Below are 142,001 nucleotides of genomic sequence, written 5' to 3' on the forward strand. Positions count from 1 at the left end.
GGAGCCATCCCGCTGAGGGTTCCTTCCCTGGCTGCGGCCTCTCCGCGACGCCCCGCCTGGATCCTGGGGGCGCCAAGGCACATGCAGAGGCAGGCAAGCGCGGGACCTTCTCTCCTCTCACAGCTGCTCCTGGCAAGGAGCTCAGGCCCCTCCTGACATCAGCAGGAGCTGGGGATTGGGAGACGGTGCCTGCCGCCACCTCAGCCTGGGACGCGCCGCCAGCAGGTGACCAGGAACCGGGCCCCGCAGAGCCTGACGCTGCCCAGGAAGAGTTGGGGCCTCCTCCTGCCCCGGGTCCTGCTCCTGCTCCTGCTCCTCTCACGATCCTGCGCCTTCCCCCGTCCGTGCCTGGGCCCCTCATCCTGCCACAGGACCCGCTCCTGCCCTGCATCCTGCACCAGCCAGCACCACTGCACCTGACCCAGCTGCAAACCCTGCCGCTGCCCCTGCCCCGTCCCCTGCCCCGGCCTTGGCCCCGGCCCCTTCCCCGGCCTGCGCCCCTCTTACTGCCCCACACCCAGCCCCTGCCCCAGCCCCTGCAAGGACTCATTCCCCTTCCCCGGTCCCTGCCCCTTCGCCTGCCCCGGAGACAGCTGCTGCCCCTTCCCCTGCCCGTGCCTCTGCCCTTGTTCTGGCCCTACACACAGCTCCTGTATCTGATCCTGCCCCTTTGCCTGCCCCGACCCAGGCCACGGACACCTGCCCTGTCCCCGCCTGTGCCCCTGATCCTGACCCAGTCCCGGCTCGGGCCCTGGATCTTGTGCCAGCCATCGCCGGGACACCTCTCCCAGCTCCAGCCCCTTCCACGGCCCCTTCCCTTGCCCCTGCCAGGATCCCTGCCCCTTGGCCTGCCCCTGCCTCTGCCCCTGCCAGGACCCCTACCCCTTCGCCGGCCTGTGCCCCTGCTCCTGCCCCAGACCCAGCTCCTGCCCCTTCTCCACACCCCGCCAGGACCACGGGCCACTCCCCTGCCCCTGCCTCTGCCCTCCTTCCTGCCCCAGACCCAGTTCCTACCCTGGATCCGGCCCCTGCCCCTGCCCCTGCCCCTGTCCGTGCCATTGCCTCTGCCCCGATTCCTGCCCCACACGCATGCCCTGCACCTCTTCCTGGCCCTGCCCCTTCCCCTGCCTGGAAGACTGCCCTTTCCGTGTTCCTCCCTGGGTCCCTGTTCCTGCTCCAGACCCCACCCGTCCTCCTGCTCCTGCCCCTGCCCCTGCCGCTTGCCCACCCCCTTCACCTGCCCCTCCAAGGACCACAGGCCCTTCCCTTGCCCCTCTCAGGGACCCTGTGTCTTCGCCTCTCCCTGCCTGGGCCCCTGCTCCTGCCCGAGACCCAGGTCCTGCCCCTGCTCCTGCCCCTTCTCCTGCTCCTGCCTGGGTCCCTCTTGCTGCTCCACACCCAGGCCCTGCCGCTTCCCCGGCCTCGGCCAGGACTGCTGCCCCTCCCTTTGCCCCTCGCAGGGCCACTGTCTCTTCCCCTGCCTCTCCCTGTTCCCACGGACACCTGTTCCAGCTCCACACCCAGCTCCTGCCCCTTGCTCCTGCCCTTTCCCCTGGCCCTGCCTGCACTCCTCTTCCTGGCCCTGACCCAGCTCCAGCCCTGCATGCTGCAGTGGCCGCTCCTGCTGACCCTGTCCCTCCCCTTGCTCCTGCTCCTGCCCCGGTCCCAGCTCATGCACCAGGCCCAGCTCCTGTGCCGGCCCCTGTCCCAACCCCTGACCCTACCCCTGCTCCTGCGGGGCTCCCAGAGCCCCATCCAGAGCCCCCCGCTCTGCGGGGAGAGCTCCCTGGACGGGTACCCTCCGTTCCATGCCCCGACCCCGATGGCCCGCCGCCACGGTTCATCCCCTCCGCCTGGGTTCTCTCTCTCTGCTTCGGTCTCACCATCATCCTAGCTTTGCATGCCCTCGACGCTCTCGCCTATCTCTTTTAAATAAAATGCATCCTTTTTCCGTGGAACCCGAGCTCAACCCTAAGTCCGTCCCCGGAGGCGCCGCCCCCACCGCCCCCCCCCCCACCGCCCCCAACAGCCCAGAACATCGCTGTGGAACAACTCCTTCCCCGGAGGGGACCCTGAACCCAAGCCCTCCCTGCCCATTGCTCCCCTAGTCCGGCCCCTTGCCACGCCTCAGCTGCTTTCTCTCTCCCTTCCTTCCCCGGATCTGGACATTTCTGGGAGGGGAATGACTCTGGTGGTGCCCGGGTGTCTGCCCACCTCTTTTCAAAGGGGACTGGGTTTTGTCCTGGGCGACTTGGACGTGGAACTTGCCCCCTGCCATACCGAAAACCGCGAAGGGTTCTAGAGGAGACTGGATCACGGAGGGCCCTTGAGTGCAGAGGGGCCCAAGGTCGGGGCCGAGACCCCTGTTCCCGCCGGGACACCACAGCCTGACCCCAGATGCGACCCGGCAGCTTCCTCCCGGGGCCTGCACACACACCAGGGCGAGGCACACAGCTGGAAGACACACGGCATACACATAGCTCACAACCCAAGGCCAGAGAAAGCTCTCCCCGGCCTCTGGTGCCCCCCAGGCTCCAAGGCACCGGGTCCCACAACGACACAGACCGAAAGCATGCCAGGTGGATGGGGAGGGGGGTGCGGGGGGCCGGCGGCGGACAGGCCACGCGGGGAGCCCGTGTCAGCGATGCGGGAGCTCCCCGGGAAGGCCTCTGGCCAAGGAAACCCTACGGAGGCAGTGCGCGTCCCCCTCAGACCGGCCGGTGTCTGGCCTGAGGACCAGCAGCCCTGGGGAGAACGTGCCGACACGGAGGTCCAGGGCACGTCCCCCGGAGAGAAGGGGGACGGGCACCCCTGTCTGGGACCACAGCGGGCAGCACCCATCCCAGCCCGCAGGGGCACCCATCACCTAGCAGTGCTCGTCCGGGGACTCAGCCCGCCACCTCTGGCACGGTGTTTCCCGCCAGAAGGGAGAGAGCAGGGTGAGGCAGTCGGGGAGCGCTCATGCCCAGGGACGTGGACGCCGTCCTCGGTCCCAGTGCTCAGGTGACAACGTCCTGGAGCTAACCGTCCCAGTCTCCTCCGGGGCACCGGATCCGGGAAGCCCCTCCTGAGAGCCCTCCTGCCCCCCCTGCTCCTGGGAACAGTCACAATTGGTGGACGAGGAGGTGGACAGGGTCCAGGATGGCAGAAGGCCATCCAGGATGGCCCAGGAGGAAGAAGGGCAGGACGGCGAGGACAGATGCACCTGCCCTGAGCCACCATCCAGGGTCTGGCCGGGAACGCCCTCGCACCTCCCTCCACCCAAGGACTCCAGAGGCATGGGCCGCACTCCTGTGCTTTCACGGCCTCCCTCCCTCAGGCCTTCAGTCCCTCAGTCCTTCCTTCCCACCCTCCTGCCCTCCCTCCCCGTCTAGGTCTAGGCCTTCCTGTTCTTTCCCTCCCTCCTTTCCTCCCTCTCTCCCAGCTTGACTCCCTCCATTCCTCCCTCACCCAGCAGAGGCTCTGGGGTCCCAGCAGGCAACTGAGCCCTGGGGCTTCATCCCAGGGGAGCAGCCCCAACCACATGGTCCCTGTCCCCGGGACACTCACGGTCACTGTGGGCGCTGACGGGGCACGGTCTTCAGGGTGAGCAGCGGGATGGCCACCTGGAATCCGCTGCGGAACACGGGGGCCGGCTGCACAGAGGGCGGAAGAGAACGAGGCTTAGCACTGCCTCCAGAAACATCGAGTCCCGAAAAGGGACGCCAAGTCAGGATATCCTCCACGTGACGCCCTGGGCGTCCTCATGGCCCACCGGCCCCGATCCCCCGAAGCCCCAAAGACTGCGTCGGGCCGTGTTGACTGGGGCTTTGGGGCACCACGCTTGGGCCCCAGAGACAGCATCGCAGCCAACATCCCCAGGGCCTCCGAGTTTTCCTAAGGACCTCGCAGGTCCTCTGAGCCTGACGTCGTCCTCCTTGGGAAGCAATGTCCTGTCGACCCCCGTCTCTCCTGCCTCTTCTGGGATCCCTCAGAGGCCACACCCACCACGTGGGGCCGCCATGACCAGGACACACCCCGTGCCCGGTGGCGGGACGCCCGCCTCCAGCGCTGGGCCCCTCAGAAGCCCGGTGCGCTGGGCCAGGCCTGGGCCCTCGCTCGGGGGTCCCCGGACATCTCCAGTGCTGTGCCCTGAGCCTGCCTGCGCTGGGTCGCCTCGGACCAGCCCGGGTGGCCAGCCGGGGGGCCCCTAGGCCAGGCAGGGAGGCGCCAGGCCAGAAGGTCCGGACGAGCCGCTCCCGGGCCCACTGTGGGGAGCCCGGGCCGAGGCTGTTCCACCAACGGAGGAGGACCTGGGCCCAGGGAGCTGAGAGGGGACAGGGCGTAATGAGCCCAAAGCAGGGCAGGGAGCGCCGTGGGGGGGCCTTGACCTCAGGCCCAATGGGAGACCACATCCCCCCCGCACGGCTCGGTCCCCCGGCGGGGGAAGGTGGTCGTCGGGATGTCCAGGCTCCCGGGCTGCACGGCCGGCAGCCGCTGGCTGGCGTGGGAGGAGGCACGCCTGGCGCAGGAGAGAGCCCTCGGCAGAGAGGAGGGGGCAGGTGCTCCCCCGGCGGCAGGTGCCCCAGGGCGGGCGGCGCGCGCTGGCCTCCGCGGGAAGGCAGAGCCGCGCCAGCCCGGGTGCCCCGAGGCCAAGGCCGAGACCCTCTCCAGCATTGGCCACCGCACCCTCTTGTCTCCACCGACAACCCCACTGTGCCGGGACTCGGCCGCTTGCTGTCTTTGCACCGGACTTGCCATCCTGCCTTGATCGAGCGGCTAACCTCTGTGGACTGAGGTCCAAAACAAGGACCAGAGGGGCCTGGTGTATCCACGACCTTGCTCAGCCGGTGAGGGACCGGGCGGCCACCATGCCCCAGCTCCCCCTCTGCTTCTGCCTGGAGTCCTGCCCCGGCTTCCTCGGAAGGAGGAACCCCCAGCACCGTGAGTGTGGGCCCCACTTCCCACGCCGGGCTCTTCACCCACAGCCCCCTCTGCCGCCCTCCCTGCATCGACTATGCCGACAACAAGGACGGAGATGTGGACGGGCCGGCGTGGGAGGACCCCCGCACCCACGGCGGATGACGGCTCCGAGGATGGGCTCATCCTCAGCTGTGCTCCCGGGAGCCCGGAGCCCGAGGGCACAAGGCCTTCCGCTGCACAAGAAACGATCTCCCGTGGGGGCCGCGGGTCCCCCGGGCTCCGAGCAGGAACCGGAGCTGCCCACATGCGTCCTGCCAAGGAAGGATCAGCCCGGGCTCGCCGGCCCCGTGGCCACGAGGCTCCTCCTGCCCGCCGGTCCTCCGTGTGGGCTGGCTCACCTTCCCCTCAGCAGGGATGGCCAGGCCCTGGCCTAGCTCGGTCCCCTCCCCCGAAGCACCCCACACACACCCTGGCCGCTGCCGGGTCCGGAACCCCGTTCCCATCGGGCCCGTGCACGTCCGCACCCACGCAGGGACACACCCACGCACGCGCAGCCCACGACGAGTCCCTCGACCCGTCGTGGGAAGAGATGCTCGCTGACGGTCTCGAGGTTCCTGAAGAACCCCGTCGCTCCTGCCCAGGAACTGCCTCCTGCGACGGCATCCCCGTGAGACCCCTCCTGGCACAGACCACGTGGCTGAAACGCACACGCTGAGCACACCCCGGGTTCGGACAGGGCGTGGACCCACGGGAACACACATGCAGCTGTGAGTGGGAACCTGGGTGTCTCCTCGGGAGGATCTCCCGAGCCGGACCCACGCTGACTCCCTGACCGCCCCCCCCACCCCATTGCACACGCGGGTGCATGCCCAACACCGACAGGCCCCTGCATGCGGGCAGGGCTCAGCGCGGTGGCCTGCTGCCGTCAGCACCACCGAAACAAGTCCGATGTGTGGGGGCCACTGTCTGGACGCGGCATGGGGTGGGAGGTGAGCACGGAGAGGCTGGGGGAGGGGCCCTGGGGGCTCCGGTGTGAGGAGGAAGTCGGGGCAGGGGTCCCCAGGAAGCGGTGACCTCACTTCCCTGACCACAGAGCCCAACAGAATTGGAACCCACGTCACCAGGCACCCACATTCCAGGGACGCCCCCTGCGCAGCTCGTTGCTTTGGACATCATCCAACCAACACCATGTTCGCATGCTGCCTCCCAAACTCGGGATGGTGGAGACGGAGGACAGCGCGCCCGCCTACCACTTCCCCGCGCTTGGGAGGTCCTTTCAGGGCTACCCGACGCCTCTGGCCTTTCGGCCGAAAGGAGACTAAGGTGACACCGGGAGGCCAGAGCCAGCCGCCCAGCCCCACACGCTCGCATCGACGGGCGCAGCCACGGGTCCCCTCAACCGCTGGGTTTGCGTGTGTATGTGTCTTTGTGTGAGAGTGTGTGTGTGTGTGCGCACGCGCGTGTGTGTGTGTGTCTGTGAGCGTGACTGTGCAGGTATGTGTCTGGAAGGAGGGATCACGGGCGGTGGGGCCTTCCTGAGCAGGAGCAGGTGGATGAGGGGTCAGATGCCCGGTGGGCAGGTCGCGGTCAAGGTCAAGGCTGGCTGGGTGGGACAGGTGTGGGGGATGTGAGCTCCTGGCCAGGGTCGATCCCCAGAGCCCTGCAGGTGTGGGTCCCGGGACCGGGGGTAGGGCTGGGCAGGCACAGGTCTGGGGCCCACGTGGGAGCAGCAGGGGGACCGGGCAAGAGGAGAGTGGGGTCGGCCGGGCGGGGCTGGGATGGCTCCGGGCCAGCGACCGGTCCCTGTCTTTGCAGAAGGCCACGGAGGAAGAGAAGAGGCAGGCGGACACCACCTCCTCTCTGACCCAGGAGTCCGCAGGCCCAGGAAAGGTAGCAGGCCACCTGCGGAAGCCGAGCCCCAGGGTGAGAAGGCGGGGCGGGGCTGGGTGCCTGGGTGTATGCGGGAACGGGTCGGTGCTGGGCCCACAGGGACGAGCCCCACAGGCTGGTGCGGGGCCAGGAGCAAGGACTGGGCTCAGAGCACCCAGCGGGGACACTGCCCTCGGGGAGCCGTCCCGCTGAGGGTTCCTTCCCTGGCTGCGACCTCTCCGCGACGCCCCGCCTGGGTCCTGGGGGCGCCAAGGCACACGCAGAGGCAGGCAAGCGCGGGACCTTCTCTCCTCTCACAGCTGCTCCTGGCAAGGAGCTCGGGCCCCTCCTGACATCAGCAGGAGCTGGGGATTGGGAGACGGTGCCTGCCGCCACCTCAGCCGGGGACCCGCCGCCAGCAGGTTTCCAGGAACCGGGCCCCGCGGAGCCTGACGCTGCCCAGGAAGAGCTGCGGCCTGCTCCTGCCCCAGGCCGTGCTCCTGCTCCTTCTCCTCTCACGATCCTGCGCCTTCCCCCGTCCCTGCCCGGGCCCCTCATCCTGCCACAGGCCCAGCTCCTTCCTGCATCCTGCACCAGCCAGCACCACCGCACCTGACCCAGCTGCAAACCCTGCCGCTGCCCCTGCCCCGTCCCCTGCCCCGGCCTTGGCCACGGCCCCTTCCCCGGCCTGCGCCCCTCTTACTGCCCCACACCCAGCCCCTGCCCCAGCCCCTGCAAGGACTGATTCCCCTTGCCCGGCCCCTGCCCCTTCGCCTGCCACGGAGACAGCTGCTGCCCCTGCCCGTGCCTCTGCCCTTCTTCTTGCCCCACACCCAGCTCGTGTATCTGATCCTGCCCCTTCGCCTGCCCCGACTCAGGCCACGGACACCTCCCCTGTCCCCGCCTGTGCCCCTGATCCTGACCCAGTCCCGGCTCGGGCCCTGGATCCTGCGCCAGCCATCGCCGGGACACCTCTCCCAGCTCCAGCGCCTTCCACGGCCCCTTCCCTTGCCCCTGCCAGGATCCCTGCCCCTTGGCCTGCCCCTGCCTCTGCCCCTGCCAGGACCCCTACCCCTTCGCCTGCCTGTGACCCTGCTCCTGCCCCAGACCCAGCTCCTGCCCCTTCTCCAAACCCCCGCCAGGACCACTGGCCACTCCCCTGCCCCTGCCTCTGCCCTCCTTCCTGCCCCAGGCCCAGTTCCTACCCTGGGTCCTGCCCCTGCCCCTGCCCCTGCCCCTGCCCCTGCCCCTGCCCATGCCATTGCCTCTGCCCCGATTCCTGCCCCACACGCATGTCCTGCACCTCTTCCTGCCCCTGCCCCTTTCCCTGCCTGGAAGACTGCCCCTTCCCGTGTTCCTCCCTGGGTCCCTGTTCCTGCTCCAGACCCCACCCGTCCTCCTGCTCCTGCCCCTGCCCCTGCCGCTTGCCCACCCCCTTCCCCTGCCCCTCCAAGGACCACTGGCCCTTCCCTTGCCCCTCTCAGGGCCCCTCTGTCTTCGCCTCTCCCTGCCTGGGCCCCTGCTCCTGCCCGAGACCCAGGTCCTGCCCCTGCTCCTGCCCCTTCTCCTGCTCCTGCCTGGGTCCCTCTTGCTGCTCCACACCCAGGCCCTGCCGCTTCCCCGGCCTCGGCCAGGACCGCTGCCCCTCCCTTTGCCCCTCACAGGGCCACTGTCTCTTCCCCTGCCTCTCCCTGTTCCCACGGGACACCTGTTCCAGCCCCACACCCAGCTCCTGCCCCTTGCTCCTGCCATTTCCCCTGGCCCTGCCTGCACTCCTCCTCCTGGCCCTGACCCCGCTCCAGCCCTGCATGCTGCACTGGCCCCTACTGCTGACCCTTTCTGTCCCCTTGCTCCTGCCCCGGTCCCAGCTCTTGCACCAGGCCCAGCTCCTGTGCCGGCCCCTGTCCCAACACCTGCCCCTACACCTGCTCCTGCGGGGCTCCCAGAGCCCCATCCAGAGGCCCCCGCCCTGCGGGGAGAGCTCCCTGGACGGGTACCCTCCGTTCCATGCCCCGACCCCGATGGCCCGCCGCCACGGTTCATCCCCTCCGCCTGGGTTCTTTCTCTCTGCTTCGGTCTCACCGTCATCCTAGCTTTGCATGCCCTCGACGCTCTCGCCTATCTCTTTTAAATAAAATGCATCGTTTTTCCGTGGAACCCGTGCTCAACCCTAAGTCCGTCCCCGGCGGCGCCGCCCCACCCGCCCCCCCCCACCGCCCCCAACAGCCCAGAACATCGCTGTGGAACAACTCCTTCCCCGAAGGGGACCCTGAGCCCAAGCCCTCCCTGCCCATTGCTCCCCCAGTCCGGCCCCTCGCCACGCCTCAGCTGATTTCTCTCTCCCTTCCTTCCCCTGTTCTGGACGTTTCTGGGAGGGGGATCACTCTGGAGGTGCCCGGGTGTCTGCCCACCTCTTTTCAAAGGGGACTGGGTTTTGTCCTGGGCCTCTTGGACATGGAACTTGCCCCCTGCCATACCGAAAACCCCAAAGGGTTCTAGAGGAGACGGGATCACGGAGGCCCCTTGAGTGCAGAGGGGTCCAAGGTCGGGGCCCTGACCCCTGTTCCCGCCGGGACACCACAGCCTGACCCCAGATGCGACCCGGCAGCTTCCTCCCGGGGCCTGCACACACACCAGGGCGAGGCACACAGCTGGAAGACACACCCCACACGGCATACCCATCGCTAACAACCCAAGGCCAGAGAAAGCTCTCCCCGGCCTCTGGTGCCCCCCAGGCTCCAAGGCACCGGGTCCCACAACGACACAGACCGAAAGCATGCCAGGTGGATGGGGAGGGGGGTGCGGGGGGCCGGCGGCGGACAGGCCACGCGGGGAGCCCGTGTCAGCGATGCGGGAGCTCCCCGGGAAGGCCTCTGGCCAAGGAAACCCTACGGAGGCAGCGCGCGTCCCCCTCAGACCGGCCGGTGTCTGGCCTGAGGACCAGCAGCCCTGGGGAGAACGTGCCGACACGGAGGTCCAGGGCACGTCCCCCGGAGAGAAGGGGGACGGGCACCCCTGTCTGGGACCACAGCGGGCAGCACCCATCCCAGCCCGCAGGGGCACCCATCACCTAGCAGTGCTCGTCCGGGGACTCAGCCCGCCACCTCTGGCACGGTGTTTCACGCCAGAAGGGAGAGAGCAGGGTGAGGCAGTCGGGGAGCGCTCTTGCCCAGGGACGTGGACGCAGTCCTCGGTCCCAGTGCTCAGGTGACAACGTCCTGGAGCTAACCGTCCCAGTCTCCTCCGGGGCACCGGATCCGGGAAGCCCCTCCTGAGAGCCCTCCTGCCCCCCCTGCTCCTGGGAACAGTCACAATTGGTGGACGAGGAGGTGGACAGGGTCCAGGATGGCAGAAGGCCATCCAGGATGGCCCAGGAGGAGGAAGGGCAGGACGGCGAGGACAGATGCACCTGCCCTGAGCCACCATCCAGGGTCTGGCCGGGGATGCCCTCGCACCTCCCTCCACCCAAGGACTCCAGAGGCATGGGCCGCACTCCTGGGCTTTCACGGCCTCCCTCCCTCATGCCTTCAGTCCCTCAGTCCTTCCTTCCCTCCCTCCTGCCCTCCCTCCCCCTCTAGGCCTTCCTCTTCTTTCCCTCCCTCCTTTCCTCCCTCTCCCCCAGCTTGACTCCCTCCATTCCTCCCTCACCCAGCAGAGGCTCTGGGGTCCCAGCAGGGAACTGAGCCCTGGGGCTTCATCCGGGAGCAGCCCCAACCACATGGTCCCTGTCCCCGGGGCACTCACGGTCACTGTGGGCGCTGACGGGGCCCGGTCCTCAGGTTGAGCAGCGGGATGGCCACTTGGAATCCGCTGCGGAACACGGGGGCCGGCTGCACAGAGGGCGGAAGAGAACGAGGCTTAGCACTGCCTCCAGAAACATCGAGTCCTCCACGTGACGCCCTGGGCGTCCTCGTGGCCCACCGGCCCCAATCCCCCGAAGCCCCAAAGACGGCGTCGGGCCGTGTTGACTGGGGCTTTGGGGCACCGCTCTTGGGCCCCAGGAACAGCATCGCAGCCAACATCCCCAGGGCCTCCGAGTTTTCCTAAGGACCTCGCAGGTCCTCTGAGCCTGACGTCGTCCTCCTTGGGAAGCAATGTCCTGTCGACCCCCGTGTCTGTCTCCTGCCTCTTCTGGGATCCCTCACGGCCACACCCACCACGTGGGGCTGCCATGACCAGGACACACCTTGTGCCCCGTGGCGGACGCCCGCCTCCAACGCTGGGCCCCTCACAAGCCCGGTGCGCTGGGCCAGGCCTGGGCGCTCGCTCGGGGGTCCCCGGACATCTCCGGTGCAGTGCCCTGAGCCTGCCGGCGCTGGGTCGCCTCAGAACAGCCCGGGAGGCCAGCCGGGGGGCCCCTAGGCCAGGCAGGGAGGCGCCAGGCCAGGAGGTCCGGACGAGCCGCTCCCGGGCCCAGTGTGGGGAGCCCGGGCCGAGGCTGCTCCCCCAACGGAGGAGGACCTGGGCCCAGGGAGCTGAGTGGGGACAGGGCACAATGAGCCCAAGCTGGGCAGAGAGCTCCGGGGGGGGGGTGCCTTGACCTCGGGCCCACTGGGAGACCACATCCCCCCCACAGGGCTCGGTCCCCTGGCGGGGGAAGGTGGTCGTCGGGATGTCCAGGCTCCCGGGCTGCACGGCCGGCAGCCGCTGGCTGGCGTGGGAGGAGGCACGGCTGGCGCAGGAGAGAGCCCTCGGCAGAGAGGAGGGGGCAGGTGCTCCCGCGGCGGCAGGTGCCCGAGGGCGGGCGGCGTGCGCCGGCCTCCGCCGGAAGGCAGAGCCACGCCAGCCCCGGTGCCCCGAGGCCAAGGCCGAGACCCTCTCCAGCATTGGCCACCGCACCCTCTTGTCTCCACCGACAACCCCACTGTGCCGGGTCTCGGCCGCTTGCTGTCTTTGCACCGGACTTGCCATCCTGCCTTGACCGAGCGGCTACCCTCTGTGGACTGAGGTCCAAAACAAGGACCAGAGGGGCCTGGGGGTATCCACGACCTCGCTCAGCCGGTGAGGGACCGGGCGGCCACCATGCCCCAGCTCCCCCTGTGCTTCTGCCTGGAGTCCTGCCCCGGCTTCCTCGGAAGGAGGAACCCCCAGCACCGTGAGTGTGGGCCCCACTTCCCAGGCCGGGCTCTTCACCCACGGCCCCCTCTGCCGCCCTCCCTGCATCGACTATGCCGACAACAAGGACGAAGATGTGGACGGGACGGCGTGGGAGGACCCCCGCACCCACGGCGGATGGCGGCTCCGAGGATGGGCTCATCCTCAGCTGTGCTCCCGGGAGCCCGGAGCCCGAGGGCACAAGGCCTCCCGCTCACAAGAAACGATCTCCCGTGGGGGCCGCGGGTCCCCCGGGCTCCGAGCAGGAACCGGAGCTGCCCACATGCGTCCTGCCAAGGAAGGATCAGCCCGGGCTCGCCGGCCCCGTGGCCACAAGGCTCCTCCTGCCCGCCGGGCCTCCGTGTGGGCTGGCTCACCTTCCCCTCAGCAGGGATGGCCAGGCCCTGGCCTAGCTCGGTCCCCTCCCCCGAAGCACCCCACACACACCCTGGCCGCTGCCGGGTCCGGAACCCCGTTCCCATCGGGCCCCGTGCACGCCCGCACCCACGCAGGGACACACCCACGCACGCGCAGCCCACGACGAGTCCCTCGACCCGTCGTGGGAACAGATGCTCGCTGACGTTCTCGAGGTTCCTGAAGAACCCCGTCGCTCCTGCCCAGGAACTGCCTCCTGCCACGGCATCCCCGTGAGAACCCTCCTGGCACAGACCACGTGGCTGAAACGCACACGCTGAGCACACCCCGGGTCGGACAGGGCGTGGACCCACGGGAACACACACGCAGCTGTGAGTGGGAACCTGGGAGTCTCCTCGGGAGGATCTCCCGAGCCGGACCCACGCTGACTCCCTGACCGCCCCCCACCCCATTGCACACGCGGGTGCATGCCCAACACCGACGGGCCCCTGCATGCGGGCAGGGCTCAGCGCGGTGGCCTGCTGCCATCAGCACCACCGAAACAAGTCCGATGTGTGGGGGCCACTGTCTGGACGCGGCACGGGGTGAGGGGTGAGCACGGAGCGGCTGGGGGAGGGGCCCTCGGGGACTCGGGTGTGAGGAGGAAGTCGGGGCAGGGGTCCCCAGGAAGCGGTGACCTCACTTCCCTGACCACAGAGCCCAACAGAATTGGAACCCACGTCACCAGGCACCCACATTCCAGGGACGCCCCCCTGCGCAGCTCGTTGCTTTGGACATCGTCCAACCGACACCATGTTCGCATGCTGCCTCCCAAACTCGGGACGGTGGAGACGGAGGACAGCGCGCCCGGCTACCACTTCCCCGCGCTCTGGAGGTCCTTTCAGGGCTGCCCGACGCCTCTGGCCTTTCGGCCGAAAGGACACTAAGGTGACACCGGGAGGCCAGAGCCGGCCGCCCAGCCCCACACGCTCGCATCGACGGGCGCAGCCACGGGTCCCCTCAACTGCTGGGCTTGTGTGTGTAAGTGTCTTGTGTGTGTGTGTGTGTGTGTGTGTGTGTCTGAGAGCGTGCCTGTGCAGGTATGTGTCTGGAAGGAGGGCTGACGTGCGGTGGGGCCTTCCTGAGCAGGAGCAGGTGGATGAGGGCTAAGATGCCCGGTGGGCAGGTCGCGGTCAAGGTGAAGGCTGGCTGGGTGGGACAGGTGTGGGGGATGTGAGCTCCTGGCCAGGGTCGATCCCCAGAGCCCTGCAGGTGTGGGTCCCGGGACCGGGGGTAGGGCTGGGCAGGCACAGGTCTGGGGCCCATGTGGGAGCAGCAGGGGGACCGGGCAAGAGGAGAGTGGGGTCGGCCGGGCGGGGCTGGGATGGCTCCGGGCCAGCGACCGGTCCCTGTCTTTGCAGAAGGCCACGGAGGAAGAGACGAGGCAGGCGGCCACCACCTCCTCCCTGACCCAGGAGTCCGCAGGCCCAGGAAAGGCTTCCGAGCCTGCCAGGCCACCTGCGGAAGCCGAGCCCCAGGGTGAGAAGGCGGGGCGGGGCTGGGTGCCTGGGTGTGTGCGGGGACGGGTCGGTGCTGGGCCCACAGGGACAAGCCCCACAGGCTGGTGCGGGGCCAGGAGCAAGGACTGGGCTCAGAGCACCCAGCGGGGACACTGCCCTCGGGGAGCCATCCCGCTGAGGGTTCCTTCCCTGGCTGCGGCCTCTCCGCGACGCCCCGCCTGGGTCCTGGGGGCGCCAAGGCACATGCAGAGGCAGGCAAGCGCGGGACCTTCTCTACTCTCACAGCTGCTCCTGGCAAGGAGCTCGGGCCCCTCCTGACATCAGCAGGAGCTGGGGATTGGGAGACGGTGCCTGCCGCCTCCTCAGCCGGGGACCCGCCGCCAGCAGGTGACCAGGAACCGGGCCCCGCGGAGCCTGACGCTGCCCAGGAAGAGCTGCGGCCTGCTCCTGCCCCAGGCCGTGCTCCTGCTCCTGCTCCTCTCAGGATCCTGCGCCTTCCCCCGTCCCTGCCCGGGCCCCTCATCCTGCCACAGGCCCAGGTCCTGCCCTGCATCCTGCACCAGCCAGCACCACCGCACCTGAGCCAGCTGCAAACCCTGCCGCTGCCCCTGCCCCGTCCCCTGCCCCGGCCTTGGCCACGGCCCCTTCCCCGGCCTGCGCCCCTCTTACTGCCCCACACCCAGCCCCAGCCCCAGCCCCTGCAAGGACTGATTCTCCTTGCCTGGCCCCTGCCCCTTCGCCTGCCACGGAGACAGCTGCTGCCCCTTCCCCTGCCCGTGCCTCTGCCCTTCTTCTTGCCCCACACCCAGCTCGTGTATCTGATCCTGCCCCTTCGCCTGCCCCGACCCAGGCCACGGACACCTCCCCTGTCCCCGCCTGTACCCCTGATCCTGACCCAGTCCCGGCTCGGGCCCTGGATCCTGCGCCAGCCATCGCCGGGACACCTCTCCCAGCTCCAGCCCCTTCGACGGCCCCTTCCCTTGCCCCTGCCAGGATCCCTGCCCCTTGGCCTGCCCCTGCCTCTGCCCCTGCCAGGACCCCTACCCCTTCACCTGCCTGTGACCCTGCTCCTGCCCCAGACCCAGCTCCTGCCCCTTCTCCAAACCCCGCCAGGACCACTGGCCACTCCCCTGCCCCTGCCTCTGCCCTCCTTCCTGCCCCAGGCCCAGTTCCTACCCGGGATCCTGCCCCTGCCCCTGCCCCTGGCCCTGCCCCTGCCCATGCCCATGCCATTGCCTCTGCCCCGATTCCTGCCCCACACGCATGTCCTGCACCTCTTCCTGCCCCTGCCCCTTTCCCTGCCTGGAAGACTGCCCCTTCCCGTGTTCCTCCCTGGGTCCCTGTTCCTGCTCCAGACCCCACCCGTCCTCCTGCTCCTGCCCCTGCCCCTGCCGCTTGCCCACCCCCTTCCCCTGCCCCTCCAAGGACCACTGGCCCTTCCCTTGCCCCTCTCAGGGCCCCTCTGTCTTCGCCTCTCCCTGCCTGGGCCCCTGCTCCTGCCCGAGACCCAGGTCCTGCCCCTGCTCCTGCCCCTTCTCCTGCTCCTGCCTGGGTCCCTCTTGCTGCTCCACACCCAGGCCCTGCCGCTTCCCCGGCCTCGGCCAGGACCGCTGCCCCTCCCTTTGCCCCTCACAGGGCCACTGTCTCTTCCCCTGCCTCTCCCTGTTCCCACCGGACACCTGTTCCAGCCCCACACCCAGCTCCTGCCCCTTGCTCCTGCCCTTTCCCCTGGCCCTGCCTGCACTCCTCTTCCTGGCCCTGACCCAGCTCCAGCCCTGCATGCTGCAGCGGCCGCTCCTGCTGACCCTTTCCGTCCCCTTGCTCCTGCTCCTGCCCCGGTCCCAGCTCTTGCACCAGGCCCAGCTCCTGTGCCGGCCCCTGTCCCAACACCTGCCCCTACACCTGCTCCTGCGGGGCTCCCAGAGCCCCATCCAGAGGCCCCCGCCCTGCGGGGAGAGCTCCCTGGACGGGTACCCTCCGTTCCATGCCCCGACCCCGATGGCCCGCCGCCACGGTTCATCCCCTCCGCCTGGGTTCTTTCTCTCTGCTTCGGTCTCACCATCATCCTAGCTTTGCATGCCCTCGACGCTCTCGCCTATCTCTTTTAAATAAAATGCATCGTTTTTCCGTGGAACCCGTGCTCAACCCTAAGTCCGTCCCCGGCGGCGCCGCCCCACCCGCCCCCCCCCACCGCCCCCAACAGCCCAGAACATCGCTGTGGAACAACTCCTTCCCCGAAGGGGACCCTGAGCCCAAGCCCTCCCTGCCCATTGCTCCCCCAGTCCGGCCCCTCGCCACGCCTCAGCTGATTTCTCTCTCCCTTCCTTCCCCTGTTCTGGACGTTTCTGGGAGGGGGATCACTCTGGAGGTGCCCGGGTGTCTGCCCACCTCTTTTCAAAGGGGACTGGGTTTTGTCCTGGGCGTCTTGGACATGGAACTTGCCCCCTGCCATACCGAAAACCCCGAAGGGTTCTAGAGGAGATGGGATCACGGAGGCCCCTTGAGTGCAGAGGGGTCCAAGGTCGGGGCCGTGACCCCTGTTCCCGCCGGGACACCACAGCCTGACCCCAGATGCGACCCGGCAGCTTCCTCCCGGGGCCTGCACACACACCAGGGCGAGGCACACAGCTGGAAGACACACCCCACACGGCATACCCATCGCTCACAACCCAAGGCCAGAGAAAGCTCTCCCCGGCCTCTGGTGCCCCCTAGGCTCCAAGGCACCGGGTCCCACAACGACACAGACCGAAAGCATGCCAGGTGGATGGGGAGGGGGGTGCGGGGGGCCGGCGGCGGACAGGCCACGCGGGGAGCCCGTGTCAGCGATGCGGGAGCTCCCCGGGAAGGCCTCTGGCCAAGGAAACCCTACGGAGGCAGCGCGCGTCCCCCTCAGACCGGCCGGTGTCTGGCCTGAGGACCAGCAGCCCTGGGGAGAACGTGCCGACACGGAGGTCCAGGGCACGTCCCCCGGAGAGAAGGGGGACGGGCACCCCTGTCTGGGACCACAGCGGGCAGCACCCATCCCAGCCAGCAGGGGCACCCATCACCTAGCAGTGCTCGTCCGGGGACTCAGCCCGCCACCTCTGGCACGGTGTTTCACGCCAGAAGGGAGAGAGCAGGGTGAGGCAGTCGGGGAGCGCTCATGCCCAGGGACGTGGACGCCGTCCTCGGTCCCAGTGCTCAGGTGACAACGTCCTGGAGCTAACCGTCCCAGTCTCCTCCGGGGCACCGGATCCGGGAAGCCCCTCCTGAGAGCCCTCCTGCCCCCCCCTGCTCCTGGGAACAGTCACAATTGGTGGACGAGGAGGTGGACAGGGTCCAGGATGGCAGAAGGCCATCCAGGATGGCCCAGGAGGAGGAAGGGCAGGACGGCGAGGACAGATGCACCTGCCCTGAGCCACCATCCAGGGTCTGGCCGGGGATGCCCTCGCACCTCCCTCCACCCAAGGACTCCAGAGGCATGGGCCGCACTCCTGGGCTTTCACGGCCTCCCTCCCTCATGCCTTCAGTCCCTCAGTCCTTCCTTCCCTCCCTCCTGCCCTCCCTCCCCCTCTAGGCCTTCCTCTTCTTTCCCTCCCTCCTTTCCTCCCTCTCCCCCAGCTTGACTCCCTCCATTCCTCCCTCACCCAGCAGAGGCTCTGGGGTCCCAGCAGGGAACTGAGCCCTGGGGCTTCATCCGGGAGCAGCCCCAACCACATGGTCCCTGTCCCCGGGGCACTCACGGTCACTGTGGGCGCTGACGGGGCCCGGTCCTCAGGCTGAGCAGCGGGATGGCCACTTGGAATCCGCTGCGGAACACGGGGGCCGGCTGCACAGAGGGCGGAAGAGAACGAGGCTTAGCACTGCCTCCAGAAACATCGAGTCCTCCACGTGACGCCCTGGGCGTCCTCGTGGCCCACCGGCCCCAATCCCCCGAAGCCCCAAAGACTGCGTCGGGCCGTGTTGACTGGGGCTTTGGGGCACCGCTCTTGGGCCCCAGGAACAGCATCGCAGCCAACATCCCCAGGGCCTCCGAGTTTTCCTAAGGACCTCGCAGGTCCTCTGAGCCTGACGTCGTCCTCCTTGGGAAGCAATGTCCTGTCGACCCCCGTGTCTGTCTCCTGCCTCTTCTGGGATCCCTCACGGCCACACCCACCACGTGGGGCTGCCATGACCAGGACACACCCTGTGCCCCGTGGCGGACGCCCGCCTCCAACGCTGGGCCCCTCACAAGCCCGGTGCGCTGGGCCAGGCCTGGGCGCTCGCTCGGGGGTCCCCGGACATCTCCGGTGCAGTGCCCTGAGCCTGCCGGCGCTGGGTCGCCTCAGACCAGCCCGGGAGGCCAGCCGGGGGGCCCCTAGGCCAGGCAGGGAGGCGCCAGGCCAGGAGGTCCGGACGAGCCGCTCCCGGGCCCAGTGTGGGGAGCCCGGGCCGAGGCTGCTCCCCCAACGGAGGAGGACCTGGGCCCAGGGAGCTGAGTGGGGACAGGGCACAATGAGCCCAAGCTGGGCAGAGAGCTCCGGGGGGGGGGGTGCCTTGACCTCGGGCCCACTGGGAGACCACATCCCCCCCACAGGGCTCGGTCCCCTGGCGGGGGAAGGTGGTCGTCGGGATGTCCAGGCTCCCGGGCTGCACGGCCGGCAGCCGCTGGCTGGCGTGGGAGGAGGCACGGCTGGCGCAGGAGAGAGCCCTAGGCAGAGAGGAGGGGGCAGGTGCTCCCGCGGCGGCAGGTGCCCGAGGGCGGGCGGCATGCGCCGTCCTCCGCCGGAAGGCAGAGCCGCGCCAGCCCCGGTGCCCCGAGGCCCAGGCCGAGACCCTCTCCAGCATTGGCCACCGCACCCTCTTGTCTCCACCGACAACCCCACTGTGCCGGGTCTCGGCCGCTTGCTGTCTTTGCACCGGACTTGCCATCCTGCCTTGACCGAGCGGCTACCCTCTGTGGACTGAGGTCCAAAACAAGGACCAGAGGGGCCTGGGGGTATCCACGACCTCGCTCAGCCGGTGAGGGACCGGGCGGCCACCATGCCCCAGCTCCCCCTGTGCTTCTGCCTGGAGTCCTGCCCCGGCTTCCTCGGAAGGAGGAACCCCCAGCACCGTGAGTGTGGGCCCCACTTCCCAGGCCGGGCTCTTCACCCACGGCCCCCTCTGCCGCCCTCCCTGCATCGACTATGCCGACAACAAGGACGAAGATGTGGACGGGACGGCGTGGGAGGACCCCCGCACCCAAGCGGATGGCGGCTCCGAGGATGGGCTCATCCTCAGCTGTGCTCCCGGGAGCCCGGAGCCCGAGGGCACAAGGCCTCCCGCTGCACAAGAAACGATCTCCCGTGGGGGCCGCGGGTTCCCCGGGCTCCGAGCAGGAACCGGAGCTGCCCACATGCGTCCTGCCAAGGAAGGATCAGCCCGGGCTCGCCGGCCCCGTGGCCACAAGGCTCCTCCTGCCCGCCGGGCCTCCGTGTGGGCTGGCTCACCTTCCCCTCAGCAGGGATGGCCAGGCCCTGGCCTAGCTCGGTCCCCTCCCCCGAAGCACCCCACACACACCCTGGCCGCTGCCGGGTCCGGAACCCCGTTCCCATCGGGCCCCGTGCACGCCCGCACCCACGCAGGGACACACCCACGCACGCGCAGCCCACGACGAGTCCCTCGACCCGTCGTGGGAACAGATGCTCGCTGACGGTCTCGAGGTTCCTGAAGAACCCCGTCGCTCCTGCCCAGGAACTGCCTCCTGCCACGGCATCCCCGTGAGAACCCTCCTGGCACAGACCACGTGGCTGAAACGCACACGCTGAGCACACCCCGGGTCGGACAGGGCGTGGACCCACGGGAACACACACGCAGCTGTGAGTGGGAACCTGGGAGTCTCCTCGGGAGGATCTCCCGAGCCGGACCCATGCTGACTCCCTGACCGCCCCCCACCCCATTGCACACGCGGGTGCATGCCCAACACCGACGGGCCCCTGCATGCGGGCAGGGCTCAGCGCGGTGGCCTGCTGCCATCAGCACCACCGAAACAAGTCCGATGTGTGGGGGCCACTGTCTGGACGTGGCATGGGGTGAGGAGTGAGCACGGAGCGGCTGGGGGAGGGGCCCTCGGGGACTCGGGTGTGAGGAGGAAGTCGGGGCAGGGGTCCCCAGGAAGCGGTGACCTCACTTCCCTGACCACAGAGCCCAACAGAATTGGAACCCACGTCACCAGGCACCCACATTCCAGGGACGCCCCCCTGCGCAGCTCGTTGCTTTGGACATCGTCCAACCGACACCATGTTCGCATGCTGCCTCCCAAACTCGGGACGGTGGAGACGGAGGACAGCGCGCCCGGCTACCACTTCCCCGCGCTCTGGAGGTCCTTTCAGGGCTGCCCGACGCCTCTGGCCTTTCGGCCGAAAGGAGACTAAGGTGACACCGGGAGGCCAGAGCCGGCCGCCCAGCCCCACACGCTCGCATCGACGGGCGCAGCCACGGGTCCCCTCAACTGCTGGGCTTGTGTGTGTAAGTGTCTTGTGTGTGTGTGTGTGTGTGTGTGTGTGTGTGTGTGTGTGTGTGTGTGTGTCTGAGAGCGTGCCTGTGCAGGTATGTGTCTGGAAGGAGGGCTGACGTGCGGTGGGGCCTTCCTGAGCAGGAGCAGGTGGATGAGGGCTAAGATGCCCGGTGGGCAGGTCGCGGTCAAGGTGAAGGCTGGCTGGGTGGGACAGGTGTGGGGGATGTGAGCTCCTGGCCAGGGTCGATCCCCAGAGCCCTGCAGGTGTGGGTCCCGGGACCGGGGGTAGGGCTGGGCAGGCACAGGTCTGGGGCCCATGTGGGAGCAGCAGGGGGACCGGGCAAGAGGAGAGTGGGGTCGGCCGGGCGGGGCTGGGATGGCTCCGGGCCAGCGACCGGTCCCTGTCTTTGCAGAAGGCCACGGAGGTAGAGACGAGGCAGGCGGCCACCACCTCCTCCCTGACCCAGGAGTCCGCAGGCCCAGGAAAGGCTTCAGAGCCTGCCAGGCCACCTGCGGAAGCCGAGCCCCAGGGTGAGAAGGCGGGGCGGGGCTGGGTGCCTGGGTGTGTGCGGGGACGGGTCGGTGCTGGGCCCACAGGGACAAGCCCCACAGGCTGGTGCGGGGCCAGGAGCAAGGACTGGGCTCAGAGCACCCAGCGGGGACACTGCCCTCGGGGAGCCATCCCGCTGAGGGTTCCTTCCCTGGCTGCGGCCTCTCCGCGACGCCCCGCCTGGGTCCTGGGGGCGCCAAGGCACATGCAGAGGCAGGCAAGCGCGGGACCTTCTCTCCTCTCACAGCTGCTCCTGGCAAGGAGCTCAGGCCCCTCCTGACATCAGCAGGAGCTGGGGATTGGGAGACGGTGCCTGCCGCCTCCTCAGCCGGGGACCCGCCGCCAGCAGGTGACCAGGAACCGGGCCCCGCGGAGCCTGACGCTGCCCAGGAAGAGCTGCGGCCTGCTCCTGCCCCAGGCCGTGCTCCTGCTCCTGCTCCTCTCAGGATCCTGCGCCTTCCCCCGTTCCTGCCCGGGCCCCTCATCCTGCCACAGGCCCAGGTCCTGCCCTGCATCCTGCACCAGCCAGCACCACCGCACCTGACCCAGCTGCAAACCCTGCCGCTGCCCCTGCCCCGTCCCCTGCCCCGGCCTTGGCCACGGCCCCTTCCCCGGCCTGCGCCCCTCTTACTGCCCCACACCCAGCCCCTGCCCCAGCCCCTGCAAGGACTGATTCTCCTTGCCTGGCCCCTGCCCCTTCGCCTGCCACGGAGACAGCTGCTGCCCCTTCCCCTGCCCGTGCCTCTGCCCTTCTTCTTGCCCCACACCCAGCTCGTGTATCTGATCCTGCCCCTTCGCCTGCCCCGACCCAGGCCACGGACACCTCCCCTGTCCCCGCCTGTACCCCTGATCCTGACCCAGTCCCGGCTCGGGCCCTGGATCCTGCGCCAGCCATCGCCGGGACACCTCTCCCAGCTCCAGCCCCTTCCACGGCCCCTTCCCTTGCCCCTGCCAGGATCCCTGCCCCTTGGCCTGCCCCTGCCTCTGCCCCTGCCAGGACCCCTACCCCTTCACCTGCCTGTGACCCTGCTCCTGCCCCAGACCCAGCTCCTGCCCCTTCTCCAAACCCCGCCAGGACCACTGGCCACTCCCCTGCCCCTGCCTCTGCCCTCCTTCCTGCCCCAGGCCCAGTTCCTACCCGGGATCCTGCCCCTGCCCCTGCCCCTGGCCCTGCCCCTGCCCATGCCCATGCCCATGCCATTGCCTCTGCCCCGATTCCTGCCCCACACGCATGTCCTGCACCTCTTCCTGCCCCTGCCCCTTTCCCTGCCTGGAAGACTGCCCCTTCCCGTGTTCCTCCCTGGGTCCCTGTTCCTGCTCCAGACCCCACCCGTCCTCCTGCTCCTGCCCCTGCCCCTGCCGCTTGCCCACCCCCTTCCCCTGCCCCTCCAAGGACCACTGGCCCTTCCCTTGCCCCTCTCAGGGCCCCTCTGTCTTCGCCTCTCCCTGCCTGGGCCCCTGCTCCTGCCCGAGACCCAGGTCCTGCCCCTGCTCCTGCCCCTTCTCCTGCTCCTGCCTGGGTCCCTCTTGCTGCTCCACACCCAGGCCCTGCCGCTTCCCCGGCCTCGGCCAGGACCGCTGCCCCTCCCTTTGCCCCTCACAGGGCCACTGTCTCTTCCCCTGCCTCTCCCTGTTCCCACCGGACACCTGTTCCAGCCCCACACCCAGCTCCTGCCCCTTGCTCCTGCCCTTTCCCCTGGCCCTGCCTGCACTCCTCTTCCTGGCCCTGACCCAGCTCCAGCCCTGCATGCTGCAGCGGCCGCTCCTGCTGACCCTTTCCGTCCCCTTGCTCCTGCTCCTGCCCCGGTCCCAGCTCTTGCACCAGGCCCAGCTCCTGTGCCGGCCCCTGTCCCAACACCTGCCCCTACACCTGCTCCTGCGGGGCTCCCAGAGCCCCATCCAGAGGCCCCCGCCCTGCGGGGAGAGCTCCCTGGACGGGTACCCTCCGTTCCATGCCCCGACCCCGATGGCCCGCCGCCACGGTTCATCCCCTCCGCCTGGGTTCTTTCTCTCTGCTTCGGTCTCACCATCATCCTAGCTTTGCATGCCCTCGACGCTCTCGCCTATCTCTTTTAAATAAAATGCATCGTTTTTCCGTGGAACCCGTGCTCAACCCTAAGTCCGTCCCCGGCGGCGCCGCCCCACCCGCCCCCCCCCACCGCCCCCAACAGCCCAGAACATCGCTGTGGAACAACTCCTTCCCCGAAGGGGACCCTGAGCCCAAGCCCTCCCTGCCCATTGCTCCCCCAGTCCGGCCCCTCCCCACGCCTCAGCTGATTTCTCTCTCCCTTCCTTCCCCTGTTCTGGACGTTTCTGGGAGGGGGATCACTCTGGAGGTGCCCGGGTGTCTGCCCACCTCTTTTCAAAGGGGACTGGGTTTTGTCCTGGGCGTCTTGGACATGGAACTTGCCCCCTGCCATACCGAAAACCCCGAAGGGTTCTAGAGGAGATGGGATCACGGAGGCCCCTTGAGTGCAGAGGGGTCCAAGGTCGGGGCCGTGACCCCTGTTCCCGCCGGGACACCACAGCCTGACCCCAGATGCGACCCGGCAGCTTCCTCCCGGGGCCTGCACACACACCAGGGCGAGGCACACAGCTGGAAGACACACCCCACACGGCATACCCATCGCTCACAACCCAAGGCCAGAGAAAGCTCTCCCCGGCCTCTGGTGCCCCCCAGGCTCCAAGGCACCGGGTCCCACAACGACACAGACCGAAAGCATGCCAGGTGGATGGGGAGGGGGGTGCGGGGGGCCGGCGGCGGACAGGCCACGCGGGGAGCCCGTGTCAGCGATGCGGGAGCTCCCCGGGAAGGCCTCTGGCCAAGGAAACCCTACGGAGGCAGCGCGCGTCCCCCTCAGACCGGCCGGTGTCTGGCCTGAGGACCAGCAGCCCTGGGGAGAACGTGCCGACACGGAGGTCCAGGGCACGTCCCCCGGAGAGAAGGGGGACGGGCACCCCTGTCTGGGACCACAGCGGGCAGCACCCATCCCAGCCAGCAGGGGCACCCATCACCTAGCAGTGCTCGTCCGGGGACTCAGCCCGCCACCTCTGGCACGGTGTTTCACGCCAGAAGGGAGAGAGCAGGGTGAGGCAGTCGGGGAGCGCTCATGCCCAGGGACGTGGACGCCGTCCTCGGTCCCAGTGCTCAGGTGACAACGTCCTGGAGCTAACCGTCCCAGTCTCCTCCGGGGCACCGGATCCGGGAAGCCCCTCCTGAGAGCCCTCCTGCCCCCCCCTGCTCCTGGGAACAGTCACAATTGGTGGACGAGGAGGTGGACAGGGTCCAGGATGGCAGAAGGCCATCCAGGATGGCCCAGGAGGAGGAAGGGCAGGACGGCGAGGACAGATGCACCTGCCCTGAGCCACCATCCAGGGTCTGGCCGGGGATGCCCTCGCACCTCCCTCCACCCAAGGACTCCAGAGGCATGGGCCGCACTCCTGGGCTTTCACGGCCTCCCTCCCTCATGCCTTCAGTCCCTCAGTCCTTCCTTCCCTCCCTCCTGCCCTCCCTCCCCCTCTAGGCCTTCCTCTTCTTTCCCTCCCTCCTTTCCTCCCTCTCCCCCAGCTTGACTCCCTCCATTCCTCCCTCACCCAGCAGAGGCTCTGGGGTCCCAGCAGGGAACTGAGCCCTGGGGCTTCATCCGGGAGCAGCCCCAACCACATGGTCCCTGTCCCCGGGGCACTCACGGTCACTGTGGGCGCTGACGGGGCCCGGTCCTCAGGTTGAGCAGCGGGATGGCCACTTGGAATCCGCTGCGGAACACGGGGGCCGGCTGCACAGAGGGCGGAAGAGAACGAGGCTTAGCACTGCCTCCAGAAACATCGAGTCCTCCACGTGACGCCCTGGGCGTCCTCGTGGCCCACCGGCCCCAATCCCCCGAAGCCCCAAAGACTGCGTCGGGCCGTGTTGACTGGGGCTTTGGGGCACCGCTCTTGGGCCCCAGGAACAGCATCGCAGCCAACATCCCCAGGGCCTCCGAGTTTTCCTAAGGACCTCGCAGGTCCTCTGAGCCTGACGTCGTCCTCCTTGGGAAGCAATGTCCTGTCGACCCCCGTGTCTGTCTCCTGCCTCTTCTGGGATCCCTCACGGCCACACCCACCACGTGGGGCTGCCATGACCAGGACACACCCTGTGCCCCGTGGCGGACGCCCGCCTCCAACGCTGGGCCCCTCACAAGCCCGGTGCGCTGGGCCAGGCCTGGGCGCTCGCTCGGGGGTCCCCGGACATCTCCGGTGCAGTGCCCTGAGCCTGCCGGCGCTGGGTCGCCTCAGACCAGCCCGGGAGGCCAGCCGGGGGGCCCCTAGGCCAGGCAGGGAGGCGCCAGGCCAGGAGGTCCGGACGAGCCGCTCCCGGGCCCAGTGTGGGGAGCCCGGGCCGAGGCTGCTCCCCCAACGGAGGAGGACCTGGGCCCAGGGAGCTGAGTGGGGACAGGGCACAATGAGCCCAAGCTGGGCAGAGAGCTCCGGGGGGGGTGGTGCCTTGACCTCGGGCCCACTGGGAGACCACATCCCCCCCACAGGGCTCGGTCCCCTGGCGGGGGAAGGTGGTCGTCGGGATGTCCAGGCTCCCGGGCTGCACGGCCGGCAGCCGCTGGCTGGCGTGGGAGGAGGCACGGCTGGCGCAGGAGAGAGCCCTAGGCAGAGAGGAGGGGACAGGTGCTCCCGCGGCGGCAGGTGCCCGAGGGCGGGCGGCATGCGCCGTCCTCCGCCGGAAGGCAGAGCCGCGCCAGCCCCGGTGCCCCGAGGCCCAGGCCGAGACCCTCTCCAGCATTGGCCACCGCACCCTCTTGTCTCCACCGACAACCCCACTGTGCCGGGTCTCGGCCGCTTGCTGTCTTTGCACCGGACTTGCCATCCTGCCTTGACCGAGCGGCTACCCTCTGTGGACTGAGGTCCAAAACAAGGACCAGAGGGGCCTGGGGGTATCCACGACCTCGCTCAGCCGGTGAGGGACCGGGCGGCCACCATGCCCCAGCTCCCCCTGTGCTTCTGCCTGGAGTCCTGCCCCGGCTTCCTCGGAAGGAGGAACCCCCAGCACCGTGAGTGTGGGCCCCACTTCCCAGGCCGGGCTCTTCACCCACGGCCCCCTCTGCCGCCCTCCCTGCATCGACTATGCCGACAACAAGGACGAAGATGTGGACGGGACGGCGTGGGAGGACCCCCGCACCCAAGCGGATGGCGGCTCCGAGGATGGGCTCATCCTCAGCTGTGCTCCCGGGAGCCCGGAGCCCGAGGGCACAAGGCCTCCCGCTGCACAAGAAACGATCTCCCGTGGGGGCCGCGGGTTCCCCGGGCTCCGAGCAGGAACCGGAGCTGCCCACATGCGTCCTGCCAAGGAAGGATCAGCCCGGGCTCGCCGGCCCCGTGGCCACAAGGCTCCTCCTGCCCGCCGGGCCTCCGTGTGGGCTGGCTCACCTTCCCCTCAGCAGGGATGGCCAGGCCCTGGCCTAGCTCGGTCCCCTCCCCCGAAGCACCCCACACACACCCTGGCCGCTGCCGGGTCCGGAACCCCGTTCCCATCGGGCCCCGTGCACGCCCGCACCCACGCAGGGACACACCCACGCACGCGCAGCCCACGACGAGTCCCTCGACCCGTCGTGGGAACAGATGCTCGCTGACGGTCTCGAGGTTCCTGAAGAACCCCGTCGCTCCTGCCCAGGAACTGCCTCCTGCCACGGCATCCCCGTGAGAACCCTCCTGGCACAGACCACGTGGCTGAAACGCACACGCTGAGCACACCCCGGGTCGGACAGGGCGTGGACCCACGGGAACACACACGCAGCTGTGAGTGGGAACCTGGGAGTCTCCTCGGGAGGATCTCCCGAGCCGGACCCATGCTGACTCCCTGACCGCCCCCCACCCCATTGCACACGCGGGTGCATGCCCAACACCGACGGGCCCCTGCATGCGGGCAGGGCTCAGCGCGGTGGCCTGCTGCCATCAGCACCACCGAAACAAGTCCGATGTGTGGGGGCCACTGTCTGGACGTGGCATGGGGTGAGGAGTGAGCACGGAGCGGCTGGGGGAGGGGCCCTCGGGGACTCGGGTGTGAGGAGGAAGTCGGGGCAGGGGTCCCCAGGAAGCGGTGACCTCACTTCCCTGACCACAGAGCCCAACAGAATTGGAACCCACGTCACCAGGCACCCACATTCCAGGGACGCCCCCCTGCGCAGCTCGTTGCTTTGGACATCGTCCAACCGACACCATGTTCGCATGCTGCCTCCCAAACTCGGGACGGTGGAGACGGAGGACAGCGCGCCCGGCTACCACTTCCCCGCGCTCTGGAGGTCCTTTCAGGGCTGCCCGACGCCTCTGGCCTTTCGGCCGAAAGGAGACTAAGGTGACACCGGGAGGCCAGAGCCGGCCGCCCAGCCCCACACGCTCGCATCGACGGGCGCAGCCACGGGTCCCCTCAACTGCTGGGCTTGTGTGTGTAAGTGTCTTGTGTGTGTGTGTGTGTGTGTGTGTGTGTGTGTGTGTGTGTGTGTCTGAGAGCGTGCCTGTGCAGGTATGTGTCTGGAAGGAGGGCTCACGTGCGGTGGGGCCTTCCTGAGCAGGAGCAGGTGGATGAGGGCTAAGATGCCCGGTGGGCAGGTCGCGGTCAAGGTGAAGGCTGGCTGGGTGGGACAGGTGTGGGGGATGTGAGCTCCTGGCCAGGGTCGATCCCCAGAGCCCTGCAGGTGTGGGTCCCGGGACCGGGGGTAGGGCTGGGCAGGCACAGGTCTGGGGCCCATGTGGGAGCAGCAGGGGGACCGGGCAAGAGGAGAGTGGGGTCGGCCGGGCGGGGCTGGGATGGCTCCGGGCCAGCGACCGGTCCCTGTCTTTGCAGAAGGCCACGGAGGTAGAGACGAGGCAGGCGGCCACCACCTCCTCCCTGACCCAGGAGTCCGCAGGCCCAGGAAAGGCTTCAGAGCCTGCCAGGCCACCTGCGGAAGCCGAGCCCCAGGGTGAGAAGGCGGGGCGGGGCTGGGTGCCTGGGTGTGTGCGGGGACGGGTCGGTGCTGGGCCCACAGGGACAAGCCCCACAGGCTGGTGCGGGGCCAGGAGCAAGGACTGGGCTCAGAGCACCCAGCGGGGACACTGCCCTCGGGGAGCCATCCCGCTGAGGGTTCCTTCCCTGGCTGCGGCCTCTCCGCGACGCCCCGCCTGGGTCCTGGGGGCGCCAAGGCACATGCAGAGGCAGGCAAGCGCGGGACCTTCTCTCCTCTCACAGCTGCTCCTGGCAAGGAGCTCAGGCCCCTCCTGACATCAGCAGGAGCTGGGGATTGGGAGACGGTGCCTGCCGCCTCCTCAGCCGGGGACCCGCCGCCAGCAGGTGACCAGGAACCGGGCCCCGCGGAGCCTGACGCTGCCCAGGAAGAGCTGCGGCCTGCTCCTGCCCCAGGCCGTGCTCCTGCTCCTGCTCCTCTCAGGATCCTGCGCCTTCCCCCGTTCCTGCCCGGGCCCCTCATCCTGCCACAGGCCCAGGTCCTGCCCTGCATCCTGCACCAGCCAGCACCACCGCACCTGACCCAGCTGCAAACCCTGCCGCTGCCCCTGCCCCGTCCCCTGCCCCGGCCTTGGCCACGGCCCCTTCCCCGGCCTGCGCCCCTCTTACTGCCCCACACCCAGCCCCTGCCCCAGCCCCTGCAAGGACTGATTCTCCTTGCCTGGCCCCTGCCCCTTCGCCTGCCACGGAGACAGCTGCTGCCCCTTCCCCTGCCCGTGCCTCTGCCCTTCTTCTTGCCCCACACCCAGCTCGTGTATCTGATCCTGCCCCTTCGCCTGCCCCGACCCAGGCCACGGACACCTCCCCTGTCCCCGCCTGTACCCCTGATCCTGACCCAGTCCCGGCTCGGGCCCTGGATCCTGCGCCAGCCATCGCCGGGACACCTCTCCCAGCTCCAGCCCCTTCCACGGCCCCTTCCCTTGCCCCTGCCAGGATCCCTGCCCCTTGGCCTGCCCCTGCCTCTGCCCCTGCCAGGACCCCTACCCCTTCACCTGCCTGTGACCCTGCTCCTGCCCCAGACCCAGCTCCTGCCCCTTCTCCAAACCCCGCCAGGACCACTGGCCACTCCCCTGCCCCTGCCTCTGCCCTCCTTCCTGCCCCAGGCCCAGTTCCTACCCGGGATCCTGCCCCTGCCCCTGCCCCTGGCCCTGCCCCTGCCCATGCCCATGCCCATGCCATTGCCTCTGCCCCGATTCCTGCCCCACACGCATGTCCTGCACCTCTTCCTGCCCCTGCCCCTTTCCCTGCCTGGAAGACTGCCCCTTCCCGTGTTCCTCCCTGGGTCCCTGTTCCTGCTCCAGACCCCACCCGTCCTCCTGCTCCTGCCCCTGCCCCTGCCGCTTGCCCACCCCCTTCCCCTGCCCCTCCAAGGACCACTGGCCCTTCCCTTGCCCCTCTCAGGGCCCCTCTGTCTTCGCCTCTCCCTGCCTGGGCCCCTGCTCCTGCCCGAGACCCAGGTCCTGCCCCTGCTCCTGCCCCTTCTCCTGCTCCTGCCTGGGTCCCTCTTGCTGCTCCACACCCAGGCCCTGCCGCTTCCCCGGCCTCGGCCAGGACCGCTGCCCCTCCCTTTGCCCCTCACAGGGCCACTGTCTCTTCCCCTGCCTCTCCCTGTTCCCACCGGACACCTGTTCCAGCCCCACACCCAGCTCCTGCCCCTTGCTCCTGCCCTTTCCCCTGGCCCTGCCTGCACTCCTCTTCCTGGCCCTGACCCAGCTCCAGCCCTGCATGCTGCAGCGGCCGCTCCTGCTGACCCTTTCCGTCCCCTTGCTCCTGCTCCTGCCCCGGTCCCAGCTCTTGCACCAGGCCCAGCTCCTGTGCCGGCCCCTGTCCCAACACCTGCCCCTACACCTGCTCCTGCGGGGCTCCCAGAGCCCCATCCAGAGGCCCCCGCCCTGCGGGGAGAGCTCCCTGGACGGGTACCCTCCGTTCCATGCCCCGACCCCGATGGCCCGCCGCCACGGTTCATCCCCTCCGCCTGGGTTCTTTCTCTCTGCTTCGGTCTCACCATCATCCTAGCTTTGCATGCCCTCGACGCTCTCGCCTATCTCTTTTAAATAAAATGCATCGTTTTTCCGTGGAACCCGTGCTCAACCCTAAGTCCGTCCCCGGCGGCGCCGCCCCACCCGCCCCCCCCCACCGCCCCCAACAGCCCAGAACATCGCTGTGGAACAACTCCTTCCCCGAAGGGGACCCTGAGCCCAAGCCCTCCCTGCCCATTGCTCCCCCAGTCCGGCCCCTCCCCACGCCTCAGCTGATTTCTCTCTCCCTTCCTTCCCCTGTTCTGGACGTTTCTGGGAGGGGGATCACTCTGGAGGTGCCCGGGTGTCTGCCCACCTCTTTTCAAAGGGGACTGGGTTTTGTCCTGGGCGTCTTGGACATGGAACTTGCCCCCTGCCATACCGAAAACCCCGAAGGGTTCTAGAGGAGATGGGATCACGGAGGCCCCTTGAGTGCAGAGGGGTCCAAGGTCGGGGCCGTGACCCCTGTTCCCGCCGGGACACCACAGCCTGACCCCAGATGCGACCCGGCAGCTTCCTCCCGGGGCCTGCACACACACCAGGGCGAGGCACACAGCTGGAAGACACACCCCACACGGCATACCCATCGCTCACAACCCAAGGCCAGAGAAAGCTCTCCCCGGCCTCTGGTGCCCCCCAGGCTCCAAGGCACCGGGTCCCACAACGACACAGACCGAAAGCATGCCAGGTGGATGGGGAGGGGGGTGCGGGGGGCCGGCGGCGGACAGGCCACGCGGGGAGCCCGTGTCAGCGATGCGGGAGCTCCCCGGGAAGGCCTCTGGCCAAGGAAACCCTACGGAGGCAGCGCGCGTCCCCCTCAGACCGGCCGGTGTCTGGCCTGAGGACCAGCAGCCCTGGGGAGAACGTGCCGACACGGAGGTCCAGGGCACGTCCCCCGGAGAGAAGGGGGACGGGCACCCCTGTCTGGGACCACAGCGGGCAGCACCCATCCCAGCCAGCAGGGGCACCCATCACCTAGCAGTGCTCGTCCGGGGACTCAGCCCGCCACCTCTGGCACGGTGTTTCACGCCAGAAGGGAGAGAGCAGGGTGAGGCAGTCGGGGAGCGCTCATGCCCAGGGACGTGGACGCCGTCCTCGGTCCCAGTGCTCAGGTGACAACGTCCTGGAGCTAACCGTCCCAGTCTCCTCCGGGGCACCGGATCCGGGAAGCCCCTCCTGAGAGCCCTCCTGCCCCCCCCTGCTCCTGGGAACAGTCACAATTGGTGGACGAGGAGGTGGACAGGGTCCAGGATGGCAGAAGGCCATCCAGGATGGCCCAGGAGGAGGAAGGGCAGGACGGCGAGGACAGATGCACCTGCCCTGAGCCACCATCCAGGGTCTGGCCGGGGATGCCCTCGCACCTCCCTCCACCCAAGGACTCCAGAGGCATGGGCCGCACTCCTGGGCTTTCACGGCCTCCCTCCCTCATGCCTTCAGTCCCTCAGTCCTTCCTTCCCTCCCTCCTGCCCTCCCTCCCCCTCTAGGCCTTCCTCTTCTTTCCCTCCCTCCTTTCCTCCCTCTCCCCCAGCTTGACTCCCTCCATTCCTCCCTCACCCAGCAGAGGCTCTGGGGTCCCAGCAGGGAACTGAGCCCTGGGGCTTCATCCGGGAGCAGCCCCAACCACATGGTCCCTGTCCCCGGGGCACTCACGGTCACTGTGGGCGCTGACGGGGCCCGGTCCTCAGGTTGAGCAGCGGGATGGCCACTTGGAATCCGCTGCGGAACACGGGGGCCGGCTGCACAGAGGGCGGAAGAGAACGAGGCTTAGCACTGCCTCCAGAAACATCGAGTCCTCCACGTGACGCCCTGGGCGTCCTCGTGGCCCACCGGCCCCAATCCCCCGAAGCCCCAAAGACTGCGTCGGGCCGTGTTGACTGGGGCTTTGGGGCACCGCTCTTGGGCCCCAGGAACAGCATCGCAGCCAACATCCCCAGGGCCTCCGAGTTTTCCTAAGGACCTCGCAGGTCCTCTGAGCCTGACGTCGTCCTCCTTGGGAAGCAATGTCCTGTCGACCCCCGTGTCTGTCTCCTGCCTCTTCTGGGATCCCTCACGGCCACACCCACCACGTGGGGCTGCCATGACCAGGACACACCCTGTGCCCCGTGGCGGACGCCCGCCTCCAACGCTGGGCCCCTCACAAGCCCGGTGCGCTGGGCCAGGCCTGGGCGCTCGCTCGGGGGTCCCCGGACATCTCCGGTGCAGTGCCCTGAGCCTGCCGGCGCTGGGTCGCCTCAGAACAGCCCGGGAGGCCAGCCGGGGGGCCCCTAGGCCAGGCAGGGAGGCGCCAGGCCAGGAGGTCCGGACGAGCCGCTCCCGGGCCCAGTGTGGGGAGCCCGGGCCGAGGCTGCTCCCCCAACGGAGGAGGACCTGGGCCCAGGAAGCTGAGTGGGGACAGGGCACAATGAGCCCAAGCTGGGCAGAGAGCTCCGGGGGGGGGGGTGCCTTGACCTCGGGCCCACTGGGAGACCACATCCCCCCCACAGGGCTCGGTCCCCTGGCGGGGGAAGGTGGTCGTCGGGATGTCCAGGCTCCCGGGCTGCACGGCCGGCAGCCGCTGGCTGGCGTGGGAGGAGGCACGGCTGGCGCAGGAGAGAGCCCTAGGCAGAGAGGAGGGGGCAGGTGCTCCCGCGGCGGCAGGTGCCCGAGGGCGGGCGGCATGCGCCGTCCTCCGCCGGAAGGCAGAGCCGCGCCAGCCCCGGTGCCCCGAGGCCCAGGCCGAGACCCTCTCCAGCATTGGCCACCGCACCCTCTTGTCTCCACCGACAACCCCACTGTGCCGGGTCTCGGCCGCTTGCTGTCTTTGCACCGGACTTGCCATCCTGCCTTGACCGAGCGGCTACCCTCTGTGGACTGAGGTCCAAAACAAGGACCAGAGGGGCCTGGGGGTATCCACGACCTCGCTCAGCCGGTGAGGGACCGGGCGGCCACCATGCCCCAGCTCCCCCTGTGCTTCTGCCTGGAGTCCTGCCCCGGCTTCCTCGGAAGGAGGAACCCCCAGCACCGTGAGTGTGGGCCCCACTTCCCAGGCCGGGCTCTTCACCCACGGCCCCCTCTGCCGCCCTCCCTGCATCGACTATGCCGACAACAAGGACGAAGATGTGGACGGGACGGCGTGGGAGGACCCCCGCACCCAAGCGGATGGCGGCTCCGAGGATGGGCTCATCCTCAGCTGTGCTCCCGGGAGCCCGGAGCCCGAGGGCACAAGGCCTCCCGCTGCACAAGAAACGATCTCCCGTGGGGGCCGCGGGTTCCCCGGGCTCCGAGCAGGAACCGGAGCTGCCCACATGCGTCCTGCCAAGGAAGGATCAGCCCGGGCTCGCCGGCCCCGTGGCCACAAGGCTCCTCCTGCCCGCCGGGCCTCCGTGTGGGCTGGCTCACCTTCCCCTCAGCAGGGATGGCCAGGCCCTGGCCTAGCTCGGTCCCCTCCCCCGAAGCACCCCACACACACCCTGGCCGCTGCCGGGTCCGGAACCCCGTTCCCATCGGGCCCCGTGCACGCCCGCACCCACGCAGGGACACACCCACGCACGCGCAGCCCACGACGAGTCCCTCGACCCGTCGTGGGAACAGATGCTCGCTGACGGTCTCGAGGTTCCTGAAGAACCCCGTCGCTCCTGCCCAGGAACTGCCTCCTGCCACGGCATCCCCGTGAGAACCCTCCTGGCACAGACCACGTGGCTGAAACGCACACGCTGAGCACACCCCGGGTCGGACAGGGCGTGGACCCACGGGAACACACACGCAGCTGTGAGTGGGAACCTGGGAGTCTCCTCGGGAGGATCTCCCGAGCCGGACCCATGCTGACTCCCTGACCGCCCCCCACCCCATTGCACACGCGGGTGCATGCCCAACACCGACGGGCCCCTGCATGCGGGCAGGGCTCAGCGCGGTGGCCTGCTGCCATCAGCACCACCGAAACAAGTCCGATGTGTGGGGGCCACTGTCTGGACGTGGCATGGGGTGAGGAGTGAGCACGGAGCGGCTGGGGGAGGGGCCCTCGGGGACTCGGGTGTGAGGAGGAAGTCGGGGCAGGGGTCCCCAGGAAGCGGTGACCTCACTTCCCTGACCACAGAGCCCAACAGAATTGGAACCCACGTCACCAGGCACCCACATTCCAGGGACGCCCCCCTGCGCAGCTCGTTGCTTTGGACATCGTCCAACCGACACCATGTTCGCATGCTGCCTCCCAAACTCGGGACGGTGGAGACGGAGGACAGCGCGCCCGGCTACCACTTCCCCGCGCTCTGGAGGTCCTTTCAGGGCTGCCCGACGCCTCTGGCCTTTCGGCCGAAAGGAGACTAAGGTGACACCGGGAGGCCAGAGCCGGCCGCCCAGCCCCACACGCTCGCATCGACGGGCGCAGCCACGGGTCCCCTCAACTGCTGGGCTTGTGTGTGTAAGTGTCTTGTGTGTGTGTGTGTGTGTGTGTGTGTGTGTGTGTGTGTGTGTGTCTGAGAGCGTGCCTGTGCAGGTATGTGTCTGGAAGGAGGGCTGACGTGCGGTGGGGCCTTCCTGAGCAGGAGCAGGTGGATGAGGGCTAAGATGCCCGGTGGGCAGGTCGCGGTCAAGGTGAAGGCTGGCTGGGTGGGACAGGTGTGGGGGATGTGAGCTCCTGGCCAGGGTCGATCCCCAGAGCCCTGCAGGTGTGGGTCCCGGGACCGGGGGTAGGGCTGGGCAGGCACAGGTCTGGGGCCCATGTGGGAGCAGCAGGGGGACCGGGCAAGAGGAGAGTGGGGTCGGCCGGGCGGGGCTGGGATGGCTCCGGGCCAGCGACCGGTCCCTGTCTTTGCAGAAGGCCACGGAGGTAGAGACGAGGCAGGCGGCCACCACCTCCTCCCTGACCCAGGAGTCCGCAGGCCCAGGAAAGGCTTCAGAGCCTGCCAGGCCACCTGCGGAAGCCGAGCCCCAGGGTGAGAAGGCGGGGCGGGGCTGGGTGCCTGGGTGTGTGCGGGGACGGGTCGGTGCTGGGCCCACAGGGACAAGCCCCACAGGCTGGTGCGGGGCCAGGAGCAAGGACTGGGCTCAGAGCACCCAGCGGGGACACTGCCCTCGGGGAGCCATCCCGCTGAGGGTTCCTTCCCTGGCTGCGGCCTCTCCGCGACGCCCCGCCTGGGTCCTGGGGGCGCCAAGGCACATGCAGAGGCAGGCAAGCGCGGGACCTTCTCTCCTCTCACAGCTGCTCCTGGCAAGGAGCTCAGGCCCCTCCTGACATCAGCAGGAGCTGGGGATTGGGAGACGGTGCCTGCCGCCTCCTCAGCCGGGGACCCGCCGCCAGCAGGTGACCAGGAACCGGGCCCCGCGGAGCCTGACGCTGCCCAGGAAGAGCTGCGGCCTGCTCCTGCCCCAGGCCGTGCTCCTGCTCCTGCTCCTCTCAGGATCCTGCGCCTTCCCCCGTTCCTGCCCGGGCCCCTCATCCTGCCACAGGCCCAGGTCCTGCCCTGCATCCTGCACCAGCCAGCACCACCGCACCTGACCCAGCTGCAAACCCTGCCGCTGCCCCTGCCCCGTCCCCTGCCCCGGCCTTGGCCACGGCCCCTTCCCCGGCCTGCGCCCCTCTTACTGCCCCACACCCAGCCCCTGCCCCAGCCCCTGCAAGGACTGATTCTCCTTGCCTGGCCCCTGCCCCTTCGCCTGCCACGGAGACAGCTGCTGCCCCTTCCCCTGCCCGTGCCTCTGCCCTTCTTCTTGCCCCACACCCAGCTCGTGTATCTGATCCTGCCCCTTCGCCTGCCCCGACCCAGGCCACGGACACCTCCCCTGTCCCCGCCTGTACCCCTGATCCTAACCCAGTCCCGGCTCGGGCCCTGGATCCTGCGCCAGCCATCGCCGGGACACCTCTCCCAGCTCCAGCCCCTTCCACGGCCCCTTCCCTTGCCCCTGCCAGGATCCCTGCCCCTTGGCCTGCCCCTGCCTCTGCCCCTGCCAGGACCCCTACCCCTTCACCTGCCTGTGACCCTGCTCCTGCCCCAGACCCAGCTCCTGCCCCTTCTCCAAACCCCGCCAGGACCACTGGCCACTCCCCTGCCCCTGCCTCTGCCCTCCTTCCTGCCCCAGGCCCAGTTCCTACCCGGGATCCTGCCCCTGCCCCTGCCCCTGGCCCTGCCCCTGCCCATGCCCATGCCCATGCCATTGCCTCTGCCCCGATTCCTGCCCCACACGCATGTCCTGCACCTCTTCCTGCCCCTGCCCCTTTCCCTGCCTGGAAGACTGCCCCTTCCCGTGTTCCTCCCTGGGTCCCTGTTCCTGCTCCAGACCCCACCCGTCCTCCTGCTCCTGCCCCTGCCCCTGCCGCTTGCCCACCCCCTTCCCCTGCCCCTCCAAGGACCACTGGCCCTTCCCTTGCCCCTCTCAGGGCCCCTCTGTCTTCGCCTCTCCCTGCCTGGGCCCCTGCTCCTGCCCGAGACCCAGGTCCTGCCCCTGCTCCTGCCCGGGTCCCTCTTGCTGCTCCACACCCAGGCCCTGCCGCTTCCCCGGCCTCGGCCAGGACCGCTGCCCCTCCCTTTGCCCCTCACAGGGCCACTGTCTCTTCCCCTGCCTCTCCCTGTTCCCACCGGACACCTGTTCCAGCCCCACACCCAGCTCCTGCCCCTTGCTCCTGCCCTTTCCCCTGGCCCTGCCTGCACTCCTCTTCCTGGCCCTGACCCAGCTCCAGCCCTGCATGCTGCAGCGGCCGCTCCTGCTGACCCTTTCCGTCCCCTTGCTCCTGCTCCTGCCCCGGTCCCAGCTCTTGCACCAGGCCCAGCTCCTGTGCCGGCCCCTGTCCCAACACCTGCCCCTACACCTGCTCCTGCGGGGCTCCCAGAGCCCCATCCAGAGGCCCCCGCCCTGCGGGGAGAGCTCCCTGGACGGGTACCCTCTGTTCCATGCCCCGACCCCGATGGCCCGCCGCCACGGTTCATCCCCTCCGCCTGGGTTCTTTCTCTCTGCTTTGGTCTCACCATCATCCTAGCTTTGCATGCCCTCGACGCTCTCGCCTATCTCTTTTAAATAAAATGCATCGTTTTTCCGTGGAACCCGTGCTCAACCCTAAGTCCGTCCCCGGCGGCGCCGCCCCCCCCCGCCCCCCCCCCCCACCGCCCCCAACAGCCCAGAACATCGCTGTGGAACAACTCCTTCCCCGAAGGGGACCCTGAGCCCAAGCCCTCCCTGCCCATTGCTCCCCCAGTCCGGCCCCTCGCCACGCCTCAGCTGATTTCTCTCTCCCTTCCTTCCCCTGTTCTGGACGTTTCTGGGAGGGGGATCACTCTGGAGGTGCCCGGGTGTCTGCCCACCTCTTTTCAAAGGGGACTGGGTTTTGTCCTGGGCGTCTTGGACATGGAACTTGCCCCCTGCCATACCGAAAACCCCGAAGGGTTCTAGAGGAGACGGGATCACGGAGGCCCCTTGAGTGCAGAGGGGTCCAAGGTCAGGGCCGTGACCCCTGTTCCCGCCGGGACACCACAGCCTGACCCCAGATGCGACCCGGCAGCTTCCTCCCGGGGCCTGCACACACACCAGGGCGAGGCACACAGCTGGAAGACACACCCCACACGGCATACCCATCGCTCACAACCCAAGGCCAGAGAAAGCTCTCCCCGGCCTCTGGTGCCCCCCAGGCTCCAAGGCACCGGGTCCCACAACGACACAGACCGAAAGCATGCCAGGTGGATGGGGAGGGGGGTGCGGGGGGCCGGCGGCGGACAGGCCACGCGGGGAGCCCGTGTCAGCGATGCGGGAGCTCCCCGGGAAGGCCTCTGGCCAAGGAAACCCTACGGAGGCAGCGCGCGTCCCCCTGAGACCGGCCGGTGTCTGGCCTGAGGACCAGCAGCCCTGGGGAGAACGTGCCGACACGGAGGTCCAGGGCACGTCCCCCGGAGAGAAGGGGGACGGGCACCCCTGTCTGGGACCACAGCGGGCAGCACCCATCCCAGCCCGCAGGGGCACCCATCACCTAGCAGTGCTCGTCCGGGGACTCAGCCCGCCACCTCTGGCACGGTGTTTCACGCCAGAAGGGAGAGAGCAGGGTGAGGCAGTCGGGGAGCGCTCATGCCCAGGGACGTGGACGCCGTCCTCGGTCCCAGTGCTCAGGTGACAACGTCCTGGAGCTAACCGTCCCAGTCTCCTCCGGGGCACCGGATCCGCGAAGCCCCTCCTGAGAGCCCTCCTGCCCCCCCTGCTCCTGGGAACAGTCACAATTGGTGGACGAGGAGGTGGACAGGGTCCAGGATGGCAGAAGGCCATCCAGGATGGCCCAGGAGGAGGAAGGGCAGGACGGCGAGGACAGATGCACCTGCCCTGAGCCACCATCCAGGGTCTGGCCGGGGATGCCCTCGCACCTCCCTCCACCCAAGGACTCCAGAGGCATGGGCCGCACTCCTGGGCTTTCACGGCCTCCCTCCCTCATGCCTTCAGTCCCTCAGTCCTTCCTTCCCTCCCTCCTGCCCTCCCTCCCCCTCTAGGCCTTCCTCTTCTTTCCCTCCCTCCTTTCCTCCCTCTCCCCCAGCTTGACTCCCTCCATTCCTCCCTCACCCAGCAGAGGCTCTGGGGTCCCAGCAGGGAACTGAGCCCTGGGGCTTCATCCGGGAGCAGCCCCAACCACATGGTCCCTGTCCCCGGGGCACTCACGGTCACTGTGGGCGCTGACGGGGCCCGGTCCTCAGGTTGAGCAGCGGGATGGCCACTTGGAATCCGCTGCGGAACACGGGGGCCGGCTGCACAGAGGGCGGAAGAGAACGAGGCTTAGCACTGCCTCCAGAAACATCGAGTCCTCCACGTGACGCCCTGGGCGTCCTCGTGGCCCACCGGCCCCAATCCCCCGAAGCCCCAAAGACTGCGTCGGGCCGTGTTGACTGGGGCTTTGGGGCACCGCTCTTGGGCCCCAGGAACAGCATCGCAGCCAACATCCCCAGGGCCTCCGAGTTTTCCTAAGGACCTCGCAGGTCCTCTGAGCCTGACGTCGTCCTCCTTGGGAAGCAATGTCCTGTCGACCCCCGTGTCTGTCTCCTGCCTCTTCTGGGATCCCTCACGGCCACACCCACCACGTGGGGCTGCCATGACCAGGACACACCCTGTGCCCCGTGGCGGACGCCCGCCTCCAACGCTGGGCCCCTCACAAGCCCGGTGCGCTGGGCCAGGCCTGGGCGCTCGCTCGGGGGTCCCCGGACATCTCCGGTGCAGTGCCCTGAGCCTGCCGGCGCTGGGTCGCCTCAGACCAGCCCGGGAGGCCAGCCGGGGGGCCCCTAGGCCAGGCAGGGAGGCGCCAGGCCAGGAGGTCCGGACGAGCCGCTCCCGGGCCCAGTGTGGGGAGCCCGGGCCGAGGCTGCTCCCCCAACGGAGGAGGACCTGGGCCCAGGGAGCTGAGTGGGGACAGGGCACAATGAGCCCAAGCTGGGCAGAGAGCTCCGGGGGGGGGGGGTGCCTTGACCTCGGGCCCACTGGGAGACCACATCCCCCCCACAGGGCTCGGTCCCCTGGCGGGGGAAGGTGGTCGTCGGGATGTCCAGGCTCCCGGGCTGCACGGCCGGCAGCCGCTGGCTGGCGTGGGAGGAGGCACGGCTGGCGCAGGAGAGAGCCCTCGGCAGAGAGGAGGGGGCAGGTGCTCCCGCGGCGGCAGGTGCACGAGGGCGGGCGGCGTGCGCCGGCCTCCGCCGGAAGGCAGAGCCGCGCCAGCCCCGGTGCCCCGAGGCCCAGGCCGAGACCCTCTCCAGCATTGGCCACCGCACCCTCTTGTCTCCACCGACAACCCCACTGTGCCGGGTCTCGGCCGCTTGCTGTCTTTGCACCGGACTTGCCATCCTGCCTTGACCGAGCGGCTACCCTCTGTGGACTGAGGTCCAAAACAAGGACCAGAGGGGCCTGGGGGTATCCACGACCTCGCTCAGCCGGTGAGGGACCGGGCGGCCACCATGCCCCAGCTCCCCCTGTGCTTCTGCCTGGAGTCCTGCCCCGGCTTCCTCGGAAGGAGGAACCCCCAGCACCGTGAGTGTGGGCCCCACTTCCCAGGCCGGGCTCTTCACCCACGGCCCCCTCTGCCGCCCTCCCTGCATCGACTATGCCGACAACAAGGACGAAGATGTGGACGGGACGGCGTGGGAGGACCCCCGCACCCACGGCGGATGGCGGCTCCGAGGATGGGCTCATCCTCAGCTGTGCTCCCGGGAGCCCGGAGCCCGAGGGCACAAGGCCTCCCGCTGCACAAGAAACTATCTCCCGTGGGGGCCGCGGGTCCCCCGGGCTCCGAGCAGGAACCGGAGCTGCCCACATGCGTCCTGCCAAGGAAGGATCAGCCCGGGCTCGCCGGCCCCGTGGCCACAAGGCTCCTCCTGCCCGCCGGGCCTCCGTGTGGGCTGGCTCACCTTCCCCTCAGCAGGGATGGCCAGGCCCTGGCCTAGCTCGGTCCCCTCCCCCGAAGCACCCCACACACACCCTGGCCGCTGCCGGGTCCGGAACCCCGTTCCCATCGGGCCCCGTGCACGCCCGCACCCACGCAGGGACACACCCACGCACGCGCAGCCCACGACGAGTCCCTCGACCCGTCGTGGGAACAGATGCTCGCTGACGGTCTCGAGGTTCCTGAAGAACCCCGTCGCTCCTGCCCAGGAACTGCCTCCTGCCACGGCATCCCCGTGAGAACCCTCCTGGCACAGACCACGTGGCTGAAACGCACACGCTGAGCACACCCCGGGTCGGACAGGGCGTGGACCCACGGGAACACACACGCAGCTGTGAGTGGGAACCTGGGAGTCTCCTCGGGAGGATCTCCCGAGCCGGACCCATGCTGACTCCCTGACCGCCCCCCACCCCATTGCACACGCGGGTGCATGCCCAACACCGACGGGCCCCTGCATGCGGGCAGGGCTCAGCGCGGTGGCCTGCTGCCATCAGCACCACCGAAACAAGTCCGATGTGTGGGGGCCACTGTCTGGACGCGGCATGGGGTGAGGGGTGAGCACGGAGCGGCTGGGGGAGGGGCCCTCGGGGACTCGGGTCTGAGGAGGAAGTCGCGGCAGGGGTCCCCAGGAAGCGGTGACCTCACTTCCCTGACCACAGAGCCCAACAGAATTGGAACCCACGTCACCAGGCACCCACATTCCAGGGACGCCCCCCTGCGCAGCTCGTTGCTTTGGACATCGTCCAACCGACACCATGTTCGCATGCTGCCTCCCAAACTCGGGACGGTGGAGACGGAGGACAGCGCGCCCGGCTACCACTTCCCCGCGCTCTGGAGGTCCTTTCAGGGCTGCCCGACGCCTCTGGCCTTTCGGCCGAAAGGAGACTAAGGTGACACCGGGAGGCCAGAGCCGGCCGCCCAGCCCCACACGCTCGCATCGACGGGCGCAGCCACGGGTCCCCTCAACTGCTGGGCTTGTGTGTGTAAGTGTCTTGTGTGTATGTGTGTGTGTGTGTGTGTGTGTGTGTGTGTGTGTGTCTGAGAGCGTGCCTGTGCAGGTATGTGTCTGGAAGGAGGGCTGACGTGCGGTGGGGCCTTCCTGAGCAGGAGCAGGTGGATGAGGGCTAAGATGCCCGGTGGGCAGGTCGCGGTCAAGGTGAAGGCTGGCTGGGTGGGACAGGTGTGGGGGATGTGAGCTCCTGGCCAGGGTCGATCCCCAGAGCCCTGCAGGTGTGGGTCCCGGGACCGGGGGTAGGGCTGGGCAGGCACAGGTCTGGGGCCCATGTGGGAGCAGCAGGGGGACCGGGCAAGAGGAGAGTGGGGTCGGCCGGGCGGGGCTGGGATGGCTCCGGGCCAGCGACCGGTCCCTGTCTTTGCAGAAGGCCACGGAGGTAGAGACGAGGCAGGCGGCCACCACCTCCTCCCTGACCCAGGAGTCCGCAGGCCCAGGAAAGGCTTCAGAGCCTGCCAGGCCACCTGCGGAAGCCGAGCCCCAGGGTGAGAAGGCGGGGCGGGGCTGGGTGCCTGGGTGTGTGCGGGGACGGGTCGGTGCTGGGCCCACAGGGACAAGCCCCACAGGCTGGTGCGGGGCCAGGAGCAAGGACTGGGCTCAGAGCACCCAGCGGGGACACTGCCCTCGGGGAGCCATCCCGCTGAGGGTTCCTTCCCTGGCTGCGGCCTCTCCGCGACGCCCCGCCTGGATCCTGGGGGCGCCAAGGCACATGCAGAGGCAGGCAAGCGCGGGACCTTCTCTCCTCTCACAGCTGCTCCTGGCAAGGAGCTCAGGCCCCTCCTGATATCAGCAGGAGCTGGGGATTGGGAGACGGTGCCTGCCGCCTCCTCAGCCGGGGACCCGCCGCCAGCAGGTGACCAGGAACCGGGCCCCGCGGAGCCTGACGCTGCCCAGGAAGAGCTGCGGCCTGCTCCTGCCCCAGGCCGTGCTCCTGCTCCTGCTCCTCTCAGGATCCTGCGCCTTCCCCCGTTCCTGCCCGGGCCCCTCATCCTGCCACAGGCCCAGGTCCTGCCCTGCATCCTGCACCAGCCAGCACCACCGCACCTGACCCAGCTGCAAACCCTGCCGCTGCCCCTGCCCCGTCCCCTGCCCCGGCCTTGGCCACGGCCCCTTCCCCGGCCTGCGCCCCTCTTACTGCCCCACACCCAGCCCCTGCCCCAGCCCCTGCAAGGACTGATTCTCCTTGCCTGGCCCCTGCCCCTTCGCCTGCCACGGAGACAGCTGCTGCCCCTTCCCCTGCCCGTGCCTCTGCCCTTCTTCTTGCCCCACACCCAGCTCGTGTATCTGATCCTGCCCCTTCGCCTGCCCCGACCCAGGCCACGGACACCTCCCCTGTCCCCGCCTGTACCCCTGATCCTGACCCAGTCCCGGCTCGGGCCCTGGATCCTGCGCCAGCCATCGCCGGGACACCTCTCCCAGCTCCAGCCCCTTCCACGGCCCCTTCCCTTGCCCCTGCCAGGATCCCTGCCCCTTGGCCTGCCCCTGCCTCTGCCCCTGCCAGGACCCCTACCCCTTCACCTGCCTGTGACCCTGCTCCTGCCCCAGACCCAGCTCCTGCCCCTTCTCCAAACCCCGCCAGGACCACTGGCCACTCCCCTGCCCCTGCCTCTGCCCTCCTTCCTGCCCCAGGCCCAGTTCCTACCCGGGATCCTGCCCCTGCCCCTGCCCCTGGCCCTGCCCCTGCCCATGCCCATGCCCATGCCATTGCCTCTGCCCCGATTCCTGCCCCACACGCATGTCCTGCACCTCTTCCTGCCCCTGCCCCTTTCCCTGCCTGGAAGACTGCCCCTTCCCGTGTTCCTCCCTGGGTCCCTGTTCCTGCTCCAGACCCCACCCGTCCTCCTGCTCCTGCCCCTGCCCCTGCCGCTTGCCCACCCCCTTCCCCTGCCCCTCCAAGGACCACTGGCCCTTCCCTTGCCCCTCTCAGGGCCCCTCTGTCTTCGCCTCTCCCTGCCTGGGCCCCTGCTCCTGCCCGAGACCCAGGTCCTGCCCCTGCTCCTGCCCCTTCTCCTGCTCCTGCCTGGGTCCCTCTTGCTGCTCCACACCCAGGCCCTGCCGCTTCCCCGGCCTCGGCCAGGACCGCTGCCCCTCCCTTTGCCCCTCACAGGGCCACTGTCTCTTCCCCTGCCTCTCCCTGTTCCCACCGGACACCTGTTCCAGCCCCACACCCAGCTCCTGCCCCTTGCTCCTGCCCTTTCCCCTGGCCCTGCCTGCACTCCTCTTCCTGGCCCTGACCCAGCTCCAGCCCTGCATGCTGCAGCGGCCGCTCCTGCTGACCCTTTCCGTCCCCTTGCTCCTGCTCCTGCCCCGGTCCCAGCTCTTGCACCAGGCCCAGCTCCTGTGCCGGCCCCTGTCCCAACACCTGCCCCTACACCTGCTCCTGCGGGGCTCCCAGAGCCCCATCCAGAGGCCCCCGCCCTGCGGGGAGAGCTCCCTGGACGGGTACCCTCTGTTCCATGCCCCGACCCCGATGGCCCGCCACCACGGTTCATCCCCTCCGCCTGGGTTCTTTCTCTCTGCTTTGGTCTCACCATCATCCTAGCTTTGCATGCCCTCGACGCTCTCGCCTATCTCTTTTAAATAAAATGCATCGTTTTTCCGTGGAACCCGTGCTCAACCCTAAGTCCGTCCCCGGCGGCGCCGCCCCCCCCCGCCCCCCCCCCCCCCCACCGCCCCCAACAGCCCAGAACATCGCTGTGGAACAACTCCTTCCCCGAAGGGGACCCTGAGCCCAAGCCCTCCCTGCCCATTGCTCCCCCAGTCCGGCCCCTCCCCACGCCTCAGCTGATTTCTCTCTCCCTTCCTTCCCCTGTTCTGGACGTTTCTGGGAGGGGGATCACTCTGGAGGTGCCCGGGTGTCTGCCCACCTCTTTTCAAAGGGGACTGGGTTTTGTCCTGGGCGTCTTGGACATGGAACTTGCCCCCTGCCATACCGAAAACCCCGAAGGGTTCTAGAGGAGACGGGATCACGGAGGCCCCTTGAGTGCAGAGGGGTCCAAGGTCAGGGCCGTGACCCCTGTTCCCGCCGGGACACCACAGCCTGACCCCAGATGCGACCCGGCAGCTTCCTCCCGGGGCCTGCACACACACCAGGGCGAGGCACACAGCTGGAAGACACACCCCACACGGCATACCCATCGCTCACAACCCAAGGCCAGAGAAAGCTCTCCCCGGCCTCTGGTGCCCCCCAGGCTCCAAGGCACCGGGTCCCACAACGACACAGACCGAAAGCATGCCAGTTGGATGGGGAGGGGGGTGCGGGGGGCCGGCGGCGGACAGGCCACGCGGGGAGCCCGTGTCAGCGATGCGGGAGCTCCCCGGGAAGGCCTCTGGCCAAGGAAACCCTACGGAGGCAGCGCGCGTCCCCCTCAGACCGGCCGGTGTCTGGCCTGAGGACCAGCAGCCCTGGGGAGAACGTGCCGACACGGAGGTCCAGGGCACGTCCCCCGGAGAGAAGGGGGACGGGCACCCCTGTCTGGGACCACAGCGGGCAGCACCCATCCCAGCCCGCAGGGGCACCCATCACCTAGCAGTGCTCGTCCGGGGACTCAGCCCGCCACCTCTGGCACGGTGTTTCACGCCAGAAGGGAGAGAGCAGGGTGAGGCAGTCGGGGAGCGCTCATGCCCAGGGACGTGGACGCCGTCCTCGGTCCCAGTGCTCAGGTGACAACGTCCTGGAGCTAACCGTCCCAGTCTCCTCCGGGGCACCGGATCCGGGAAGCCCCTCCTGAGAGCCCTCCTGCCCCCCCTGCTCCTGGGAACAGTCACAATTGGTGGACGAGGAGGTGGACAGGGTCCAGGATGGCAGAAGGCCATCCAGGATGGCCCAGGAGGAGGAAGGGCAGGACGGCGAGGACAGATGCACCTGCCCTGAGCCACCATCCAGGGTCTGGCCGGGGATGCCCTCGCACCTCCCTCCACCCAAGGACTCCAGAGGCATGGGCCGCACTCCTGGGCTTTCACGGCCTCCCTCCCTCATGCCTTCAGTCCCTCAGTCCTTCCTTCCCTCCCTCCTGCCCTCCCTCCCCCTCTAGGCCTTCCTCTTCTTTCCCTCCCTCCTTTCCTCCCTCTCCCCCAGCTTGACTCCCTCCATTCCTCCCTCACCCAGCAGAGGCTCTGGGGTCCCAGCAGGGAACTGAGCCCTGGGGCTTCATCCGGGAGCAGCCCCAACCACATGGTCCCTGTCCCCGGGGCACTCACGGTCACTGTGGGCGCTGACGGGGCCCGGTCCTCAGGTTGAGCAGCGGGATGGCCACTTGGAATCCGCTGCGGAACACGGGGGCCGGCTGCACAGAGGGCGGAAGAGAACGAGGCTTAGCACTGCCTCCAGAAACATCGAGTCCTCCACGTGATGCCCTGGGCGTCCTCGTGGCCCACCGGCCCCAATCCCCCGAAGCCCCAAAGACTGCGTCGGGCCGTGTTGACTGGGGCTTTGGGGCACCGCTCTTGGGCCCCAGGAACAGCATCGCAGCCAACATCCCCAGGGCCTCCGAGTTTTCCTAAGGACCTCGCAGGTCCTCTGAGCCTGACGTCGTCCTCCTTGGGAAGCAATGTCCTGTCGACCCCCGTGTCTGTCTCCTGCCTCTTCTGGGATCCCTCACGGCCACACCCACCACGTGGGGCTGCCATGACCAGGACACACCCTGTGCCCCGTGGCGGACGCCCGCCTCCAACGCTGGGCCCCTCACAAGCCCGGTGCGCTGGGCCAGGCCTGGGCGCTCGCTCGGGGGTCCCCGGACATCTCCGGTGCAGTGCCCTGAGCCTGCCGGCGCTGGGTCGCCTCAGACCAGCCCGGGAGGCCAGCCGGGGGGCCCCTAGGCCAGGCAGGGAGGCGCCAGGCCAGGAGGTCCGGACGAGCCGCTCCCGGGCCCAGTGTGGGGAGCCCGGGCCGAGGCTGCTCCCCCAACGGAGGAGGACCTGGGCCCAGGGAGCTGAGTGGGGACAGGGCACAATGAGCCCAAGCTGGGCAGAGAGCTCCGGGGGGGGGGGTGCCTTGACCTTGGGCCCACTGGGAGACCACATCCCCCCACAGGGCTCGGTCCCCTGGCGGGGGAAGGTGGTCGTCGGGATGTCCAGGCTCCCGGGCTGCACGGCCGGCAGCCGCTGGCTGGCGTGGGAGGAGGCACGGCTGGCGCAGGAGAGAGCCCTCGGCAGAGAGGAGGGGGCAGGTGCTCCCGCGGCGGCAGGTGCCCGAGGGCGGGCGGCGTGCGCCGGCCTCCGCCGGAAGGCAGAGCCGCGCCAGCCCCGGTGCCCCGAGGCCAAGGCCGAGACCCTCTCCAGCATTGGCCACCGCACCCTCTTGTCTCCACCGACAACCCCACTGTGCCGGGTCTCGGCCGCTTGCTGTCTTTGCACCGGACTTGCCATCCTGCCTTGACCGAGCGGCTCCCCTCTGTGGACTGAGGTCCAAAACAAGGACCAGAGGGGCCTGGGGGTATCCACGACCTCGCTCAGCCGGTGAGGGACCGGGCGGCCACCATGCCCCAGCTCCCCCTGTGCTTCTGCCTGGAGTCCTGCCCCGGCTTCCTCGGAAGGAGGAACCCCCAGCACCGTGAGTGTGGGCCCCACTTCCCAGGCCGGGCTCTTCACCCACGGCCCCCTCTGCCGCCCTCCCTGCATCGACTATGCCGACAACAAGGACGAAGATGTGGACGGGACGGCGTGGGAGGACCCCCGCACCCACGGCGGATGGCGGCTCCGAGGATGGGCTCATCCTCAGCTGTGCTCCCGGGAGCCCGGAGCCCGAGGGCACAAGGCCTCCCGCTGCACAAGAAACGATCTCCCGTGGGGGCCGCGGGTCCCCCGGGCTCCGAGCAGGAACCGGAGCTGCCCACATGCGTCCTGCCAAGGAAGGATCAGCCCGGGCTCGCCGGCCCCGTGGCCACAAGGCTCCTCCTGCCCGCCGGGCCTCCGTGTGGGCTGGCTCACCTTCCCCTCAGCAGGGATGGCCAGGCCCTGGCCTAGCTCGGTCCCCTCCCCCGAAGCACCCCACACACACCCTGGCCGCTGCCGGGTCCGGAACCCCGTTCCCATCGGGCCCCGTGCACGCCCGCACCCACGCAGGGACACACCCACGCACGCGCAGCCCACGACGAGTCCCTCGACCCGTCGTGGGAACAGATGCTCGCTGACGGTCTCGAGGTTCCTGAAGAACCCCGTCGCTCCTGCCCAGGAACTGCCTCCTGCCACGGCATCCCCGTGAGAACCCTCCTGGCACAGACCACGTGGCTGAAACGCACACGCTGAGCACACCCCGGGTCGGACAGGGCGTGGACCCACGGGAACACACACGCAGCTGTGAGTGGGAACCTGGGAGTCTCCTCGGGAGGATCTCCCGAGCCGGACCCATGCTGACTCCCTGACCGCCCCCCACCCCATTGCACACGCGGGTGCATGCCCAACACCGACGGGCCCCTGCATGCGGGCAGGGCTCAGCGCGGTGGCCTGCTGCCATCAGCACCACCGAAACAAGTCCGATGTGTGGGGGCCGCTGTCTGGACTCGGCATGGGGTGAGGGGTGAGCACGGAGCGGCTGGGGGAGGGGCCCTCGGGGACTCGGGTCTGAGGAGGAAGTCGCGGCAGGGGTCCCCAGGAAGCGGTGACCTCACTTCCCTGACCACAGAGCCCAACAGAATTGGAACCCACGTCACCAGGCACCCACATTCCAGGGACGCCCCCCTGCGCAGCTCGTTGCTTTGGACATCGTCCAACCGACACCATGTTCGCATGCTGCCTCCCAAACTCGGGACGGTGGAGACGGAGGACAGCGCGCCCGGCTACCACTTCCCCGCGCTCTGGAGGTCCTTTCAGGGCTGCCCGACGCCTCTGGCCTTTCGGCCGAAAGGACACTAAGGTGACACCGGGAGGCCAGAGCCGGCCGCCCAGCCCCACACGCTCGCATCGACGGGCGCAGCCACGGGTCCCCTCAACTGCTGGGCTTGTGTGTGTAAGTGTCTTGTGTGTGTGTGTGTGTGTGTGTGTGTGTGTGTGTGTGTGTGTGTGTGTGTCTGAGAGCGTGCCTGTGCAGGTATGTGTCTGGAAGGAGGGCTCACGTGCGGTGGGGCCTTCCTGAGCAGGAGCAGGTGGATGAGGGCTAAGATGCCCGGTGGGCAGGTCGCGGTCAAGGTGAAGGCTGGCTGGGTGGGACAGGTGTGGGGGATGTGAGCTCCTGGCCAGGGTCGATCCCCAGAGCCCTGCAGGTGTGGGTCCCGGGACCGGGGGTAGGGCTGGGCAGGCACAGGTCTGGGGCCCATGTGGGAGCAGCAGGGGGACCGGGCAAGAGGAGAGTGGGGTCGGCCGGGCGGGGCTGGGATGGCTCCGGGCCAGCGACCGGTCCCTGTCTTTGCAGAAGGCCACGGAGGAAGAGACGAGGCAGGCGGCCACCACCTCCTCCCTGACCCAGGAGTCCGCAGGCCCAGGAAAGGCTTCCGAGCCTGCCAGGCCACCTGCGGAAGCCGAGCCCCAGGGTGAGAAGGCGGGGCGGGGCTGGGTGCCTGGGTGTGTGCGGGGACGGGTCGGTGCTGGGCCCACAGGGACAAGCCCCACAGGCTGGTGCGGGGCCAGGAGCAAGGACTGGGCTCAGAGCACCCAGCGGGGACACTGCCCTCGGGGAGCCATCCCGCTGAGGGTTCCTTCCCTGGCTGCGGCCTCTCCGCGACGCCCCGCCTGGGTCCTGGGCACGCCAAGGCACATGCAGAGGCAGGCAAGCGCGGGACCTTCTCTCCTCTCACAGCTGCTCCTGGCAAGGAGCTCGGGCCCCTCCTGACATCAGCAGGAGCTGGGGATTGGGAGACGGTGCCTGCTGCCTCCTCAGCCGGGGACCCGCCGCCAGCAGGTGACCAGGAACCGGGCCCCGCGGAGCCTGACGCTGCCCAGGAAGAGCTGCGGCCTGCTCCTGCCCCAGGCCGTGCTCCTGCTCCTGCTCCTCTCAGGATCCTGCGCCTTCCCCCGTCCCTGCCCGGGCCCCTCATCCTGCCACAGGCCCAGGTCCTGCCCTGCATCCTGCACCAGCCAGCACCACCGCACCTGACCCAGCTGCAAACCCTGCCGCTGCCCCTGCCCCGTCCCCTGCCCCGGCCTTGGCCACGGCCCCTTCCCCGGCCTGCGCCCCTCTTTCTGCCCCACACCCAGCCCCTGCCCCAGCCCCTGCAAGGACTGATTCTCCTTGCCTGGCCCCTGCCCCTTCGCCTGCCACGGAGACAGCTGCTGCCCCTTCCCCTGCCCGTGCCTCTGCCCTTCTTCTTGCCCCACACCCAGCTCGTGTATCTGATCCTGCCCCTTCGCCTGCCCCGACCCAGGCCACGGACACCTCCCCTGTCCCCGCCTGTACCCCTGATCCTGACCCAGTCCCGGCTCGGGCCCTGGATCCTGCGCCAGCCATCGCCGGGACACCTCTCCCAGCTCCAGCCCCTTCGACGGCCCCTTCCCTTGCCCCTGCCAGGATCCCTGCCCCTTGGCCTGCCCCTGCCTCTGCCCCTGCCAGGACCCCTACCCCTTCACCTGCCTGTGACCCTGCTCCTGCCCCAGACCCAGCTCCTGCCCCTTCTCCAAACCCCGCCAGGACCACTGGCCACTCCCCTGCCCCTGCCTCTGCCCTCCTTCCTGCCCCAGGCCCAGTTCCTACCCGGGATCCTGCCCCTGCCCCTGCCCCTGGCCCTGCCCCTGCCCATGCCCATGCCCATGCCATTGCCTCTGCCCCGATTCTTGCCCCACACGCATGTCCTGCACCTCTTCCTGCCCCTGCCCCTTTCCCTGCCTGGAAGACTGCCCCTTCCCGTGTTCCTCCCTGGGTCCCTGTTCCTGCTCCAGACCCCACCCGTCCTCCTGCTCCTGCCCCTGCCCCTGCCGCTTGCCCACCCCCTTCCACTGCCCCTCCAAGGACCACTGGCCCTTCCCTTGCCCCTCTCAGGGCCCCTCTGTCTTCGCCTCTCCCTGCCTGGGCCCCTGCTCCTGCCCGAGACCCAGGTCCTGCCCCTGCTCCTGCCCCTTCTCCTGCTCCTGCCTGGGTCCCTCTTGCTGCTCCACACCCAGGCCCTGCCGCTTCCCCGGCCTCGGCCAGGACCGCTGCCCCTCCCTTTGCCCCTCACAGGGCCACTGTCTCTTCCCCTGCCTCTCCCTGTTCCCACCGGACACCTGTTCCAGCCCCACACCCAGCTCCTGCCCCTTGCTCCTGCCCTTTCCCCTGGCCCTGCCTGCACTCCTCTTCCTGGCCCTGACCCAGCTCTAGCCCTGCATGCTGCAGCGGCCGCTCCTGCTGACCCTTTCCGTCCCCTTGCTCCTGCTCCTGCCCCGGTCCCAGCTCTTGCACCAGGCCCAACTCCTGTGCCGGCCCCTGTCCCAACACCTGCTCCTACACCTGCTCCTGCGGGGCTCCCAGAGCCCCATCCAGAGGCCCCCGCCCTGCGGGGAGAGCTCCCTGGACGGGTACCCTCCGTTCCATGCCCCGACCCCGATGGCCCGCCGCCACGGTTCATCCCCTCCGCCTGGGTTCTTTCTCTCTGCTTCGGTCTCACCATCATCCTAGCTTTGCATGCCCTCGACGCTCTCGCCTATCTCTTTTAAATAAAATGCATCGTTTTTCCGTGGAACCCGTGCTCAACCCTAAGTCCGTCCCCGGCGGCGCCGCCCCCCCCGCCCCCCCCCCCCACCGCCCCCAACAGCCCAGAACATCGCTGTGGAACAACTCCTTCCCCGAAGGGGACCCTGAGCCCAAGCCCTCCCTGCCCATTGCTCCCCCAGTCCGGCCCCTCGCCACGCCTCAGCTGATTTCTCTCTCCCTTCCTTCCCCTGTTCTGGACGTTTCTGGGAGGGGGATCACTCTGGAGGTGCCCGGGTGTCTGCCCACCTCTTTTCAAAGGGGACTGGGTTTTGTCCTGGGCGTCTTGGACATGGAACTTGCCCCCTGCCATACCGAAAACCCCGAAGGGTTCTAGAGGAGATGGGATCACGGAGGCCCCTTGAGTGCAGAGGGGTCCAAGGTCGGGGCCGTGACCCCTGTTCCCGCCGGGACACCACAGCCTGACCCCAGATGCGACCCGGCAGCTTCCTCCCGGGGCCTGCACACACACCAGGGCGAGGCACACAGCTGGAAGACACACCCCACACGGCATACCCATCGCTCACAACCCAAGGCCAGAGAAAGCTCTCCCCGGCCTCTGGTGCCCCCCAGGCTCCAAGGCACCGGGTCCCACAACGACACAGACCGAAAGCATGCCAGGTGGATGGGGAGGGGGGTGCGGGGGGCCGGCGGCGGACAGGCCACGCGGGGAGCCCGTGTCAGCGATGCGGGAGCTCCCCGGGAAGGCCTCTGGCCAAGGAAACCCTACGGAGGCAGCGCGCGTCCCCCTCAGACCGGCCGGTGTCTGGCCTGAGGACCAGCAGCCCTGGGGAGAACGTGCCGACACGGAGGTCCAGGGCACGTCCCCCGGAGAGAAGGGGGACGGGCACCCCTGTCTGGGACCACAGCGGGCAGCACCCATCCCAGCCCGCAGGGGCACCCATCACCTAGCAGTGCTCGTCCGGGGACTCAGCCCGCCACCTCTGGCACGGTGTTTCACGCCAGAAGGGAGAGAGCAGGGTGAGGCAGTCGGGGAGCGCTCATGCCCAGGGACGTGGACGCCGTCCTCGGTCCCAGTGCTCAGGTGACAACGTCCTGGAGCTAACCGTCCCAGTCTCCTCCGGGGCACCGGATCCGGGAAGCCCCTCCTGAGAGCCCTCCTGCCCCCCCTGCTCCTGGGAACAGTCACAATTGGTGGACGAGGAGGTGGACAGGGTCCAGGATGGCAGAAGGCCATCCAGGATGGCCCAGGAGGAGGAAGGGCAGGACGGCGAGGACAGATGCACCTGCCCTGAGCCACCATCCAGGGTCTGGCCGGGGATGCCCTCGCACCTCCCTCCACCCAAGGACTCCAGAGGCATGGGCCGCACTCCTGGGCTTTCACGGCCTCCCTCCCTCATGCCTTCAGTCCCTCAGTCCTTCCTTCCCTCCCTCCTGCCCTCCCTCCCCCTCTAGGCCTTCCTCTTCTTTCCCTCCCTCCTTTCCTCCCTCTCCCCCAGCTTGACTCCCTCCATTCCTCCCTCACCCAGCAGAGGCTCTGGGGTCCCAGCAGGGAACTGAGCCCTGGGGCTTCATCCGGGAGCAGCCCCAACCACATGGTCCCTGTCCCCGGGGCACTCACGGTCACTGTGGGCGCTGACGGGGCCCGGTCCTCAGGTTGAGCAGCGGGATGGCCACTTGGAATCCGCTGCGGAACACGGGGGCCGGCTGCACAGAGGGCGGAAGAGAACGAGGCTTAGCACTGCCTCCAGAAACATCGAGTCCTCCACGTGACGCCCTGGGCGTCCTCGTGGCCCACCGGCCCCAATCCCCCGAAGCCCCAAAGACTGCGTCGGGCCGTGTTGACTGGGGCTTTGGGGCACCGCTCTTGGGCCCCAGGAACAGCATCGCAGCCAACATCCCCAGGGCCTCCGAGTTTTCCTAAGGACCTCGCAGGTCCTCTGAGCCTGACGTCGTCCTCCTTGGGAAGCAATGTCCTGTCGACCCCCGTGTCTGTCTCCTGCCTCTTCTGGGATCCCTCACGGCCACACCCACCACGTGGGGCTGCCATGACCAGGACACACCCTGTGCCCCGTGGCGGACGCCTGCCTCCAACGCTGGGCCCCTCACAAGCCCGGTGCGCTGGGCCAGGCCTGGGCGCTCGCTCGGGGGTCCCCGGACATCTCCGGTGCAGTGCCCTGAGCCTGCCGGCGCTGGGTCGCCTCAGACCAGCCCGGGAGGACAGCCGGGGGGCCCCTAGGCCAGGCAGGGAGGCGCCAGGCCAGGAGGTCCGGACGAGCCGCTCCCGGGCCCAGTGTGGGGAGCCCGGGCCGAGGCTGCTCCCCCAACGGAGGAGGACCTGGGCCCAGGGAGCTGAGTGGGGACAGGGCACAATGAGCCCAAGCTGGGCAGAGAGCTCCGGGGGGGGGGTGCCTTGACCTTGGGCCCACTGGGAGACCACATCCCCCCCACAGGGCTCGGTCCCCTGGCGGGGGAAGGTGGTCGTCGGGATGTCCAGGCTCCCGGGCTGCACGGCCGGCAGCCGCTGGCTGGCGTGGGAGGAGGCACGGCTGGCGCAGGAGAGAGCCCTCGGCAGAGAGGAGGGGGCAGGTGCTCCCGCGGCGGCAGGTGCCCGAGGGCGGGCGGCGTGCGCCGGCCTCCGCCGGAAGGCAGAGCCGCGCCAGCCCCGGTGCCCCGAGGCCAAGGCCGAGACCCTCTCCAGCATTGGCCACCGCACCCTCTTGTCTCCACCGACAACCCCACTGTGCCGGGTCTCGGCCGCTTGCTGTCTTTGCACCGGACTTGCCATCCTGCCTTGACCGAGCGGCTACCCTCTGTGGACTGAGGTCCAAAACAAGGACCAGAGGGGCCTGGGGGTATCCACGACCTCGCTCAGCCGGTGAGGGACCGGGCGGCCACCATGCCCCAGCTCCCCCTGTGCTTCTGCCTGGAGTCCTGCCCCGGCTTCCTCGGAAGGAGGAACCCCCAGCACCGTGAGTGTGGGCCCCACTTCCCAGGCCGGGCTCTTCACCCACGGCCCCCTCTGCCGCCCTCCCTGCATCGACTATGCCGACAACAAGGACGAAGATGTGGACGGGACGGCGTGGGAGGACCCCCGCACCCATGGCGGATGGCGGCTCCGAGGATGGGCTCATCCTCAGCTGTGCTCTCGGGAGCCCGGAGCCCGAGGGCACAAGGCCTCCCGCTGCACAAGAAACGATCTCCCGTGGGGGCCGCGGGTCCCCCGGGCTCCGAGCAGGAACCGGAGCTGCCCACATGCGTCCTGCCAAGGAAGGATCAGCCCGGGCTCGCCGGCCCCGTGGCCACAAGGCTCCTCCTGCCCGCCGGTCCTCCGTGTGGGCTGGCTCACCTTCCCCTCAGCAGGGATGGCCAGGCCCTGGCCTAGCTCGGTCCCCTCCCCCGAAGCACCCCACACACACCCTGGCCGCTGCCGGGTCCGGAACCCCGTTCCCATCGGGCCCCGTGCACGCCCGCACCCACGCAGGGACACACCCACGCACGCGCAGCCCACGACGAGTCCCTCGACCCGTCGTGGGAACAGATGCTCGCTGACGGTCTCGAGGTTCCTGAAGAACCCCGTCGCTCCTGCCCAGGAACTGCCTCCTGCCACGGCATCCCCGTGAGAACCCTCCTGGCACAGACCACGTGGCTGAAACGCACACGCTGAGCACACCCCGGGTCGGACAGGGCGTGGACCCACGGGAACACACACGCAGCTGTGAGTGGGAACCTGGGAGTCTCCTCGGGAGGATCTCCCGAGCCAGACCCACGCTGACTCCCTGACCGCCCCCCACCCCATTGCACACGCGGGTGCATGCCCAACACCGACGGGCCCCTGCATGCGGGCAGGGCTCAGCGCGGTGGCCTGCTGCCATCAGCACCACCGAAACAAGTCCGATGTGTGGGGGCCGCTGTCTGGACGCGGCATGGGGTGAGGGGTGAGCACGGAGCGGCTGGGGGAGGGGCCCTCGGGGACTCGGGTGTGAGGAGGAAGTCGCGGCAGGGGTCCCCAGGAAGCGGTGACCTCACTTCCCTGACCACAGAGCCCAACAGAATTGGAACCCACGTCACCAGGCACCCACATTCCAGGGACGCCCCCCTGCGCAGCTCGTTGCTTTGGACATCGTCCAACCGACACCATGTTCGCATGCTGCCTCCCAAACTCGGGACGGTGGAGACGGAGGACAGCGCGCCCGGCTACCACTTCCCCGCGCTCTGGAGGTCCTTTCAGGGCTGCCCGACGCCTCTGGCCTTTCGGCCGAAAGGACACTAAGGTGACACCGGGAGGCCAGAGCCGGCCGCCCAGCCCCACACGCTCGCATCGACGGGCGCAGCCACGGGTCCCCTCAACTGCTGGGCTTGTGTGTGTAAATGTCTCTGTGTGTGTGTGTGTGTGTGTGTGTGTGTGTGTGTGTGTGTGTGTGTGTCTGAGAGCGTGCCTGTGCAGGTATGTGTCTGGAAGGAGGGCTGACGTGCGGTGGGGCCTTCCTGAGCAGGAGCAGGTGGATGAGGGCTAAGATGCCCGGTGGGCAGGTCGCGGTCAAGGTGAAGGCTGGCTGGGTGGGACAGGTGTGGGGGATGTGAGCTCCTGGCCAGGGTCGATCCCCAGAGCCCTGCAGGTGTGGGTCCCGGGACCGGGGGTAGGGCTGGGCAGGCACAGGTCTGGGGCCCATGTGGGAGCAGCAGGGGGACCTGGCAAGAGGAGAGTGGGGTCGGCCGGGCGGGGCTGGGATGGCTCCGGGCCAGCGACCGGTCCCTGTCTTTGCAGAAGGCCACGGAGGAAGAGACGAGGCAGGCGGCCACCACCTCCTCCCTGACCCAGGAGTCCGCAGGCCCAGGAAAGGCTTCCGAGCCTGCCAGGCCACCTGCGGAAGCCGAGCCCCAGGGTGAGAAGGCGGGGCGGGGCTGGGTGCCTGGGTGTGTGCGGGGACGGGTCGGTGCTGGGCCCACAGGGACAAGCCCCACAGGCTGGTGCGGGGCCAGGAGCAAGGACTGGGCTCAGAGCACCCAGCGGGGACACTGCCCTCGGGGAGCCATCCCCCTGAGGGTTCCTTCCCTGGCTGCGGCCTCTCTGCGAAGCCTCGCCTGGGTCCTGGGGGCGCCAAGGCACATGCAGAGGCAGGCAAGCGCGGGACCTATTCTCCTCTCACAGCTGCTCCTGTCAAGGAGCTCGGGCCCCTCCTGACATCAGCAGGAGCTGGGGATTGGGAGACGGTGCCTGCCGCCTCCTCAGCCGGGGACCCGCCGCCAGCAGGTGACCAGGAACCGGGCCCCGTGGAGCCTGACGCTGCCCAGGAAGAGCTGCGGCCTGCTCCTGCCCCAGGCCATGCTCCTGCTCCTGCTCCTCTCAGGATCCTGCGCCTTCCCCCGTCCCTGCCCGGGCCCCTCATCCTGCCACAGGCCCAGCTCCTGCCCTGCATCCTGCACCAGCCAGCACCACCGCACCTGACCCAGCTGCAAACCCTGCCGCTGCCCCTGCCCCGTCCCCTGCCCCGGCCTTGGCCACGGCCCCTTCCCCGGCCTGCGCCCCTCTTACTGCCCCACACCCAGCCCCTGCCCCAGCCCCTGCAAGGACTGATTCTCCTTGCCTGGCCCCTGCCCCTTCGCCTGCCACGGAGACAGCTGCTGCCCCTTCCCCTGCCCGTGCCTCTGCCCTTCTTCTTGCCCCACACCCAGCTCGTGTATCTGATCCTGCCCCTTCGCCTGCCCCGACCCAGGCCACGGACACCTCCCCTGTCCCCGCCTGTACCCCTGATCCTGACCCAGTCCCGGCTCGGGCCCTGGATCCTGCGCCAGCCATCGCTGGGACACCTCTCCCAGCTCCAGCCCCTTCCACGGCCCCTTCCCTTGCCCCTGCCAGGATCCCTGCCCCTTGGCCTGCCCCTGCCTCTGCCCCTGCCAGGACCCCTACCCCTTCACCTGCCTGTGACCCTGCTCCTGCCCCAGACCCAGCTCCTGCCCCTTCTCCAAACCCCGCCAGGACCACTGGCCACTCCCCTGCCCCTGCCTCTGCCCTCCTTCCTGCCCCAGGCCCAGTTCCTACCCGGGATCCTGCCCCTGCCCCTGCCCCTGCCCCTGGCCCTGCCCCTGCCCATGCCCATGCCATTGCCTCTGCCCCGATTCCTGCCCCACACACATGTCCTGCACCTCTTCCTGCCCCTGCCCCTTTCCCTGCCTGGAAGACTGCCCCTTCCCGTGTTCCTCCCTGGGTCCCTGTTCCTGCTCCAGACCCCACCCGTCCTCCTGCTCCTGCCCCTGCCCCTGCCGCTTGCCCACCCCCTTCCCCTGCCCCTCCAAGGACCACTGGCCCTTCCCTTGCCCCTCTCAGGGCCCCTCTGTCTTCGCCTCTCCCTGCCTGGGCCCCTGCTCCTGCCCGAGACCCAGGTCCTGCCCCTGCTCCTGCCCCTTCTCCTGCTCCTGCCTGGGTCCCTCTTGCTGCTCCACACCCAGGCCCTGCCGCTTCCCCGGCCTCGGCCAGGACCGCTGCCCCTCCCTTTGCCCCTCACAGGGCCACTGTCTCTTCCCCTGCCTCTCCCTGTTCCCACCGGACACCTGTTCCAGCCCCACACCCAGCTCCTGCCCCTTGCTCCTGCCCTTTCCCCTGGCCCTGCCTGCACTCCTCTTCCTGGCCCTGACCCAGCTCCAGCCCTGCATGCTGCAGCGGCCGCTCCTGCTGACCCTTTCCGTCCCCTTGCTCCTGCTCCTGCCCCGGTCCCAGCTCTTGCACCAGGCCCAGCTCCTGTGCCGGCCCCTGTCCCAACACCTGCCCCTACACCTGCTCCTGCGGGGCTCCCAGAGCCCCATCCAGAGGCCCCCGCCCTGCGGGGAGAGCTCCGTGGACGGGTACCCTCCGTTCCATGCCCCGACCCCGATGGCCCGCCGCCACGGTTCATCCCCTCCGCCTGGGTTCTTTCTCTCTGCTTCGGTCTCACCATCATCCTAGCTTTGCATGCCCTCGACGCTCTCGCCTATCTCTTTTAAATAAAATGCATCGTTTTTCCGTGGAACCCGTGCTCAACCCTAAGTCCGTCCCCGGCGGCGCCGCCCCACCCGCCCCCCCCCCCACCGCCCCCAACAGCCCAGAACATCGCTGTGGAACAACTCCTTCCCCGAAGGGGACCCTGAGCCCAAGCCCTCCCTGCCCATTGCTCCCCCAGTCCGGCCCCTCGCCACGCCTCAGCTGATTTCTCTCTCCCTTCCTTCCCCTGTTCTGGACGTTTCTGGGAGGGGGATCACTCTGGAGGTGCCCGGGTGTCTGCCCACCTCTTTTCAAAGGGGACTGGGTTTTGTCCTGGGCGTCTTGGACATGGAACTTGCCCCCTGCCATACCGAAAACCCCGAAGGGTTCTAGAGGAGATGGGATCACGGAGGCCCCTTGAGTGCAGAGGGGTCCAAGGTCGGGGCCGTGACCCCTGTTCCCGCCGGGACACCACAGCCTGACCCCAGATGCGACCCGGCAGCTTCCTCCCGGGGCCTGCACACACACCAGGGCGAGGCACACAGCTGGAAGACACACCCCACACGGCATACCCATCGCTCACAACCCAAGGCCAGAGAAAGCTCTCCCCGGCCTCTGGTGCCCCCCAGGCTCCAAGGCACCGGGTCCCACAACGACACAGACCGAAAGCATGCCAGGTGGATGGGGAGGGGGGTGCGGGGGGCCGGCGGCGGACAGGCCACGCGGGGAGCCCGTGTCAGCGATGCGGGAGCTCCCCGGGAAGGCCTCTGGCCAAGGAAACCCTACGGAGGCAGCGCGCGTCCCCCTCAGACCGGCCGGTGTCTGGCCTGAGGACCAGCAGCCCTGGGGAGAACGTGCCGACACGGAGGTCCAGGGCACGTCCCCCGGAGAGAAGGGGGACGGGCACCCCTGTCTGGGACCACAGCGGGCAGCACCCATCCCAGCCCGCAGGGGCACCCATCACCTAGCAGTGCTCGTCCGGGGACTCAGCCCGCCACCTCTGGCACGGTGTTTCACGCCAGAAGGGAGAGAGCAGGGTGAGGCAGTCGGGGAGCGCTCATGCCCAGGGACGTGGACGCCGTCCTCGGTCCCAGTGCTCAGGTGACAACGTCCTGGAGCTAACCGTCCCAGTCTCCTCCGGGGCACCGGATCCGGGAAGCCCCTCCTGAGAGCCCTCCTGCCCCCCCTGCTCCTGGGAACAGTCACAATTGGTGGACGAGGAGGTGGACAGGGTCCAGGATGGCAGAAGGCCATCCAGGATGGCCCAGGAGGAGGAAGGGCAGGACGGCGAGGACAGATGCACCTGCCCTGAGCCACCATCCAGGGTCTGGCCGGGGATGCCCTCGCACCTCCCTCCACCCAAGGACTCCAGAGGCATGGGCCGCACTCCTGGGCTTTCACGGCCTCCCTCCCTCATGCCTTCAGTCCCTCAGTCCTTCCTTCCCTCCCTCCTGCCCTCCCTCCCCCTCTAGGCCTTCCTCTTCTTTCCCTCCCTCCTTTCCTCCCTCTCCCCCAGCTTGACTCCCTCCATTCCTCCCTCACCCAGCAGAGGCTCTGGGGTCCCAGCAGGGAACTGAGCCCTGGGGCTTCATCCGGGAGCAGCCCCAACCACATGGTCCCTGTCCCCGGGGCACTCACGGTCACTGTGGGCGCTGACGGGGCCCGGTCCTCAGGTTGAGCAGCGGGATGGCCACTTGGAATCCGCTGCGGAACACGGGGGCCGGCTGCACAGAGGGCGGAAGAGAACGAGGCTTAGCACTGCCTCCAGAAACATCGAGTCCTCCACGTGACGCCCTGGGCGTCCTCGTGGCCCACCGGCCCCAATCCCCCGAAGCCCCAAAGACTGCGTCGGGCCGTGTTGACTGGGGCTTTGGGGCACCGCTCTTGGGCCCCAGGAACAGCATCGCAGCCAACATCCCCAGGGCCTCCGAGTTTTCCTAAGGACCTCGCAGGTCCTCTGAGCCTGACGTCGTCCTCCTTGGGAAGCAATGTCCTGTCGACCCCCGTGTCTGTCTCCTGCCTCTTCTGGGATCCCTCACGGCCACACCCACCACGTGGGGCTGCCATGACCAGGACACACCCTGTGCCCCGTGGCGGACGCCCGCCTCCAACGCTGGGCCCCTCACAAGCCCGGTGCGCTGGGCCAGGCCTGGGCGCTCGCTCGGGGGTCCCCGGACATCTCCGGTGCAGTGCCCTGAGCCTGCCGGCGCTGGGTCGCCTCAGACCAGCCCGGGAGGACAGCCGGGGGGCCCCTAGGCCAGGCAGGGAGGCGCCAGGCCAGGAGGTCCGGACGAGCCGCTCCCGGGCCCAGTGTGGGGAGCCCGGGCCGAGGCTGCTCCCCCAACGGAGGAGGACCTGGGCCCAGGGAGCTGAGTGGGGACAGGGCACAATGAGCCCAAGCTGGGCAGAGAGCTCCGGGGGGGGGGTGCCTTGACCTTGGGCCCACTGGGAGACCACATCCCCCCACAGGGCTCGGTCCCCTGGCGGGGGAAGGTGGTCGTCGGGATGTCCAGGCTCCCGGGCTGCACGGCCGGCAGCCGCTGGCTGGCGTGGGAGGAGGCACGGCTGGCGCAGGAGAGAGCCCTTGGCAGAGAGGAGGGGGCAGGTGCTCCCGCGGCGGCAGGTGCCCGAGGGCGGGCGGCGTGCGCCGGCCTCCGCCGGAAGGCAGAGCCGCGCCAGCCCCGGTGCCCCGAGGCCAAGGCCGAGACCCTCTCCAGCATTGGCCACCGCACCCTCTTGTCTCCACCGACAACCCCACTGTGCCGGGTCTCGGCCGCTTGCTGTCTTTGCACCGGACTTGCCATCCTGCCTTGACCGAGCGGCTACCCTCTGTGGACTGAGGTCCAAAACAAGGACCAGAGGGGCCTGGGGGTATCCACGACCTCGCTCAGCCGGTGAGGGACCGGGCGGCCACCATGCCCCAGCTCCCCCTGTGCTTCTGCCTGGAGTCCTGCCCCGGCTTCCTCGGAAGGAGGAACCCCCAGCACCGTGAGTGTGGGCCCCACTTCCCAGGCCGGGCTCTTCACCCACGGCCCCCTCTGCCGCCCTCCCTGCATCGACTATGCCGACAACAAGGACGAAGATGTGGACGGGACGGCGTGGGAGGACCCCCGCACCCACGGCGGATGGCGGCTCCGGGGATGGGCTCATCCTCAGCTGTGCTCCCGGGAGCCCGGAGCCCGAGGGCACAAGGCCTCCCGCTGCACAAGAAACGATCTCCCGTGGGGGCCGCGGGTCCCCCGGGCTCCGAGCAGGAACCGGAGCTGCCCACATGCGTCCTGCCAAGGAAGGATCAGCCCGGGCTCGCCGGCCCCGTGGCCACAAGGCTCCTCCTGCCCGCCGGGCCTCCGTGTGGGCTGGCTCACCTTCCCCTCAGCAGGGATGGCCAGGCCCTGGCCTAGCTCGGTCCCCTCCCCCGAAGCACCCCACACACACCCTGGCCGCTGCCGGGTCCGGAACCCCGTTCCCATCGGGCCCCGTGCACGCCCGCACCCACGCAGGGACACACCCACGCACGCGCAGCCCACGACGAGTCCCTCGACCCGTCGTGGGAACAGATGCTCGCTGACGGTCTCGAGGTTCCTGAAGAACCCCGTCGCTCCTGCCCAGGAACTGCCTCCTGCCACGGCATCCCCGTGAGAACCCTCCTGGCACAGACCACGTGGCTGAAACGCACACGCTGAGCACACCCCGGGTCGGACAGGGCGTGGACCCACGGGAACACACACGCAGCTGTGAGTGGGAACCTGGGAGTCTCCTCGGGAGGATCTCCCGAGCCGGACCCATGCTGACTCCCTGACCGCCCCCCACCCCATTGCACACGCGGGTGCATGCCCAACACCGACGGGCCCCTGCATGCGGGCAGGGCTCAGCGCGGTGGCCTGCTGCCATCAGCACCACCGAAACAAGTCCGATGTGTGGGGGCCACTGTCTGGACGCGGCATGGGGTGAGGGGTGAGCACGGAGCGGCTGGGGGAGGGGCCCTCGGGGACTCGGGTGTGAGGAGGAAGTCGGGGCAGGGGTCCCCAGGAAGCGGTGACTTCACTTCCCTGACCACAGAGCCCAACAGAATTGGAACCCACGTCACCAGGCACCCACATTCCAGGGACGCCCCCCTGCGCAGCTCATTGCTTTGGACATCGTCCAACCGACACCATGTTCGCATGCTGCCTCCCAAACTCGGGACGGTGGAGACGGAGGACAGCGCGCCCGGCTACCACTTTCCCGCGCTCTGGAGGTCCTTTCAGGGCTGCCCGACGCCTCTGGCCTTTCGGCCGAAAGGAGACTAAGGTGACACCGGGAGGCCAGAGCCGGCCGCCCAGCCCCACACGACGCTCGCATCGACGGGCGCAGCCACGGGTCCCCTCAACTGCTGGGCTTGTGTGTGTAAGTGTCGTGTGTGTGTGTGTGTGTGTGTGTGTGTGTGTGTGTCTGAGAGCGTGCCTGTGCAGGTATGTGTCTGGAAGGAGGGCTCACGTGCGGTGGGGCCTTCCTGAGCAGGAGCAGGTGGATGAGGGCTAAGATGCCCGGTGGGCAGGTCGCGGTCAAGGTGAAGGCTGGCTGGGTGGGACAGGTGTGGGGGATGTGAGCTCCTGGCCAGGGTCGATCCCCAGAGCCCTGCAGGTGTGGGTCCCGGGTCCGGGGGTAGGGCTGGGCAGGCACAGGTCTGGGGCCCATGTGGGAGCAGCAGGGGGATCGGGCAAGAGGAGAGTGGGGTCGGCCGGGCGGGGCTGGGATGGCTCCGGGCCAGCGACCGGTCCCTGTCTTTGCAGAAGGCCACGGAGGAAGAGACGAGGCAGGCGGCCACCACCTCCTCCCTGACCCAGGAGTCCGCAGGCCCAGGAAAGGCTTCCGAGCCTGCCAGGCCACCTGCGGAAGCCGAGCCCCAGGGTGAGAAGGCGGGGCGGGGCTGGGTGCCTGGGTGTGTGCGGGGACGGGTCGGTGCTGGGCCCACAGGGACAAGCCCCACAGGCTGGTGCGGGGCCAGGAGCAAGGACTGGGCTCAGAGCACCCAGCGGGGACACTGCCCTCGGGGAGCCATCCCGCTGAGGGTTCCTTCCCTGGCTGCGGCCTCTCCGCGACGCCCCGCCTGGGTCCTGGGGGCGCCAAGGCACATGCAGAGGCAGGCAAGCGCGGGACCTTCTCTACTCTCACAGCTGCTCCTGGCAAGGAGCTCGGGCCCCTCCTGACATCAGCAGGAGCTGGGGATTGGGAGACGGTGCCTGCCGCCTCCTCAGCCGGGGACCCGCCGCCAGCAGGTGACCAGGAACCGGGCCCCGCGGAGCCTGACGCTGCCCAGGAAGAGCTGCGGCCTGCTCCTGCCCCAGGCCGTGCTCCTGCTCCTGCTCCTCTCAGGATCCTGCGCCTTCCCCCGTCCCTGCCCGGGCCCCTCATCCTGCCACAGGCCCAGCTCCTGCCCTGCATCCTGCACCAGCCAGCACCACCGCACCTGAGCCAGCTGCAAACCCTGCCGCTGCCCCTGCCCCGTCCCCTGCCCCGGCCTTGGCCACGGCCCCTTCCCCGGCCTGCGCCCCTCTTACTGCCCCACACCCAGCCCCAGCCCCAGCCCCTGCAAGGACTGATTCTCCTTGCCTGGCCCCTGCCCCTTCGCCTGCCACGGAGACAGCTGCTGCCCCTTCCCCTGCCCGTGCCTCTGCCCTTCTTCTTGCCCCACACCCAGCTCGTGTATCTGATCCTGCCCCTTCGCCTGCCCCGACCCAGGCCACGGACACCTCCCCTGTCCCCGCCTGTACCCCTGATCCTGACCCAGTCCCGGCTCGGGCCCTGGATCCTGCGCCAGCCATCGCCGGGACACCTCTCCCAGCTCCAGCCCCTTCGACGGCCCCTTCCCTTGCCCCTGCCAGGATCCCTGCCCCTTGGCCTGCCCCTGCCTCTGCCCCTGCCAGGACCCCTACCCCTTCACCTGCCTGTGACCCTGCTCCTGCCCCAGACCCAGCTCCTGCCCCTTCTCCAAACCCCGCCAGGACCACTGGCCACTCCCCTGCCCCTGCCTCTGCCCTCCTTCCTGCCCCAGGCCCAGTTCCTACCCGGGATCCTGCCCCTGCCCCTGCCCCTGGCCCTGCCCCTGCCCATGCCCATGCCATTGCCTCTGCCCCGATTCCTGCCCCACACGCATGTCCTGCACCTCTTCCTGCCCCTGCCCCTTTCCCTGCCTGGAAGACTGCCCCTTCCCGTGTTCCTCCCTGGGTCCCTGTTCCTGCTCCAGACCCCACCCGTCCTCCTGCTCCTGCCCCTGCCCCTGCCGCTTGCCCACCCCCTTCCCCTGCCCCTCCAAGGACCACTGGCCCTTCCCTTGCCCCTCTCAGGGCCCCTCTGTCTTCGCCTCTCCCTGCCTGGGCCCCTGCTCCTGCCCGAGACCCAGGTCCTGCCCCTGCTCCTGCCCCTTCTCCTGCTCCTGCCTGGGTCCCTCTTGCTGCTCCACACCCAGGCCCTGCCGCTTCCCCGGCCTCGGCCAGGACCGCTGCCCCTCCCTTTGCCCCTCACAGGGCCACTGTCTCTTCCCCTGCCTCTCCCTGTTCCCACCGGACACCTGTTCCAGCCCCACACCCAGCTCCTGCCCCTTGCTCCTGCCCTTTCCCCTGGCCCTGCCTGCACTCCTCTTCCTGGCCCTGACCCAGCTCCAGCCCTGCATGCTGCAGCGGCCGCTCCTGCTGACCCTTTCCGTCCCCTTGCTCCTGCTCCTGCCCCGGTCCCAGCTCTTGCACCAGGCCCAGCTCCTGTGCCGGCCCCTGTCCCAACACCTGCCCCTACACCTGCTCCTGCGGGGCTCCCAGAGCCCCATCCAGAGGCCCCCGCCCTGCGGGGAGAGCTCCCTGGACGGGTACCCTCCGTTCCATGCCCCGACCCCGATGGCCCGCCGCCACGGTTCATCCCCTCCGCCTGGGTTCTTTCTCTCTGCTTCGGTCTCACCATCATCCTAGCTTTGCATGCCCTCGACGCTCTCGCCTATCTCTTTTAAATAAAATGCATCGTTTTTCCGTGGAACCCGTGCTCAACCCTAAGTCCGTCCCCGGCGGCGCCGCCCCACCCGCCCCCCCCCCCCACCGCCCCCAACAGCCCAGAACATCGCTGTGGAACAACTCCTTCCCCGAAGGGGACCCTGAGCCCAAGCCCTCCCTGCCCATTGCTCCCCCAGTCCGGCCCCTCGCCACGCCTCAGCTGATTTCTCTCTCCCTTCCTTCCCCTGTTCTGGACGTTTCTGGGAGGGGGATCACTCTGGAGGTGCCCGGGTGTCTGCCCACCTCTTTTCAAAGGGGACTGGGTTTTGTCCTGGGCGTCTTGGACATGGAACTTGCCCCCTGCCATACCGAAAACCCCGAAGGGTTCTAGAGGAGATGGGATCACGGAGGCCCCTTGAGTGCAGAGGGGTCCAAGGTCGGGGCCGTGACCCCTGTTCCCGCCGGGACACCACAGCCTGACCCCAGATGCGACCCGGCAGCTTCCTCCCGGGGCCTGCACACACACCAGGGCGAGGCACACAGCTGGAAGACACACCCCACACGGCATACCCATCGCTCACAACCCAAGGCCAGAGAAAGCTCTCCCCGGCCTCTGGTGCCCCCCAGGCTCCAAGGCACCGGGTCCCACAACGACACAGACCGAAAGCATGCCAGTTGGATGGGGAGGGGGGTGCGGGGGGCCGGCGGCGGACAGGCCACGCGGGGAGCCCGTGTCAGCGATGCGGGAGCTCCCCGGGAAGGCCTCTGGCCAAGGAAACCCTACGGAGGCAGCGCGCGTCCCCCTGAGACCGGCCGGTGTCTGGCCTGAGGACCAGCAGCCCTGGGGAGAACGTGCCGACACGGAGGTCCAGGGCACGTCCCCCGGAGAGAAGGGGGACGGGCACCCCTGTCTGGGACCACAGCGGGCAGCACCCATCCCAGCCCGCAGGGGCACCCATCACCTAGCAGTGCTCGTCCGGGGACTCAGCCCGCCACCTCTGGCACGGTGTTTCACGCCAGAAGGGAGAGAGCAGGGTGAGGCAGTCGGGGAGCGCTCATGCCCAGGGACGTGGACGCCGTCCTCGGTCCCAGTGCTCAGGTGACAACGTCCTGGAGCTAACCGTCCCAGTCTCCTCCGGGGCACCGGATCCGCGAAGCCCCTCCTGAGAGCCCTCCTGCCCCCCCTGCTCCTGGGAACAGTCACAATTGGTGGACGAGGAGGTGGACAGGGTCCAGGATGGCAGAAGGCCATCCAGGATGGCCCAGGAGGAGGAAGGGCAGGACGGCGAGGACAGATGCACCTGCCCTGAGCCACCATCCAGGGTCTGGCCGGGGATGCCCTCGCACCTCCCTCCACCCAAGGACTCCAGAGGCATGGGCCGCACTCCTGGGCTTTCACGGCCTCCCTCCCTCATGCCTTCAGTCCCTCAGTCCTTCCTTCCCTCCCTCCTGCCCTCCCTCCCCCTCTAGGCCTTCCTCTTCTTTCCCTCCCTCCTTTCCTCCCTCTCCCCCAGCTTGACTCCCTCCATTCCTCCCTCACCCAGCAGAGGCTCTGGGGTCCCAGCAGGGAACTGAGCCCTGGGGCTTCATCCGGGAGCAGCCCCAACCACATGGTCCCTGTCCCCGGGGCACTCACGGTCACTGTGGGCGCTGACGGGGCCCGGTCCTCAGGTTGAGCAGCGGGATGGCCACTTGGAATCCGCTGCGGAACACGGGGGCCGGCTGCACAGAGGGCGGAAGAGAACGAGGCTTAGCACTGCCTCCAGAAACATCGAGTCCTCCACGTGACGCCCTGGGCGTCCTCGTGGCCCACCGGCCCCAATCCCCCGAAGCCCCAAAGACTGCGTCGGGCCGTGTTGACTGGGGCTTTGGGGCACCGCTCTTGGGCCCCAGGAACAGCATCGCAGCCAACATCCCCAGGGCCTCCGAGTTTTCCTAAGGACCTCGCAGGTCCTCTGAGCCTGACGTCGTCCTCCTTGGGAAGCAATGTCCTGTCGACCCCCGTGTCTGTCTCCTGCCTCTTCTGGGATCCCTCACGGCCACACCCACCACGTGGGGCTGCCATGACCAGGACACACCCTGTGCCCCGTGGCGGACGCCCGCCTCCAACGCTGGGCCCCTCACAAGCCCGGTGCGCTGGGCCAGGCCTGGGCGCTCGCTCGGGGGTCCCCGGACATCTCCGGTGCAGTGCCCTGAGCCTGCCGGCGCTGGGTCGCCTCAGACCAGCCCGGGAGGCCAGCCGGGGGGCCCCTAGGCCAGGCAGGGAGGCGCCAGGCCAGGAGGTCCGGACGAGCCGCTCCCGGGCCCAGTGTGGGGAGCCCGGGCCGAGGCTGCTCCCCCAACGGAGGAGGACCTGGGCCCAGGGAGCTGAGTGGGGACAGGGCACAATGAGCCCAAGCTGGGCAGAGAGCTCCGGGGGGGGGGTGCCTTGACCTTGGGCCCACTGGGAGACCACATCCCCCCACAGGGCTCGGTCCCCTGGCGGGGGAAGGTGGTCGTCGGGATGTCCAGGCTCCCGGGCTGCACGGCCGGCAGCCGCTGGCTGGCGTGGGAGGAGGCACGGCTGGCGCAGGAGAGAGCCCTCGGCAGAGAGGAGGGGGCAGGTGCTCCCGCGGCGGCAGGTGCCCGAGGGCGGGCGGCGTGCGCCGGCCTCCGCCGGAAGGCAGAGCCGCGCCAGCCCCGGTGCCCCGAGGCCAAGGCCGAGACCCTCTCCAGCATTGGCCACCGCACCCTCTTGTCTCCACCGACAACCCCACTGTGCCGGGTCTCGGCCGCTTGCTGTCTTTGCACCGGACTTGCCATCCTGCCTTGACCGAGCGGCTACCCTCTGTGGACTGAGGTCCAAAACAAGGACCAGAGGGGCCTGGGGGTATCCACGACCTCGCTCAGCCGGTGAGGGACCGGGCGGCCACCATGCCCCAGCTCCCCCTGTGCTTCTGCCTGGAGTCCTGCCCCGGCTTCCTCGGAAGGAGGAACCCCCAGCACCGTGAGTGTGGGCCCCACTTCCCAGGCCGGGCTCTTCACCCACGGCCCCCTCTGCCGCCCTCCCTGCATCGACTATGCCGACAACAAGGACGAAGATGTGGACGGGACGGCGTGGGAGGACCCCCGCACCCACGGCGGATGGCGGCTCCGGGGATGGGCTCATCCTCAGCTGTGCTCCCGGGAGCCCGGAGCCCGAGGGCACAAGGCCTCCCGCTGCACAAGAAACGATCTCCCGTGGGGGCCGCGGGTCCCCCGGGCTCCGAGCAGGAACCGGAGCTGCCCACATGCGTCCTGCCAAGGAAGGATCAGCCCGGGCTCGCCGGCCCCGTGGCCACAAGGCTCCTCCTGCCCGCCGGGCCTCCGTGTGGGCTGGCTCACCTTCCCCTCAGCAGGGATGGCCAGGCCCTGGCCTAGCTCGGTCCCCTCCCCCGAAGCACCCCACACACACCCTGGCCGCTGCCGGGTCCGGAACCCCGTTCCCATCGGGCCCCGTGCACGCCCGCACCCACGCAGGGACACACCCACGCACGCGCAGCCCACGACGAGTCCCTCGACCCGTCGTGGGAACAGATGCTCGCTGACGGTCTCGAGGTTCCTGAAGAACCCCGTCGCTCCTGCCCAGGAACTGCCTCCTGCCACGGCATCCCCGTGAGAACCCTCCTGGCACAGACCACGTGGCTGAAACGCACACGCTGAGCACACCCCGGGTCGGACAGGGCGTGGACCCACGGGAACACACACGCAGCTGTGAGTGGGAACCTGGGAGTCTCCTCGGGAGGATCTCCCGAGCCGGACCCATGCTGACTCCCTGACCGCCCCCCACCCCATTGCACACGCGGGTGCATGCCCAACACCGACGGGCCCCTGCATGCGGGCAGGGCTCAGCGCGGTGGCCTGCTGCCATCAGCACCACCGAAACAAGTCCGATGTGTGGGGGCCACTGTCTGGACGCGGCATGGGGTGAGGGGTGAGCACGGAGCGGCTGGGGGAGGGGCCCTCGGGGACTCGGGTGTGAGGAGGAAGTCGGGGCAGGGGTCCCCAGGAAGCGGTGACTTCACTTCCCTGACCACAGAGCCCAACAGAATTGGAACCCACGTCACCAGGCACCCACATTCCAGGGACGCCCCCCTGCGCAGCTCATTGCTTTGGACATCGTCCAACCGACACCATGTTCGCATGCTGCCTCCCAAACTCGGGACGGTGGAGACGGAGGACAGCGCGCCCGGCTACCACTTTCCCGCGCTCTGGAGGTCCTTTCAGGGCTGCCCGACGCCTCTGGCCTTTCGGCCGAAAGGAGACTAAGGTGACACCGGGAGGCCAGAGCCGGCCGCCCAGCCCCACACGACGCTCGCATCGACGGGCGCAGCCACGGGTCCCCTCAACTGCTGGGCTTGTGTGTGTAAGTGTCGTGTGTGTGTGTGTGTGTGTGTGTGTGTGTGTGTGTCTGAGAGCGTGCCTGTGCAGGTATGTGTCTGGAAGGAGGGCTCACGTGCGGTGGGGCCTTCCTGAGCAGGAGCAGGTGGATGAGGGCTAAGATGCCCGGTGGGCAGGTCGCGGTCAAGGTGAAGGCTGGCTGGGTGGGACAGGTGTGGGGGATGTGAGCTCCTGGCCAGGGTCGATCCCCAGAGCCCTGCAGGTGTGGGTCCCGGGACCGGGGGTAGGGCTGGGCAGGCACAGGTCTGGGGCCCATGTGGGAGCAGCAGGGGGACCTGGCAAGAGGAGAGTGGGGTCGGCCGGGCGGGGCTGGGATGGCTCCGGGCCAGCGACCGGTCCCTGTCTTTGCAGAAGGCCACGGAGGAAGAGACGAGGCAGGCGGTCACCACCTCCTCCCTGACCCAGGAGTCCGCAGGCCCAGGAAAGGCTTCCGAGCCTGCCAGGCCACCTGCGGAAGCCGAGCCCCAGGGTGAGAAGGCGGGGCGGGGCTGGGTGCCTGGGTGTGTGCGGGGACGGGTCGGTGCTGGGCCCACAGGGACAAGCCCCACAGGCTGGTGCGGGGCCAGGAGCAAGGACTGGGCTCAGAGCACCCAGCGGGGACACTGCCCTCGGGGAGCCATCCCCCTGAGGGTTCCTTCCCTGGCTGCGGCCTCTCTGCGAAGCCTCGCCTGGGTCCTGGGGGCGCCAAGGCACATGCAGAGGCAGGCAAGCGCGGGACCTATTCTCCTCTCACAGCTGCTCCTGTCAAGGAGCTCGGGCCCCTCCTGACATCAGCAGGAGCTGGGGATTGGGAGACGGTGCCTGCCGCCTCCTCAGCCGGGGACCCGCCGCCAGCAGGTGACCAGGAACCGGGCCCCGTGGAGCCTGACACTGCCCAGGAAGAGCTGCGGCCTGCTCCTGCCCCAGGCCATGCTCCTGCTCCTGCTCCTCTCAGGATCCTGCGCCTTCCCCCGTCCCTGCCCGGGCCCCTCATCCTGCCACAGGCCCAGCTCCTGCCCTGCATCCTGCACCAGCCAGCACCACCGCACTTGACCCAGCTGCAAACCCTGCCGCTGCCCCTGCCCCGTCCCCTGCCCCGGCCTTGGCCACGGCCCCTTCCCCGGCCTGCGCCCCTCTTACTGCCCCACACCCAGCCCCTGCCCCAGCCCCTGCAAGGACTGATTCTCCTTGCCTGGCCCCTGCCCCTTCGCCTGCCACGGAGACAGCTGCTGCCCCTTCCCCTGCCCGTGCCTCTGCCCTTCTTCTTGCCCCACACCCAGCTCGTGTATCTGATCCTGCCCCTTCGCCTGCCCCGACCCAGGCCACGGACACCTCCCCTGTCCCCGCCTGTACCCCTGATCCTGACCCAGTCCCGGCTCCGGCCCTGGATCCTGCGCCAGCCATCGCTGGGACACCTCTCCCAGCTCCAGCCCCTTCGACGGCCCCTTCCCTTGCCCCTGCCAGGATCCCTGCCCCTTGGCCTGCCCCTGCCTCTGCCCCTGCCAGGACCCCTACCCCTTCACCTGCCTGTGACCCTGCTCCTGCCCCAGACCCAGCTCCTGCCCCTTCTCCAAACCCCGCCAGGACCACTGGCCACTCCCCTGCCCCTGCCTCTGCCCTCCTTCCTGCCCCAGGCCCAGTTCCTACCCGGGATCCTGCCCCTGCCCCTGCCCCTGCCCCTGGCCCTGCCCCTGCCCATGCCCATGCCATTGCCTCTGCCCCGATTCCTGCCCCACACGCATGTCCTGCACCTCTTCCTGCCCCTGCCCCTTTCCCTGCCTGGAAGACTGCCCCTTCCCGTGTTCCTCCCTGGGTCCCTGTTCCTGCTCCAGACCCCACCCGTCCTCCTGCTCCTGCCCCTGCCCCTGCCGCTTGCCCACCCCCTTCCCCTGCCCCTCCAAGGACCACTGGCCCTTCCCTTGCCCCTCTCAGGGCCCCTCTGTCTTCGCCTCTCCCTGCCTGGGCCCCTGCTCCTGCCCGAGACCCAGGTCCTGCCCCTGCTCCTGCCCCTTCTCCTGCTCCTGCCTGGGTCCCTCTTGCTGCTCCACACCCAGGCCCTGCCGCTTCCCCGGCCTCGGCCAGGACCGCTGCCCCTCCCTTTGCCCCTCACAGGGCCACTGTCTCTTCCCCTGCCTCTCCCTGTTCCCACCGGACACCTGTTCCAGCCCCACACCCAGCTCCTGCCCCTTGCTCCTGCCCTTTCCCCTGGCCCTGCCTGCACTCCTCTTCCTGGCCCTGACCCAGCTCCAGCCCTGCATGCTGCAGCGGCCGCTCCTGCTGACCCTTTCCGTCCCCTTGCTCCTGCTCCTGCCCCGGTCCCAGCTCTTGCACCAGGCCCAGCTCCTGTGCCGGCCCCTGTCCCAACACCTGCCCCTACACCTGCTCCTGCGGGGCTCCCAGAGCCCCATCCAGAGGCCCCCGCCCTGCGGGGAGAGCTCCGTGGACGGGTACCCTCCGTTCCATGCCCCGACCCCGATGGCCCGCCGCCACGGTTCATCCCCTCCGCCTGGGTTCTTTCTCTCTGCTTCGGTCTCACCATCATCCTAGCTTTGCATGCCCTCGACGCTCTCGCCTATCTCTTTTAAATAAAATGCATCGTTTTTCCGTGGAACCCGTGCTCAACCCTAAGTCCGTCCCCGGCGGCGCCGCCCCACCCGCCCCCCCCCCCACCGCCCCCAACAGCCCAGAACATCGCTGTGGAACAACTCCTTCCCCGAAGGGGACCCTGAGCCCAAGCCCTCCCTGCCCATTGCTCCCCCAGTCCGGCCCCTCGCCACGCCTCAGCTGATTTCTCTCTCCCTTCCTTCCCCTGTTCTGGACGTTTCTGGGAGGGGGATCACTCTGGAGGTGCCCGGGTGTCTGCCCACCTCTTTTCAAAGGGGACTGGGTTTTGTCCTGGGCGTCTTGGACATGGAACTTGCCCCCTGCCATACCGAAAACCCCGAAGGGTTCTAGAGGAGATGGGATCACGGAGGCCCCTTGAGTGCAGAGGGGTCCAAGGTCGGGGCCGTGACCCCTGTTCCCGCCGGGACACCACAGCCTGACCCCAGATGCGACCCGGCAGCTTCCTCCCGGGGCCTGCACACACACCAGGGCGAGGCACACAGCTGGAAGACACACCCCACACGGCATACCCATCGCTCACAACCCAAGGCCAGAGAAAGCTCTCCCCGGCCTCTGGTGCCCCCCAGGCTCCAAGGCACCGGGTCCCACAACGACACAGACCGAAAGCATGCCAGGTGGATGGGGAGGGGGGTGCGGGGGGCCGGCGGCGGACAGGCCACGCGGGGAGCCCGTGTCAGCGATGCGGGAGCTCCCCGGGAAGGCCTCTGGCCAAGGAAACCCTACGGAGGCAGCGCGCGTCCCCCTCAGACCGGCCGGTGTCTGGCCTGAGGACCAGCAGCCCTGGGGAGAACGTGCCGACACGGAGGTCCAGGGCACGTCCCCCGGAGAGAAGGGGGACGGGCACCCCTGTCTGGGACCACAGCGGGCAGCACCCATCCCAGCCCGCAGGGGCACCCATCACCTAGCAGTGCTCGTCCGGGGACTCAGCCCGCCACCTCTGGCACGGTGTTTCACGCCAGAAGGGAGAGAGCAGGGTGAGGCAGTCGGGGAGCGCTCATGCCCAGGGACGTGGACGCCGTCCTCGGTCCCAGTGCTCAGGTGACAACGTCCTGGAGCTAACCGTCCCAGTCTCCTCCGGGGCACCGGATCCGCGAAGCCCCTCCTGAGAGCCCTCCTGCCCCCCCTGCTCCTGGGAACAGTCACAATTGGTGGACGAGGAGGTGGACAGGGTCCAGGATGGCAGAAGGCCATCCAGGATGGCCCAGGAGGAGGAAGGGCAGGACGGCGAGGACAGATGCACCTGCCCTGAGCCACCATCCAGGGTCTGGCCGGGGATGCCCTCGCACCTCCCTCCACCCAAGGACTCCAGAGGCATGGGCCGCACTCCTGGGCTTTCACGGCCTCCCTCCCTCATGCCTTCAGTCCCTCAGTCCTTCCTTCCCTCCCTCCTGCCCTCCCTCCCCCTCTAGGCCTTCCTCTTCTTTCCCTCCCTCCTTTCCTCCCTCTCCCCCAGCTTGACTCCCTCCATTCCTCCCTCACCCAGCAGAGGCTCTGGGGTCCCAGCAGGGAACTGAGCCCTGGGGCTTCATCCGGGAGCAGCCCCAACCACATGGTCCCTGTCCCCGGGGCACTCACGGTCACTGTGGGCGCTGACGGGGCCCGGTCCTCAGGTTGAGCAGCGGGATGGCCACTTGGAATCCGCTGCGGAACACGGGGGCCGGCTGCACAGAGGGCGGAAGAGAACGAGGCTTAGCACTGCCTCCAGAAACATCGAGTCCTCCACGTGACGCCCTGGGCGTCCTCGTGGCCCACCGGCCCCAATCCCCCGAAGCCCCAAAGACTGCGTCGGGCCGTGTTGACTGGGGCTTTGGGGCACCGCTCTTGGGCCCCAGGAACAGCATCGCAGCCAACATCCCCAGGGCCTCCGAGTTTTCCTAAGGACCTCGCAGGTCCTCTGAGCCTGACGTCGTCCTCCTTGGGAAGCAATGTCCTGTCGACCCCCGTGTCTGTCTCCTGCCTCTTCTGGGATCCCTCACGGCCACACCCACCACGTGGGGCTGCCATGACCAGGACACACCCTGTGCCCCGTGGCGGACGCCTGCCTCCAACGCTGGGCCCCTCACAAGCCCGGTGCGCTGGGCCAGGCCTGGGCGCTCGCTCGGGGGTCCCCGGACATCTCCGGTGCAGTGCCCTGAGCCTGCCGGCGCTGGGTCGCCTCAGACCAGCCCGGGAGGCCAGCCGGGGGGCCCCTAGGCCAGGCAGGGAGGCGCCAGGCCAGGAGGTCCGGACGAGCCGCTCCCGGGCCCAGTGTGGGGAGCCCGGGCCGAGGCTGCTCCCCCAACGGAGGAGGACCTGGGCCCAGGGAGCTGAGTGGGGACAGGGCACAATGAGCCCAAGCTGGGCAGAGAGCTCCGGGGGGGGGGTGCCTTGACCTTGGGCCCACTGGGAGACCACATCCCCCCACAGGGCTCGGTCCCCTGGCGGGGGAAGGTGGTCGTCGGGATGTCCAGGCTCCCGGGCTGCACGGCCGGCAGCCGCTGGCTGGCGTGGGAGGAGGCACGGCTGGCGCAGGAGAGAGCCCTCCGCAGAGAGGAGGGGGCAGGTGCTCCCGCGGCGGCAGGTGCCCGAGGGCGGGCGGCGTGCGCCGGCCTCCGCCGGAAGGCAGAGCCGCGCCAGCCCCGGTGCCCCGAGGCCAAGGCCGAGACCCTCTCCAGCATTGGCCACCGCACCCTCTTGTCTCCACCGACAACCCCACTGTGCCGGGTCTCGGCCGCTTGCTGTCTTTGCACCGGACTTGCCATCCTGCCTTGACCGAGCGGCTACCCTCTGTGGACTGAGGTCCAAAACAAGGACCAGTGGGGCCTGGGGGTATCCACGACCTCGCTCAGCCGGTGAGGGACCGGGCGGCCACCATGCCCCAGCTCCCCCTGTGCTTCTGCCTGGAGTCCTGCCCCGGCTTCCTCGGAAGGAGGAACCCCCAGCACCGTGAGTGTGGGCCCCACTTCCCAGGCCGGGCTCTTCACCCACGGCCCCCTCTGCCGCCCTCCCTGCATCGACTATGCCGACAACAAGGACGAAGATGTGGACGGGACGGCGTGGGAGGACCCCCGCACCCACGGCGGATGGCGGCTCCGGGGATGGGCTCATCCTCAGCTGTGCTCCCGGGAGCCCGGAGCCCGAGGGCACAAGGCCTCCCGCTGCACAAGAAACGATCTCCCGTGGGGGCCGCGGGTCCCCCGGGCTCCGAGCAGGAACCGGAGCTGCCCACATGCGTCCTGCCAAGGAAGGATCAGCCCGGGCTCGCCGGCCCCGTGGCCACAAGGCTCCTCCTGCCCGCCGGGCCTCCGTGTGGGCTGGCTCACCTTCCCCTCAGCAGGGATGGCCAGGCCCTGGCCTAGCTCGGTCCCCTCCCCCGAAGCACCCCACACACACCCTGGCCGCTGCCGGGTCCGGAACCCCGTTCCCATCGGGCCCCGTGCACGCCCGCACCCACGCAGGGACACACCCACGCACGCGCAGCCCACGACGAGTCCCTCGACCCGTCGTGGGAACAGATGCTCGCTGACGGTCTCGAGGTTCCTGAAGAACCCCGTCGCTCCTGCCCAGGAACTGCCTCCTGCCACGGCATCCCCGTGAGAACCCTCCTGGCACAGACCACGTGGCTGAAACGCACACGCTGAGCACACCCCGGGTCGGACAGGGCGTGGACCCACGGGAACACACACGCAGCTGTGAGTGGGAACCTGGGAGTCTCCTCGGGAGGATCTCCCGAGCCGGACCCATGCTGACTCCCTGACCGCCCCCCACCCCATTGCACACGCGGGTGCATGCCCAACACCGACGGGCCCCTGCATGCGGGCAGGGCTCAGCGCGGTGGCCTGCTGCCATCAGCACCACCGAAACAAGTCCGATGTGTGGGGGCCACTGTCTGGACGCGGCATGGGGTGAGGGGTGAGCACGGAGCGGCTGGGGGAGGGGCCCTCGGGGACTCGGGTGTGAGGAGGAAGTCGGGGCAGGGGTCCCCAGGAAGCGGTGACTTCACTTCCCTGACCACAGAGCCCAACAGAATTGGAACCCACGTCACCAGGCACCCACATTCCAGGGACGCCCCCCTGCGCAGCTCATTGCTTTGGACATCGTCCAACCGACACCATGTTCGCATGCTGCCTCCCAAACTCGGGACGGTGGAGACGGAGGACAGCGCGCCCGGCTACCACTTTCCCGCGCTCTGGAGGTCCTTTCAGGGCTGCCCGACGCCTCTGGCCTTTCGGCCGAAAGGAGACTAAGGTGACACCGGGAGGCCAGAGCCGGCCGCCCAGCCCCACACGACGCTCGCATCGACGGGCGCAGCCACGGGTCCCCTCAACTGCTGGGCTTGTGTGTGTAAGTGTCGTGTGTGTGTGTGTGTGTGTGTGTGTGTGTGTGTGTGTGTGTGTCTGAGAGCGTGCCTGTGCAGGTATGTGTCTGGAAGGAGGGCTCACGTGCGGTGGGGCCTTCCTGAGCAGGAGCAGGTGGATGAGGGCTAAGATGCCCGGTGGGCAGGTCGCGGTCAAGGTGAAGGCTGGCTGGGTGGGACAGGTGTGGGGGATGTGAGCTCCTGGCCAGGGTCGATCCCCAGAGCCCTGCAGGTGTGGGTCCCGGGACCGGGGGTAGGGCTGGGCAGGCACAGGTCTGGGGCCCATGTGGGAGCAGCAGGGGGACCGGGCAAGAGGAGAGTGGGGTCGGCCGGGCGGGGCTGGGATGGCTCCGGGCCAGCGACCGGTCCCTGTCTTTGCAGAAGGCCACGGAGGAAGAGACGAGGCAGGCGGCCACCACCTCCTCCCTGACCCAGGAGTCCGCAGGCGCAGGAAAGGCTTCCGAGCCTGCCAGGCCACCTGCGGAAGCCGAGCCCCAGGGTGAGAAGGCGGGGCGGGGCTGGGTGCCTGGGTGTGTGCGGGGACGGGTCGGTGCTGGGCCCACAGGGACAAGCCCCACAGGCTGGTGCGGGGCCAGGAGCAAGGACTGGGCTCAGAGCACCCAGCGGGGACACTGCCCTCGGGGAGCCATCCCGCTGAGGGTTCCTTCCCTGGCTGCGGCCTCTCCGCGACGCCCCGCCTGGGTCCTGGGGGCGCCAAGGCACATGCAGAGGCAGGCAAGCGCGGGACCTTCTCTCCTCTCACAGCTGCTCCTGGCAAGGAGCTCGGGCCCCTCCTGACATCAGCAGGAGCTGGGGATTGGGAGACGGTGCCTGCCGCCTCCTCAGCCGGGGACCCGCCGCCAGCAGGTGACCAGGAACCGTGCCCCGCGGAGCCTGACGCTGCCCAGGAAGAGCTGCGGCCTGCTCCTGCCCCAGGCCGTGCTCCTGCTCCTGCTCCTCTCAGGATCCTGCGCCTTCCCCCGTCCCCGCCCGGGCCCCTCATCCTGCCACAGGCCCAGGTCCTGCCCTGCATCCTGCACCAGCCAGCACCACCGCACCTGACCCAGCTGCAAACCCTGCCGCTGCCCCTGCCCCGTCCCCTGCCCCGGCCTTGGCCACGGCCCCTTCCCCGGCCTGCGCCCCTCTTACTGCCCCACACCCAGCCCCTGCCCCAGCCCCTGCAAGGACTGATTCTCCTTGCCTGGCCCCTGCCCCTTCGCCTGCCACGGAGACAGCTGCTGCCCCTTCCCCTGCCCGTGCCTCTGCCCTTCTTCTTGCCCCACACCCAGCTCGTGTATCTGATCCTGCCCCTTCGCCTGCCCCGACCCAGGCCACGGACACCTCCCCTGTCCCCGCCTGTACCCCTGATCCTGACCCAGTCCCGGCTCGGGCCCTGGATCCTGCGCCAGCCATCGCCGGGACACCTCTCCCAGCTCCAGCCCCTTCCACGGCCCCTTCCCTTGCCCCTGCCAGGATCCCTGCCCCTTGGCCTGCCCCTGCCTCTGCCCCTGCCAGGACCCCTACCCCTTCACCTGCCTGTGACCCTGCTCCTGCCCCAGACCCAGCTCCTGCCCCTTCTCCAAACCCCGCCAGGACCACTGGCCACTCCCCTGCCCCTGCCTCTGCCCTCCTTCCTGCCCCAGGCCCAGTTCCTACCCGGGATCCTGCCCCTGCCCCTGCCCCTGCCCCTGGCCCTGCCCCTGCCCATGCCCATGCCATTGCCTCTGCCCCGATTCCTGCCCCACACGCATGTCCTGCACCTCTTCCTGCCCCTGCCCCTTTCCCTGCCTGGAAGACTGCCCCTTCCCGTGTTCCTCCCTGGGTCCCTGTTCCTGCTCCAGACCCCACCCGTCCTCCTGCTCCTGCCCCTGCCCCTGCCGCTTGCCCACCCCCTTCCCCTGCCCCTCCAAGGACCACTGGCCCTTCCCTTGCCCCTCTCAGGGCCCCTCTGTCTTCGCCTCTCCCTGCCTGGGCCCCTGCTCCTGCCCGAGACCCAGGTCCTGCCCCTGCTCCTGCCCCTTCTCCTGCTCCTGCCTGGGTCCCTCTTGCTGCTCCACACCCAGGCCCTGCCGCTTCCCCGGCCTCGGCCAGGACCGCTGCCCCTCCCTTTGCCCCTCACAGGGCCACTGTCTCTTCCCCTGCCTCTCCCTGTTCCCACCGGACACCTGTTCCAGCCCCACACCCAGCTCCTGCCCCTTGCTCCTGCCCTTTCCCCTGGCCCTGCCTGCACTCCTCTTCCTGGCCCTGACCCAGCTCCAGCCCTGCATGCTGCAGCGGCCGCTCCTGCTGACCCTTTCCGTCCCCTTGCTCCTGCTCCTGCCCCGGTCCCAGCTCTTGCACCAGGCCCAGCTCCTGTGCCGGCCCCTGTCCCAACACCTGCCCCTACACCTGCTCCTGCGGGGCTCCCAGAGCCCCATCCAGAGGCCCCCGCCCTGCGGGGAGAGCTCCGTGGACGGGTACCCTCCGTTCCATGCCCCGACCCCGATGGCCCGCCGCCACGGTTCATCCCCTCCGCCTGGGTTCTTTCTCTCTGCTTCGGTCTCACCATCATCCTAGCTTTGCATGCCCTCGACGCTCTCGCCTATCTCTTTTAAATAAAATGCATCGTTTTTCCGTGGAACCCGTGCTCAACCCTAAGTCCGTCCCCGGCGGCGCCGCCCCACCCGCCCCCCCCCCCCACCGCCCCCAACAGCCCAGAACATCGCTGTGGAACAACTCCTTCCCCGAAGGGGACCCTGAGCCCAAGCCCTCCCTGCCCATTGCTCCCCCAGTCCGGCCCCTCGCCACGCCTCAGCTGATTTCTCTCTCCCTTCCTTCCCCTGTTCTGGACGTTTCTGGGAGGGGGATCACTCTGGAGGTGCCCGGGTGTCTGCCCACCTCTTTTCAAAGGGGACTGGGTTTTGTCCTGGGCGTCTTGGACATGGAACTTGCCCCCTGCCATACCGAAAACCCCGAAGGGTTCTAGAGGAGATGGGATCACGGAGGCCCCTTGAGTGCAGAGGGGTCCAAGGTCGGGGCCGTGACCCCTGTTCCCGCCGGGACACCACAGCCTGACCCCAGATGCGACCCGGCAGCTTCCTCCCGGGGCCTGCACACACACCAGGGCGAGGCACACAGCTGGAAGACACACCCCACACGGCATACCCATCGCTCACAACCCAAGGCCAGAGAAAGCTCTCCCCGGCCTCTGGTGCCCCCCAGGCTCCAAGGCACCGGGTCCCACAACGACACAGACCGAAAGCATGCCAGGTGGATGGGGAGGGGGGTGCGGGGGGCCGGCGGCGGACAGGCCACGCGGGGAGCCCGTGTCAGCGATGCGGGAGCTCCCCGGGAAGGCCTCTGGCCAAGGAAACCCTACGGAGGCAGCGCGCGTCCCCCTCAGACCGGCCGGTGTCTGGCCTGAGGACCAGCAGCCCTGGGGAGAACGTGCCGACACGGAGGTCCAGGGCACGTCCCCCGGAGAGAAGGGGGACGGGCACCCCTGTCTGGGACCACAGCGGGCAGCACCCATCCCAGCCCGCAGGGGCACCCATCACCTAGCAGTGCTCGTCCGGGGACTCAGCCCGCCACCTCTGGCACGGTGTTTCACGCCAGAAGGGAGAGAGCAGGGTGAGGCAGTCGGGGAGCGCTCATGCCCAGGGACGTGGACGCCGTCCTCGGTCCCAGTGCTCAGGTGACAACGTCCTGGAGCTAACCGTCCCAGTCTCCTCCGGGGCACCGGATCCGGGAAGCCCCTCCTGAGAGCCCTCCTGCCCCCCCTGCTCCTGGGAACAGTCACAATTGGTGGACGAGGAGGTGGACAGGGTCCAGGATGGCAGAAGGCCATCCAGGATGGCCCAGGAGGAGGAAGGGCAGGACGGCGAGGACAGATGCACCTGCCCTGAGCCACCATCCAGGGTCTGGCCGGGGATGCCCTCGCACCTCCCTCCACCCAAGGACTCCAGAGGCATGGGCCGCACTCCTGGGCTTTCACGGCCTCCCTCCCTCATGCCTTCAGTCCCTCAGTCCTTCCTTCCCTCCCTCCTGCCCTCCCTCCCCCTCTAGGCCTTCCTCTTCTTTCCCTCCCTCCTTTCCTCCCTCTCCCCCAGCTTGACTCCCTCCATTCCTCCCTCACCCAGCAGAGGCTCTGGGGTCCCAGCAGGGAACTGAGCCCTGGGGCTTCATCCGGGAGCAGCCCCAACCACATGGTCCCTGTCCCCGGGGCACTCACGGTCACTGTGGGCGCTGACGGGGCCCGGTCCTCAGGTTGAGCAGCGGGATGGCCACTTGGAATCCGCTGCGGAACACGGGGGCCGGCTGCACAGAGGGCGGAAGAGAACGAGGCTTAGCACTGCCTCCAGAAACATCGAGTCCTCCACGTGACGCCCTGGGCGTCCTCGTGGCCCACCGGCCCCAATCCCCCGAAGCCCCAAAGACTGCGTCGGGCCGTGTTGACTGGGGCTTTGGGGCACCGCTCTTGGGCCCCAGGAACAGCATCGCAGCCAACATCCCCAGGGCCTCCGAGTTTTCCTAAGGACCTCGCAGGTCCTCTGAGCCTGACGTCGTCCTCCTTGGGAAGCAATGTCCTGTCGACCCCCGTGTCTGTCTCCTGCCTCTTCTGGGATCCCTCACGGCCACACCCACCACGTGGGGCTGCCATGACCAGGACACACCCTGTGCCCCGTGGCGGACGCCCGCCTCCAACGCTGGGCCCCTCACAAGCCCGGTGCGCTGGGCCAGGCCTGGGCGCTCGCTCGGGGGTCCCCGGACATCTCCGGTGCAGTGCCCTGAGCCTGCCGGCGCTGGGTCGCCTCAGACCAGCCCGGGAGGCCAGCCGGGGGGCCCCTAGGCCAGGCAGGGAGGCGCCAGGCCAGGAGGTCCGGACGAGCCGCTCCCGGGCCCAGTGTGGGGAGCCCGGGCCGAGGCTGCTCCCCCAACGGAGGAGGACCTGGGCCCAGGGAGCTGAGTGGGGACAGGGCACAATGAGCCCAAGCTGGGCAGAGAGCTCCGGGGGGGGGGTGCCTTGACCTCGGGCCCACTGGGAGACCACATCCCCCCCACAGGGCTCGGTCCCCTGGCGGGGGAAGGTGGTCGTCGGGATGTCCAGGCTCCCGGGCTGCACGGCCGGCAGCCGCTGGCTGGCGTGGGAGGAGGCACGGCTGGCGCAGGAGAGAGCCCTCGGCAGAGAGGAGGGGGCAGGTGCTCCCGCGGCGGCAGGTGCCCGAGGGCGGGCGGCGTGCGCCGGCCTCCGCCGGAAGGCAGAGCCGCGCCAGCCCCGGTGCCCCGAGGCCAAGGCCGAGACCCTCTCCAGCATTGGCCACCGCACCCTCTTGTCTCCACCGACAACCCCACTGTGCCGGGTCTCGGCCGCTTGCTGTCTTTGCACCGGACTTGCCATCCTGCCTTGACCGAGCGGCTCCCCTCTGTGGACTGAGGTCCAAAACAAGGACCAGAGGGGCCTGGGGGTATCCACGACCTCGCTCAGCCGGTGAGGGACCGGGCGGCCACCATGCCCCAGCTCCCCCTGTGCTTCTGCCTGGAGTCCTGCCCCGGCTTCCTCGGAAGGAGGAACCCCCAGCACCGTGAGTGTGGGCCCCACTTCCCAGGCCGGGCTCTTCACCCACGGCCCCCTCTGCCGCCCTCCCTGCATCGACTATGCCGACAACAAGGACGAAGATGTGGACGGGACGGCGTGGGAGGACCCCCGCACCCACGGCGGATGGCGGCTCCGAGGATGGGCTCATCCTCAGCTGTGCTCCCGGGAGCCCGGAGCCCGAGGGCACAAGGCCTCCCGCTGCACAAGAAACGATCTCCCGTGGGGGCCGCGGGTCCCCCGGGCTCCGAGCAGGAACCGGAGCTGCCCACATGCGTCCTGCCAAGGAAGGATCAGCCCGGGGTCGCCGGCCCCGTGGCCACAAGGCTCCTCCTGCCCGCCGGTCCTCCGTGTGGGCTGGCTCACCTTCCCCTCAGCAGGGATGGCCCTAGGACCCTGGCCTAGCTCGGTCCCCTCCCCCGAAGCACCCCACACACACCCTGGCCGCTGCCGGGTCCGGAACCCCGTTCCCATCGGGCCCCCGTTCCCATCGGGCCCCGTGCACGCCCGCACCCACGCAGGGACACACCCACGCACGCGCAGCCCACGACGAGTCCCTCGACCCGTCGTGGGAACAGATGCTCGCTGACGGTCTCGAGGTTCCTGAAGAACCCCGTCGCTCCTGCCCAGGAACTGCCTCCTGCCACGGCATCCCCGTGAGAACCCTCCTGGCACAGACCACGTGGCTGAAACGCACACGCTGAGCACACCCCGGGTCGGACAGGGCGTGGACCCACGGGAACACACACGCAGCTGTGAGTGGGAACCTGGGAGTCTCCTCGGGAGGATCTCCCGAGCCGGACCCATGCTGACTCCCTGACCGCCCCCCACCCCATTGCACACGCGGGTGCATGCCCAACACCGACGGGCCCCTGCATGCGGGCAGGGCTCAGCGCGGTGGCCTGCTGCCATCAGCACCACCGAAACAAGTCCGATGTGTGGGGGCCGCTGTCTGGACGCGGCATGGGGTGAGGGGTGAGCACGGAGCGGCTGGGGGAGGGGCCCTCGGGGACTCGGGTGTGAGGAGGAAGTCGCGGCAGGGGTCCCCAGGAAGCGGTGACCTCACTTCCCTGACCACAGAGCCCAACAGAATTGGAACCCACGTCACCAGGCACCCACATTCCAGGGACGCCCCCCTGCGCAGCTCGTTGCTTTGGACATCGTCCAACCGACACCATGTTCGCATGCTGCCTCCCAAACTCGGGACGGTGGAGACGGAGGACAGCGCGCCCGGCTACCACTTCCCCGCGCTCTGGAGGTCCTTTCAGGGCTGCCCGACGCCTCTGGCCTTTCGGCCGAAAGGACACTAAGGTGACACCGGGAGGCCAGAGCCGGCCGCCCAGCCCCACACGCTCGCATCGACGGGCGCAGCCACGGGTCCCCTCAACTGCTGGGCTTGTGTGTGTAAGTGTCTGTGTGTGTGTGTGTGTGTGTGTGTGTGTGTGTGTGTGTGTGTGTGTCTGAGAGCGTGCCTGTGCAGGTATGTGTCTGGAAGGAGGGCTCACGTGCGGTGGGGCCTTCCTGAGCAGGAGCAGGTGGATGAGGGCTAAGATGTCCGGTGGGCAGGTCGCGGTCAAGGTGAAGGCTGGCTGGGTGGGACAGGTGTGGGGGATGTGAGCTCCTGGCCAGGGTCGATCCCCAGAGCCCTGCAGGTGTGGGTCCCGGGACCGGGGGTAGGGCTGGGCAGGCACAGGTCTGGGGCCCATGTGGGAGCAGCAGGGGGACCGGGCAAGAGGAGAGTGGGGTCGGCCGGGCGGGGCTGGGATGGCTCCGGGCCAGCGACCGGTCCCTGTCTTTGCAGAAGGCCACGGAGGAAGAGACGAGGCAGGCGGCCACCACCTCCTCCCTGACCCAGGAGTCCGCAGGCCCAGGAAAGGCTTCCGAGCCTGCCAGGCCACCTGCGGAAGCCGAGCCCCAGGGTGAGAAGGCGGGGCGGGGCTGGGTGCCTGGGTGTGTGCGGGGACGGGTCGGTGCTGGGCCCACAGGGACAAGCCCCACAGGCTGGTGCGGGGCCAGGAGCAAGGACTGGGCTCAGAGCACCCAGCGGGGACACTGCCCTCGGGGAGCCATCCCGCTGAGGGTTCCTTCCCTGGCTGCGGCCTCTCCGCGACGCCCCGCCTGGGTCCTGGGGGCGCCAAGGCACATGCAGAGGCAGGCAAGCGCGGGACCTTCTCTCCTCTCACAGCTGCTCCTGGCAAGGAGCTCGGGCCCCTCCTGACATCAGCAGGAGCTGGGGATTGGGAGACGGTGCCTGCCGCCTCCTCAGCCGGGGACCCGCCGCCAGCAGGTGACCAGGAACCGTGCCCCGCGGAGCCTGACGCTGCCCAGGAAGAGCTGCGGCCTGCTCCTGCCCCAGGCCGTGCTCCTGCTCCTGCTCCTCTCAGGATCCTGCGCCTTCCCCCGTCCCCGCCCGGGCCCCTCATCCTGCCACAGGCCCAGGTCCTGCCCTGCATCCTGCACCAGCCAGCACCACCGCACCTGACCCAGCTGCAAACCCTGCCGCTGCCCCTGCCCCGTCCCCTGCCCCGGCCTTGGCCACGGCCCCTTCCCGGCCTGCGCCCCTCTTACTGCCCCACACCCAGCCCCTGCCCCAGCCCCTGCAAGGACTGATTCTCCTTGCCTGGCCCCTGCCCCTTCGCCTGCCACGGAGACAGCTGCTGCCCCTTCCCCTGCCCGTGCCTCTGCCCTTCTTCTTGCCCCACACCCAGCTCGTGTATCTGATCCTGCCCCTTCGCCTGCCCCGACCCAGGCCACGGACACCTCCCCTGTCCCCGCCTGTACCCCTGATCCTGACCCAGTCCCGGCTCGGGCCCTGGATCCTGCGCCAGCCATCGCCAGGACACCTCTCCCAGCTCCAGCCCCTTCCACGGCCCCTTCCCTTGCCCCTGCCAGGATCCCTGCCCCTTGGCCTGCCCCTGCCTCTGCCCCTGCCAGGACCCCTACCCCTTCACCTGCCTGTGACCCTGCTCCTGCCCCAGACCCAGCTCCTGCCCCTTCTCCAAACCCCGCCAGGACCACTGGCCACTCCCCTGCCCCTGCCTCTGCCCTCCTTCCTGCCCCAGGCCCAGTTCCTACCCGGGATCCTGCCCCTGCCCCTGCCCCTGCCCCTGGCCCTGCCCCTGCCCATGCCCATGCCATTGCCTCTGCCCCGATTCCTGCCCCACACGCATGTCCTGCACCTCTTCCTGCCCCTGCCCCTTTCCCTGCCTGGAAGACTGCCCCTTCCCGTGTTCCTCCCTGGGTCCCTGTTCCTGCTCCAGACCCCACCCGTCCTCCTGCTCCTGCCCCTGCCCCTGCCGCTTGCCCACCCCCTTCCCCTGCCCCTCCAAGGACCACTGGCCCTTCCCTTGCCCCTCTCAGGGCCCCTCTGTCTTCGCCTCTCCCTGCCTGGGCCCCTGCTCCTGCCCGAGACCCAGGTCCTGCCCCTGCTCCTGCCCCTTCTCCTGCTCCTGCCTGGGTCCCTCTTGCTGCTCCACACCCAGGCCCTGCCGCTTCCCCGGCCTCGGCCAGGACCGCTGCCCCTCCCTTTGCCCCTCACAGGGCCACTGTCTCTTCCCCTGCCTCTCCCTGTTCCCACCGGACACCTGTTCCAGCCCCACACCCAGCTCCTGCCCCTTGTTCCTGCCCTTTCCCCTGGCCCTGCCTGCACTCCTCTTCCTGGCCCTGACCCAGCTCCAGCCCTGCATGCTGCAGCGGCCGCTCCTGCTGACCCTTTCCGTCCCCTTGCTCCTGCTCCTGCCCCGGTCCCAGCTCTTGCACCAGGCCCAGCTCCTGTGCCGGCCCCTGTCCCAACACCTGCCCCTACACCTGCTCCTGCGGGGCTCCCAGAGCCCCATCCAGAGGCCCCCGCCCTGCGGGGAGAGCTCCCTGGACGGGTACCCTCCGTTCCATGCCCCGACCCCGATGGCCCGCCGCCACGGTTCATCCCCTCCGCCTGGGTTCTTTCTCTCTGCTTCGGTCTCACCGTCATCCTAGCTTTGCATGCCCTCGACGCTCTCGCCTATCTCTTTTAAATAAAATGCATCGTTTTTCCGTGGAACCCGTGCTCAACCCTAAGTCCGTCCCCGGCGGCGCCGCCCCACCCGCCCCCCCCCCCCCCCACCGCCCCCAACAGCCCAGAACATCGCTGTGGAACAACTCCTTCCCCGAAGGGGACCCTGAGCCCAAGCCCTCCCTGCCCATTGCTCCCCCAGTCCGGCCCCTCGCCACGCCTCAGCTGATTTCTCTCTCCCTTCCTTCCCCTGTTCTTGACGTTTCTGGGAGGGGGATCACTCTGGAGGTGCCCGGGTGTCTGCCCACCTCTTTTCAAAGGGGACTGGGTTTTGTCCTGGGCCTCTTGGACATGGAACTTGCCCCCTGCCATACCGAAAACCCCGAAGGGTTCTAGAGGAGACGGGATCACGGAGGCCCCTTGAGTGCAGAGGGGTCCAAGGTCGGGGCCGTGACCCCTGTTCCCGCCGGGACACCACAGCCTGACCCCAGATGCGACCCGGCAGCTTCCTCCCGGGGCCTGCACACACACCAGGGCGAGGCACACAGCTGGAAGACACACCCCACACGGCATACCCATCGCTCACAACCCAAGGCCAGAGAAAGCTCTCCCCGGCCTCTGGTGCCCCCCAGGCTCCAAGGCACCGGGTCCCACAACGACACAGACCGAAAGCATGCCAGGTGGATGGGGAGGGGGGTGCGGGGGGCCGGCGGCGGACAGGCCACGCGGGGAGCCCGTGTCAGCGATGCGGGAGCTCCCCGGGAAGGCCTCTGGCCAAGGAAACCCTACGGAGGCAGCGCGCGTCCCCCTCAGACCGGCCGGTGTCTGGCCTGAGGACCAGCAGCCCTGGGGAGAACGTGCCGACACGGAGGTCCAGGGCACGTCCCCCGGAGAGAAGGGGGACGGGCACCCCTGTCTGGGACCACAGCGGGCAGCACCCATCCCAGCCCGCAGGGGCACCCATCACCTAGCAGTGCTCGTCCGGGGACTCAGCCCGCCACCTCTGGCACGGTGTTTCACGCCAGAAGGGAGAGAGCAGGGTGAGGCAGTCGGGGAGCGCTCATGCCCAGGGACGTGGACGCCGTCCTCGGTCCCAGTGCTCAGGTGACAACGTCCTGGAGCTAACCGTCCCAGTCTCCTCCGGGGCACCGGATCCAGGAAGCCCCTCCTGAGAGCCCTCCTGCCCCCCCTGCTCCTGGGAACAGTCACAATTGGTGGACGAGGAGGTGGACAGGGTCCAGGATGGCAGAAGGCCATCCAGGATGGCCCAGGAGGAGGAAGGGCAGGACGGCGAGGACAGATGCACCTGCCCTGAGCCACCATCCAGGGTCTGGCCGGGGATGCCCTCGCACCTCCCTCCACCCAAGGACTCCAGAGGCATGGGCCGCACTCCTGGGCTTTCACGGCCTCCCTCCCTCATGCCTTCAGTCCCTCAGTCCTTCCTTCCCTCCCTCCTGCCCTCCCTCCCCCTCTAGGCCTTCCTCTTCTTTCCCTCCCTCCTTTCCTCCCTCTCCCCCAGCTTGACTCCCTCCATTCCTCCCTCACCCAGCAGAGGCTCTGGGGTCCCAGCAGGGAACTGAGCCCTGGGGCTTCATCCGGGAGCAGCCCCAACCACATGGTCCCTGTCCCCGGGGCACTCACGGTCACTGTGGGCGCTGACGGGGCCCGGTCCTCAGGTTGAGCAGCGGGATGGCCACTTGGAATCCGCTGCGGAACACGGGGGCCGGCTGCACAGAGGGCGGAAGAGAACGAGGCTTAGCACTGCCTCCAGAAACATCGAGTCCTCCACGTGACGCCCTGGGCGTCCTCGTGGCCCACCGGCCCCAATCCCCCGAAGCCCCAAAGACTGCGTCGGGCCGTGTTGACTGGGGCTTTGGGGCACCGCTCTTGGGCCCCAGGAACAGCATCGCAGCCAACATCCCCAGGGCCTCCGAGTTTTCCTAAGGACCTCGCAGGTCCTCTGAGCCTGACGTCGTCCTCCTTGGGAAGCAATGTCCTGTCGACCCCCGTGTCTGTCTCCTGCCTCTTCTGGGATCCCTCAAGGCCACACCCACCACGTGGGGCTGCCATGACCAGGACACACCCTGTGCCCCGTGGCGGACGCCCGCCTCCAACGCTGGGCCCCTCACAAGCCCGGTGCGCTGGGCCAGGCCTGGGCGCTCGCTCGGGGGTCCCCGGACATCTCCGGTGCAGTGCCCTGAGCCTGCCGGCGCTGGGTCGCCTCAGACCAGCCCGGGAGGCCAGCCGGGGGGCCCCTAGGCCAGGCAGGGAGGCGCCAGGCCAGGAGGTCCGGACGAGCCGCTCCCGGGCCCAGTGTGGGGAGCCCGGGCCGAGGCTGCTCCCCCAACGGAGGAGGACCTGGGCCCAGGGAGCTGAGTGGGGACAGGGCACAATGAGCCCAAGCTGGGCAGAGAGCTCCGGGGGGGGGGTGCCTTGACCTTGGGCCCACTGGGAGACCACATCCCCCCACAGGGCTCGGTCCCCTGGCGGGGGAAGGTGGTCGTCGGGATGTCCAGGCTCCCGGGCTGCACGGCCGGCAGCCGCTGGCTGGCGTGGGAGGAGGCACGGCTGGCGCAGGAGAGAGCCCTCGGCAGAGAGGAGGGGGCAGGTGCTCCCGCGGCGGCAGGTGCCCGAGGGCGGGCGGCGTGCGCCGGCCTCCGCCGGAAGGCAGAGCCGCGCCAGCCCCGGTGCCCCGAGGCCAAGGCCGAGACCCTCTCCAGCATTGGCCACCGCACCCTCTTGTCTCCACCGACAACCCCACTGTGCCGGGTCTCGGCCGCTTGCTGTCTTTGCACCGGACTTGCCATCCTGCCTTGACCGAGCGGCTACCCTCTGTGGACTGAGGTCCAAAACAAGGACCAGAGGGGCCTGGGGGTATCCACGACCTCGCTCAGCCGGTGAGGGACCGGGCGGCCACCATGCCCCAGCTCCCCCTGTGCTTCTGCCTGGAGTCCTGCCCCGGCTTCCTCGGAAGGAGGAACCCCCAGCACCGTGAGTGTGGGCCCCACTTCCCAGGCCGGGCTCTTCACCCACGGCCCCCTCTGCCGCCCTCCCTGCATCGACTATGCCGACAACAAGGACGAAGATGTGGACGGGACGGCGTGGGAGGACCCCCGCACCCACGGCGGATGGCGGCTCCGAGGATGGGCTCATCCTCAGCTGTGCTCCCGGGAGCCCGGAGCCCGAGGGCACAAGGCCTCCCGCTGCACAAGAAACGATCTCCCGTGGGGGCCGCGGGTCCCCCGGGCTCCGAGCAGGAACCGGAGCTGCCCACATGCGTCCTGCCAAGGAAGGATCAGCCCGGGCTCGCCGGCCCCGTGGCCACAAGGCTCCTCCTGCCCGCCGGGCCTCCGTGTGGGCTGGCTCACCTTCCCCTCAGCAGGGATGGCCAGGCCCTGGCCTAGCTCGGTCCCCTCCCCCGAAGCACCCCACACACACCCTGGCCGCTGCCGGGTCCGGAACCCCGTTCCCATCGGGCCCCGTGCACGCCCGCACCCACGCAGGGACACACCCACGCACGCGCAGCCCACGACGAGTCCCTCGACCCGTCGTGGGAACAGATGCTCGCTGACGGTCTCGAGGTTCCTGAAGAACCCCGTCGCTCCTGCCCAGGAACTGCCTCCTGCCACGGCATCCCCGTGAGAACCCTCCTGGCACAGACCACGTGGCTGAAACGCATACGCTGAGCACACCCCGGGTCGGACAGGGCGTGGACCCACGGGAACACACACGCAGCTGTGAGTGGGAACCTGGGAGTCTCCTCGGGAGGATCTCCCGAGCCGGACCCATGCTGACTCCCTGACCGCCCCCCACCCCATTGCACACGCGGGTGCATGCCCAACACCGACGGGCCCCTGCATGCGGGCAGGGCTCAGCGCGGTGGCCTGCTGCCATCAGCACCACCGAAACAAGTCCGATGTGTGGGGGCCACTGTCTGGACGCGGCATGGGGTGAGGGGTGAGCACGGAGCGGCTGGGGGAGGGGCCCTCGGGGACTCGGGTGTGAGGAGGAAGTCGCGGCAGGGGTCCCCAGGAAGCGGTGACCTCACTTCCCTGACCACAGAGCCCAACAGAATTGGAACCCACGTCACCATGCACCCACATTCCAGGGACGCCCCCCTGCGCAGCTCGTTGCTTTGGACATCGTCCAACCGACACCATGTTCGCATGCTGCCTCCCAAACTCGGGACGGTGGAGACGGAGGACAGCGCGCCCGGCTACCACTTCCCCGCGCTCTGGAGGTCCTTTCAGGGCTGCCCGACGCCTCTGGCTTTTCGGCCGAAAGGAGACTAAGGTGACACCAGGAGGCCAGAGCCGGCCGCCCAGCCCCACACGCTCGCATCGACGGGCGCAGCCACGGGTCCCCTCAACTGCTGGGCTTGTGTGTGTAAGTGTCTTTGTGTGTGTGTGTGTGTGTGTGTGTGTGTGTGTGTGTGTGTGTGTGTGTGTGTGTGTCTGAGAGCGTGCCTGTGCAGGTATGTGTCTGGAAGGAGGGCTCACGTGCGGTGGGGCCTTCCTGAGCAGGAGCAGGTGGTTGAGGGCTAAGATGCCCGGTGGGCAGGTCGCGGTCAAGGTGAAGGCTGGCTGGGTGGGACAGGTGTGGGGGATGTGAGCTCCTGGCCAGGGTCGATCCCCAGAGCCCTGCAGGTGTGGGTCCCGGGACCGGGGGTAGGGCTGGGCAGGCACAGGTCTGGGGCCCATGTGGGAGCAGCAGGGGGACCGGGCAAGAGGAGAGTGGGGTCGGCCGGGCGGGGCTGGGATGGCTCCGGGCCAGCGACTGGTCCCTGTCTTTGCAGAAGGCCACGGAGGAAGAGACGAGGCAGGCGGCCACCACCTCCTCCCTGACCCAGGAGTCCGCAGGCCCAGGAAAGGCTTCCGAGCCTGCCAGGCCACCTGCGGAAGCCGAGCCCCAGGGTGAGAAGGCGGGGCGGGGCTGGGTGCCTGGGTGTGTGCGGGGACGGGTCGGTGCTGGGCCCACAGGGACAAGCCCCACAGGCTGGTGCGGGGCCAGGAGCAAGGACTGGGCTCAGAGCACCCAGCGGGGACACTGCCCTCGGGGAGCCATCCCGCTGAGGGTTCCTTCCCTGGCTGCGGCCTCTCCGCGACGCCCCGCCTGGGTCCTGGGGGCGCCAAGGCACATGCAGAGGCAGGCAAGCGCGGGACCTTCTCTCCTCTCACAGCTGCTCCTGGCAAGGAGCTCGGGCCCCTCCTGACATCAGCAGGAGCTGGGGATTGGGAGACGGTGCCTGCCGCCTCCTCAGCCGGGGACCCGCCGCCAGCAGGTGACCAGGAACCGGGCCCCGCGGAGCCTGACGCTGCCCAGGAAGAGCTGCGGCCTGCTCCTGCCCCAGGCCGTGCTCCTGCTCCTGCTCCTCTCAGGATCCTGCGCCTTCCCCCGTCCCCGCCCGGGCCCCTCATCCTGCCACAGGCCCAGGTCCTGCCCTGCATCCTGCACCAGCCAGCACCACCGCACCTGACCCAGCTGCAAACCCTGCCGCTGCCCCTGCCCCGTCCCCTGCCCCGGCCTTGGCCACGGCCCCTTCCCCGGCCTGCGCCCCTCTTACTGCCCCACACCCAGCCCCTGCCCCAGCCCCTGCAAGGACTGATTCTCCTTGCCTGGCCCCTGCCCCTTCGCCTGCCACGGAGACAGCTGCTGCCCCTTCCCCTGCCCGTGCCTCTGCCCTTCTTCTTGCCCCACACCCAGCTCGTGTATCTGATCCTGCCCCTTCGCCTGCCCCGACCCAGGCCACGGACACCTCCCCTGTCCCCGCCTGTACCCCTGATCCTGACCCAGTCCCGGCTCGGGCCCTGGATCCTGCGCCAGCCATCGCCGGGACACCTCTCCCAGCTCCAGCCCCTTCCACGGCCCCTTCCCTTGCCCCTGCCAGGATCCCTGCCCCTTGGCCTGCCCCTGCCTCTGCCCCTGCCAGGACCCCTACCCCTTCACCTGCCTGTGACCCTGCTCCTGCCCCAGACCCAGCTCCTGCCCCTTCTCCAAACCCCGCCAGGACCACTGGCCACTCCCCTGCCCCTGCCTCTGCCCTCCTTCCTGCCCCAGGCCCAGTTCCTACCCGGGATCCTGCCCCTGCCCCTGCCCCTGCCCCTGGCCCTGCCCCTGCCCATGCCCATGCCATTGCCTCTGCCCCGATTCCTGCCCCACACGCATGTCCTGCACCTCTTCCTGCCCCTGCCCCTTTCCCTGCCTGGAAGACTGCCCCTTCCCGTGTTCCTCCCTGGGTCCCTGTTCCTGCTCCAGACCCCACCCATCCTCCTGCTCCTGCCCCTGCCCCTGCCGCTTGCCCACCCCCTTCCCCTGCCCCTCCAAGGACCACTGGCCCTTCCCTTGCCCCTCTCAGGGCCCCTCTGTCTTCGCCTCTCCCTGCCTGGGCCCCTGCTCCTGCCCGAGACCCAGGTCCTGCCCCTGCTCCTGCCCCTTCTCCTGCTCCTGCCTGGGTCCCTCTTGCTGCTCCACACCCAGGCCCTGCCGCTTCCCCGGCCTCGGCCAGGACCGCTGCCCCTGCCCCTTCTCCTGCTCCTGCCTGGGTCCCTCTTGCTGCTCCACAGCCAGGCCCTGCCGCTTCCCCGGCCTCGGCCAGGACCGCTGCCCCTCCCTTTGCCCCTCACAGGGCCACTGTCTCTTCCCCTGCCTCTCCCTGTTCCCACCGGACACCTGTTCCAGCCCCACACCCAGCTCCTGCCCCTTGCTCCAGCCCTTTCCCCTGGCCCTGCCTGCACTCCTCTTCCTGGCCCTGACCCAGCTCCAGCCCTGCATGCTGCAGCGGCCGCTCCTGCTGACCCTTTCCGTCCCCTTGCTCCTGCTCCTGCCCCGGTCCCAGCTCTTGCACCAGGCCCAGCTCCTGTGCCGGCCCCTGTCCCAACACCTGCCCCTACACCTGCTCCTGCGGGGCTCCCAGAGCCCCATCCAGAGGCCCCCGCCCTGCGGGGAGAGCTCCCTGGACGGGTACCCTCCGTTCCATGCCCCGACCCCGATGGCCCGCCGCCACGGTTCATCCCCTCCGCCTGGGTTCTTTCTCTCTGCTTCGGTCTCACCATCATCCTAGCTTTGCATGCCCTCGACGCTCTCGCCTATCTCTTTTAAATAAAATGCATCGTTTTTCCGTGGAACCCGTGCTCAACCCTAAGTCCGTCCCCGGCGGCGCCGCCCCACCCGCCCCCCCCCCCACCGCCCCCAACAGCCCAGAACATCGCTGTGGAACAACTCCTTCCCCGAAGGGGACCCTGAGCCCAAGCCCTCCCTGCCCATTGCTCCCCCAGTCCGGCCCCTCGCCACGCCTCAGCTGATTTCTCTCTCCCTTCCTTCCCCTGTTCTGGACGTTTCTGGGAGGGGGATCACTCTGGAGGTGCCCGGGTGTCTGCCCACCTCTTTTCAAAGGGGACTGGGTTTTGTCCTGGGCGTCTTGGACATGGAACTTGCCCCCTGCCATACCGAAAACCCCGAAGGGTTCTAGAGGAGATGGGATCACGGAGGCCCCTTGAGTGCAGAGGGGTCCAAGGTCGGGGCCGTGACCCCTGTTCCCGCCGGGACACCAGAGCCTGACCCCAGATGCGACCCGGCAGCTTCCTCCCGGGGCCTGCACACACACCAGGGCGAGGCACACAGCTGGAAGACACACCCCACACGGCATACCCATCGCTCACAACCCAAGGCCAGAGAAAGCTCTCCCCGGCCTCTGGTGCCCCCCAGGCTCCAAGGCACCGGGTCCCACAACGACACAGACCGAAAGCATGCCAGGTGGATGGGGAGGGGGGTGCGGGGGGCCGGCGGCGGACAGGCCACGCGGGGAGCCCGTGTCAGCGATGCGGGAGCTCCCCGGGAAGGCCTCTGGCCAAGGAAACCCTACGGAGGCAGCGCGCGTCCCCCTGAGACCGGCCGGTGTCTGGCCTGAGGACCAGCAGCCCTGGGGAGAACGTGCCGACACGGAGGTCCAGGGCACGTCCCCCGGAGAGAAGGGGGACGGGCACCCCTGTCTGGGACCACAGCGGGCAGCACCCATCCCAGCCCGCAGGGGCACCCATCACCTAGCAGTGCTCGTCCGGGGACTCAGCCCGCCACCTCTGGCACGGTGTTTCACGCCAGAAGGGAGAGAGCAGGGTGAGGCAGTCGGGGAGCGCTCATGCCCAGGGACGTGGACGCCGTCCTCGGTCCCAGTGCTCAGGTGACAACGTCCTGGAGCTAACCGTCCCAGTCTCCTCCGGGGCACCGGATCCGGGAAGCCCCTCCTGAGAGCCCTCCTGCCCCCCCTGCTCCTGGGAACAGTCACAATTGGTGGACGAGGAGGTGGACAGGGTCCAGGATGGCAGAAGGCCATCCAGGATGGCCCAGGAGGAGGAAGGGCAGGACGGCGAGGACAGATGCACCTGCCCTGAGCCATCATCCAGGGTCTGGCCGGGGATGCCCTCGCACCTCCCTCCACCCAAGGACTCCAGAGGCATGGGCCGCACTCCTGGGCTTTCACGGCCTCCCTCCCTCATGCCTTCAGTCCCTCAGTCCTTCCTTCCCTCCCTCCTGCCCTCCCTCCCCCTCTAGGCCTTCCTCTTCTTTCCCTCCCTCCTTTCCTCCCTCTCCCCCAGCTTGACTCCCTCCATTCCTCCCTCACCCAGCAGAGGCTCTGGGGTCCCAGCAGGGAACTGAGCCCTGGGGCTTCATCCGGGAGCAGCCCCAACCACATGGTCCCTGTCCCCGGGGCACTCACGGTCACTGTGGGCGCTGACGGGGCCCGGTCCTCAGGTTGAGCAGCGGGATGGCCACTTGGAATCCGCTGCGGAACACGGGGGCCGGCTGCACAGAGGGCGGAAGAGAACGAGGCTTAGCACTGCCTCCAGAAACATCGAGTCCTCCACGTGACGCCCTGGGCGTCCTCGTGGCCCACCGGCCCCAATCCCCCGAAGCCCCAAAGACTGCGTCGGGCCGTGTTGACTGGGGCTTTGGGGCACCGCTCTTGGGCCCCAGGAACAGCATCGCAGCCAACATCCCCAGGGCCTCCGAGTTTTCCTAAGGACCTCGCAGGTCCTCTGAGCCTGACGTCGTCCTCCTTGGGAAGCAATGTCCTGTCGACCCCTGTGTCTGTCTCCTGCCTCTTCTGGGATCCCTCACGGCCACACCCACCACGTGGGGCTGCCATGACCAGGACACACCCTGTGCCCCGTGGCGGACGCCCGCCTCCAACGCTGGGCCCCTCACAAGCCCGGTGCGCTGGGCCAGGCCTGGGCGCTCGCTCGGGGGTCCCCGGACATCTCCGGTGCAGTGCCCTGAGCCTGCCGGCGCTGGGTCGCCTCAGACCAGCCCGGGAGGCCAGCCGGGGGGCCCCTAGGCCAGGCAGGGAGGCGCCAGGCCAGGAGGTCCGGACGAGCCGCTCCCGGGCCCAGTGTGGGGAGCCCGGGCCGAGGCTGCTCCCCCAACGGAGGAGGACCTGGGCCCAGGGAGCTGAGTGGGGACAGGGCACAATGAGCCCAAGCTGGGCAGAGAGCTCCGGGGGGGGGGTGCCTTGACCTCGGGCCCACTGGGAGACCACATCCCCCCCACAGGGCTCGGTCCCCTGGCGGGGGAAGGTGGTCGTCGGGATGTCCAGGCTCCCGGGCTGCACGGCCGGCAGCCGCTGGCTGGCGTGGGAGGAGGCATGGCTGGCGCAGGAGAGAGCCCTCGGCAGAGAGGAGGGGGCAGGTGCTCCCGCGGCGGCAGGTGCCCGAGGGCGGGCGGCGTGCGCCGGCCTCCGCCGGAAGGCAGAGCCGCGCCAGCCCCGGTGCCCCGAGGCCAAGGCCGAGACCCTCTCCAGCATTGGCCACCGCACCCTCTTGTCTCCACCGACAACCCCACTGTGCCGGGTCTCGGCCGCTTGCTGTCTTTGCACCGGACTTGCCATCCTGCCTTGACCGAGCGGCTACCCTCTGTGGACTGAGGTCCAAAACAAGGACCAGTGGGGCCTGGGGGTATCCACGACCTCGCTCAGCCGGTGAGGGACCGGGCGGCCACCATGCCCCAGCTCCCCCTGTGCTTCTGCCTGGAGTCCTGCCCCGGCTTCCTCGGAAGGAGGAACCCCCAGCACCGTGAGTGTGGGCCCCACTTCCCAGGCCGGGCTCTTCACCCACGGCCCCCTCTGCCGCCCTCCCTGCATCGACTATGCCGACAACAAGGACGAAGATGTGGACGGGACGGCGTGGGAGGACCCCCGCACCCACGGCGGATGGCGGCTCCGAGGATGGGCTCATCCTCAGCTGTGCTCCCGGGAGCCCGGAGCCCGAGGGCACAAGGCCTCCCGCTGCACAAGAAACGATCTCCCGTGGGGGCCGCGGGTCCCCCGGGCTCCGAGCAGGAACCGGAGCTGCCCACATGCGTCCTGCCAAGGAAGGATCAGCCCGGGCTCGCCGGCCCCGTGGCCACAAGGCTCCTCCTGCCCACCGGGCCTCCGTGTGGGCTGGCTCACCTTCCCCTCAGCAGGGATGGCCAGGCCCTGGCCTAGCTCGGTCCCCTCCCCCGAAGCACCCCACACACACCCTGGCCGCTGCCGGGTCCGGAACCCCGTTCCCATCGGGCCCCGTGCACGCCCGCACCCACGCAGGGACACACCCACGCACGCGCAGCCCACGACGAGTCCCTCGACTCGTCGTGGGAAGAGATGTTCGCTGACGGTCTCGAGGTTCTTGAAGAACCCCGTCGCTCCTGCCCAGGAACTGCCTCCTGCAAAGGCATCCCTGTGAGACCCCTCCTGGCACAGACCACGTGGCTGAAACGCACACGCTGAGCACACCCCGGGTCGGACAGGGCGTGGACCCACGGGAACACACACGCAGCTGTGAGTGGGAACCTGGGAGTCTCCTCGGGAGGATCTCCCGAGCCGGACCCATGCTGACTCCCTGACCGCCCCCCACCCCATTGCACACGCGGGTGCATGCCCAACACCGACGGGCCCCTGCATGCGGGCAGGGCTCAGCGCGGTGGCCTGCTGCCATCAGCACCACCGAAACAAGTCCGATGTGTGGGGGCCACTGTCTGGACGCATCATGGGGTGAGGGGTGAGCACGGAGCGGCTGGGGGAGGGGCCCGCGGGGGCTCGGGTGTGAGGAGGAAGTCGGGGCAGGGGTCTCCAGGAAGCGGTGACCTCACTTCCCAGACCACAGAGCCCAACAGAATTGGAACCCACGTCACCAGGCACCCACATTCCAAGGACGCCCCCCTGCGCAGCTCGTTGCTTTGGACATCGTCCAACCGACACCATGTTCGCATGCTGCCTCCCAAACTCGGGACGGTGGAGACGGAGGACAGCGCGCCCGGCTACCACTTCCCCGCGCTCTGGAGGTCCTTTCAGGGCTGCCCGACGCCTCTGGCCTTTCGGCCGAAAGGAGACTAAGGTGACACCGGGAGGCCAGAGCCGGCCGCCCAGCCCCACACGCTCGCATCGACGGGCGCAGCCACGGGTCCCCTCAACTGCTGGGCTTGTGTGTGTAAGTGTCTTTGTGTGTGTGTGTGTGTGTGTACTTGTGTGTGTGTGTGTGTGTGTCTGAGAGCGTGCCTGTGCAGGTATGTGTCTGGAAGGAGGGCTCACGTGCGGTGGGGCCTTCCTGAGCAGGAGCAGTTGGATGAGGGCTAAGATGCCCGGTGGGCAGGTCGCGGTCAAGGTGAAGGCTGGCTGGGTGGGACAGGTGTGGGGGATGTGAGCTCCTGGCCAGGGTCGATCCCCAGAGCCCTGCAGGTGTGGGTCCCGGGACCGGGGGTAGGGCTGGGCAGGCACAGGTCTGGGGCCCACGGGGGAGCAGCAGGGGGACCGGGCAAGAGGAGAGTGGGGTCGGCCGGGCGGACCTGGGTTGGCTCCGGGCCAGCGACCGGTCCCTGTCTTTGTAGAAGGCCACGGAGGGAGAGATGAGGCAGGCGGCCACCACCTCCTCTCTGACCCAGGAGTCCCCAGGCCCAGGGAAGGCTTCCGAGCCTGCCAGGCCACCTGTGGAAGCCGAGCCCCAGGGTGAGAAGGCGGGGCGGGGCTGGGTGCCTGGGTGTGTGCGGGGACGGGTCGGTGCTGGGCCCACAGGGACAAGCCCCACAGGCTGGTGGGGGGCCAGGAGCAAGGACTGGGCTCAGAGCACCCGGCCAGTGGACTACGGTCGGGGAGACGTCCCACTGAAGGTTCTTTCTTGGCTGCGGCTTCTCTGGGAGGCGCCAGGTTGGGTCCTGTCTACGCAAAGGCACACGGAGAGGCACATACCCGTGTGACCTTCTCTCCTCTCACAGCCGCTCCCAGGAGCTCAGGCTGGCCCCAACATCATCAGGTGGGGGACTGCCCACAGTGGGGTGGGTGCCTGCCACCACCTCAGCAGGAGACCAGCAGCCAACAGGTAACCAGGAACCAGGCCACAGAGAGCCTGACCCTGCTCAGGAAGAGCAGGTGCCTGCTCCTGCCCCAGCCCCTGCTCCAGCCCCTGCAACTCTTGTGATCCTGTCCCTTACCCTGCCCCTACCTGTATCCCTTCCCGCCACAGACGCAGCTCCTGCCCTGGATCCTGCACCAGCCAGCGCCAGGACCGAGTCCCCTTCCCCCGCCGCTGCAAGGGCGGAGGGCCACTGCTCCTTCCCCTACCTGTGCCTGTGCCCCTGGTACTCTCCCAGATGCAGCTCCTGTCCCTGATCCTGCCCCTTCACCTGCCCCAACCGAGGCCACTGCCCCTTGCCCTGTCCCTGCCTGTGACCTGGATCCTGCCACAGTCCCAACTCCTGCCCTGGATCCTGCACCAGCCATCACCAGGGCACCTGACCCAGCTCCAGACCCTTCCCCTTCCCCTATCCCTGACTCTGCCCCTGATCCTGCCACAGTCCCAGCTCCTGCCCTGGATCCTCCACCAGCCAGCACCAGGGCTCTTGTCCCACCTCCAGCCCCTTCCTTTTCCCCTTCCCCAGCGCCTGCCAGGACCCATTCCCCTGCCCCTCCCACTGCCTGTGACACTGTCCCTTTCCCAGACCCTGTCCTCACCTCTGCTCCTAACCCTTGCCTTCCCCCTGTCCTGTCCAGAACCGCTGCACCTTCCCCTGACCCTGCCAGGGCTCTTGCCCCTTGCCCTGCCCCAGACTCAGTCTTTGCCCCTGCCCCTGCTCCTGCCCTTCCCATGCCCCTGCCTGTGCCCCTACCCATACCCCTATCCCTTCCCCTGCCTGTGCCCCTGTTCCTGCCCTTGACCCAGCTCCCGCCCTTTCCCCAATCCCTGCCAGGACTGCTGCCCCTGCCCGACTGTGCTCTTGTTCTGCCGCAGACCCAGTTCCTACACTGGATCCTCCTCCTGCCCCTTCCTCTGCCATTGCCTCTGCCCCTATTCCTGCTCCACACCCATGTCCAGCCCCTGTTCCTACCCCTGCCCCTTCTGCCAGAACCACTGCACCTTCCCATGTTTCTTCCTGTGTCCCTGTCCCTGCTCAAGACCCAGCCCCTTGCCCTGCTCCTGCCCTTCCTCCTGCCCCTCCAAGGGCCCTGGCTCTTCCCTCGCCCATACCAGGGCCACTGAGTCTTCGCCTGTCCCTTCCTGTGTCCTTGTTCCTGCCCCACACCCAGATCCTGCCCCTTGCTCCTGCCCTTTCCCCTACCCCTGCCTGCACTCCTGTTCCTGTCCCTGACCCAGCTCCAGCTCTGCATCCTGTGCTGGGCACTCCTGCTGACCCTGTCCTTCCCCTTGCTCCTGCTCCTGGCCCTGTCCCAGCTCTTGCATCTGGCCATGCTCCTGACCTGGTCCCTGTCCCAACCGCTGCCACTACACTTGCTCCTGCGGGGCTCCCAGAGCCCTATCCAGAGCCCCCTGCTCTGCGGGGAGAACTCCCTGAACAATTAGCCTCAGTTCCATCCTCTGACCCCGCCGCCCTGACAGAACATTTCATCCCCTCCCCCTGTGTTCTTTCTCTCTGGTACATAGTCACTCTGATAGCAGCTGCCCATGTCCTGTATGCTCTCTACCATCTATTTTAAATAAAATTCATTCTTTTCAGTTGAACTTGTGCTGAGCACTAAGTCCATCCCTGGCATCCTCTCCCCATAGCACAGAACATCACTAGGGAACATCTTCCCCAAAGGAGACCCTGAGCCCAAGCCCTCCCTGCCCATTTCTCCCCCAGGCCGGCCCGTCCCAACCCCTAAGCTGCTTTCTTTCTCTGTTCCTTCACCTGTTCTGGAGGTTTCTGTAAGTGGGGATCACCCAGGAGGTGCCTTGGTTTCTGCCCACCAATTCAAGGGGGACTGGGTTTCTTTGTTTTGTTTTGTTTTGTTTTTTCCCTCTGTGTTTCTGTGACATAGAATTTTCCTTATGCCACACTGAAACCCCCAATGGATTAGAGGAACCTTTAGTGGATATGCAACCAATCTTAGGGCCGAGACCCCTGTTCCTGCTGGGATACCACAGCCTGACCCCAGTCAGGACACGGCTGCTTCCTCCTGGGTCCCACACACACACCAAGGGAGTGTAGAAAGCTGGAGGGCACACCACATAGGGCATTTGCATCGCTCACAACCCAAGGTCAGACAGTCTTTCCCCTGCCTCTGGTCCAAAACAGTCTCTAAGTCACTGGGTCCCACAAGGACACAGACTGAAAGCATGCAAGGTGGGGTAGGGGTGGGGAGAGGCACTCAGGGAGTATGTGTCAGCAATGTGGAAGCTCCCAGGGAAGGACTCTGGCAAAGGAAACCCCTGCCCTGAGCTATGGGCAGCTGTGCTGTTCCAGGTGTGGGCTGGAGGTTTCCCGTCCACAGCTGTTTGTCGAGCTCCAACTGTGGGCCTGCACTGTCTAGGGAGGGGGCAAGAGAAGCCTGTGACCTCATAGCACTGATACCCAGGGCAGTGCAGAGACCACCCAGGATCCTGGGGGAAACTAGCAGAGACCCTGAAGTGTAACTGCTGCATTGTGAGGTTATTCTCTGCTCAGTCTTAGAAGTATTGCCATGATTTCTCCCCCAACGGCTGCACCCCAGCAGCTGCACCTGCACTTACAATGTGTGGCTGACAGGGTAAGCTGGTGGGCTGAATTTGGGGTAGAAGGAAAGGAAGGTGGAAAGACAGCCCTGCGCTTTCATTGGGTTTTGGTGCCCTGATATGGGAATAGTGCCCCATGGGGGGCAGGGTTGATGGGGACTGACAGGCTTGTGTGGCCATAAAAGGGCTGAGGTCCCTTCTGTGGGGAGGGCCTGTGAGTGCTTAGGTCTCCAAGTCCAAGGTCCACAGACAGGTGGAGGCTGGATAACAGCGGGAGGGGGACAGCAGCCCAGACAGGACAGTTACTGTTCTGTTGCAAGGCCGCGACAGAAGAAAGGCTGGGACCAAGCCTGGAGCCTCCAACAGCTGTGCTCCCATGGAGGAGGAGCAGAGGTGGCCTGCCAGGTATGGCCAGTGAGCACACCAAGGGAGCAGAGTCCAATGGCATGGATGAGTCAAGTTGGCTGAGGGCAGAGGGGGGAGTGCGGGGTTAGGACTGCAGGTTTCCCTGAACCAGCCAGAGATAGAGGAGTCCCAGTGGGTGGCTGCCATGACAGACTGGTTAGGGAGGGTGACAAGAGACTGGGAGGAGGGATAGAGGGCCTGGGGTTGACATTTCAAGCTGCGCTCTCTGTGGAGAGAGAGAACGAGCCTGGGGAGGGAAGATCAGGAGAGAATCATGAATGCTTAGATATGGAGCTCTGCCGCATCGCTCTCAGTCGTGCCCTGCTCTAATCATGGCTGGGTCTCCTAGCTCATTTGCTCGGCACACGCTTTACCTGGGCTGGCTGGCCGGTGCCCTGTGCGCACCTGACGGGGGACATCTGGCCCCTCGGGACAATCTCTGTGGTGTTACTCTCACTATGGTGAGCTGGAATGCCTGTAATGTGAGTTGTCGCCGCATGTCACTTGCCCTTGAAAACAGTTCCTGGGGCCTCTGCGTGGCTCAGTGGGTGGAACATGGGGCTCTTGATCTCAAGATTGTAGGTTCAAGCCCTACCTGGGGTACAGACATGACTTACGGATAAAATCTTAAAAATAAAACCCAATTCACCAGCTGCTCCTAATTATTAAATCATAGCTATTGTTATGAAGGGTTTAGTGCTATTTGTGATAGGAGTTCAAAACTTTTTTTTCCCATTATTTTGTGCTCACGATTTTGTTTTTGTTTTATTTTTTATTATTATTATTTTTTCCCAATCTTGTGTCCAGATTTATTTTCATTGGGTCATATTTATTTGTCTTCGCTTGGGACTGTTAAAAAAATCTGGGGCTAAACTGGGAAAGGGTCTTCCCCCCTGTAGCTAACTGCTTTTAGCTATTCTGGGAGAGACTCTGGGATGTTTTAGATAAGCATAAGGAATATAGAAAAGGGAAAGACAAATGTCATATGATTTCTCTCATAAGTTTACTATAAGAAACAAAACAAGTGAACAAAATGGAAGGGAAGAAAAAATAAAACAGGATGAAAATAGAGAGGGATGCACATCATATGAGAGAGATTCAACAATAGGGAACAAACTGAGGGTTGCTAAAGGGAGGTGGCTGAGACATGGGGTTACTGGGTGATGGGCATTCAGGAGGGCACTTGATGGAATGAGCCCTAGGTATTCAATGCGACAGATACATCAGTAAATTGTACTCCTGAAACTTAAAAAAAAAAAAAAGTAAAATCTTCAGGAACCTTCCATAATTGTTCCCCAGCAGCACATAGGAGGGTCCCCTATATTATTTGTTGAAAGAGTAAGCTCCAGATGGAGCTGTCTTGTCCCTGAGCAGATACACAGGCCCTACAGCTCAGGGGAGTGAAGATTAAGAGCAGAGATGTGTTCTCTGAAAACAAGGGAGAGACAGGCTTCCTGGTGTGGACCGTAAAGAGAAGAATTGCATGTGGCCTAGGACTGAACATCAACTAAAGGGGCACACAGGAAAACACTGTCCCAGGAAACCGAAATGGAAATCTGCAAAGAGGAGAACTAAAAGTAAAATTACCACAAAAGTGAAGAGTGGGCTCTCCCCAAGAGACCAGTTACCTTCGGCCCCTAGACCGGCAGACTGAGGAGAATGGCACCTGGACAAACCCATGTCTGTTATATTCATGTACATTCTGACTCATTTTTTGAAGCACAGTTGACACACAATATTTTGTTCACATCAGGTGAACGTTATAATGATTGGACAACTTTTCACCTTATACTATTAGGAACACAAGTAGAGCTACCATCCGTCACCAGATACAGCATTAGAATACCATTGACCATACACCCTATGCTGTGCCTTTCATCCCTGAGACTTAATCATCCCACAACGGGAAGTCTGTGTGTCCTACATGCCTTCACCCATTTCTCCCACGCCCCTCACTACCCCTCTGAGAACTGTCGTTTGTTCTCTATATTTACATTCTGATTTTGCTTTTGGATTGGTTGTTTATTCATTTGTTTTGCTTTTCAGAATCCATACAGGAGTGAAATCCTATAGTATTTGTCTTTTCAGTCTTACCTATTTCATTTAAGTGCACAGCTTCTGGGTCCATCCATGTTCCAAATGGCAAAAAATTTCATCCTTTTTTTTTTTATGGCTAATTTTCCATTGTGAATATATACCAATTTTTCTTTTTCCACTTATCTATTTGTTTTACATAATAAGATTTCTTAAATTTCAATTGAGGAACTAACTGAGGATTTTGGAGAGAAGGGGGTTTGGGAGGCTGGGAGAGCCTGGTGGTGGGTATGTGGAGAGCACGCATTGCATGGAGCACTGGGGGTGGTGCATACACAATGAACTCTGGAACGCTGAAAAGAAATTTTAAAGAAATCATGTTGTTTTGGGAAAAATAATAATGTAATGAAGTGTTTATTATATAGTAACTATAAAACTTTTTGAAGACAAAAAAATATTCAATTAAAAAGAAAATCCAAAAGGAAAAAAAAATCACCCTATGCTCACGTCTATGTACAGTGTGGACATTTGCAGAGGACTTACATTAGAAAACATTGTTTCTTGGGCAAGAGGGCTGCTGAGTAGGGAGGTCGTTTAATCTGGTTCCTCAAAGTTAGCTGGATATCTATCAAGCCATTCTGAACACACACAAATTCAGCCTGAGATGGAATATTTATCTGGATCTCCACAAGCAGAGAATTAGGTATGGAAAGTGGAGTCTTCTGGGGAAATGACTGAAGATAAATGGAAGGCTGGGGCGCCCCAAAAGCTGGCCACCGGAAAGTGATGTAACACAGGAGAATACAAATGGAGACATTGGAAATCTGCTCAAGTTAGAGATACCCCCTTCTGAAAAGGGCACAGGGGACAAGTAGGGCAGAACTCTAATGGGATCATTGTGGTCTAAGGATTCCAGGAGATTCAGAAGGAATGGGGGAGCCCCAGCCGATAGAGTCCCCAAGCAGTGGAGCAGGGAGACTGGTTATGGTCACTGAGCCCAGACTGGACTTTTCAGTTCCAGACACAATAAACTATTAGCCGAGTTGGTAGTGAGACTGCCCTCTGCCTGACCACCCTGAAAAGACAAGAAGTTGCGAACTGTCTAACATCCTAAGGGATGTTAGTGCCTGTAACGGGGACAGACCTCAAGCAGTGTAGCCCACGAGGAGATGCTGCAGTGCCCCCCTCACTGTCACCTAGGAACTGCATAGGAAGGGTACAAGTGTGAGCCCACAACCACTAGCAATTGCAAAGCCACACATCTCAGAGACCTTCACAGCTCCCCGTGACACCTCTGGTGGACAAAGATTGACCTGCAGGATTTATTGCAAAAGTGGGGACAGACTGTGTGGCTGCTGCTCTGGGCTGGGAATTTCTGCACCGCCAGGTTTCCTCTGACCCTCTAAAGAGAAGCAGAAAGATGCCACAGAAAAATAGCTGAGCAGCCAATCAGCTCATATTAATCCCATCCGTCTAACAAGGGGTAGGCAACTCCACCAAGGCAAAGACATCTGAGAAGGCAAGCAGCAGGCCCCTCTCCCAGAAGACAGACAGGAAGCACAGATAAATGATAAGCTTATATCCCACAGACCTATAAAACTCCAGCACCAGGGGAAAATAATAAAGGGAGCTCTAGGTGATCCCTCAGGACTCACTTATACTTCAGGCTATAATTTTACATTTCTGTTCAGTTTCTTTTCTTACTTATTTTTTAAATTCTTTTATTTTTAACCCTGATCCCATTTAAAATAGATTCACATTTCCCAACCTATGTTTTGAGGTCTCTTCTTAACTTTTATTTTCTTTTATCATTATGTTTTATAGGTTTATACCCTACACCACCCTATATTTCACCCAATTCAATTTTATTGTGCTATATTTGTAAGTTCTGACTTCTTTACAATTTTGGGATACAGTGCTTTCTAACACCAAAAATCAAGCAAGAACAGGGAGATCATCCTGCTGTTTCCACCCCAGCCCCCTCTTGTTTCTTCCCCTCTTTCCTTTGTTCTTCCTTTTTAATTGTTTTGGATCATCTTAGCTTTGATAGTTTATCTGTGATAGATTTTGACCCTTTCAGATTTTTTTCTTAGGTGCATTTTACTTGGGTTGTGGTTGATATTTTGGAGTTTGTATGTTCCCTCAAGAATACCTCAAGAGGATGACTAGGGGGAAGAATGCCCAACAAGGAAAAGAACCAGAGACAGTGGTCCCGGCCACAGATCTAATGGGTATTGATATAAACAAAAATCTCAGAGATGGACTTCAGGGTAGCAATCATGAAGTCAATAGCTAGGTTTGAGGAAAGCATTCAAGACAACGTCAAATCAAGCACAGAACTGCCCTAATCTGGGGAAGGAGACAAGCATCCATGCCCATGAGGAAGAGTGGACCCCACCCAAGATCAATAAAAATAGACAAAATCCCTAGGTACATAATAGTGAAACCTGCAAATATCAGAGCCAAAGAAGATTTTTTGATAGCTTCTTGGGGGATGATATTTATTATGTACAGAGAGGGCAACATGAGAATAACATCAGACCTGTCCACAGAGAGCTGATAAGCCAGACAAGACCGGGAGGACATAATTAGGACACTGTATGAGAAGAACATGGAGCTAAAAATATGTTATCCAGCAAGGATATCATTCAGAATGGATGAAGAGACAAGGAGCTTCCAGGACACAATAAAAGTGAAAGAATATGTGACCACCAAGGCAGCCCTGAAGGAAATAGTAAGGGGAATTTTATAAAAGCAGGGAGACCCCAAGAGTAATATAGACCGGAAATTTACAGAGACAATCTATACAAGCAGGGACTTCACAGGCAACATGATGTCAATAGAATCGTAACTTTCAATAGTTACTCAAAACGTGGACAGGCTACATGCTCCCATGAATAAAAAGACAAGACAGGGCCCATGCATATGCTGTATACAAAAGTCTCATTTTGAGCCTAAAGACACCACCAGACTGAAAGTGAGGGGATAGACAACTATTCTTCATTCTAAAGGACCTAAAGAAATACAAACAAACAAACAAACTGGGGTAGCAATAGTTGTATCAGACAAATTAGATTTTAAACCAAAAACTCTAGTAAGATATGTAGAGGGATACCGTATCATACTTCAAGGGTCTATCCAACAGCAAAATCTAGCAACTGTAAATATCTGAGTCCCAAAAATGGGAGCAGCCAACTCCATAAGCTAACTGTTAATCAAAAAAAAAAAAAAAAAAAAAAAAAAGAGTCATCACCACCACCACCATCATCATCATCATATATTAATAGTTGGAGACCTCAATACCCCACTCACAGAAATAGATCATCTAAGTAGTGAACTGTTTAAAAAAATGAGCATTGAATGACACAATGAAAGAGATGTACTTCAAAGATATAAAGAAAACATTCAACCCTAAAAGCACAAAATGCCATTCTGATTGAGTGTACACAGATCTTTCTCCCAAAATATGTCACATACGGGTTGACCACAGCTTTGTAATAAGCTGGAAAAAATGCAATGTGATGCCCCAGCTTTGTTTTCTTTTTCAAAATTTCTTTGGCAATTTGAGGTCTTTACTGGATCCATGCACATTTTAGATTATTTGTGCCTGCACCTTGAAAAATGCAGATGGTATTTTGATTGGGATGACACTGAAAGTATAGATTACTCCGGGTAGCATGGACATTTTAACAATGTTAAATATTCTGATCCATGAACATATGATATTTTCCCATCCTTTTGTGGCTTCTTCAGTTTCTTTCATGAGTGTTTGGTAGTTCAAGTACAGATCCTTTACTCTTTGGTTATGTTTATTCCAAGTTATTACATAGCTGTGATCACCAAGACAGTACGGTACTGGCATAAAACCAGACACATAGACCAAAGGAACAGTGTCAGGAACCCAGATATAGACCCTCAACTCTATGATCAAATAATCTCTGACAAACGAAGAAAAAATATCTGGAAAAAAAATCTCCTCGATAAATTGGACAACATGTACAGAAGAATGAAATTTGACCATCTCTTACACCATACACCAAGATACACTCAAAATGGCTGAAAGACCTCAATGTGAAACAGGAACCATCAAATACCTAGAAGAGAACATAGGCAGTAACCACTCTGACATCAGCCAGAGCCGCTTCTTTCAAGACATGTCTGCAAAGGCAAGGGGAAAAAAAAAGTGAAAAGGAAGGTTTGGGACTTCACCAAGATAAAAGGCTTCTGCACAACAAAGGAAACAGTCAACAAAACTAATAGGCAACCCAGGAATGCGAGAACATATTTACAAATGACACTACAAAGGGCTGTTATCAAAGATATATAAAGAACTTCTCAAACTCAACACCCACAAAACAGATAATGAATCCAAAATATGGGCAGAAGACATGAACAGACACTTCTCCAATGAAGACATGAATGGCTAACAGACTCATGAAAACATATTCATTATCATTAGTCATCAGGGAAGTTCAAATCAAAACTACATTGAGATACCACCTTACAAGAGTTAGAATGGCAAAAATCAACATGGCAAGAAACATCAAATGTTGGAGAGGATGCGGAGAAGGGGAACCCTCTTTACCTTTTCTGGAATGCCAGTTGGTGTACCCGCTTTGGAAAACTGTGGCGATTCCTCAAAACATTAAAAACAGAACTACCCTATGGACTACCAATTGCACTACTAGGTATTTACCCCAAAGATAGAAATGTAGTGGCCACATGCACTCCAATGTTCATTGTTCATAGCAGGAATGTCCACAATAGCCAAACTGTGGAAATTGATGAGATGCCCCACAACAGATGAATGGATAAAGAAGATGTGGTCCATATAGACAATGGGATATTAGTCAGCCATCAGAAAGGATAAATACCCAATTTTGCATCAACATGAATAGGACTGGGGGAGATTATGCTGAGAGAAAAAAGTCAAACAGAGAAAGTCAATTGTTACTTGGTTTCCCTTACTTTTGGAAGATTAGGAATAACATGGAGGACAGTAGAAGAGGGAAGGGAAAAGTGAGGTAGGCAATCAGATGGGGAGATGAACCACGAGGGACTATGACTCTGAGAAACAAAATGAGGGTTTTAGAGTGGAGGGGGTTAGGGTGATGGGAGAGCTTGGTGGTGGATATTAAGGAGAATACATGTTGCATGGAGCAATTGGTGTTATATGTAAACCATGAATCTTGGAACACTACATCAAAAAATAATGATGTACTATATGGCGACTAACATAACATAATAAAAACTTTAAAAAAAAAAAGATCACATACTGGGTCACAAATCAGTTCTCAACCAATACCAAAAGTTTGAGATTTTCCCTGGCATTTTTTTTCAGAAAATAATACTTTCAAACTGGAACCCAATCAATCAGAAGAGGAAATTTGGAAGGAATTCAAACATTTGGAGGTTAAAGAGCATCCTAAAAAGGAATGACTGGGTCAACCAGGAAATTAAAGAAGAATTTATAATGAAAATAAAAGCACATTGGTTCAAAACATATGGGATACTGAAAAGGTGATACTTAGAGGGAATTACATGGCTATTCAGGGCTCTCTCCAAAAAAAAAAAAAAAAAAAAATTAGAAAAATCCAAAGTGCACAAGCTGACGTTACACCTACAGGACCTAGAGAAAAAACAGCAAATGGAGCTGAAACCAAGCAGTATAAGAGAAAGAATAAAGATTAGAGCAGATGTCAATGAAATAGAAACTAGAAGAACAGAGCAGATACCAAAAGTAGAAACTGGTTCTCTGAACGAATTAATAAGATCGATAAACCTCTGGCCAGACGTAGCCAAAAGAAAAGATAAAGGACTCAAATTAATAAAATCAGAAAGGAAAAGGGAGAGATCATGACTAATGCAAAAGAAGTAGAGAATTGTTAGAGCATATTATCAGCAAATATATGCGAACAAATTAGGCCATTTGGAAGCAATAGATGCATTCCTGGAAACTTATAATCTACCAAGTCTGAAACAGGAAGAAACAGACAATCTGAACAGATGAATAGCCAGAGAGGAGATTGAAACAGCAACCAAAAACTTCCAAACAAAACAAAACAAAACAAAACAAAAGTCCATGGCCAGATAGCTTCCAGGAGAATTTTATCAAATATTGAAAAAAATATATATTCATACCTATTCTACTGAAGCTGTTTCCAAAAAATAGAAATAGATGGATGGCTTCCAAACTCATTTTAAGAGGCTTTACATTGTTCCCAAAAGCAGAAAAAGACCCCATCAAAAGGAGAATTATGAACGAATAACCTTTTGAACACCAACATATTCAGGAAGATACTAGCCAATAATATCCCAAGGTACATTAATGGACCTTGAGAGCTTGTTTGGAGGTTCTAGCAGGGGAGCACAGCTATTTGTATACCCTTCACCAAAGAATGGTCTCCTCTATCAGGGAAGTGGTCCTCTTCGACCGAGCGTGCAGCTTAGGGAGGGATGTGCATGGAGCAGTGAGGGAGGAAGGGGACACCTGCCTACCCAGCCAGATCAGCCGAATCAACCCTGGCAATCAATGGGGTGACAGATGTTGCAGCCAAATCGCCCTCACATCCATCCCAAGGAACAGTAAAAGAGTTAGCATAAACAATGAATCTTGGAACACTGAAAGAATAAAATAAAGTTAAATAAATAAATAAGTTATTCACAACGACCATGTAAGGTTGATTCCTGGGACACAAAGGTAGTTCAACATTCACAAGTCAAATGTGATCTATCATATAAACAAAGGAAAGACGGGAACCATACCATCCTCTCAACTGATGCAGAAAAATCATTTGGCAAAATACAACATCCTTTCCTGATTAAAACTTCTCAAAATAGAGGGGTAGAGGGAACATATCTCATATCATAAAAGCCATCTATGAAAAGCCCACAGCAAATATCACTAGTAATGGGGAAAAACTGAAAACTTTCCCACTCTCACTACTGTGGTTCAGCATAGTACTAGAAATCCTAGCCTCAGCATTTGAACAACAATAACAATTGGCAAAGAAGAAGTCATACTCTTTTCCCTTGCATATGACAATCTACTTTATGTGGAAAACCCAAAAGACTTGACCCCTAAATTACCTGAACTCATACAACAATCAGCAATATTTAAGGATTCAAAATCAATGCACAGAAATCAGTTGTTTTTCTATAAACTAAGAATGTGAATGGAAAGAGAAGTTAGGGAGTTGACTCCATTTACAATACCACCAAATATCATAAGATACATAGGAATAAACATACCCAAAGATGTAAAAGATCTCTACTGTAGAAACTACAGAACACTTATGAGGGAAACTGAGGAAGACAGAAAGAGATGGAAAACCATTCCATGCTCATAGACTGGAAGAAAAAACATTGTGAAACTGTCTGTGCTAACCAGAGCTACCTACACAGTCAGCGCAATAACTAGCAAAATACCACCAATATTTTTCACAGACAATAAAAAAATTCTGAAATTTGCATGGACCAGAAAAGACCCTGAATCACAATGCCTGACTTCAAGCTAGTTTACACAGCTGTGATCACCAAGACAGCATGGTAGTGACACAAAAACAGACTCATCACTCAATGGAACAGAATACAGACCAGACATGGACCTTCATGTCTATGATCAACTAATCTTCATTAAAGGAAAGAATATGCAATGGAAAAAAGACAGGGTCTTCAATAAATGGTGCTGGAAAAATTGTACAGTCACATAGAGAAGGATGAGACTGGTCTATTCTCCTACACCATATGAAACAATAAATTCAAAATGGATGAAATACCTCAAGGTGAGATTGGAATCCTTCAAAATCCTAGAGGAGAACCCAGGCAGCAACCTCTTCAACCTCAGCCACAGCAACTTCTTGCAACACACATCTGTAAAGGCAAGGAAAACAAAAGCAAAACCGAACTACTGTTTCTCAAGATAAAAAGCTTTTGCACAGCATAGGGAACAATCAACACAACTAAAAGGCAATCCAAGGATTGGGAGAGGATATTTGTAAATGAAATAATTGATAAGGGGCTTATATCCAAGATCCATAAAGAACATATTAACCTCAACCCCAGAAAACGCATAATCCAATCAAGAAACAGGCGGAAGACATGATCAGACACTTCTTCAAAGGAGACATAAAAATGGTAATAGGCACATGAAAAAATGCTCCACATCACTAGCCATCTGGGAAATTCAAATCAAAACACAATGAGATACCACCTTACACCAGCTAGAATGGCTAAAATTAACAAGACAGGAAACAAGTTTTGGAGAGGACATGGAGCAAGGAGAACCCTCTTACACTGTTGTTTGGATTCAAGCTTGGGCAGCCAGTCTAGAAAACAGTTTGGAGGTTCCTCAAGACATTAAAAGTGGAGGTATCGGGGCACCTGGGTGGCTCAGTGGATTAAGCCGCTGCCTTCGGCTCAGGTCATGATCTCGGGGTCCTGGAATCGAGCCCCGCATCAGGCTCTCTGCTCCGCAGGGAGCCTGCTTCCTCCTCTCTCTCTACCTGCCTCTCTGCCTACTTGTGATCTCTCTCTCTGTCAAATAAATAAATAAAATCTTTAAAAAAAAAAGTGGAGGTATCCCATAACACATCCACTGTACTACTTACTAGCTGTTCACCCCAAAGATATAGATGTAATGAGTAGGAAGGGCACATGCTCCCCCATGTTCACAGCAGCAATGTCCACAACAGCCAAAATCTGGAAGGAGCCAAGATTTCCTTTAAGAGAAGAATAGATAAAGACGTGACCCATATAGAAAATGGAATATTACTCAGCCATCACAAAGGACGAATACCCAGCATTTGCATCGCCATAGATGGAAATGGAGGGGATAACGTTTGGTGCAATAAATCAAGTAGAGAAAGACAATTATCATATGGTTTCACTCATATCTGGAATGTAAGAAATATCTCAGAGGACCATAAGGGAAGGGAGGGAAACTGAATGGGAAGGAATCAGAGAGAGGGACAAACCATGGGAGACTCTGGACTCCAGGAAACAGACTAAAGGTTGCAGAGGGGATCAGTTAGGGCCTGGGGTGACTGGAAGTTAAGGAGGTTAGGGTGTGAAGGAGGCAGATGATGGGATGAGCACTGGGTGTTATAAACAGCTAGTGAATCATTGAACACTACATCTGATACTAATGATGTACTATATGCTGGCAATTGAATGTTAAAAACAAAACAAATCAAAACAAAAAGCACATCTGAAATACCTTGCAAAAAGTGATTGGGAGGGAGACAAACCATAAATGACTCTTAATCTCACAAAACAAACTGGGGGTTGCTGGGGGGAGGTGGGATTGGGAGAGGGGGAGGGGGCTATGGACAGTGGGGAGGGGAGGCGAACCATAAGAGACTATGGACTCTGAAAAACAACCTGAGGGTTTTGAAGGGTCAGGGGTGGGAGGTTGGGGCAACCTGAGGGTTTTGAAGGGTCAGGGGTGGGAGGTTGGGGGAACAGGTGGTGGGTAATGGGGAGGGCACGTTTTGCATGGAGCACTGGGTGTTGTGCAAAAAGAATGAATACTGTTACACTGAAAAAATAAATAAAATGGGAAAAAAAAAGAGAGAGAGAGACTCAACTATAGAGAACATACTGAGGGTTTCTGGAGAGGAGGTGGACAGGACATGTGCTAAGTGTATAATGGGTTATTAGGAGGGTGCTTGTTGGGATGAGCACTGGGTGTAAAATATAATGGATGAATTAATAAATTCTACTCTTGGGGCGCCTGGGTGGCTCAGTGGGTTAAAGCCTCTGCCTTCGGCTCAGGTCATGATCCGGGGGTCCTGGGATCGAGCCCGCATTGGGCTCTGCTCGGCAGGGAGCCTACTTCCTCCTCTCTCTCTGTCTGCCTCTTCACCTACTTGTGGTATCTCTCGCTGTTAAATAAATAAATAAACTCTTTAAAAATAAATAAATTCTACTCTTAAAACCAATATTATACTATATGTTAAGTAACTAGAATTTCAATAAAAACTTGAGAAAGAAAAATGAATTGCAGTGCTTCCTAACAATGAGCATGGAATTATCTTTCCACTTCTTTGCATTTTCTTCAATTTCATTCATCTGTGTTTTGTAGTTTTCAGAGTACAGGTATTTCACCCTGTCAGTTAAGGTTATTCCTGTTTGTATCATAGTTTTTGGTGCTATTCTAAATAGTTGTGTACTTCGCGAACTCTGCTCTTTTGTTTTGGCTGATCCATCCTTCCCACCAGTCATCCAGAGGAGCTCCTTGTCTGCTGTGGGCAGTGTTTGTTACTGAGCCTGAATGTGGTGAGTTGTTTTGTTTTGAAGGTTTTTGTTTTTGTTTTTGTTTTTTTTATTTGATTTGACAGAGAGTGAGAGATCACAAGTAGACAGAGCAGCAGGCAGAGAGAGAGGGGGAAGCAGGCTCCCTGCTGAGCAGAGAGCTGGATGTGGGGTCAATCCCAGGACTGTTGAGATCATGACCTGAGCTGAGCTGATCATGACCAGAGACTCAACCCACCGAGCCACCCAGGTACCCCTGAATGTGGTGAGTTTTAACTAGGTGTGCTCTTGTCCACTCGTGAGATGAGAACTGAAACCACTTCTTTAAAAACTGAGGACCTGAGGAGCTCTCTTGTAAAGAAACATGGTGTGGGGCATGTGTGCTTGTTTTCTGCTTGAGGGGCAATGATGCTGGAACTGAGAAAAGCATGACAGAGATGGGCAGCAACGTAGAACACAAGGGTATGGAGCTTGGTGTAAGCAAGTTAGGCAGCCTGTTTTGGGGCTGCACTGCTTCCTGCTGGTGCTCTCTGTTGATATGGGAGTGGTGTCAGCTGTCTCCTTTGTTCCTGGAGAGTCATCTCTGTGAATGTTGCCTCTCAGTCTGTTTGTCCTAGGCTGTTTGCCTTCCTTCCTTCGAGGGGCAGCCCAGTGCTCTCAAGGCTCCATCCCAGCCAAGACCACTGACGTTTAAAACTCCAGGCAGTACGTCTCCCTGGTTAAAAGAAATCAAGATATTCAGTCTGTCTCATTTTGTAAGCCAGACCCGTGGGGAAAATATTTCTATGAGTTATCCTGTGAGTCCTCTCTCACCTTTTTTTATGATCATAGGTCCTGCTCCTCCCTTTCAGCCAGAATCCACTTCTCCACCAAACACCGTCTGATGTTTCTTCTGTCCTTTCAGACATGGAGTTTGTTTTCTCAGTCCTTGGATCTATTTCTGGGGTATTTATGATGATTTTATAGTTATCTTTTTGTTTCCCTGGGAAACTGGCACCTTGTCTTATCTTTTTCTTTTGCTCTTTTCACAGTTTGCTGGCTTTCTTCAGTGAATTCATTTTCTTTATATTTGGCATATCGATTATTGTCTTTTATATGTGGTTACCATTTTTTTTCTCTAACTTGTTCAGCATATAACAGTCCATATGAAGGTGAGGTAATGCAGGTAAATACATTTTTACTTCCATTCCACTTACAGGTTAGTTGTATGGGGTCATGTTTTATATCCTTTAATTTTCTGTGACTGCTGACTGATATTTTGAAATACACTTATTTTTTCATGTCTTTGTGCTTTCTGATTTTCTCACTTTTAATTACACTTTTTCATTCCCATTCAGTAGGGTTATTTCAGGGGTCACTGATTCCTTTAAATTTGCATGTCTGGGAACTATTTATCTCTCCTTATAATCTCAGTGATACCCTTCATGGTTACAGTAATCTTGGCTATATATTTCCTCCTTTCTGCTCTTTGAATATATTGGGCCATTCCCCTCTGGACAATTTTTCTGCTGAAATATTAGCTGATAGCCTGATGCGGTGTCTCCTGTATGTAACTGCTTTCTTTCTTCTTACTGCTATTTATTTATTTATTTGTTCTACTTATTTATGGTTTGCTTCAAATTTTTGCCTAAATTTTAGTTGGTTAATGTACAATGTAATATCGATTTCATTAATATGATTTAGTGCATCATCACTTACATATACAACACCCAGTGCTTATTGTGTTTAAAGGTCTCTATCACTACTTTTTGACATTTTAATTAATTATGAATTATTTTTTAGTATTTTTCCCATTTTAATACATATATCTTAAAGTGGACTTTTTGCAGATGATTTTGTTGGATGCTTTCTGTGTCTCCTGCATCTGGATTTGTTTCCTTCCCCTTATTTTGGAAATTGTTACCCATTATTTCATCAAATACATTTTCTGCCACTTCTTTATGTTCTTCTGAGTTCCCCAAAATGAAGACGTTATTACACTTTATATTGCTGAGATCCCTAAGTCTATTCTTTTTTTTTTAAGATTTTATTTATTTATTTGACATACAGAGATCACAAGTAGGCAGAGAGGCAGGCAGAGAGAGAGAAGGGGAAGCAGGCTCCCGGCTGAGCAGAGAGCCCGATGTGGGGCTGGATCCCAGGACCCTGGGATCATGACCTGAGCCGAAGGCAGAGGCTTAACCCACTGAGCCACCCAGGTGCCCCCCAAGTCTATTCAATTGTGGTTTTTTAAATTTTTTAAATTTTTTTATTTTTTAAAGTTTTATTTGAGAGAGTCTGAGAGAGAGAAAGAGAGAGACAGAGAGAGAGAGGGCAAGCAGGGGAGGGACAAAAGGAGGAAGAAGGAGAGAAGCAGATTCCTCACTGAGCAGGGAACCCAACTTGGAGCTTGATCCCAGGACTCTGAGATTAGGACCTGAGATGAAATCAAGATTTGAATGCTTACTGGACGGAGCCACCCAGGAGCCCCTAAGTCTGTTGTCATTTTGTATTTTTTACTCTCAGCTGCTCAGTTTAATTTCTATTCTTCTGTCCTCCAGGTCATTTGATTCATTTTTCTGCTTCCTCTTGCCCGCTATTTATTACATCTATTGTATTTTAAATTTCATTTATTGTGTTCTTTATCACTAAGTAATTCCTCTTTATCTGTTTCTCTCTCTGTTTGTTGAGGATCTTACTGATATCCTCTACTCTTCTCTCAAGGGTCATGAATATCAATATGATCACTACTTTAACTTATTTATCAGGCATATTAGTTGACCTTGTTTCATTCATTGTGGTGTCTGGCTGGTTCTTTTCTGATTTTCATTCGGGATGTATTTCTTTGTCTTCTCATTTTGCTCAATTCTCTGTGTCTCTTTCTGCGTGTTAAGACTGTCATCTATGTCTCCTCTTCTTGCAATTAGTGGCCTTATAAAAAAGAGCTTCTGTCCTGTCTTGAAGTGCAATTTGGCCATTTCACCATCAGCTGATGCTTCAGACGTGTCCCCTGTGTGTGTTGTGTGCACCTGGTGTTGTGGCTAAACCAGTTGTCCTTTCGGATTCAGTTGTCTGAATTGGATCCCTTTCCAGTTGTGGGCACTGTTTGGTCCCTCTGTTGTTAGTGGCCAAGTGTGGGTCTTCCTTGGGCTTGAATTGACATATATGAGACATTTCTCAGAGATGAAGTAACACCAAACTACAGGGCAATTTCCCCGCATTGTCCCCTGAGAAGCTTTCATTAGTGGGTGGGGCCTGTAGTCGGATCAACTCTATGTAACCAGCCCAGTGCTGAGGTACCCGTTATCAGGCTACCTTACCTGTGTCATTATCATTCCTTGTCTCAGGGAAGGAGTTACTTGGAATTTGTGCTGGCACCTGTCCTGAATACTTGCACACTGCCAGGCCAATGAAAACATTTTCAATGGGCTCCAGCCGAAGCGTTTTGGATGTGGCAGTTCTTCATTTCCTAGAGAGTAAAGGTTAGACTTCTCTTATGTGTGTGCTCACCTGGGAAAGTCCGCAGAGACTTGACTATTGTAATATAAGTCACTAATAGTTCAATATGGTACCAGGGCAAGATTGGAAAGGAGTTCTTATAATTTATTTACAAGTTTGCAGGGATGTATTAAGAGTCAGTTTAGTACGGAACCAAATATGTATTTTTCAGATTCCTGAGGGGACATCTCATCTTGATTTTCATTTGTGTTTCCCTAATGATGAGTGATGTCGAGCATCTTTTCATGTCTATTGGCCCTCTGGATGTCTTCCTTGGGGCGGGGGTAAGTCTGCCCATTTTTAAGTAAGTTATTCTTTAACGGGTATTCAGGTTTATAAGTTCATTATATTTTTGGATACTAACTCTTCATCAAATAAGTCATTTTCAATGATGTCCTCCAATTCCATAGTTTGCTTTTACTATTGTTGATTGTTTCCTTAGTTGTGCAGAACCTTTTTGTTTTAATGAAATGCCAATTATTTACTTTTGCCTTTGTATCCCTTGCCTTAGGAGACATAGGTATGTAAGATGTTGCTAAGTCTGACATCAAAGAGATTACTGCCTTGTATTCTTCTAGGACTTCTATAGTTTCCTGTGTCACATAAAGGTCTTTAATCGGTTTTGAATTCATTTTTGTCTATGGTGTATGGAAGTTGTCCAGTTTCGTTCTTTTTCATGTTACTTTCCAGTTTCCCAACCACATTTATTGAAATACTGCCTGCGACCACCACCCCCCCACTGGGTATTCTTTCCTGCTTTGTCAAAGATCAGCTGACTATATAGTTTTGGGTTCGTTTCTGGGTTTCTATTATGTTCCTTTGATCTATGTGCCTGTTTCTGTGCCAGTACTATACACACGGTCTTCATCACTACAATTTGTAAAATAACTGGAAGTCTGGAACGTGGTAACTCTCTGTCCTTAATTTTCTTTTTTTCTTTTCACGGAATTTTCACAAAATTTCAACAGTTTTTTTATTGTTGAGAACATGGAAGGTATACTCTCTTAGCAACTTTCAAGTACACAATACAATATCCTGAATCTTAGCATGCATTAGAACCCCAGGGCTTTTCAAGTTTGCTTTACTATTCATGGTCTTCTGTGGCTCCATACAAATTTTAGGATGTTTATTCTATCTCTATGAAAAACTTCTGGCATATTTTGATAGGGATTGCATTAAATTTGTAGATTACTTTGGATGATTTAGATATTTTAATTATATTTGTTCTTCTAATCCATGAGCATGAAATGTTTTTCTGTTTCTTTTTGCCATCTTCAACTTCTTTCACCAGCATTTTATACTTTTCATAGTACAGGTCTTTTACCTCTTTGGGTAACATGTATTTTTAGATATCTTAATGTTTCTGATGTAATTGTAAATGGGACTTGTTCCTTGATTTACCTTGCTGTTGCTTCACTATTGATGTATATAGAAATGCAAATTTTGCTATATGTTGATTTTTGTATCCTGTTTCTTTACTGAAGTTGTGTATCATTTCCAGCAATTTTTTGGTGGCGCCTTTTGGGTATTCTACATAGAGTACTATGTCTTGTGCCAACATTGAAAATTTTACTTCTTCTTTCACTATTTGGATGCCTTGTGTTTCTTTGTGTTTTCTGGTTGCTGTGGGTAAGACTTGCAATACTATGTTAAATAACAGTGGGGGCATGGGCATCGCTCTCTTGTTTCTGATCATAGGGAAAAAAAAAAAAAAAAAAAAGCTCTAACTTGTTCTCCCTTGAGTATGGTATTAGTTGTGGATTTTCATATATGAGATATATTATGTTGCAGTGTTTTCCCTCTAAATCTAGTTTGTTGAGTATGTTTTATCATTGGTGGATGTCATACTTTGCCAATTAAGATTTCTACATTGAAAGATACATATGGTTCTTGTCCTTGTGTTTATTAATGTGGTATATTATGTTCATGTTGTACTTTGTCAATAACATTTTCTACATTTATTTAAAGACTCATATAGTCCTCATCCTTGTGTTTATTAATGTAGTGTATCATGTTCATTGAGTTGCAAATATTGATCCAACCTTGCAATGCAAGAATGAATTCCACTTTGTTGTAGTGAATGGTTCTTTGAATGTAGTGTTGGATTCAGTATTTTCCTGAGAATTTCTGCATCCACCTCTATGAGGATATTGCCTCCAGTTATCTTTTTTAGTGCTGTCTTTATTGAGTTTTGGTATCAGGGTAATAATGGTGGCCTCATAGAATGAATTTCGAAGCTTTCCTTACTGCTGTATTTTTCTGGAATAGTTTCAGTAGAATAGGTATTAACTCTTCTTTACATATGGTAGAATTCATCTGTGAAGCCATTTGGACCTGGACATTTTGTTGTTGTTGTTGTTGGGAGCCTTGTGATTGCTGACTCAATTTCCTTCCTGGTATCAGTCTGTTCCAGCATTATATTTCTTTCTGTTTCAATTTTGGTTATTCATATGGTCCTAATAGCTTACCATTTCTCCCAAGTTATCCAGTTTGTTGACATATAATTTTCCATAAAATTCTCTTATACTTGTATTTTTGTAGATAAGTTTTACTCCTCTCTCATTTGTGTCTTTTTGGGGGGGTGTTTTCTTCTTTTATTTGTTACGTTTGATTAGGGGTTTATTAATTTCATTAATTCTCCCAAAGAACCAACTCCTGCTTTTATTGATCTGTAGTATTGATTATTATTTTTTAGGTTTTTTAAAATTTATTTTTGTTCTAATACTTATCACCACCTTCCTTCTGCTGGCTTTAGGTTTAATTTTCAAACTCCTTTAGGTGTAAGTTTAGGTTGTTTATCTGAACATTTTCTTGCTTCTTAAGTTAATCTGCATTCCTATTTATTTCCCTCTTAGGACCATTATAGGCTACATATCAATTGTTTTGGACCCTTGTGTTTTCATTTTCATTTGTTTCCATGTATTTTTTTTTAATTTCTCCTCTGATTTCATTTATCCATTCATTGTCTAATAGCATGTTGTCTAACCTTCTAGTATTTGTGGTCTTTCCATTTTTTTTTCCTTGTGGTTCATTTCAATTTTCATAGCATTGTGTTCAGAACATATGCACAGTATGGTATCAATCTTTTTGTACTTTTTGAGGCCTGATATGTATCCTAATATTTGAGCTACCAGATATATCACATGTACTTAAAAAGAACAAACATGTATTTTCCTATTTTAGCATAGAATCTTCTAAATTTATCTGTTAAGTCCTTCTGGACCAATGTGTCCTTCAAAGTCCTATTTTTCATGTTGATTTTCTCTTTAGATGATCTCTCCATTGATATAAGTGGTGCTTTATTAAAGTCCTATATTATTATTTTATTATTATCAATGAGTTCCTTTATGTTTATTATTCTTTGTTATATATATTTGGGTGCTTCCATATTGGGTGTATAAATATTTAAAACTGTTTGATATTCTTGTGGTGGTGTCCCATTTAGAGCATATAGTGACTTCTTTGTCTCTTGTTACAGTCTTGGTTTTAAAGTCTAGTATGCCAGATGTAAATATTGCTACTCTGGCTATACTTTGACATCAATTTGCATAATAAATAATTTCCCATGCTCCCACTTTTGACCAGTAAGTGTCTTCAGGTCTAAAATTAGTCTCTTCAAGACACAATATTGGAGGGCTTATTTTTTGGTTTATTTTTATTTTTTTCCATTCTGACTCCCTAGTTTATTTACATGCAGACTATTTATTGATAGATATGTATTTAGTGCCATTTTATTAGTTGTTTTGTCATTGTATCTGGAGATTTTGTCTGTTCTTTTATGTCTTTCATTCTGGTCTTTCCCTTCTGTTCAGGAAGTCTCCTTTAATATTTTCTGCACAGCTGCATTAGTGGCGATGAACTCTTACAGCTTTAGTTGTCTGGGAAATAATCTTTCCTTCTATTCTGAAAAATATGCTTGCTGGGTACAATATTTTTGACGTCAGATTTTTCCCATTCATCACTTTGAATGTATCATGCTTCTTCCTTCCGCCTTGCCAAGTTCCTTTTGAGAAATCTGCAGCTTGCCTTATGGATCTTTCCTTGTAATTTAAGAATTTCTGTGTTTCTGATGTTAAGACTTTTTTTCTTTTTTTTTTTTTAAGATTTTATTTTGACAGAGAGAGATCACAAGTAGGCAGAGAGAGACGGGGAAGCATGCTCCCTGCTAAGCAGAGAGCCCCACACGGGGCTGGATCCCAGGACCCCGGGATCATGACCTGAGCCGAAGGCAGAGGCTTTAACTCACTGAGCCACCCAGGCACCCCCCTTTTTTTTCTTTTTTAAGTCTTTTTTTATTATCACTAAATTTTGCAAATTGTATTGCAGTATGTATTGGTGTTAGCTGGTTTTGTTAATTTTTTCAATTGCTATTATTAGTAGTAATATTTTATTTTTTGGAGAGTTTTATGTGGCTCCTTTCTTTGGATGTCTGCTTCCTTCCTCAGGTTAAGGCATTTTTCAGCCATCATTTCCTCAAATAATTATCTTTTTTAGGATTTTACTTATTTATTTCCCAGAGAGAGAGATCACAAGTAGAGAAAAAGGCAGGCAGTGGGGGAGGGGGAAGCAGGCTCCCTGCCAATCAGAGAGCCCAATGCAGGGCTTGATCCCAGGACCCGGAGATCATGACTTGGGCCAAATGCAAAGGCTTAAAACACGGCACCACCCAGATGCCCCACTCACAGATAAATTTTCTGTCCCCATTTCTCTATTTTTCTTGTTGGGGAAGGAAACAAGTACTCCTCTCCATGAGGCAAAGGGGTCCCCTCTAAAGATCAATAAAAATAGACCAACATTCTGGCATATAATAGTGAAACCTGCAAATATTAGAGCCAAAGAAACTATCTTGATAGCTGCTAGAGAGAAGAGATGTATTATGTACAGTGTGAGGAACATTAGAAAAACATCAGACCCATCCACAGAAACCTGACAAGTCAGAAAGGGCTGGCAAGGCTTATTCAAGGTACTATAGGAGAAGAACATGCAACCAAAACTATGTTATCCATCAAGGCTGCCATTCAGAATGGACGGAGAGACAAGGACCTTCCAGGACTCATAGAAACTGAAAGAATATCTGAACAACAAACCAGCCCTGCAAGAAATGTTAATGGGGATTCTATGAACGAAGAAAGACCCGAAGAGTAATACAGACCAGACATTTACAGAAGCAATCTCTAAAAACAGGGACTTCACAGGCAACATGATGGTAAGAAAGTCCGATCTCTCAATAGTTACTGAAAACACGAACAGGACATGCTCCCATGAAATGTCATAGTGTTTCCGATTTAAAGAAGAAGACAGGATCCATCCATATGCTGTATAGAAGACATTCATTTTGAACCTAAAGACATCTCCAGACTGAAAGTGAGGAGATGGAGAACTATTCTTCATTCCGAAGGACCTCAAAAGAATGTAGCAATTCTCATATCAGACAAGTTAGATTTTAAACCAAAGACTGTAATAAGAGCTGTAGAGGGATACAATAGCATACCTCAAGGGTCTATCCAACAACAAAATCTAGCAGCTGTAAATATCTTATGCCCCCAACATGGGTGCAGCCAACTACATAAGCCAACTTTAAATCAAAATAAAGAATCCTATTAATAATGATACATGAATAGGTAGAGATCTCAACACGCCACTCACAGAAATAGATCACCTAAGGAGAAGATTTTTCAAAAAGAAAAAAGAGCTTTGAATGACACCTTAGAAGACTTGGACTTCAAAGTTATAAACAGAATATTCAGTCATAAAACCATAGAATGCCACTGTTATCAAGTACAAACGTAACTTTCTCCAAAACAGATCACATACTGGTTGATCATGGCTTTGTCATAAACCTTGAAGTCAGGCAATGAGAAAGTCAATTATCATATGGTTTCACTTACTTTGGGATGGAAGGAATCACATGGAGCACATTAGGAGTAGGAAGGGGAAAAAGATGGTGGGGGAACTGCAAAGGGAGAGAACCACAACAAAATGTAAAACTAAAGAAGCAGAGGGTTTTAGAGGGAAAGGGGTTGGGGAGATTGTTGAGGCTGGTGGTGGTTGTTAAGGAGGTCATGTACTGAATGGAACACTGGTTGTTATATTTAAACCATGAATCTAAGAACTCTACATCAAAAATTAATGCTGCACTGTTTGGTGACTTACATAACACACTCAAATATTAATAAATACATAATAAATAAATAAATAAATGACATACTGCGTAACAAATCAGGTCTAAACCAGTAACAAAATTCTGAGATTTTTCCCCTGCATTTTTTCAGACAATAATGCTTTGAAACTGGAGCCCGATCAGAAGAGGAATTTTGGAAGGAATTCAAACATTTGAAGGTCAAAGATCATCCTGCCAAGGAATGATTGTGCCAACCAGGAAATTAAAGAAGAACTTAAACAAGTCATTGAAACTAATGAAAATGAAAACACACTGCTTCAGAAACTATGGGATACTGAAAAGCTGGTCTTTAGAGGGAATTATGTAGCCATCTGAGGCTCTCTCAAAAACTTAGAAAATTCTCACATGCACAAGCTAAACTGAGCCCTGGAAATAGCATAGCAAATAGAGCTGAAACCAAGCGAAAGAATAAAGATTAGAGCAGAAATCAATGAAATAAGACACTAGTAGAACAGCAGAGCCCACCAATAAATCTAGCAGCTGGTTCTCAGAATGAATTAAGGAGATCAATAAACCTCTGGCCAGATGTAGCCAAAACAGAAGATAAAGAACCTAAGTTAATAAAATCAGGAAGGATATGGGAGAGATCATGACCAATGCAAAAGAAATGGAACTGTTAGAACATATTATCAGCAAGTATATGCCAACAAATTAGGCCATCTGGAAGAAAGAGATGCATTCCTAGAAGCTTGTAATCTACCAAGTCTGAAACAGGAAGAAAAAGGCAATCTGAACAAACCAATTACCAGCAAGGAAACTGAATCAGGAACCAAAAACCTCCCCACAAAACAAGAGTCCAGGGCCCAATACCTTCCCAGGGGAATTCTACCAAACATTTTAAGAATAAATCATTCCTATTCTAAAGAAGCTATTTCCAAAAAAAAAAAAAAAAAAAAAAAAAAAAAAAAAAAAAAAGCAACTGAAAGGAAAGCTTCCAAACTCATTTTCTGAGCTCGAGCATTACCTTGATTCCCAAGCAGACAAAGACCCCAAGAGAAAGGAGAATTACAGATGAAGAACCCTAGTGAGCACTAATACCAAATTATTCAACAATATACAAGCCAGCAGGATTCCAAGGTACATTGAAAGTGTTGTTCAACATCACCAGGTGAGGTTTATTCCTGGGATATAAGGCAGGTTCAACATTCACAAATCAATTGATGTGATAGGTCATATAAACAAAAGAAAGACGAGGACCATATCATCCTCTCATTTGATGCAGAAAAAAAACATTTGGCAAATTACAACATCCTTTCATGTTTAAACCTCCTCAAAATATAGGGATAGAGGGAACATATATTATAAAAACCATCTATGAAGAGCCCACAGCAAACATTATTCTCAATGAGGAAAAACTGACAGCTTTTCCCTTAAGGTCAGGAACAGGACAGGGATGCCCACTCTCACCACTTTTCTTGAACATAGCATTAGAAGTTCTAGCTTCAGCATTTGGACAACAATAACAAATAAAAGGGATTCAAGTTGTCATAGAAGAAGTCAAACTGTCTCTCTCGACATATGACAATATACTTTTTGTGAAAACCCCAAAAGCCTCCACCCCTAAATTACTTGAACTCATACAGCAATTCAGCAATGTGCAGGATTCCAAAATCAAAGCCCAGAAATCTCTGGCTTCTCTAAACACTAACAATGTGAATGTTGAAAGAGAAATGAAGGTGTCAATTCCATTAACCATAGCACCCAAACCCATAAGATGCCTAGGAATAAACCTAACCAAAGAGGTAAATGATCTCTACTGTAAACTACAGAACACCGAGGAAGGACTTGTAGGAAAATGCAAAGAAATGGAAAAACATTCCATGCTCCTGGATTGGAAGAATAAACACCGTAAAAATGCCTATGTTGTCCAGAGCACTCTACCTATTCAACACAATCCCTATCAAAATACCCTCAAAATTATTCACAGCCCTAAAACAAATAATCCTAAAATTTGCATGTAGCCAGAAAGGACCTACCCCAAATAGCCAGGGGATCGCTGAACAAGAGAACCAAAGTTGGGGACATCGCAATGCCTGACTTAAAGCTAGTTATACAAAGCTGTGATCATGGGCACCTGGGTGGCTCAGTGGGTTAGGCCTCTGCTTTCGGCTTGGGTCATGAATCCAGGGTCCTGGGATCAAGCCCTACATCGGGCTCCCTGCTCAGCGGGGAGCCTGCTTCCCCCTCTCTCTCTCCCTGCTGCTCTGCCTCCTTGTGATCTCTCTCTCTCTCTCTCTGTCAAATAAATAAAATTTTAAAAAAATGAAAAAGGAATGCAAATATTTAATTCAGTTAGCCTATCTATATTATGTAGCATTACATTAGAATTATTGCTATTTACATATGCCTGGAAATATAGGGGAAAGAGAGCAAATATATAAAACTTTTTTTAGATCTAGCACACATGAAAGAGATTTTAATAGAATATCCTACTAGTTTAAAAGGTAAGGAACATTAATTTCAAGTAGGGGCTGTAACATTTTTTAGGAATGGAGCTTTTGAAGCTTACAATGAATGGTCGACAGTTTATTTACTAATAAACCTCTTAGACTGATAAGTACCTTGTCACTGTATTTCAGGTAAAAAGGACAACATTATCAAGGATACAGTTCAAAACATGGTTTGGGTTCATCTCCGGTGTTGTGGTCCAGAGAAGGTGATCACATGACTAAATCAGGGCCCATCAGGATTAATCATGGACCTTTGCTAGGTCTACTGGGAAAAAAAAATCTTTTCACTGAAATTCAGAGACTAAAAATCACGTAAGCCTAAACATGACGAATGCTATCATCATCGCCATATCAAGACAGCCAAAATGAAAACAAAAGTTACTTTGAGGAAGGAAAAAACAATAGATGAGTTATGTGGTCCTACATCTGGAATAGCAAACTTAAAAGTCTGACAGGGAAAGGATGCAAATGTCTAAGGAAATATCTATAAAACCAAATGGATTGGTGGGATCTGTGGAAAATGAAGAAATACTATTCATAAAAAATGAAATTTGATTTTATTTCAAGTATTATTGTGATCACAATAGCTTTGTGACCAGATTTTTCCTGGTGGGTACCAGATGGCAACTTCTGCATGAATCTTAGAACATATAAAGCCTCAAGAGGAATGGCTGATCTATTTTATGCGTACAATAGTTTCTCTTTATGGTAATAACATACAAAAATGAATGTGAGCAAGAAAAGGAGTACAAGATTAATGTAAGGTTTAAATATGAGACAACACAGTTGTTTAAGCTAAATGGATATAGCGCCGAGGTTTAAATCCCACATTTGTCACTTCCTCCCTATGCTAAGCCTCTCTGCCCCAGTTCTCTCATTTCTATACTAGGAAAGGAAAAGAAAAATGCCTGCTCCTTATGATTCTCATGGGGACTAAGTGAGTTAGTATATGTGAAGTTCTTAGATTAGGTCAGGCACATGATACATGCTCACTGAAAGCTAGTTTGATTCTATAGTTGCCATATACTATTCCATAACCACTAGCCATGTGGGACAATTCAGATTCAAATTAAAAAACTGAAATGTTTCATTAGCCACATTTCCAAGGCTCAATGGCCACACATATCATAGAATATTTTCATCATCAGAAAAAGTTCTAGTAGACATCAGTGCTCTATACTATGAGATTACTATGCTAGTGACAGAGTCAGAGAGGTAAGGGACATGGTTTCTTAGGTAAATAATGATTTCCAAGTCTCTGCCCTGTCATCACACGAAATGGCAACCATCAACCTCCTCTTTTAAAAGACCTAGTCCCTTCTCATGTGGCCTGCTGTCTCATCCTGGGCCCCTGAAGCTCAGGTAGACTGATATGTAAACCCAGCTGGACTCTGGACCTGTTCACAGGGAAAACCTTCTATGCCAACCAAGTCTGTTCTTCAGACAGCTCAATGAGGGAGTAACTTTGATGTGCTCAAGCTTCTACCCCCGTTTGCCAATAGGTGGCATCAATGCCCCAAGGTAAATATTCTCCATTGATCCTGAAATAGGACATGTGAACTCAGTTTGGAAGGAACTAAACAGGAAATCAAAAGAAACATTAGTCTATGTATATCCTATTATAAAATCTCAGTTCAAAAAATACAAAATTCATCAGTAGATTTTTTCATGTGGACATTCTACTATCATCTCTGTTGAACACATCCTGGAATTCAAGGGCATCATGAAGCAGCATCCAGTCTTCCTTTATCATGTCTCTTTCTGAGCTCTTTCGTGAAGCCTCTACTCTACTCAGGCTTCCTTTCCAAACCCTGATTATGCCATGTTCATTTGCACTTCTGCACATTTGCTCATTTGCTCATGTTCGGTCTCCTGTCTGGAATGGCTTCTCTAATACTTTCTTCGTATATTCAAATTGTTCCATTCATAAATTTCCAGATAAAGTCTTACCTTCTTGAAGCCACTTATGAAGAGTTATCACGTATCTACTACTAAAGAATGTCTGTAACACGTAATACAGAATTTTACTATATGACATGTGCATCATCTATCATATATAGAGCATGCATATTCCTCTACCTTGAAAACATATCTTAAATCATCCTCCACAGTAAATATATCTTGATTTTTAAGAAGTAACATTGCATTGTACTGCACTTGTCTATTATAATGGGGGACAGAATAATAATTGCTAGACCACTATTCTTGAGGAAGGAAGATAGGTTCTAGAAGACATTTGGAGGGAGGGGCCTTCCAGAACAGCATGAACAATTCAACAATAGTACATTCAGTTTAATCTGAGATAGGTGCTAAACATGATGATGAGAGTTCCTGGAAGTTGGTGACAGCCCCAGTTCCCTCAGTAAGCCAAGAGCCAAGTTGGCCAGAAAGAGAGTAGACAGAGGAAGAGATGGTTGAAATTTGAAGAAAGAAAAAAAAAACCAAATCATGTAAGTCTTCTGAATAAGTAAGAAACAGAATGGACTAGAGAACTGTCAGAGGAGAATAAGAAGGGGAAAGAATGTTCCCTGCAGAGGATAAAAACAGATTTTGTCTATGGAAGGGATAAAAATTGATAGCTCCTAAATAGATACTAAAGAGTAATTTGAGATTTATAGAAGAAAATAAAAGCAAAACAAACAAAGGCCACTGTAGGTAATGCTATCATGTAGGCAAAATGAAATAATCCATACACAGTGTATATGTATGTGTGTGCATGCAAGAGAACACTGAGTTGTGACTCAATCGTAAAACACTGTTGTAAAACCTTTATAAAATAACCGAACACACTTTAAAAAAAATTTATTTATTTGACAGACAGATCACAAGTAGGTGATCACTCTGCTGAGCAGAGAGCCTCATGCGAGGCCGATGCGAGGCTTGACCCCAGGACCCTGAGATCATGACCTGAGCCGAAGGCAGAGGCTTAATCCACTGAGCCACCCAGGTGCTCCCCAAACACACTTTTGTATGTAATTTGTCTCTTTATGGAAAGGACCTTTTCTATATACTATACTGATGTTTAAGAATACTTAGAATTGACAATATAGCAGTAAAACTTTTTTATAGGTAAAATATGGAATGACTTAGCAATCAATGATGGTGAAATAAGCAGAGAATTCTAGTCTCAGAGCACCTGGGTGGCTCTGTTTGTTCAGCAACTGCCTTCGGCTCAGGTCATGATCCTGGAGTCTCAGGATTAAGTCAGGCATCACGCTCCCTGTTCAGCAGGGAGTGTGCTTCTCCCTCTGACCTTCTCCTGTCTCAGGTTCTCTCTCTCTCTCTTTCTCCCTCTCTCAAATAAATAAAACCTTAAAAAAAAGAATCCTAGTCTCAAAGATCAATCTATGTGAAAAAGATGTTTTAGTAACAGAATAGATACAGGATGCCCATCATCTGTTACTTGAATAGTACAGAAACTGACTATATGATATTAGGTCTATTTCTCTGGATGGAAGTCCAGAGAAAAATGGGGGCAGCAATGAAGAGAAAAACAAACTCTAGACAATGATAAAAGGACCTAGGCCCATTAACCTTAACCTCCATAAGACTTCCAAAGCAAATATAACCTTTATGTATTCTTTAAATTGAAGCATAGTTGACATATTGTATTGGTTCCACATGTACAATACAGTGATTCAACATTATGCAATAATCACCATGATAAATCTAGGTACCATCTGTCACCAAAGTTGTTATAATATTAACTGTATTCCCCATGTTGTATATTTCAGAACCCTGTCTTATTTATTACTGAATGTTTGTACCTTTTAGTCCCCACTCCCTGTTTGACTCTCTCCCTACCATCCTCTCCTCTGGCAAACACCAGATTGTTCTCTGTAGCTATGAGTGTTTTCATTTTGTTTGTTCCTTTGTTTTACTTTTTTTTACTTTCCATGCACAAGTGAGATCATATGGTATCTGTCTTTCTCTGTCTGACTAATTTCACTTAGCATATATCCTCTAGGTGTTTCCATGTTACTGCAAATGACAAGATCCCCTGCATGTCCTGACTTGGAAGAACAATGTTTACTAAAACATACAGTAATGTATAAGCAAATAGAAGAAAAAGGAAAAAAAAACTAATACAAAGACACACAACTAAAAATTAGTTCAGTTCTGTTTCTTGATATTATTAACAAGGCAAGAAATGAGCCTACACATAGAACCAAATAGAAGGCATCTTTGAAAATCCACATTCTTGGCTTAGTTAACATTTGTCTCCCTTTCTAGCATGCAAAGAAGAAGGCTGAATGATTACAATAGAAAAATAAAGTAACTTTATTAAAACTGCAAGACTATTATTCTCAGTAAATAACAGATTTATTATTTTGAAATTCTGGATACTTTAGATGATTCAAGTTTCCATTAACACTTTTCCATTAATACTGCTTTGTAATGGGAAATGAAATAATTATATAATCCCTAAAAATAAAATTAAAAATATACGATTTGTTGAGATAACTGAAATAAAGACAATGAAGTTGCATCTATTGACAAATAAATGGAGATGCTACAAAGTCGTTCCTTTCCCAACTATACACAAAAATAAGTTCATTTTCCAGTGCAGTATTTTAATTGAATCCATCCTTCTTGGAATTAGAAATAAATAAAAATGAGATTAATAGATTCCATTATTTTAAAAAAATCCAATACACTGTGGACATTTTCAGGCCACGCAAGTATGTTAACATCAATAGCTACATCCTCCAAATGTGAAAGATAGCAATAAAGTAGTGCACGTGGAAGGCTGTGACTGTTCCTCCTCAGTGGCCAGTGATTTTGATGAATCTGTATGCTGCATCATGAGAACTAGACAATCCAATAATCCAAAATCAAATCTTAGACTTCTCTCTCTCAAAACCTCTTAACATTGATTAGGCAATCTGTTTTGTCTTAAAATGCAATGGCATCTCCTCGCAGTTTTAAGTGTTTTTGAGTCATAAGCTATACCCAGATTAGGATAACACAGGCTGAAGTACTCAGTCCCTGCTATTAGGGGGTATTTAGTCAACAGGTCAACTTTCACTTATACCACAACTAGGACACTAAGTCATTATCAGAAAATGAGAGGCTTTTCACTTTAATGCATTACTGTCCAATCTCAGAAATCAATATGAGATTGTTTTTCTTATCAATTGCTTGATATCAAGAGACAAAAAGAAGTTCCAGGATGTTAAAGATTAGCTAACTCTTGTTTTTCCAAAGTATTTTTTTAAATTACTCTTTTCTTGTGATTTTTTTTTTCTGGTATTACATCCTAGGTATATAACGGAAATCAAGAGATTTTTGCACAGATTTGTATTTGTTAGTTAGTCACCTGGCAGGTAGCTGGTCATGCATTCACTGGGCACCTACATGTGAGGAGTGAAGGTCCCAGAACAGAGAGGTTTGTGAGCTACTCATGGGTCTGTTCATTAAAACATCATCTCATTGTGGTTTTGATTTGTATTTCCCTGATGGGGGGGTAGGGGGATAGGAGAAGAATAAATGAAACAAGATGGGATTGGGAGGGAGACAAACCATAAATGACTCTTAATCTCACAAAACAAACTGGGGGTTGCTGCGGGGAGGTGGGATTGGGAGAGGGGGAGCGGGCTATGGACATTGGGGAGGGGAGGCGAACCATAAGAGACTATGGACTCTGAAAAACAACCTGAGGGTTTTGAAGGGTCAGGGGTGGGAGGTTGGGGGAACAGGTGGTGGGTGATGGGGAGGGCACGTTTTGCATGGAGCACTGGGTGTTGTGCAAAAAGAATGAATACTGTTACGCTGAAAAAAAAATAAATAAAAAGGGAAAAAAAAAACAAAAAAAAACATCAAAGCTGCATGGTTTTCAGGGATGTATCACTTTGAGACGGAACTTTCCTAATTAGGCCACAGATGGCCAGACAGATTTCAACAAGCTAAAGGAAGAGGAGAAAAGAGCTATTCTTCGACATTACCATTTGATTGATCATGTGAGGCCATCTCGTACAATATTTTGGAGAGTTCCCGTTATAGGAAATGCAACAAAAATCCTGTAGTTGTCATATTTCACCACAGTTCTTGTAATCAAGCAGGCCAGCAGAACAGATGCTGCCATGACTTGTTCATGTTAAAACTATTATTCACTTCATTAGATCAATGTTTTCTTGTTCCAAAGTTTTCCTATGGTTTTGCTTTTCTTTCTCTGCTCCTTGCTCACAGAGAAATCATTTGCCTGAACTTCCTAGGTTAATAAGATATTCTCCCCAATCAGTCAGGGCAAAGGGATCCCTGGACCCAGGGATGTTCTATTACACACCATCGTTTTCATGCATGGATACATAGACGGTACACCCAGATTTTGATTTCCAACCATTAGCCCAGTTGTCCAACAGTATACTTAACGGTATCCGGGGGAATGAGTAAGCTTGATGTTGAATGCAAACCAGCTTATTGAAAGAACAGGATCACTTCATATTACATTACAAAGCAATAAAATAAAAAAGAAGGCCACAGGAAGATATTTAATGTATATTCATCGTGTTTATCTCATATGGGGTTGTATAATTACTGAGGTAAGTGGAATACAGCATGACAAAAGTTTTAAGCCTAGGATTTCCAGCAGAATTATGTAGACTATGAAATATATCTGTGTATAACTTGAATACATATCGTATTAAAATTAAGCTTCATGGGGTGCCTGGGTGTCTCAGTGGATTAAAGCCTCTGCTTTCGGCTCAGGTCAGGATCCCAGGGTTCTGGGATCTAGCGCAGCATCGGGCTCTCTACTCAACAGGGAGCCTGCTTCTTCCTCTCTCTCTCTGCCTGCTTCTCTGCCTACTTGTGATCTCTGCCTGTTAAGTAAATAAATAAAATCTTTTAAAAAAAATTAAGCTTCAAAGAAGAGCAAAATCCACTTTCTGATTAAATAAGTCTATACATATAGACTTTTGAAAGGTGATATACATATTTTATAATGTAATTAAATGAACATTTAAATATTGAATAAATGTATGTTATGTACACATTTTTAAATCAGAATAATAAGCCTTATTTGGATTCAGAATGCATCATAAGATTAGATGTAGGCTCCTTATCAACTGGAATGTACATAGGTCTTATTCAAAGGTGTATGCCTGAGGCAAGGAAAGCACCCAATATTTGTAGAATTAGATTAAATAATGTTCAAAGTGACATATCAATCCATTTAAACATGTTAAGTAGTTCAAAATCATCTAGTCAACATGTTTCTACCCTGTAATAACTCTTTTTTTAAAAGACTTTTTATTTATTTATTTGACAGACAGAGATCACAAGTAGGCAGAGAGGTAGGCAGAGAGAGAGGAAGGGAAGCAGGCTCCCCACTGAGCAGAGAGCCCAATGTGGGGCTCGATCCCAGGACCCTGGGATCATGACCTGAGCTGAAAGCAGAGGCTTTAACCCACTGAGCCACCCAGGTGCCCTCTAATAACTCTTTATGGAACTGTTGTGTTGACATGACATTATACAAGCCAGCAACTTTTCAACCACACTGATCACCTGAGACTACATTTGAAGTACTACATTTATTATTAAAAAGTAGTACATTTATTATAATAAAGCTGACACTATGACTAAACGCTTGTGTACCCTAAAATTCATATGTTGGAGCCCTAAATCCCTCAATATGATATAATTTAGAGATTGAGTCTTTGAGAAGTAATTGCATTTGAATAAGTTCATGAAGGTGGATCCCTCATGATGACATCGGTATACCTATTAGGGGATGAGGGGCCCAGAGATATTTAATTATGTGACTGGAAACCAGTTCCAATGGTTCCTGCCCAATTAAACCTGAAACTCTAAGAAGGCTCTCAAATCTGATCTTTGATCTTTTTTCACCTGCTTTCTCTCTTTCTTAGTCATCAAAAAAAAAATAATAAAAAGTAGAAAAACCGGGGGAAGGAGTCAAGGTGGAGGAGAAGTAGCAGCCTGAGACTACATCAGGTAGCAGGAGATCAGCTCGATAGCTTATCTAAACATTGCAAACACCTACAAATCCAACGGGAGATCGAAGAGAAGAAGAACAGCAACTCTAGAAACAGAAAATCAACCACTTTCTGAAAGGTAGGACTGGCGGAGAAGTGAATCTAAAACGACAGGAAGATAGACCGCGGGGGGAGGGGCCGGCTCAGCAAGCGGCAGAGGAACAGAGCACAAAATCAGGACTTTTAAAAGTCTGTTCCACTGAGGGACATTGCTCCAGGGGCTAAACCGGGGAGAAGCCCACGCGGGGCCAGCGTGGCCCCAGGCCCCGCAGGGTCACAGAAGGATCGGGGGTGTCGGAGTGTCGGAGAGCTCGCAGGTATTAGAACGGAGAAGCCGGCTGCAGAGACAGAGCCGAGGACTGAACTCTCAGCTCGGGGTTACCTTGAACTGGTCGCGGGCTGGGTGAGCTCGGAGCGCGGCTAGAGGCTGGGGATACGGGAGTGATTGGGTGCTGTCCTCTGGGGGCGCACTGAGGAGTGGGGCCCCAGGCTCTCGGCTCCTCCGGGCCGGAGACTGGGAGGCCGCCATTTTCATTCCCGTCCTCCGGAACTCTACGGAAAGCGTTCAGGGAACAGAAGCTCCCAAAAGCGAATCCGAGCCGATTACTTAGTCCGGCCACCGGTAAGGGCGGTGCAATCCCACCTCGGGCAAAGACACTTGAGGTCACTACAACAGGCCCCTCCCCCAGAAGATCAACAAAATATCCAGCCAGGACGAAGTTCATCTATCAGGAGAAAGCAGGTTCATTCCTAAATCAGCAGAGCAATTCCAGAGGAGGAGAAAGCAAAGCACGGAACTCATGGCTTTCTCCCCATGATTCTTTAGTCTTGCGGCTACTTCAATTTTTTTTTTTCTTTTTTCAATTTTTTTTTCTTTTTTCTTTTTTCTTCTTCTGCTAAATTTTTCTAAAACTTTTACCCTTTTCTTTTTTAACGTTTTTTGACTAGTTCATCTAAATATATATATTTTTTCTTTCTTTTTTATATTTTTTTATTTGTTTTATTTTTTTAATTTTTTTCTTTTTATTTTCCTTTTTTTTTCTTTTTTTTTTCAGAACCTGTTTTTATCCCCTTTCTCCCCCCCACAATTAGGGGTCTCTTCTGATTTGGTTACAGCGCATTTTTCTGGGGTCTTTGCCACCCTTTTAGTAGTTTATTTGCTCCCTCATATCCTCTTATCTGGACAAAATGACAAGGCGGAAAAAATCACCACAAACAAAAGAACAAGAGACAGTACCGAAGGCTAGGGACCTAATCAACACAGACATTGGTAATATGTCAGATCAAGAGTTCAGAATGATGATTCTGAACATTCTAGCCGGGCTCGAAAAAGGCATGGAAGATATTAGAGAAACCCTCTCTGGAGATATTAAAGCCCTTTCTGGAGAAATTAAAGAACTAAAATCTAACCAAGTTGAAATCAAAAAAGCTATTAATGAGGTGCAATCAAAAACAGAACACTCATGAAAGAATTGAAGAAGACACAAAAAGATGGAACACTGTTCCATGCTCTTGGATTGGAAGAATAAACATTGTTAAAATGTCTATACTGCCTAGAGCAATCTATACTTTTAATGCCATTCCGATCAAAATTCCACCAATATTTTTCAAAGAGGTGGAGCAAATAATCCTAAAATTTGTATGGAGCCAGAAGAGACCCCGAATTGCTAAGGAAATGTTGAAAAACAAAAACAAAACTGGCGGCATCACGTTACCCGATTTCAAGCTTTACTACAAAACTGTGATCACCAAGACAGCGTGGTACGGGCATAAAAACAGACACATAGACCAGTGGAACAGAGTGGAGAGCCCAGATATGGACCCTCAACTCTATGGTCAAATAATCTTCGACAAAACAGGAAAAAATATTCAATGGAAAAAAGACAGTCTCTTCAATAAATGGTGCTGGGAAAACTGGACAGCGATATGTAGAAGAATGAAACTCGACCATTCTCTTACACCGTACACAAAGATAAACTCGAAATGGATAAAAGACCTCAACGTGAGACAGGAATCTATCAGAATCCTAGAGGAGAACATAGGCAGTAACCTCTTCGATATCAGCCACAGCAACTTCTTTCAAGATATGTCTCCAAAGGCCAAGGAAACAAAAGCAAAAATGAACTTTTGGGACTTCATCAAGATCAAAAGCTTCTGCACAGCAAAGGAAACAGTCAAGAAAACAAAAAGGCAACCCACGGAATGGGAGAAGATATTTGCAAATGACAGTACAGACAAAAGGTTGATATCCAGGATCTATAAAGAACTTCTCAAACTCAACACACACAAAACAGATAATCATATCAAAAAAATGGGCAGAAGATATGAACAGACACTTCTCCAATGAAGACATACAAATGGCTATCAGACACATGAAAAAATGTTCATCATCACTAGCCATCAGGGAGATTCAAATTAAAACAACATTGAGATACCACCTAACACCAGTTAGAATGGCCAAAATTTAGCAAGACAGGAAACAACGTGTGTTGGAGAGGATGTGGAGAAAGGGGAACCCTCTTACACTGTTGGTGGGAATGCAAGTTAGTGCAGCCACTTTGGAGAACAGTGTGGAGATTCCTGAAGAAATTAAAAATAGAGCTTCCCTATGACCCTGCAATTGCACTGCTGGGTATTTACCCCAAAGATACAGATGTAGTGAAAAGAAGGGCCATTTGTACCCCAATGTTTATTGCAGCAATGGCTACGGTCGCCAAACTGTGGAAAGAACCAAGATGCCCTTCAACGGATGAATGGATAAGGAAGATGTGGTCCATATACACAATGGAGTATTATGCCTCCATCAGAAAGGATGAATACCCAACTTTTGTAGCAACATGGACGGGACTGGAAAAAATTATGCTGAGCGAATTAAGTCAAGAAGAGAGAGTCAAGTATCATATGGTCTCACTTATTTGTGGAGCATAACAAATAACATGGAGGACATGGGGAGATGGAGAGGAGAGGGAGTTGAGGGAAACTGGAAGGGGAGATGAACCATGAGAGTCTATGGACTCTGAAAAACAACCAGAGGGTTATGAAGGGGCGGCAGGGGGGTGGGGGGGGTGGGAGGTTGAGGAACCAGGTGGTGGGTAATAGGGAGGGCACGTACTGCATGGAGCACTGGGTGTGATGCCAAAACAATGAACACTGTTATGCTGTAAATAAACAAATAAAAATATATATATATATATAAAAATGGAGGCTCTCACTGCTAGGATAAATGAGGCAGAAGAAAGAATTAGTGATATAGAAGACCAAATGACAGAGAATAAGGAAGCCGAGCAAAAGAGGGACAAACACCTACTGGACCATGAGGGGAGAATTCGAGAGATAAGTGACACCATAAGACGAAACATTAGAATAATTGGGATTCCAGAAGAAGAAGAAACAGAGAGGGGAGCAGAAGGTCTATTGGAGAGAATCATTGGAGAGAATATCCCTAATATGGCAAAGGGAACAAGCATCAAAATCCAGGAGATTCAGAGAACCCCCTCAAAGTCAACAAGAATAGGTCCACACCCCGTCACCTAATAGTAAAATTTACAAGTCTTAGTGACAAAGAGAAAATCCTGAAAGCAGCCCGAGAAAAGAAGTCTGTAACATACAATGGTAAAAATATTAGATTGGCGGCAGACTAATCCACAGAGACCTGGCAGGCCAGAAAGAGCTGACATGATATATTCAGAGCACTAAACGAGAAAAACATGCAGCCAAGAATACTCTATCCAGCTAGGCTATCATTGAAAATAGAAGGAGAGATCAAAAGCTTCCAGGACAAACAAAAACTGAAAGAATTTGCAAACACCAAACCAGCTCTACAGGAAATATTGAAAGGGGTCCTCTAAGCAAAGAGAGAGCCTAAAAGTAGTAGATCAGAAAGGTACAGAGACAATATACAGTAACAGTCAACTTACAGGCTAATAATGGCACTAAATTCATATCTCTTAATAGTTACCCTGAATGTTAATGGGCTAAATGCCCCAATCAAAAGACACAGGGTATCAGAATGGATAAAAAAACAAAACCCATCAGTATGTTGCCTACAAGAAACTCATTTTAGACGCGAAGACACCTCCAGATTTAAAGTGAGGGGGTGGAAAACAATTTACCATGCTAATGGGCATCAGAAGAAAGCTGGGGTGGCAATCCTTATATCAGATCAATTAGATTTCAAGCCAAAGACTATAATAAGAGATGAGGAAGGACACTATATCCAACTCAAAGGGTCTGTCTAACAAGAAGATCTAACAATTTTAAATATCTATGCCCCTAACGTGGGAGCAGCCAAATATATCAACCAATTAATAACAAATTCAAAGAAACACATCAATAATAATACAATAAGTAGGGGACTTGAACACTCCCCTCACTGAAATGGACAGATCATCCAAGTCAAAGATCAACAAGGAAATAAAGGCCTTAAATGACACACTGGACCAGATGGACATCACAGATATATTCAGAACATTTCATCCCAAAGCAACAGAATACACATTCTTCTCTAGTGCACATGGAACTTTCTCCAGAATAGATCACATCCTGGGTCACAAATCAGGTCTCAACCGGTATCAAAAGATTAGGATTATTCCCTGCATATTTTCAGACCACAATGCTCTGAAGCTAGAACTCAATCACAAGAGGAAAGCTGGAAAGAACCCAAATACATGGAGACTAAACAGCATCCTTCTAAAGAATGAATGGGTTAACCAGGAAATTAAAGAAGAATTGAAAAAATTCATGGAAACAAATGATAATGAAAACACAACAGTTCAAAATCTGTGGGACACAGCAAAGGCAGTCCTGAGAGGAAAATATATAGCGGTACAAGCCTTTCTCAAGAAACAAGAAAGGTCTCAAGTACACAACCTATCCCTACGCGTAAAGGAGCTGGAGAAAGAACAAGAAAGAAACCCTAAACCCAGCAGGAGAAGAGAAATCATAAAGATCAGAGCAGAAATCAATGAAATAGAAACGAAAAAAAAAATAGAAAATATCAATGAAACTAGGAGCTGGTTCTTTGAAAGAATCAATAAGATTGATAAACCCCTGGCCAGACTCATCAAAAAGAAAAGAGAAAGGACCCAAATCAATAAAATCATGAATGAAAGAGGAGAGATCACAACTAACACCAAAGAAATACAGACAATTATAAGAACATACTATGAGCAACTCTACGCCAACAAATTGGACAATCTGGAAGAAATGGATGCATTCTTAGAGCCAAATAAACTACCACAACTGAACCAGGAAGAAATAGAAAACCTGAACAGGCCCATAACCAGTAAGGAGATTGAAACAGTCATCCAAAATCTCCAAACAAACAAAAGCCCAGGGCCAGACGGCTTCCCAGGGGAATTCTACCAAACATTTAAAGAAGAACTCATTCCTATTCTCCTGAAACTGTTCCAAAAAATAGAAATGGAAGGAAAACTTCCAAACTCATTTCATGAGGCCAGCATCACCTTGATCCCAAAACCAGACAAGGATCCCACCAAAAAAGAGAACTACAGATCAATATCCTTGATGAACACAGATACAAAAATTCTCGCCAAAATACTAGCCAATAGGATTCAACAGTACATTAAAAGGATTGTTCACCACGATCAAGGGGGATTTATTCCAGGGCTGCAGGGTTGGTTCAACATCCGCAAATCAATCAATGTGATAGAACACATTAATAAAAGAAAGAACAAGAAACATATGATACTCTCAATAGATGCTGAAAAAGCATTTGACAAAGTACAGCATCCCTTCCTGATCAAAACTCTTCAAAGTGTAGGGATAGAGGGCACATACCTCAATATTATCAAAGCCATCTATGAAAAACCCACCGCAAATATCATTCTCAATGGAGAAAAACTGAAAGCTTTTCCGTTAAGGTCAGGAACACGGCAGGGATGTCCATTATCACCACTGCTATTCAACATAGTACTAGAAGTCCTAGCCTCAGCAATCAGACAACAAAAAGAAATTAAAGGCATCCAAATTGGTAAGGAAGAAGTCAAACTATCACTCTTCGCAGATGATATGATACTATATGTGGAAAACCCAAAAGACTCCACTCCAAAACTGCTAGAACTTTTACAGGAATTCAGTAAAGTGTCAGGATATAAAATCAATGCACAGAAATCAGTTGCATTTCTGTACACCAACAAGACAGAAGAAAGAGAAATTAAGGAGTCAATCCCATTTACAATTGTACACAAAACTATAAGATACCTAGGAATAAACCTAACCAAAGAGACTAAGAATCTATACACAGAAAATTATAAAGTACTCATGAAAGAAATTGAGGAAGACACCAAAAAATGGAAAAATGTTCCATGCTCCTGGATTGGAAGAATAAATATTGTGAAAATGTCTATGCTACCTAAAGCAATCTACACATTTAATGCAATCCCTATCAAAATACCATCCATTTTTTTCAAAGAAATGGAACAAATAATCCTCAAATTTATATGGAACCAGAAAAGACCTCAAAAAGCCAAAGGAATATTGAAAAAGAAAGCCAAAGTGGGTGGCATCACAATTCCGGACTTCAAGCTCTATTACAAAGCTGTCATCATCAAGACAGCATGGTACTGGCACAAAAACAGACACATAGATCATTGGAACAGAATAGAGAGCCCTGAAATGGACCCTCAACTCTATGGTCAACTAATCTTCGACAAAGCAGGAAAGAATGTCCAATGGAAAAAAGACAGCCTCTTCAATAAATGGTGCTGGGAAAATTGGACAGCCACATGCAGAAAAATGAAATTGGACCACTTCCTTACACCACACACGAAAATAGAATCCAAATGGATGAAGGACCTCAATGTGAGAAAGGAATCCATCAAAATCCTTGAGGAGAATGCAGGCAGCAACCTCTTCGACCTCAGCTGTAGCAACATCTTCCTAGGAACAATGGCAAAGGCAAGGGAAGCAAGGGGAAAAACGAACTATTGGGATTTCATCAAGATCAAAAGCTTTTGCACAGCAAAGGAAACAGTTAACAAAACCAAAAGACAACTGACAGAATGGGAGAAGATATTTGCAAACGACATGTCAGATAAATGGCTAGTATCCAAAATCTATAAGGAACTTATCAAACTCAACACCCAAAGAACAAACAATCCAATCAAGAAATGGGCAGAGGACATGAACAGACATTTCTGCAAAGAAGACATCCAGATGGCCAACAGACACATGAAAAAGTGCTCCACGTCACTCGGCATCAGGGAAATAGAAATCAAAACCACAATGAGATATCACCTCACACCAGTCAGAATGGCTAAAATGAACAAGTCAGGAAATGACAGATGCTGGAGAGGATGTGGAGAAAGGGGAACCCTCCTCCACTGTTGGTGGGAATGCAAGCTGGTCCAACCACTCTGGAAAACAGCATGGAGGTTCCTCAAAATGTTGAAAATAGAACTACCCTATGACCCAGCAATTGCACTACTGGGTATTTACCCTAAAGATACAAACATAGTGATCCGAAGGGGCACGTGTACCCGAATGTTTATAGCAGCAATGTCTACAATAGCCAGACTATGGAAAGAACCTAGATGTCCATCAAGAGATGAATGGATAAAGAAGATGTGGTATATATTCACAATGGAATACTATGCAGCCATCAAAAGAAAAGAATTCTTGCCATTTGCGACGACGTGGATGGAACTAGAGCGTATCATGCTTAGTGAAATAAGTCAATCGGAGAAAGACAACTATCATATGATCTCCCTGATATGAGGACATGGAGAAGCAACATGGGGGGGTAGGGGGATAGGAGAAGAATAAATGAAACAAGATGGGATTGGGAGGGAGACAAACCATAAATGACTCTTAATCTCACAAAACAAACTGGGGGTTGCTGGGGGGAGGTGGGATTGGGAGAGGGGGAGGGGGCTATGGACAGTGGGGAGGGGAGGCGAACCATAAGAGACTATGGACTCTGAAAAACAACCTGAGGGTTTTGAAGGGTCAGGGGTGGGAGGTTGGGGCAACCTGAGGGTTTTGAAGGGTTAGGGGTGGGAGGTTGGGGGAACAGGTGGTGGGTAATGGGGAGGGCACGTTTTGCATGGAGCACTGGGTGTTGTGCAAAAAGAATGAATACTATTACGCTGAAAAAATAAATAAAATGGAAAAAAAAAGAACTTAAATGTATGAATTTTCAATGAACATATACACAGCTGTATATAACAAGAAGCTGAGTTAGGAAAGAAATCACACACACACACACACACACACACACACACACACACACACATACCAGTGGAAGAGTAAGGCTCAACAACTAGTAGGTCAGGGTGAGGGGGAGGTGGAATACATGCATGTTGATGCGGGAAACAGCTCGTGAGCTCTTGGCATTAGTAAATCGAATGGAAGTCACTCAGGTTTTCAGTTTCTGTCTCGTATTCATGTGTGTGTGGATGAGAAGACTCAAAGATGAAAAAGAAAAGAAAAAGCAGGTGGGGTAAAAAAAAAAAGAAGTTAAAAGAAAATCTGTAAATGTCTCTACTTTCAAGAAACAGTGACTGTCCTTTGGTGATATGGTGTGTAGAAATGTCTAACACAGAAAATAAGAATACACAAAAGTCTGTGGGATTTTCACAGTCCTCTTTCCAAAACTGGCTCATTTTTCCATCCATTGAAATGCACAAGGAACTCAAGACCAAGACTACCAAATACTGAAGATGTGGATAAAATGCCACACTAAAGTCCACACATAGCTGA

This window comes from Meles meles, chromosome 3 (genome assembly GCF_922984935.1).
Source record: "Meles meles chromosome 3, mMelMel3.1 paternal haplotype, whole genome shotgun sequence".
In the NCBI taxonomy this organism is placed as follows: Eukaryota; Metazoa; Chordata; class Mammalia; order Carnivora; family Mustelidae; genus Meles; species Meles meles.